At 40.1% G+C, this 131,648-nt stretch overlaps 5 protein-coding genes across 7 annotated transcripts in view; all 5 read right to left on the bottom strand.

Annotated features, from left to right (window-relative positions):
• Window positions 1-8,748: 8,748 nt before the first annotated feature.
• On the bottom strand, window positions 8,749-12,898 carry LOC120517902 (elongation factor 1-alpha, oocyte form-like). Its single transcript, XM_039740414.1, has 8 exons — window positions 12,792-12,898; window positions 11,693-11,848; window positions 11,103-11,282; window positions 10,337-10,633; window positions 10,014-10,164; window positions 9,638-9,894; window positions 9,290-9,524; window positions 8,749-9,189 (listed from the first exon to the last, which is right to left on the bottom strand). Exons 2-8 carry the CDS (start codon window positions 11,834-11,836, stop codon window positions 9,068-9,070), a joined length of 1,386 nt encoding a protein of 461 aa, XP_039596348.1. The 5' UTR covers window positions 11,837-11,848; window positions 12,792-12,898; the 3' UTR covers window positions 8,749-9,067.
• Window positions 12,899-13,355: 457 nt separating this feature from the next.
• Window positions 13,356-19,843, bottom strand: LOC120517559 (elongation factor 1-alpha, oocyte form). Its single transcript, XM_039739959.1, has 8 exons — window positions 19,735-19,843; window positions 19,280-19,446; window positions 16,414-16,593; window positions 15,672-15,968; window positions 15,451-15,601; window positions 15,114-15,370; window positions 14,628-14,862; window positions 13,356-13,595 (listed from the first exon to the last, which is right to left on the bottom strand). The coding sequence occupies exons 2-8, from the start codon at window positions 19,421-19,423 to the stop codon at window positions 13,474-13,476; spliced, it is 1,386 nt and encodes a 461-aa protein (XP_039595893.1). The 5' UTR covers window positions 19,424-19,446; window positions 19,735-19,843; the 3' UTR covers window positions 13,356-13,473.
• A 26,343-nt stretch (window positions 19,844-46,186) lies between these two features.
• Window positions 46,187-67,014, bottom strand: si:ch1073-513e17.1 (sialin). Of its 3 annotated transcripts, none has more exons than XM_039739348.1 (12): window positions 66,924-67,014; window positions 63,526-63,662; window positions 54,581-54,840; window positions 54,227-54,460; window positions 54,057-54,144; window positions 53,859-53,963; window positions 53,441-53,559; window positions 53,199-53,360; window positions 52,698-52,830; window positions 49,210-49,357; window positions 48,783-48,873; window positions 46,187-48,675 (listed from the first exon to the last, which is right to left on the bottom strand). In XM_039739348.1, the coding sequence occupies exons 2-12, from the start codon at window positions 63,629-63,631 to the stop codon at window positions 48,472-48,474; spliced, it is 1,650 nt and encodes a 549-aa protein (XP_039595282.1). In that variant the 5' UTR covers window positions 63,632-63,662; window positions 66,924-67,014; the 3' UTR covers window positions 46,187-48,471. The 3 variants fall into 3 exon arrangements, with proteins under 3 accessions (XP_039595282.1, XP_039595284.1, XP_039595283.1); XM_039739350.1 differs by having other exon boundaries at window positions 53,877-53,963; XM_039739349.1 differs by having other exon boundaries at window positions 66,899-66,995.
• A 6,460-nt stretch (window positions 67,015-73,474) lies between these two features.
• LOC120517602 (adenylyl cyclase-associated protein 1-like) lies at window positions 73,475-121,836 on the bottom strand. Its single transcript, XM_039740012.1, has 13 exons — window positions 121,807-121,836; window positions 110,843-110,967; window positions 107,412-107,518; window positions 107,247-107,324; window positions 104,842-104,985; window positions 104,671-104,756; window positions 100,898-101,003; window positions 100,383-100,566; window positions 97,426-97,625; window positions 91,556-91,679; window positions 89,975-90,057; window positions 89,737-89,880; window positions 73,475-74,290 (listed from the first exon to the last, which is right to left on the bottom strand). The coding sequence occupies exons 2-13, from the start codon at window positions 110,961-110,963 to the stop codon at window positions 74,207-74,209; spliced, it is 1,461 nt and encodes a 486-aa protein (XP_039595946.1). The 5' UTR covers window positions 110,964-110,967; window positions 121,807-121,836; the 3' UTR covers window positions 73,475-74,206.
• A 5,835-nt stretch (window positions 121,837-127,671) lies between these two features.
• Window positions 127,672-131,648, bottom strand: part of ppt1 (palmitoyl-protein thioesterase 1 (ceroid-lipofuscinosis, neuronal 1, infantile)) — a 6,327-nt gene continuing 2,350 nt past the window's right edge. The window contains exons 6-9 of the mRNA XM_039740301.1: window positions 128,829-128,919; window positions 128,578-128,676; window positions 128,355-128,426; window positions 127,672-128,175 (exon numbers count right to left, since the gene is read on the bottom strand). Coding sequence (XP_039596235.1) covers window positions 128,053-128,175; window positions 128,355-128,426; window positions 128,578-128,676; window positions 128,829-128,919 — 385 coding nt within the window. The 3' untranslated portion in view covers window positions 127,672-128,052. The remainder of the gene's footprint in view (window positions 128,176-128,354; window positions 128,427-128,577; window positions 128,677-128,828; window positions 128,920-131,648) is intronic.

Below are 131,648 nucleotides of genomic sequence, written 5' to 3'. Positions count from 1 at the left end.
ACTTTATTCTTCTTTAACCATTCTTTGGTAGAACGACTTGTGTGCTTAGGGTCGTTGTCTTGCTGCATGACCCACCTTTTCTTGAGATTTAGTTCATGGACAGATGTCCTGACATTTTCCTTTAGAATTCTCTGATATAATTCAGCATTCCTTGTTCCATCAATGAAGGCAAGCCGTCCTGTCCCAGATGCAGCAAAACAGGCCCAAACCATGATACTACCACCACCATGTTTCACAGATGGGATAAGGTTCTTATGCTGAAATGCAGTGTTTTCCTTTCTCCAAACATAACACTTTTCATTTAAACCAAAAAGTTCTATTTTGGTCTCATCCATCCACAAAACATTCTTCCAATAGCCTTCTGGTTTGTCCACGTGATCTTTAGCAAACTGCAGATGAGCAGCAATGTTTTTTTTGGAGAGCAGTGGCTTTCTCCTTGCAACCCTGCCATGCACACCATTGTTGTTCAGTGTTCTCCTGATGGTGGACTCATGAACATGAACATTAGCCAATATGAGAGAGGCCTTCAGTTGCTTAGAAGTTACCCTGGGGTCCTTTGTGATCTCGCCGACTGTTACACGCCCTGCTCTTGGAGTGATCTTTGTTGGTCGACCACTCCTGGGGAGGGTAACAATGGTCTTGAAATTCCTCCATTTGTACACAATCTGTCTGACTGTGGATTGATGGAGTCCAGACTCTTTAGAGATGGTTCTGTAACCTTTTTCAGCCTGATGAGCATCAACAACTCTTTTTGTGATGTCCTCAGAAATCTCCTTTGTTCATACCATGATACACTTCCACAAACATGTGTTGTGAAGAGCAGACTTTGATAGATCCCGTTCTTTAAATAACACAGGGTGCCCACTCACACCTGATTGTCATCCCATTGATTGGAAACACCGGACTTGAATTTCACCTTCAAACTAACTGATCATCCTAGAGGTTCACATACTTTTGCCACTCACAAATATGTAATATTTGATCATTTTCCTTAATAAATAATTGACAAAGTATAATATTTTTGTCTCATTTGTTTAACTGGTTTCTCTTTATCTACTTTTTGGACTTGAGTGAAAATCTGATGATGTTTTAGGTCATATTTATGCAGAAATATAGAAAATTCTAAAGGGTTCACAAACTTTCAAGCACAACTGTAGCAGCACTTACAAAAGGTCTAGAGAAGAGTGACTAAGCTCATTCCAGGGTTACATGGGATGGATTATGAAGAAAGATTAAAATAGCTGAGCCTTTACAGTTTAAGCAAAAGTAGATTAAGAGGTGACATGATTGAAGTGTTTAAAATTATGAACGGAAATAGTCCAATGGTTCAAGACTGTTACTTTAAAATCAGTTCATCAAGAACATGGAGACACATTTGGAAACTTGTAGGGTAAATTTCGCACAAACATTAGGAATTTTTTCTTTACACAGAGAACCACATGGAATAACCTACCAAGTTGTGTGGCAGATAATACGAGTTTAGGGATTTTCAAAACTCGACTTGATGTTATTTGGAATAATTAAGTGGATAGGTCTGGTGAGCTTTGTTGGTCTGAAAGGCCTCTTCTTGTCTAAATTGTTCTAATGTTCTAAATATCGCTGGCAAACTTGACACACTCTTTTATCTACAGCACTAGATTGTTTAATAGGCACTCTGTTTAGCTGGATACCTGAAGTGTGGTGTAGTTTGAACGTTTTGAAAATTTGAAAGTAGAATTTTTGCACCACATTTCCAGTAGTATGAAAAAGAATGTTAATCTGTGACAGTATTTCTAAAGGTAAGGTTACAAGCCTGCTTGCACTACAAACGTGGCACAATGATGTGGGGGTTAGTGCTGCAAATTCACTCAAGTCATGGAAATAAACCTTTGTACAGCCGAAAGATGAACATGTTACACATCAAAATTGCATTAACATTGAGGGAGACACAGGAGACCAGAGTTCATGTCCTGGGTTCACCCTGCTTGAAGCTTTCGTGTACCCGTGTGTTTGCGTGGGTTTCATCCGGATGCTCTGGTTTCCTCCCACAGTCAAAAGACTTGCAGGTTAGGTGGATTGCCGATACTAAATTGGCCTTAGTGTGTGGTTGGGGTGGGTGTTTGCTCTGCGATGGACTGGCGCCCTGTCCTGGGTTTGCTCCTGCCTTGTGCCCTAAGCTGGCTGCGATAGGCTCCAACACCTTCCGTGACCCTGTTTAAGACTAAGTGGTTTAGAAAATGACTGGTTTAGTAGGAGCACCTACACCTCTTTTGGCCTTCAGAACTTGTCTGGCCATGGATTCTACTAGATTCTGGATGTGTTGTTCAGGAATGCTGTACCATATATATGAGAATAACCGCATTCATATCTTCCCTGACTTTTCTCCAGCAACTGCTTCTAAACGCGCAGCCTTCTACAACATTAAACGGCGGTTACGGCAAGCCAACGTCAAATACAGCCTCTTGTATCCGACCAAACTGAAAGTTGAATTGCAAGGTCAATTCTATATCTTCGCTAGCAAGGAAGAAGCAGAAAAGGAATTAAGAAAGCTGATCCCGGGACTATTCTGATACATAATAGTGAGTCATGGCCGTTAATGATATAGCAATGACTAATAATCTACTGTCTGATCTTTTTGTTTAAAATACGGGTTTATATCATCATATATTCTCATTATTACTTAGTACTATCTAGGGTGCTATCTGTCTATGTTTTATTGTGCTTAATTACTTTTTTTTTTTTTTCAGCTAATTATTTTATCTCTACCCTACATGAGACTGTTCAACATCAAACCCTTGGTTTATGGTTATTGCTAAGATTGCTGAAGACTATATATATTTTAAATGCACAATTTTTTTTTCTTTTAGACTATATTGGTAATAGATATCTCTATCTTTTAATCCTAAAACACTGCTGCGTGGGGGCTTGTTTTGCTTTGGACGTGCTCTGTCTCTGGGTATGTCAGAGGACTGGGACTGTGTGAAGTGGGTTCTAGCCTCACTTGGGGAGGCAAAAAGGGAGGTGGGGGGTTAAGGGGGGGAAAGAAAGAGAGCAGACTTGATCTACGAGGTGTGGCAGAAAAGTAATGAGACTGATTTTTTATTTACCAAAGTTTTTATTTTTTTCAAACATTAATGTTATCCCCTTCAAAGTAGTTCCCTTGGGCAGCTCCACACCGATGGAGACGTTGTTCCCACTGTTGGTAGCAGCGCTGGAAGTCTTCAACCGGTATGGTCTTCAGCATGTCCGTTACACTCTTTTGGATGTTTTCTAAAGTCCCGAAATGACGTCCTTTGAGGACATTTTTCAGTTTAGGTCACACAGACTGAGGTCAGGTGAATAAGGGGGCTGGGGAACCACAGGAATGCCTTTTGAGGTCAAAAATTCTGTTATGGAGAGGGCCGTTTTTCGGCACCATTTTGGCACAGACCTTTCGCATGAGCAAATGTTCAGTCAAAATTTGATGAACGGTAAATCTGTTCAAATTTAATTGTTCTCTCAACATTCTTAATGTTAAACTACGGTCTGATCTCACAAGAGTAATTCACACATTCGATGTTTTCATTGGTTTTCGAAGTTGAAGTCCTCCCTGAGCGGTGTTCATCTTCAATGTGTTTTCTGCCTCCCAAAAATTATTTGTGCCAGCGAAAAACTTGAGCTCGGGATAAAGAATGTTCCCCATAGGCCTGTTTGAACTTTTCAAATGCCACACTTGCCGTTTAATGGCACAACGTTGCTCCAAAAACACGCACAACCAAAAACACAACTTCGCTAATAGCAGTCACAAAAATCACGTAGTTAACGGAAAGAGTTAAAACTCGCACTGAGCTATAGGAGGGTACTGATACACGTGCTCTATCAAGGACAACAGCGCAGCGTTGCCAGATCGCTTGCAGTGCTGCCAGTCTCATTACTTTTCTGCCACACATCGTATACCTAATCTATCCTCTCAATCTTTATAATTATAACTACCAATGTAATAATAAGCTACATGGCAACAAGTCTAGGGGAAATAGGAAATTAAGGCCAAAGCTGTCTCCCTTCCAGTTAAGACTATAAAATAACATCAATAACTCAGAGTCAATGTCTCCATGATGGGACAGTTAATTTTGTGAGCTGGAACGTTAAAGGCTTGAATCACGAATTAAAGAGAAAGAAAGTACTCTCTCACCTAACAGGTCTAAACACTAAAATAGTATTTTTACAGGAATGCTGTACTATGTTAAAATAATGTATTGTGCACTTGCTGCCAGTGGGACAGCTGCCCAGTCTTAACTGCAAACAGCCCTTTCCACCTCATCCCGAACATGTGTGATACAGTTGAGATTAGGAACTGTGTAGGTCACTGAAACAATACAACCTCACTATTGTGTTCCCAGAACCACTCAGTGTTGACGTGTGCATTGTGACACGTTACATTATCATGCTGGAAGTGTCACCCAAGTGTGGATAAACTGTAGTTGTAAACTTGGTAAGTAATGATGTTTAGATGCGTCTCACTGTTAAGAAATTTTTCGGTGGTTATCGGGGCCTCAACAAATGTTAGGGAAACATTCCTCTCACCATCACACTGCAACCACCAGCAGGGACTGTTAAACCACACAGGATAACTCCATGCTTGCATCAAATTCTCTTCAGGCTAATGCAAAAGAAATTCACTAAGGAACTTTTTTAAACTTCTAAAAGATCCATTGTTGTACCCACTTGTTTTTTCACTGATAACATTGGTGCTATATGGCCAAAGTCCAGTAAGTGGTATGTTCTGAAATGACTCTCTGAACACCAACATTAAATTCCAATGAGATGACCTGGTTGTGGCTGGTCTGTTTGCTTGTCTGATTATTGCCATTCTCCTTTGACCCCGTCATCCACAAGCTACTTTCATGCACAGAATTGCCTTGTAGTTTTCTTGCAACATGCTTGGGGGAAACACTTAAAAAAGTTGTTCACGAAACACCTACATTATCTGTCCAGGAGAAGGCAGAACTGACATGCTTAGCACTAACCTCATGCCATGTTCAGAGTCTCTAAGGCCACTGCCCATTTTAACACACAACTGAACACATGCCTGCTCGATTAATACCACACGCTATTATGTAACATGTTGGCATGAAGAACTTCTTTGAAGTTGGGGGTGTGATTAAACTGGTAAGTCGGTGTATGTGACTTACACAGCAAGACTGCCATTGTTGTGTTATTTTCATGAAGGTACTGTATTGGAATAAACAGATTTGGAAATGAGTTAATGATTAATTAAAGCCAACCCTGGATGGGGTACTAGTCCATCACAGAGCCCTCTCATGCATTTCCTCACGAGTCAGAATTACAACACCCACTCACCCTGAGAAGCATGTCCTTGAGGATGTGGTTAGGAGTTAGGGTTAGACACAGAATGAACATGAACACTCCAAACAGAAGTTGAATGGCCACACAATTGTGACCCAGGCTGCAGGAGTGTGAGGCAGTAGTGTTAATCACAGAAAGACTCTTGTGGACCTGGACCTGGACACAGACAGGCGGACATCGTTTTTGCACCCAACACACATCTATTTACAAATTATATGTACAACAAAGTCAGTGCACGTCCCAGTGCCTCCAGCACCGATCCCCCAAAGTCCAGGTCTCACAGTTATCAAATGCCTTTCCTTCTGGCCGCCTCCACTCCTCTCTTGAGCTCCGTCCTCTTCCACCCGACTCTTGCTGCTGACGGAAGGGAGGCGGCCACTTAAATAGCAACCCAGGTGGGCTCCAGCTGATTTCCCGGCAATCCCACTCGGACACACCCCCGTGTGGCGGAAGTGCCGGCTGCGCATCCGGGTGTCCCCAGTCTTCTTCCCCCCAGCACTTCCTGGTGTGGTGGAAGTACTGGGCTCCAGGTTTCTGCAGGCACCAGGGAGCCGCCTGGCGGTGGTCACGGGCCACTACAGGGTTGGGCTTCCAAGCCCTCTACCCATGGCCCCGAACACAACCAGGGCGGTTGCCCCCTTGCGGTTTGGAGGAGGCAGAAGCCCTCCTCCGGTCCTCCTGGGCATCCCGGCTGGGCTCCACCCCCAGCCGCATGCGACACTCTGAATAATAAAATATTAAAGTACTAACATCAATTTATTTTGAGAAGCTATTTTCTTCAATGCTGTCACCCATTAAATATTTAGAGGTGATAAATGAACAATCCTAATATTACAAGGCTGCAGGAGTGTGAGGCAGTAGTGTTCATCACAGAAAGACTGTTGTGGAACTGGACATTAGTTGGCTGTCATCAGTCAAAAAATAATAATGACGTAAGGGTATCTGATTTAGCCAATGACTTCAATAAATACTACTTGAAATCTGAGCAGTTTGCTTTTATTGAGTTAGTACAAAGCTTGAAGCAGATGGTTTCAGATAAGGAAGAGACTGTTTTGTTCACAAGAACATCGAGAACATCTTTAGAAAATTAAACGCAAAAGTTCTCGTCCAGACATTCTTAGTGGTAGGCATATGAAATCTTATGTAGAGTAGCTCAGCTTCATTTCTTGGCTCTCACTACTAGAACAGCAGAAGGCTTCAAAGCTTTGAAAATAGGCCACAGCTATTCCAGTTAGCTAAAAAGTAATCACTTGAAAAACCTGCAAAAGAGTAGGCTAAGAGAAAACACATTACATTCATTTCAGTGTGCATATCGATCTACTAGAGGATACCACTGTCACTGTACTCCATGTTTTATATGACCACATGGAGGGCACCAAGTCTCATGTGAACAGTCCGGTTTGTAGACCTTTTTCAAGAGACTTGCATAAATATTAATTTGGACTAAAATATGGTGGGGTGGCCGACTGACATTTTAGCAGCTGGATCTAAGAGAATTTACAGACAATGGTTGTCTGACATGCTGTCCTTATCCATGTGGTTGTGTTCTTCTCCCCCAATGTCTTTTGTACATCTTTTATACAAAGTACTGTCGCAGTAAATCTGAAAACAGGTTCACCTTAAAATCTGCTAATGACTCATTGACTGTTAGCCTACAGGATGTTTTCATTAAACAGCCCTGTGGTCTAGTGGAAGATGAATTTTGTTAATTGATGTGGAGTTTTTTCTACATCCAAGCTTTACAAAAAAAGAGTGTACAATTAATTTTCGAAGCAGCATTGTACACCCAGGGGAATGTTCTTCAATGACAGGACAATGGAGATTGTAGATAGCTATAAATACCTGGACAGTATAGGCTCACAGGTGTCATTGAGGGTAAACACAAGCAATCTGCAAAAAGGGACATCAGCACCTCTACTGTTTAAGGAACCAGTAGTTTTTTTAGTGCAAGTCCTACACACTATGTAAATCTTGTATGCAGCTTATCTTTGTATTGTTGGCCTGGTTTGAAAATCAATGTCAAAATCAGACTACAGCAAGTCAAATTGTAAAATGGACCAGTAAAATAAGGTAACAGTCCAATTTCACAGACCTGATTACCAAGCAAGTATTTTGGAAAGCAGAGTGGATCTGGCCAGAAAAGTCTCAAGTAAAATTCAGTCGTTGCCAACAGTTCCCAAGGATAAAAACAGTTTAAATGTTTAACTATCACATTCACTGCCACATTACATTTATTTGTACCAAATTTATGTTTAATGGCTGTTGTTGATCCGTATCAGTCTCATCTGTAAAACCTGAGAAAACCAAATTTTCCTCTTAGGATAATAAAAGTGAATAGAATCTTGAGCGAGTAAACGGGTTAATTCTCGAAATATTTCTAATGGATGCAATTTAACATCTTAATGCAAGAATTACAAATAACTTTTGTGGAGGTGGCCCATGCAAATATATTGATGATTCAAAACACCCTGTAAAACATTGAACCTGGACAGAGAAACAAAGGGAGCTACAATTTGCACAACCATTTTCCCATGGCTCAGTGTACCATGAGAAGGAATGACCAAAAAGAAACATACTTGGAGTGGTGTCCTTTTTGACTGGCTATCAAAACTTTATAAATTGCAGCCTTTTCTTACTTAAAAAAAAAAAAAACTATTTACTTGATATATACCACTACAAAAAAAAAAAAAAAGTTATAACAGTGTTGTCCAAAGTTGGAAGATATTCTGCAAAATACCAGTACATTATTGTACAGAAATGCTTTCTCCGAGGCAAGTAAATCTTCAACATTTGAATACAAATTAATAATCATAATTGAAAACTATTAAGTACCTTGATATACAATTATTAACCAAGGTAAACTCCAACACAAACCTAAGATGATGGCATTGTAAAATCACCCTGCTCTTTTGAAAGTTGTACTAGTTCATGTTTTTATTGTGGCTGAAACAGAAGAATGGCCTTGGAGAGAAGAAAAAAGTAGTCACATTTTAAAAATTATGCCCAACATTTTAATTTGAAAAGTCACATGATTTTGAAAATTGTCTGATAAATGGAAATTTAAAAGATGGACAAACATGTCTAAAAGTGCTTGTAATCTGAGGTAATCTTGTGGAGGTCACAATATTTCCAACTAATCCCAATGTGCAGCTGTTAAACACCGAGTGTGGCAATATCATTGCACTATAAATTAAAATGCATGAAACATATCAAGTCTTCTGCAGATTATACAATGTCAAATATATTTCGTAAAGGGCAGTACCGGACCCATTTCATTTTTGCCTCTGAAACACAGTACCTCAGAGGCCAATACTCCAACTGTTTGCAGTGTAACCCTATCTTGCAAGTTATTGGATGAACTAAAAAGTAATATCTTGAAAGCTACAAAGCCTCTCTCCCAAACAAACAACACCACAACATAGCTGTGCACATTTTTTTTTTTTATTCGTTTTCCAGGATCTGGTGAAAATTACTAGAAAACTTAAGTTCCTTTTAAATATTTCATTTTTAAAACTGCAATTGCTTTATAACCCATTCGAATGTGCTGGTTATTTTAAGGAACAGAATGGCACTTTAATTCCTACGCTTAATTAAATCTGAACTGTCCTTTCCTGCGGAAACTTTTACGATGGGTTTTAATCAACATTAGCCAGTCCTTAATTACGGCGCTCTGGGTTTGTGAGTGGTTTCCCAGATGCAGTCCAGACCCAGACATGACTTGGACAGCCCAGAACACGGTGGTTCATTTTTTAGAAGCCTTTACTGCAGACTTGGTGACTTTGCCACCACTGGAAGCCTTCTTCTCAACAGATTTGATGACACCAACAGCAACCGTCTGCCTCATGTCACGAACAGCAAAACGTCCTGCAAACAAAGAAAACTGGTTAGCATTCAGAATTAAAGGGGAAAAAACCAAAAATTAACTTGCGTATTTATATATTTCCTACACAAATCACTAACTTACCAAGAGGAGGATAGTCAGAGAAGCTCTCCACACACATGGGCTTGCCAGGAACCATTTCTACAATGGCAGCATCACCAGACTTCAAGAATTTGGGCTCATCTTCCAGCTTCTTGCCAGAACGACGGTCAATCTTTTCCTTCAGAGTGGCAAACTTGCAGGCAATGTGAGCAGTGTGGCAATCCAGCACTGGTGCATAACCTGGTCCAATTTGGCCTGGGTGGTTCAGGATGATAACCTAAAAAGGAACATACAGTATGGAAAACTTAAGAGATTGTGAAGCTGACAAGACCAGTGCAGCTCACAGCTGCTCAGCTCACTAAAATTAAAATTACAAGTCTGTCCCCATACCTGTGCAGTGAAGGTGCCAGCCTCCATGGGTGGGTCATTTTTGCTGTCTCCGGCAACATTTCCACGACGGATATCCTTTACAGATACGTTTTTGATGTTGAAACCAACATTGTCTCCTGGAAGAGCTTCTGCCAGACTCTCATGGTGCATTTCCACAGATTTTACTTCAGTGGTTATGTTGGCAGGAGCAAATGTGACGACCATACCGGGCTTCAAGGTTCCAGTCTCCACACGACCCACGGGCACTGTTCCAATACCTAAATGAGGTAAAAACAAAACAATTACATAAAGTCATAACTGTACATATTAAGCAAGTTAGGATAGGATTATTTTGCTTTTCCAGGTTGTTGACAACATATAAATAATAAAAACAAACCTCCAATCTTGTAGACATCCTGAAGGGGCAGACGCAATGGCTTGTCTGTTGGTCGGGAAGGAGGCAGGATGGAATCTAGGGCCTCCAGCAGAGTCACACCGCTAGCAGCACCCTCCTTGCGTTCAATCTTCCATCCTTTAAACCAGGGCATCTTTATAAAAGAAAAACAAGGTTAACAAGAAAAAAAAAAAAAAAAGGTATTGGGAGCATTTTAAAATAAAAAGCTCCTCTAGTAGAATTCAAAGAAAAAAACTATGGTCTTGTAATCATGTTTAAACATCCACATTAATAGTCTGTTTTTGTGGGCGCGTTACCATACTCACATTTGAGCTGGGCTCCAGCATGTTGTCTCCGTGCCAGCCGGAGATTGGCACAAAGGCCACAGTGGCAGGGTTGTAGCCAATCTTTTTGATGTAGGCACTGACTTCCTTTGTAATTTCCTCGTAACGTTTCTGGCTGTATGGTGGTTCAGTAGAGTCCATTTTGTTCACACCAACAATGAGCTGTTTCACTCCCAGGGTGTAGGCCAGGAGAGCATGCTCACGGGTCTGCCCATTCTTGGAGATACCGGCTTCGAACTCACCAACACCCCCAGCGACAATCAGCACCGCACAGTCAGCCTACAAAAACGCAGAATACACAATTATTCTTAATTTGCAAAAAAAAAAAAAAAAAAAACTGCAATAAAATAATGCAATAATAAAACTTATTAAATGGTCAATGTAAACATAAAAATGCACAGCAAGATGCAGCCAAATGTGTTAAAACATATCACCCTAAAATTGTGACATGAACATGACAACATGATTGTTTATTCTTTTTTAGGGGCCTGTCAACTAGAGACTGTTTATGGCATTTAGACATTGTATGTATATGCAGCTTTGCGGTCCCTCATGTGGACACCAACAGTTAAAGATTATTTAGAATGTGTAAAATACCTATATATAAAAAAAAAATAATTCTCAGCAAAAAAAAAAAAAATTAATTTAATTTACTGACAGAAAGATCTGCAGTCCATATATACAACATTCATTAGCATTTACACTCTTAGGCATTGCCAATTCATGTCAAATATTATTATGGAGATACCTGAGAGGTTCCAGTGATCATGTTCTTGATGAAATCTCTGTGGCCAGGGGCATCAATAATGGTGACATAGTATTTGCTGGTCTCAAACTTCCACAGAGAGATGTCAATGGTAATACCACGCTCACGCTCAGCCTTCAGCTTGTCCAACACCCAGGCATACTTGAAGGAGCCCTTACCCATCTGAGATGTATGGGGAAAGAGAGGAAAGGTTTATTAATGTACAGTCCCAAATTCTGCTTTACACGCAACAGTAATTCTTAAAAGATGTTCAGTTAATCCCATTTACGTTACATACTCGTGTACAAATTAACTTTATACAAATGTTAATCCAAAGAACATCAAACATCATTCATGCGAAGTACAATGCTCATAAAATAATGGTCAGAAAACAAATCCAAAAATCTAGTTATCATAGAACAAAAAATATAGAAATTTAACTGAAAAAAATAATTCACTCGCATGACACTACTAAATATTTGCGATGGTGGTTACGCAATCCGATCAGCAGATGGTGCTAGATACCATCACGAAAATAATGTAGTCCACCGCCAGCAGATGGCGCTTTCCAGGCCTTAACACGCGACACTCACCTCAGCCGCCTCCTTCTCGAATTTCTCGATGGTCCTCTTGTCGATACCGCCACATTTGTAAATGAGATGGCCGGTGGTGGTGGATTTACCAGAGTCGACGTGTCCAATGACGACGATGTTAATGTGGATCTTCTCCTTTCCCATGTTGTTATTTTACTGTGGGATTTAAAGATAAGTTAGGAACGGCTTGTAGTACACACCCTGGCGTGAGTCAGACATCTGGGGGAGATCTCATGCGTCACCTAGACTATCGCAATCCGTGCCCGATTTCACTACAATCCAATTTCTGTATTTCTAAAAGTAAAAAAGTAAACCCTAATCGAGTCCCCCGTACACCTAAACTAAACAGCGAATCGAAACTAATGTCCATCCGCCATATTAAGCTACACCTCCAAGGCCCTCACGAGACACGCAGACAATAGGAGCCATTCCCGCAATAAAATAACAAAAATGAGAACATGCTTGTAGATTCCAGAGTAAAAACAGGTCCTCGTTTTTACTTTTTATTATATTAACAATTCAAGGCAATGGTATTGAAGGATGGATGTGGATGGCATTATTCCATCTCTCAGGGAAAAACCTTCAGCCAGCACCATACGGATGCGTTTCTTAATCTTTCATGTCTAAAGAGACTGCAACAGTCTACAGTTTCAGCAAATTGCGTTTCTTTTGTTAAAAAAATCCATCCGTCTTTATTAAAAAAAAAAAAAATGTTACAAGCGACCACTCCCTGGTAACAATGTGTTGTAGTTAATAAACGATAATTAAATCCATTACTAGAAATAAAATATAAAACTATTTCTATCAAAAGGTTAAAAATGTTATTCATGTTATAAAGGCGTAAAAACAGAAAACGACCGAGTAAGGAGCTCGGTCACAACGGCAACCAATTTCGCTCACTGCCAACTCAAAATGGCTCCGTGCGTTTTATGGCCGCTATTGAAAAGGCGACTTTGGGAATTTTCACTAGCGCCCAACTGGCGGAAACAATAGCAGCGAACGGTTTCCTTTAGTTATAGTTCAAATAACTGAATGAGGTTTTAACGCCCCAGGAAAAAAATAAAAAAAAAAAATTGCCGATAAATTAAAATTCACCTACCAGGTTCGCTTAGCGACACACCAGTTTTCTCACGTTCGAAGCCGGAGAGAGAAGGACCGGAGAAAGACCTGGTCTAAGCTTTTATATCGATCGACATCTGGGCGTGCCTCCCAGACACTGGGCGGGATCACATACCAAGCACCCATTAGGAAAAGACTAGCCGTTTAAACCCACAAAAAAAAACTGCCGGTCGTGACGTCATCACCAGGGCAAAATCTGTTGCGAAGTGGCGACGTAAGACCCACGTGTTCCAGTCACACAATGGCGAAGATGTTTGAGGAACCGGCGAGTACCGAGTCAATGCCTTTATAGACCATTATAAAAAGCCCTTGAATAGTCACCCATGTCGGATTTTTGCAGATCAGAAATTTATCAGAATGTGTGGGTTAATATTATTGCCTCGTACAGCAAATCCGGATTTCACTTGTAAGCTATTCCATTTAAAAAAAAAAAAAAATATAAAAATAAAACCCACCCCACACACCCCTCACAGCAACGGAGACTGAACACTTTTAACGCCCCCGTTCACATAATCTGAATAAAAAAAAAAACCACACACGATGGGTGTGTCAAATGTTTATTGCCAATAATTCAAAAATAGCAGCATTATCAGGTGTAGAGAATATTCAGTGCATGTGCTAAATCAGGTCGGTTCCAGTCAAAATCCAGTTCAAATAGAACCTCATTTCTTTCCCGCTTTCACTGCAGACTTTGTGACTTTCCCACTGGTTGAAGCTTTCTTGTCAACTGCTTTAATAACACCAACCGCAACCGTCTGTCTCATGTCTCTGACAGCAAAGCGACCTGGATGAGAGAAAAAGTTCAACCATTTTATATAAAAAAAAACACACACAAAGCACAGCACCACATTCTGGTGTGTTCTAGGTCCAAGCTAAATAATGAGTTTGTGCATTTTACTTTAGGTTGCATCATCCCAAACTGTCACCACATTTGTTAATTTGTAACAAGGGGGAGTAGCGATAACATTCTACTAAAACATGCAACTTAAATATGCCTTGACACTTTAAAATGTAGCCTAACAGCTTTTATACACTTATTACAATTCAGGAGATGCAAGTAAAGGAACTTGATACGTTAGAGGCAAAGGATCTGTAACCATCGGTACAAAATTTTCCAATAATTTTACAAAATTATACCCATTTAGCAAAAATCACACTCCTGTTTCCGATCTAGTCATTAGTTAAAACATAGTAAATATTTTCTAAGTTTAGTTAAAATTTAGATTCGTGTCCATGGTATTTGTTCCACAATTTGCCTCTTCATGCGCCACAAACTATATACCATGGCGACAGGTCTTTCATGTGCCCAATCTTCTATGCACATATTAAAATGTAGCTCCCCCAAGTAAAACCCCGAGGTGGCTTTAAAGGCAACTGCATCTTTATGTAAATTAGTTCAGACTGAAGGCTATTCTTTACAATAGGCAGAATTATAGTTGTCAATTTAGTATGCTTACATACAATTGCTTTCCTCCCAATTGGTTTAGTTTTACACCAGTTGGTAAAACTGCTGTCAGTTTTATAGTTTGGACTTGCACAGTATGTTTATGCTGTACAAAAGACTTGAAATTTCAGAATCTCCCATCAAAAAAAGGCATAGTATGATCTGACAGCTAATCAGTCAGTCATTTTCCAACTGGCTATATCCTAACATTGGCTCTGGCAGACAATCCACCAATATCCCAGCCAACACAGGGCGCAAGGGAGGAACAAACCCTGGGCAGGATGCCAGCCCACCACAGGCCAACTAATCATTTCAACCAAAATAGGTGGTTCTTGCATTATAGGTAAACACATCGAAACCCCCTCAACTCACCTAGAGGAGGGTACTTAGAGAAGCTCTCTACACACATTGGCTTCCCAGGGATCATTTCCACAATGGCAGCATCACCAGACTTCAGTAACTTGGGATTATCTTCCAGTTTCTTGCCAGAACGGCGGTCAATCTTTTCCTTCAACTCTGCAAACTTGCAGGCAATGTGAGCTGTGTGACAATCTAGTACTGGAGCATAACCAGGATTAATTTGGCCAGGGTGGTTCAGGATGATCACCTGGTATCAGGAAGAACACCCCAGGTTAGGGGTTTGAGGTGGGGAGAGAGGAGGGGGGTAAAAAAAAAGTCACACACTTTTTTTTTTTTTTAATATCTACCTTCAACTAATGCTGCTTGTTGCAAGGTTTATGTACAGGATTAGGATACATTTTGTGACAAATTGCTTGAAGCAGATCGGCAAAGAAACTGCTTTTACTACACCCTAAAAAAAAAAAAAGAAAGAAATTCTACATATTGCAAACGGTTTACCTGGGCAGTGAAGCTGCCAGCCTCCATTGGAGGATCATTCTTGCTATCTCCAGCAACATTCCCCCGTCTAATATCTTTGACGGACACATTTTTCACATTAAACCCAACATTGTCTCCTGGAAGTGCTTCTGCCAGAGCCTCGTGATGCATTTCCACAGACTTTACTTCAGTGGTCACATTGGAAGGCGCAAAAGTCACAACCATACCAGGTTTCAGGACCCCAGTCTCAACACGGCCAACAGGAACAGTACCAATACCTTGTGTAGGGAAAGGGAGAAAATTTGTTGAAATACCAGTTTAACCCCATACCACCCCAATTAATCCATCCAATACACACCTCCAATTTTGTAGACATCCTGCAGGGGCAATCGCAGGGGCTTGTCTGTAGGCCGGCTTGGGGGCAAGATAGAGTCCAAAGCTTCCAGGAGGGTAACACCATTGGCTCCTCCCTCTTTGCGCTCAACCTTCCAGCCTTTAAACCAGGGCATCTATAAAAAGATTGTGAATTACTGATGCTGCTCTGAAAGGGCAGCAAACTAATACTATTGCTGTACTTACATTGGCACTAGGCTCCAACATATTATCTCCATGCCAGCCAGAGATTGGCACAAATGCCACTGTAACAGGATTGTAACCAATTTTTTTGATATATGCACTAACTTCCTTTGTTATTTCCTCATATCGTTTCTGACTGTAGGGTGGTTCAGTAGAATCCATCTTGTTTACACCAACAATGAGCTGTTTTACTCCCAGGGTGAAAGCCAGTAGTGCATGCTCACGAGTTTGCCCATTCTTTGATATGCCAGCTTCAAACTCTCCAACACCTCCAGCAACAATCAGCACAGCACAATCAGCCTATAGAAAAGCAGATGTTTGCAAAGTCAATATGACAATACCTGCCCCATGTCATATCTCCATGAACAAAGCTATCCATATCTCCATGATTACTACCTAATCAAAGCTCCTTGTTTGGTTCTGTTAAAACTACGGGTCCTTATTCTAGTCAAAGTTGGGTTTTTGTACATCTTTTCTCCACAAATCACTGAAACCTACCTTTTGAGCTCCTTCCAATTTTAAATTTGCTTCACTTGTAATCCTTTGCATCTGGTTACTAGCCAGTTCATCTGTCGATTTATAATCTTTAGTTTTCTATATCAAGTAGTGGTGGCCTGCTGTTGAACTACTGTGTTAACTCTGGGTTTAATAAATGATTTTGATCTTGGACTAGCCCTATACAATAAAATGCTCATCTTAAGTATACCAAATACAAAAACTGTATAAGGAAAACTAAACCAATTACCTGTGAGGTGCCAGTGATCATGTTCTTTATGAAGTCTCTGTGGCCTGGGGCATCTATAATTGTGACATAATACTTGGTGGTTTCAAACTTCCAGAGTGAAATGTCAATAGTGATGCCACGTTCACGCTCGGCCTTTAGTTTGTCCAGCACCCAGGCATATTTGAAGGAGCCCTTCCCCATCTAAAGAGAAAAAGGATCCATAAGCAAACAGCAACATTTTCACAAAGTTAAACCTTTCAAGATCTGGATTGATGTTTCTGCATAGAGGCAAGGGTCCAAAGCCAGATTTACTTGATCATATTTAGGCAAACCAATCAATCATTTTGCTTGCCTTGCTATAACAGGACAAACATTCTTCAGTACAATGACCGACAAGTATATTTAACCCTTAATTGCTCACACCATTTCATATCTCACTCATGGTGTACTTACTGCACCAGTGTTAAATGGCTAGTTCTATGCACTCCGAGGTTGCAATATTAATTTTTAATTGTACGCGTTTTTTAATGCAATTTAATACCATATTACTGAATAGTATGGCAGTCTAGTGGACTGTATGAAAACAGACCTAATCTGCTTCTCCAGTGCTCATGTCCATCAATTTCATCCACTGCAGGATTTGCAAGTGTATCATATTTCACTTCAGTTTTTGAATGTTCTTTGCAGACAAAGTCATTGCAAGAAGAACAGCTCATTGTGGTCATACACAAGTACCTGCTCAGTATACCAAATGCACCATATGGAACTTGCAACTGTGCATCCACTCAACGAGCTTGGGGCACACTGAAGGGAAACCATGGAGATATTTACTTGAACCTACTGGCACCATCTGCCATCTATCCTCGCCTCAATTCAAAAGTACAAAGAAGGTGGACAAAGATTGGTATACAATTCTTCTGGCTTGTCAATATACCTACTTTTCCTAAGGCATTCAATCCTGCAACCTTGTGGCGCCAAATCTATTGCTGCGTATGGTTTTATGTTCCACAAGGAGGCAAGAGGGATTGTTCATAATACAGAGCAACATCAGTCTCTCGTGCATACCCCAGAAATGAACCACTTCTTAATCAGCATGTACGGATTGCTGGCTTCACTTGCCTACCACTCTGCTGCCCCCAGCACAACCCTCAGAATACAAACACTAACTGAGTGACTGAACATATGCAGCATGCTCCTGAAGACATTCAAGGACTGGAGCCTCTTGAACCAGTAGAGTCAATACAAGACTAGAATCGGCTATCAAATGTATTCTCTCAGGTACTTTTAAATCCTCAATCATTTCCACATCAGTTTCTCAGATGGCAACACAGGTTAGGGGTGTTGTCCACTTCGTATTGCCCAGGACCAGATCCTCAGTGTCACTAATGTTGACCTGTAGATGGTTACACTCTCTACCTCAAACACTCTTCTGTATTCAACCACCGGTCCACTAGGGCTATGGCCCACAAAAGCAAAGCAATTCATTTCTACAGATCAAATGACTACTATGAAGTGTAAAATTATGTACCCTGAGCTAGGGCTCTAAGCCAGGATTGTTTAACAACCCTACCCACTGCACCACCAGGTCACCCAACTGGAAACACCTGGTACTTGTGGCAAGAGTGCCAAACCCTATCCTTGGGTTCATTCCAGCCACTTTAGTTGGCAGTTACTATTAAGGACACTTACCTGCACTTTAATTTGTTTCCTTTTCAAGTCTCAGAAACCTTAGTTTTATCCTGAATTAACATTCACACAAATGGCAAGCAATGCAAGCCAACACGCAACTACCAGATTGGATTTAAACCTAGCCTTCCAGTTTTTTTTTTTTTTTTCCTCCAGACTTGCACCTATCATTCTGGTCTTATGCCCTCATTGGGGAAGGGAAAAAGTTTTGAAACTGTTTAGTATGGCAGAATATGGGTACCAACAAGCCAGGAAAATTAAACAGCGTTTCACTGACAAAAACAAGCTTCTAATTAAAATTGCCTGTGGTCACGTGGACTCACTTTGCATGTCATTTCTGTTCAGCTGCTAGTTAAAATGCACACACAAAAAGTCAATTTCCGTGAGTGCAAATTTTTTGCCACTTTCTCCGTTAGTAAACATATTACCAATTGAATAAACTGCTTTTGGTTTAATTAGCTTGCTTGTCAATTGGTAATATCTGTTTACTAACGGAGAAAGTGGCAAAAAATTTGCACTCACGGCAGCCCTTCAGGATCAGAGGACATCCTTGGCTTAGGGAGTGCATATTCCATATGGAATTACCAGCCCTTAAAACATTTCAAAATTAACACACCAATGAAAGGCACTGCACCAAGAGTAATTTAGGAATGCTCACAAGTTTGGAGCAGTACAAGTACTACACTACAGTATCTCTACAAAGCCTGTTCTTTAAACTTTTGTAGACTAGCCCAAAATAACTATTACCACCATGTCAACACCAAAATTGGGGAAAAAATATTTTAAGATTGGAGTCCAATTATGGATTTCTGTTCAACCAGATTAGCTCCCCACTCCTTACTCCAATAAAGTTTACTTTTAGAGAGATGGAGAACTGGATTGCAAAGTTATTTAGCCAAATTTAGTCGGGACGGATTACCTTTAATTAAAATTTAACGCTTTACAATTTATTTAAACAAAAAAAAACCCACAGGATTTATAGTACAAGATGTGCGGGCACAGGCCCGCTGAGCAAACATGCAAAGGCCACGTCCATCGCAGCAGCATATAGCATGTCCAAACCAACAGCACCACACATCTGATCTCTTCTCCTTGGTCTGTCCCCATAAAAGCCCATTCACAACTGGTAATCCGTATTTTGATACAATTTTTCATATTCGTTCAACTAGGCCACTAGCGTCTTTCGTGCTGCTTCACTTACCTCGGCCGCTTCCTTTTCGAACTTCTCGATAGTTCTTTTGTCAATGCCGCCGCATTTGTAGATAAGGTGGCCGGTGGTAGTGGATTTACCGGAGTCGACGTGCCCTATGACGACAATATTAATGTGGATCTTCTCTTTCCCCATGGCGCAACGCTTCTACGTGGAATCTGTGTAGAGAGAAGGATGAGAGTGAAGGCGATACGTCCCAATCAAAATGGCGTGCATCGACGGAATTTATCGGTGAAACACTTCTTTGTAGAATAACTTTTCAAATAGTACAGGATAGAAGCAAGAAAAAAAAAAAACACCTGCTTGGTAGTATTGAGCCTGGTACATCGGGGGGCAGCGGGAGGGGAGAAGGCACGAAACGGTATTCAGAGCACCATTTCAAGTTCAAGATCAAACCTGTTTACCCATCAACTTTTTCCCGCCGTAACTTAACAAATCTTCCTCACCTGTTCTCGTCTGGCTGGCCCGTCTGACCCCGGACTCAAGGGCTCGAATAAGTAGAACGGTTAACCCGGCGGAGGAATCCTTTATACCGAATAACGGACCCGCCCTCGACGAGCACACCGGCGCCGGGTCAGACAGTGGGGGCTCTGTTTCGATGAGAATCGCTGGTTTGCTTTTATTTTTCTGGACATTTATATCTCGTTATCTGCCATCATTTGTATAGCTGCCAACACGGAAGCAATCGCCGATCCATTAGCGTGAAATATAAAGTATTTTAAACACCGCATTACAAGTTTTTTCAATGTCTAACGTTGTATTTTGTGCTATACTGACGTCCCTTAAATATGAGTTCCTATTCTAAGTTTGTTGCACTGAACTGTGACACTTTTGTAGGCGTTTTATTGGGATGGAGAAACATCTATTTTTCGTAAATATTCTTACATTTATTTATTTTATTATAGTTAGTAAATTTCAAAACAGTAAGGCATAAACACTACATCTTATTCAGATCAGATCCCACGTCCTTTACACAGGGCAGTGTTAACAGCATAACAGATGTACTGGGGCCCCTATTTTAATAACTAAAGAGAAACATACATTGGCATCAGAAACATCATGGGCCTGTAAGCTCCTGGGGTCCCCACTCACTGCCCATTGTGCCTATACGTTAATATGGCCCTGCAAGTTACGCATTGGAGAACCTTTTTTTTTAATTCTGGGAGATATATTTTGTTGCATTAGCGTGGGTTACAATGCTGCCCAGTTACTGCTGAGATTGCCATCCCACAGTATAAAACATAGAGATTCACTCTTACAGGATTTTTACAAACATAATCTACCTAGAAATATGTGTCATTTTCTTAAAATGTGATGCACTCAACCTTCTCACAATGTCTTTTGGATGTCTAATCAATGTTTTTTATATAGTGCTTTTCAAAGTCAAAAATGGCCAGTGTTCAAGTTTATTGTCAATAAGCAAAGCAAAAGGAAATACAATTTATTAAACACAGGTAATAATATATATTGACATACACTAAAATCCATACTTCCAGGTCTGTGAGAAGCTGGATTTTAATCTTACAGTGGGAGTATGACAGGAATCAGTCAGAGGAAAATAGTAGGTAAACGGAAAGAACCATTGAAAATTCTGGTACCAAATTGGAATATAAATAAACAAGTTGTATTGTTAGAAAACAAAGCAATTAAGAATACTATACAGTTATAAATATACATTGATATCCAACATCATCAGGTTTGTGAGGAGATGGAATTTATCCTAAAAGAAGGTGTGTGACAGGAATCAGCCAGAGGAAAATATTATAATTTAATAAATATTAAAAAATTCTGGTCTCAAATCAGAATACAAAAACAAACAAATGTATTGTCAAAAAGAAAGCAAATGAGAATACAATATGTTAAAGATAGGTATTACTATATATTGAAAATCTACATCATCCATCCATGTTTGTGAGCGTATGGATGTAATTCTAACACTGGGTGTGTGCAGGAATCAAGTCAGAGGCAAATACTAGGCAAACAGAAAGAGACAGAAAATAAATTATGGTTTCAAATCAGAATATAAACAAATTAATATGTTGTACATATAGTATGTATTTGTTGAGAGTAATGCTGCATGTGACAGACAGAACTGTACAGTCAATATACTTAAAGCAGGTCATAAAGTCTGTTATAAGACATTTTAATAGAAGAAGAGCATGTTTAAATTACAAGAGGGAAATAACTGGGTTTTCATTTGCAACCTGAAAGTTGATCAGTTGAGTGTCACTGACAAGCACAAGGAACACAAACACGCTTTATTGTTTGTAGTTCTTCTTTATGGCACAACAGCATTCCAAGACACTTTACAATTTATAAGGCATGGTGCAGCTGTTTATTATAATTGTACTTTAGGCAGTGTAAGGGACTTGCTTTGCCAGGGACTGAATGGACACAACTGGGGTTTAAAGTCCACAACTTTGGGCACTAGACCACAATGATTGCCTAACTAGACTACATGGACGGCACATGATATATATCTGTGCTCCAACTTTATCTAATCAGATATTTACATTTCATTTAAATCCATAGTTTCTTGCTTTCAATATTGCAATCTGGCACTGAGACTGCAGCAAGTCCTGAGCAGGGCCAGTTTTATCGCTTGAATAATTTTCCAGGGTTTCCTGTATTTAAAATTATTTCAAATTAAATATTATAATTATATGCCTTTATGTTGAATTAAAAATGAAACAATTTAACAGTAATTTTCAAGTATAAATGCACAGACAATAAAAACATTTAAAACAAAGATATACAATACACAATAAAGAATTAAACAAAACAGAAACAAGAATGAAAATACTGTAAATATAAAAAAATAATGAAGGCTACATAAACCCAATTAAAAAAGTTTTTAAGAATGTGGAAATACAGAAGGAGGTAGGAAATGTTAGGCGTTAGAGGCAAAGGTAAGAAGGAATACTTGGGTCTCCATCCATCCATTCTCTTCCGCTTATCCGAGGTCGGGTCGCGGGGGCAGCAGCTTAAGCAGAGAGACCCAGACTTCCCTCTCCCGGCCACTTCTTCCAGCTCTTCCGGGAGAATCCCAAGGCGTTCCCAGGCCAGCCGGGAGACATAGTCCCTCCAGCGTGTCCTGGGTCTTCCCCGGGGCCTCCTCCCGGTTGGACGTGCCCGGAACACCTCACCAGGGAGGCGTCCAGGAGGCATCCTGATCAGATGCCCGAGCCACCTCATCTGACTCCTCTCGATGCGGAGGAGCAGCGGCTCTACTCTGAGCCCCTCCCGGATGACTGAGCTTCTCACCCTATCTTTAAGGGAAAGCCCAGACACCCTGCGGAGGAAACTCATTTCAGCCGCTTGTATTCGCGATCTCATTCTTTCGGTCACTACCCATAGCTCATGACCATAGGTGAGGGTAGGAAGGTAGATCGACTGGTAAATTGAGAGCTTTGCCTTACGGCTCAGCTCCTTTTCACCACGACAGACCGATGCAGAGCCCGCATCACTGCGGATGCCGCACCGATCCGCCTGTCAATCTCACGCTCCATTCTTCCCTCACTCGTGAACAAGACCCCGAGATACTTGAACTCCTCCACTTGGGGCAGGATCTCTCCCCCAACCCTGAGAGGGCACTCCACCCTTTTCCGGCTGAGGACCATGCTCTCGGATTTGGAGGTGCTGATTCTCATCCCAGCCGCTTCACACTCAGCTGCGAACCGATCCAGAGAGAGCTGAAGATCACGGCCTGATGAAGCAAACAGGACAACATCATCTGCAAAAGCAGTGACCCAATCCTGAGTCCACCAAACCGGACCCCTTCAACACCCTGGCTGCGCCTAGAAATTCTGTCCATAAAAGTTATGAACAGAATCGGTGACAAAGGGCAGCCCTGGCGGAGTCCAACTCTCACTGGAAGCGGGCTCGACTTACTGCCGGCAATGCGGACCAAGCTCTGACACCGGTTGTACAGAGACCGAACAGCTCTTATCAGGGGGTCCGGTACCCCATACTCCCGAGCACCCCCACAGGATTCCCGAGGGACACGGTCGAATGCCTTTTCCAAGTCCACAAAACACATGTAGACCGGTCGGGCAAACTCCCATGCACCCTCCAGGACTCTGCTAAGGGTGAAGAGCTGGTCCACTGTTCCGACCAGGGCTAAAACCACACTGTTCCTCCTGAATCCGAGGTTCGACTGTCCGGCGGACCCTCCTCTCCAGAACCCCGAATAGACTTTTCCAGGGAGGCTGAGGAGTGTGATCCCTCTATAGTTGGAACACACCCTCCGGTCCCCTTTTAAAGAGGGGACCACCACCCCGGTCTGCCAATCCAGAGGCACTGTCCCGATGTCCATGCGATGTTGCAGAGGCGTGTCAACCAAGACAGTCCTACAACATCCAGAGCCTTAAGGAACTCGGGCGATCTCATCCACCCCGGGCCCTGCCACCAAGGAGTTTTTGACCACCTCGGTGACTTCAGTCCCAGAGATGGGAGAGCCCACCTCAGAGTCCCCAGGCTCTGCTTCCTCATGGAAGGCATGTTAGTGGGATTGAGGAGGTCTTGAAGTACTCCTCCCACCGACCCACAACGTCCGAGTCGAGGTCAGCAGCGCACCATCCCCACCATATACGGTGTTGACACTGCACTGCTTCCCCTCCTGAGACGCCGGACGGTGGACCAGAATCTCCTCGAAGCCGTCCAAAGTCGTTCTCCATGGCCTCTCAAACTCCTCCCATGCCCGAGTTTTGCCTCAGCAACAACCGAAGCCGTTCGCTTGGCCTGCGGTACCTATCAGCTGCCTCCAGAGACCCACAGGACAAAAAGTCCTATAGGACTCCTTCTTCAGCTTGACGGCATCCCTCACCGCCGGTGTCCACCAACGGGTTCGGGATTGCCGCCACGACAGGCACCGACCACCTTGCGGCCACAGCTCCGGTCAGCCGCCTCAACAATAGAGGCACGGAACATGGCCCATTCGGACTCAATGTCCCCACCTCCCTCGGGGCGTGGTTGAAGTTCTGCGGAGGTGGGAGTTGAAGCTACTTCTGACAGGGGACTCTGCCAGCCGTTCCCAGCAGACCCTCACAACACGTTTGGGCCTACCAGGTCTGACCGCATCTTCCCCACCATCGAAGCCAACTCACCACCAGGTGGTGATCAGTTGACAGCTCGCCCCTCTCTTCACCCGAGTGTCCAAGACATATGGCCGCAAGTCCGACGACACGACCACAAAGTCGATCATCGACCTGAGGCCTAGGGTGTCCTGGTGCCAAGTGCACATATGAACACCCTTATGCTTGAACATGGTGTTCGTTATGGACAATCCGTGGCGAGCACAGAAGTCCAATAACAAAACACCGCTCGGGTTCAGATCGGGGCCATTCCTCCCAATCACGCCCTTCCAGGTCTCACTGTCATTGCCCACGTGAGCATTGAAGTCTCCCAGCAAAACGAGGGAATCCCAGAAGGTATGCCCTCTAGCAACCCCTCCAGAGACTCCAAAAGGGTGGATACTCCAAACTGCTGTTCGCATACGCACAAACAACAGTCAGGACCCTTCCCCACCCGGCGGAGGGAGGCCACCCTCTCGCCCACCGGGTAAACCCCAATGCACAGGCTCCAGTCGGGGCAATAAGTATGCCCACACCTGCTCGGCCTCTCACCGGGCAACTCCAGAGTGGTAGAGAGTCCAGCCCCTCTCAAGGAGATTGGTTCCAGAGTCCAAGCTGTGCGTCGAGGTGAGTCCGACTATATCTAGCCGGAACCTCTCGACCTCGCGCACTAGCTCAGGCTCCTTCCCCTTCAGAGAGGTGACATTCCACGTCCCAAGAGCCAGTTTCTGTAGCCGAGGATCAGACCGCCAAGGTCCCGCCGCCACCACCCAACTCACACTGCACCCAACCTCCTTGGCCCCTCCCATAGGTGGTGAGCCCATGGGGAGGAGGACCCACGTTACCTCTTCGGGCTGTGCCCGGCCGAGCCCCATGGGTGCAGGCCCGGCCACCAGGCGCTCGCCATCGAGCCCCACCTCCAGGCCTGGCTCCCGAGGGGCCCGGTGACCAGCGTCGGGCAAGGGAAAACGTTGTCCAAGTTTTATTTTTCATTGGAGGTTTATTGAACCGCTCTTTGTCTCATCCCTCACCCAGGACCAGTTTGCCTTGGGTGGCCCTACCAGGGGCATAAAGCCCCAGACAACATAGCTCCTAGGATCATTGGGACACGCAAACCCCTCCACCACGATAAGGTGACGGTTCAAGGAGGAGAATACTTGGGTCTGTATTTGTTAATTCTACACATCAAATAGAAGAAGCTAATGTCTGCCTTGTGCTGTGCAGCCTGGGTATAGGTGCCATTGTCAGCCCATGGGTAAAGAGTTCCTGTGGGCAATGAACAAAAAGTGATCTTAGGCTGCATTGGTATTAGTGTAGAAACTGAATTTCCGTTTTTTGGAATACATATTTATATTTTTGCTCACTGCAAACAACCCCTTGTGCAGACTGTTTCTTGTTTTTCAAAACTGAAAGTGGTAACCCAACTGCACGGTTCCCCATTGTATATGTTATGTTCCATTGGGATCAATTGGCCTAAGGCGAGCCCTGGTGCTCTGGGTATCAATAGCCGATGCAAGATGCAACCCCTTAACTTAGGTTAAGAGTGAATAATGTGTGAGAAAGTTATTTTTAAACTTGTTTCATTGAGTTCAACATATAAATTAATATAGTAGGTAATGAGGGAAAGATTTAATAACTCAGATTTTTGTGTTCTGGTTTTCTTGGAACTGTTTATGGCATACACTTTTTTTTTTATCTTACTTTGTTTTCATGCTTGGGGTTATTTTTCTTCCCAATTACTGTATATCAAAAGTATAGCTTTCATACTGAAAGGCTCATCCCAAATGCTGGGTTCAAAACTGAGTTAACTAGGTCTGATTTTAATTCATTATTTATAATTATGTTAATATGTTTCATGAAGTAATGACAAAAAATGTAATTTTTCATTCCATCCATTTGTAACCCATCTGCCCTTTTAATGGTCATGTAGAATCTGGGACTGACTAGGTACAATAGGTACACAGCAGAAACTAGACCTATTTGTGATACCAGTCCATTTTAGTGCACCTTTTCACCAGGGAAATTTAAAGCCAACAATCCAACTAGCCTGGTGACTATGAATTGGTATTCTGTAGTACCTAATGTATATTGACACTACGTTTGCATGCATTCACCCATTAAAACGAATATCTTTGCATTTAAGTGACTTGGGGTGGCATGGTGGCACAGCAAGTTGTGCTACCATATTACAGACCGTATCTTGCGTTCACATGCTGCACCCACATGCTGTTTGTATGCAGCTTGCATGTTTTTCACCATGTCTGCAGTACTGTTATTCTGTTATCTTCAAAGACAGGCAGGTTTTGTTAACTGGAGATTCCAAATTAGCCCTCTGTATGTGTGTGTAAGTGGGGCCTACTATGGACTGTTGTCCTATTTAACGCCATTTCCTGCATTGCATCATGCAGCTGAAATAGGCTCCAGACCCTTACAACCAGAAATAGATTAAGTGGATTAGAGAATGTTGTGTTATGTTATCACTGGACAGTGCAATTTGCAAGTCATTTCATATTAATCTAAACAGCATATAACATATCCTTAGTGTCCATGTAGAAAAGTGAAACCTGTTATCCTATACATTCTGCATACTTGCGATATATTACCATAAATAGTATCAGCATTTCAGCTGTAATATATTCTTGAGACTTCTTGTACAATCTTCACTAATCCAGTACATCATTATAAATAAGATTAACTTGTTAACCAGCACAGTCTACACTCCTTCAGTAAATTGGTGTAAATGGTTTCATACTGTTCTTTATAAGATACTGCTTTATATTCTTATAAATTAGGTACGACTACACATTTTTAACATGGTGGGCCTTTAGTTTAGATATAAAGGATGATACAAGATCACAGAGAATTTATTAATTTAGGTATGTTTAAAAGCCGTAAAATTTTTACGCCATTTGGCTTGCTCTCTCTCTCAGGGGTGGGGATCGATCTGTTCTTAATTCAATTCTTCTTTTTGTAAAAACTTGATTGCTTTGTATGGATTGCAATAAAATTAATTAAAAAAAAAAAAAGGATGATACAAGAGGAGCCGTCTATACAGGTACAATGATAGAACAGAGAAGGTTCTTCCCAGAAGGTGAGTACAAATAGGGTTAAAGCAGATCTCTCAGTAGAAATACAAACAATTTCTAGGTGAACATTAGGCAGCAGGCTCATTTCAATTGCTTTTACTAGTCATACAGGTTGCACTGGTTTTAAGAGATGCTGCATAGTGCATGACAGATGTGGGTGTCAACTGAGAAACTTTCTCAGATTCATCGAGAATGATTATAGATAATTCTTTCCTCTAAAATTATTTTTTTTTCTAATGCAGTGCTAAAAAAAAATCCTGTTGATTTATATAAAAAAATAAAAAGAAGCCAAAACCTAACCCAACACCAGTTAGTGTAAAAGAGGAATTTATCCAATTTTGTGCACATCTCAGAACACATGGACTTGCGTATGCACACACTCAGACCAGGGCAGTTTAGAGACTTGACTGTTTATTTTAGACTCTGGTACTAAACCACAATCCCTGGAGAAAACTAATATGAACAAAGAAAATCTATACATATGCTGTGCAGAGGACACCTCAGCCTATAACCAAACCATGGTCCAACTGCTGTGAGGCATATCTGCTAAATGGTGCAAACAGTCAGTCTATTCAATTAATTAATAAACAATTTAGTTATTTTTAGCAACATCAAGAAGAGGAAGAGAGTGAGAGCAGAGCCAAGGATCAAATTGTGGAAGTTGAAAAAGGAAGACTGCAGTTTAGGGAGAAGGTGAGACATGCACTGGGTGGCAGTGAACAGTTACCAGAAACCTGGGAAACTATAGCAGATGTAGTAAAGGTGACAGCAAAAAGGGTGCTTGGCGTGACATCTGCACAGAGGAAGGAGGAAAAGAAAAACTGGTGGTGGAATAAGGAAATACAGAAGAGTATACAGAGGAAGAGGATGGCAAAGAAGAAGTGGGATAGTCAGAGAGATGCAGAAAGTAGACAAGAATACAAAGAGATAAGGTGCAAGGTGAAGAGAGAGGTGCCGAAGTCGAAAGAAAAAGCGTATAATGAGTTGTATGAGAGGTTGGACACTAAAGAGGGAGAAAAGGACCTATACCGATTGGCTAGACAGAGGGACTGAGCTGGGAAAGATGTGCAGCAGGTTAGGGTAATAAAGGATAAAGATGGAAATGTACTCACAAGCGAGGAGAGTGTGTTGAGCAGATGGAAAGATTACTTTGAAAGGCTGACGAATGAAGAGAACGAGAGAGAGAGAAGAGGTTGGATGATGTGGAGATAGTGAATCAGGAAGTGCAACGTATCCACCCTGATGGAGGATCGCAGGAATCTTGGGAAAGAGGGGTCCTTTCATCGGATTAGTGCTATTTCAGCTGTGGAATGGCTAAATGGGTGAGACAGCTTGATGAATGAGGTCACCAGGACTCTAAACAAATCCAAATCATATTATGTGATATCATCTACTGTTAAATTCTACTCTGTACTTCTAATTTTTTTATTTTTATACTATATTGAGGATTTGTTCTGTTCTGTGTATTGTATTGTATTGTATTATATTGACCCCCTTCTTTTTGACACCCACTGCACGCACAACCTACCTGGAAAGGGGTCTCTCTTTGAATTGCCTTTCCCAAGGTTTCTTCCATTTTTTCCCTGCAAGGGTTTTTTTTGGGAGTTTTTTCTTGTCTTCTTAGTGAGTCAAGGCTGGGGGGCTTCTTGTGTGATTTTGGGCTATACAAAAAATAAATTGCATTGTATTGTATTGTATTACCAAGGATGAAGTAAGGACAGCTATGGAGAGGATGAAGAATGGAAAAGCCGTTAGTCCAGATGATATATGTCTGGAAACATGGAGGTATTTAGAAGAGATGGCAGTGGAGTTTTTAACCAGATTGTTTAATGGAATCTTGGAAAGTGAGAGGATACCTGAGAAGTGGAGAAGAAGTGTACTGGTGATGATATTTAAGAATAAGGGGGATGTAGATAGATAGATAGATAGATAGATAGATAGATAGATAGATAGATAGATAGATAGATAGATAGATAGATAGATAGATAGATACTTTATTAATCCCAAGGGGAAATTCACAAGGACTGTAACAACAACAACAACAACATTTATTTATATAGCACATTTTCATACAAACAGTAGCTCAAAGTGCTTTACATATTAAAGAATAGAAAAATGAAAGACATAATTATAAAAAAATAAATCAACATTAACATCGAATAAGAGTAAGGTTCAATGGCCAGGGGGGACAGAAAAAACAAAAAAACTCCAGACGGCTGGAGAAAAAATAAAATCTGTAGGGATTCCAGACCATGATACCGCCCAGTCCCCTCTGGGCATTCTACCTAACATAAATGAAACAGTCCTCTTTGGATTTAGGGTTCTCACGGAAGGGCTTGATGATGATGATGGTCACGTAGAGTTCTGCCTTTTAATCCATCCATCATTGTTGGAGCATCATGAAGCTTTGAGTAGGTGGAGGTGGCGCAGGCCACCACCACAAAGAAACCGGAAAAAGAAACAGAAAAGAGAGTAGGGGTCAGTACCGATTTTAGAGCCACCATGAATAGTTGTTATGATGAATTGAACATACAGAGTATCAGGATTAACTACAAGGGGATAAAATTGATGAGCCACAGCATGCAGTTATGGGAAAGAGTAGTGGAAGCTAAGTTAAGAAGTGAGGTAATGGTTAGTGAGTATCAGTATGGTTTCATGCCAAGAAAGAGCACCTTAGATGCGATGTTTGCCCTGAGGGTGTTGATGGAGAAGTATAGAGAAGGCCAGAAGGAGTTGCATTGCGTCTTTGTGGACCTGGAGAAAGCATAGGGTGTCTTGAGAGGAGCTGTGTTATTGTATGAGGAAGTCGGGAGTGGCAGAGAAGTATGTAAGAGTTATACAGGATATGTATGAGGGAAGTGTGCCTGTGGAAGGTCTGCGGAAGGAGCGATGGATGCATTCAAGGTGGAGATGGGATTACATCAGGGATTCTTATTTGCAATGGTGATGGACAGGTTGACAGACAGGATTAGACAGGAGGACTATGATGTTTGCTGATGACATTGTGATCTGTAGCGATAGTAGTGAGCAGGTTGAGGAGACCCTGGAGAGGTGGAGGTATGCTCTAGAGAGGAGAGGAATGAAAGTCAGTAGGAACAAGACAGAATACATGTGTGTAAATGACACAATTGATCACATTCACTATTGTTTCCTGGTTTTGCTGAGCGCTTTGAGTAACTGATAAAAAAAGCGCTATATAAATGTAATGAATTATTAATTATTATTATTATGAGAGGGAGGTCAGTGGAATAGTGAGGATGCAAAGAGTAGAGCTGGCGAAGGTGGATGAGTTTAAATACTTGGGATCAACAGTACAGCGTAATGAGGATTGTGGAAGAGAGGTGAAAAGAGAGTGCAGGCAGGATGGAATGGGTGGAGAAGAGTGTCAGGAGTGATTTGTGACAGATGGATATCAGCAAGAGTGAAAGGGAAGGTCTACAGGACGGTAGTGAGACCGACTATATTATATGGGTTGGAGACGGTGGCACTGACCAGAAAGCAGGAGACAGAGCTGGAGGTGGCAGAGTTAAAGATGCTAAGATTTGCACTGGGGGTGACGAGGATGGACAGGATTAGAAATGAGGACATTAGAGGGTCAGCTCAAGTTGGATGGTTGGGAGAAAAAGTCAGAGAGGCGAGATTGCGTTGGTTTGGACATGTGCAGAGGAGAGATGCTGAATATATTGGGAGAAGGATGCTAAGGATAGAGCTGCCGGGCAAGAGAAAAAGAGGAAGACCCAAGTGAAGGTTTATGAATGTGGTTAAAGAGGACATGCAGGTGATGGGTGTAATAGAACAAGATGCAGAGAACAGACAGATATGGAAGAAGATGATCCGCTGTGGTGACCCCTAATGGGAGCAGCTGAAAATAAGAAGAAGCAAAATTTTTGCATATGCTGAAAAGTGGACCCCATTAAACAGCATTCTTTTTATGCAGAGTCAAGAAAAACAGTAAAAGGTGCACAGTGTCGACAGTTCTGTACAGCTGTTGCCTCGTGAGTCTGTAATTAATAAAAAGTAGAAATAATGCCAGCTCCAGCATAAGTCTCTTAAAGGATCCGCTGATGATCTTCTATTTTGTCCATTGACTATAAATAGTTACTTGTCTCTGCACTTTAGTTGCTGGTTTCTCTTCATGTCTGTTGGTGAAATACTGTAAATCAAAGTATTCAAATCTACACTGAGCACCAACCTCATCATCTGTAAAACAGATGTTTATATTTGCTCAACTTTTGTTCTTAGCCAGGCCAATCAGACATACAGGAGAAATCACAATGTGTCATGGTTAACCTACACCACTCAATTCAATGTGTGACCCCGTTCAAGACACTTTATGACAGTGCTTTAATCTTAAAATATATGAACAACTACAATTTACTTATGCTGTACTGTTATATTAGTTGCATCCTGTGATTTTGTTTACTATACAAAAGTATTATATAACAAACATTTCTTGTTGTTATATTGTCTACCTATGTTCACATCCATTTAGTTGTTTTCTTCCACATGTCTATGACATTCTTTAATTGGTGAGTTTGTATAATGGAAGGTAGCAGCATTTTAGAAATAAAATAAAGTTTAGGATAAGATAGAAATGCTGTTGGAATTGTATGGCCAAGACCTTATATCTCCCACGACAAGTGTTCATACCAGCTCAAAAATTTCTTGCCACTTCTGAATTTTAAAATGTGCCAGGCAGGGATGCCCCTTTCCCAGTTGCCCTTTAATCTTTCATTCAAGCCCTTATTAATTGCCTTGTGGTCTCAAGAGTTAATCTCCCCAGTCTAAATGTATGGCTCTCACCAGAAAATATCACTGCATGCTGAGAATATTAATCTCTTCCTGGGTAATGCCTCAAGTGATCTCTCACACATTCTAAAATATTTGATTCTTATCATCTCTCAGCCTACAAAATAAACTTGTTGATATTGGCTCTTTTACTCCTAAATTTTCCTTGTAAAGATCTTGTTCTTTTCCCTCTAATATACCTTTGGCTACCTCAGTTAAGTACTTAGGCATAGGCATCTCCCCTTCACTGCAAGACACCATTACTCTTAATTATCACTGGCCACTCAATAATGCGAGGAAGTCTCTGACCTCATGGTCATCCATCTATCTTTCAGATTTAGAAATTAGCTAAAAATATAGTTTCCCACCTCAGTTTTGTTAGTGTAGCACTTCCACTTCACCAATTAAGTACTGGTCAAATATAAGGTCATTTTTGTCTGCCTTATTGTGGAATAAAAAAGGCCTTGTATTATACACTTTACATTGATTCAAGCTAAAGGCAAGAGTGGTGTTTCCTTGCTGGATCTTGACCTTTCATACTGGATGCCCCCCTCTCCTTACCATCCTTCATGGCTTCATGGAGTAAAATACTGTATCTTTAAATACCAATCCCAGCCTTTTCTGGTGTTAAAGGAAAGTATTGTTTTTTTTTAATCATCTACTCTATGTGCTAGAGATATGGTTTCAGGTAGAGAGGTTTCTTTGCCCTTGCACAATCTGGCATACACTTGTTCCTGTTTTACACAACCTGGTCCTGTACATTGGAGGTAGTCAAATGCCAGCCATAAGATAGCAAAGATGTTCATACTTTCGGTGGTGTATTTGAAGAATCAGGCCTCTGAACAATCCATTCTTCTAAATCTACCCTTTCTACCCCCTATTCCCTTTTGTTTTTTTTTTGTTTTTTTTTACTTTACAACTTATATCTGTTTTTAAAATCTCTATGGTTCCAATGTCTTCTGCCCTTACATCCCTTCTTCTTTGTAATGTGTTGCTTACTTTGTCTTGCTGCCAGAAACCAGTATTAACCTTTTATACCATATTTTGTAAGGAATCTCATCCCTCATTATCAGTTAAGTAATCAAGCAGTCACAGTTACAAACAAACCAAATGTACATTTTTTCACTGATTATATTGCAGCCCACTTAAACACTGTGCATGGGGATGGTCTGCTGACCCTAAATGACTCTGTTCCCTCTGTTCTCCGTTGATTCCAGAATGTATGTTTTGGGACTGCACTTCTGTGTTCAGCTTTTCTCCTGGAGTCTTATTTTCTTACATCTATTCTCCCTACTTAAGGATATGTTTGATATTTTTAAAGTCCAAATCATTTCTTCACAATCATGGTATATATTGCAACATTAAATTGCATTTAAAAATGAAATATATCTTATACATTTTAAAAAGTAACTAACCTGATTTTGTGTTTTCTAATGGAGCCAATGGGTACCAGAGTCCCAATGTGAAGAATACACCCACTTTAAAGTAGCAAATTTTTCAATTTAAGAAAACATGCTGTTCACATTTTTGAGGCATACTTGTGAAAACAAAAGTAAACTGAAAATAATACATTGCACTGGCTGTCGTGAAGTTATGATAGCCTATGGCACGCCATGTGCACACACAATATACAAAAATACATAGAAAATGAAAAAGGCAGAGTGTGCAATAAAGCAAATTGAAGCACCACAAACCACTCATTGAAATTTTTTAATGCATGAAGAGTTACTTTGGCTGAGAGTATGGTAATAAAAGGACTTAAGGACAAACTTTTTGAGAAAAAAATAACTGACACTCGTTAATACCAGTAAATTCAGCAAATTGTAATGCTTTTCATCACACAGGGACTCTAATACACATTAGCTCTATTATTAAAATGAAGAGTCGACTATATGTTTTTTAAAGTTTTTAAAATAGGCTTAAATTAAGAATGCGGTTTATGTAATTTAGCATTTAGTATAATACACCATGATTGTAAAGAAATAAATTTTACTTGAAAAATACCTAGTTTATTCTTTAACATTCCCTTGCTTTCCCACATTTTTCTACATCTAGACTTACAGTATCTTCACTTTGTTTATCTGTTGTCCAGCAGAGGCTATTTGCTTTAGGAACAATTGCAGCAAATGCTGTCCTTTTATCTTGCTGGAAATCTTGATTCATTTTCTATTTCTGTCTGGTGACCATCTGGAAATCTTCTTTAATTAATTTTACCCTTTTGGAGCTCTCAGTGGCAATAATCAATGGCGCATGTGGTTCCTGGATTGATAGAAGGGCTGATATGGTTCAGCTAGTCCATGTACAGATGCCACATAGACATGGCCACAGTCTTCAATCTTAGCTTTTCTTGTCCTTAATGGGATCACTTGAGCACAAGAGCACTTTTGCCTCCTGTGTTGCTGTTTTCATTTTTTGAATGTGGAAGGGTTGGGGTGAGTTGTGTTAAGGGGTGGTGGATAGGTGCTAAACAATTGGCTGTTATTTTAATTATGATTTAAATGGTTTCTTTTTTTCTTAAAAATGTTGACTCTTCTATTTCAATGAAAGATTAATAAAAAAAGAAACTCCATAAAATATACAGTCTGCCTTATAAAGATCTACAGTAGAATACCATTAAGATTTTTTTGTTCTGCCTTGGGAGATTTACTGTATACTGGCTTGAAAATATAAACAATCACGTGAAAAAGTAAGTACACCCAATAGAAGTTGTTGTCTTTTTTAAAATATTTGAATAGATAAACATCAGATTTTCATGCGAACAGTGTCTATAGATAAGGTGATTCACTTGAACAAATGACATACAATGGACATGGTGTATTCATTCTCATAGCCTAAATTAACAAAAATGCAGATTTATTACACAGAAAAAGGAAGTACACCCCAACATTTCTCTGTATTTCAAATCCATAAAATGACTGAAAGGAAAATCATTTGCAAGTGGTGTAGATTTCAAATGACTACTGATTTGTCCTGGACTGGTTGGTCCAGCAAAATTTGGCTGTTTGATACTAAACAAAGTCTCAAAAACTAAAACATTTCATTGAGGGGTCTGCAGAAGTTGATGTCAATGTGCTTGCATCTATGATCAGAAGAGATTGTACAAATTTGACCTGCATGTGAGGTGCGCCAAGAAAAAGCTGTTGCTACCCAAAAAAGAATATTAGAGCAGGACAATGGTTTGCCATTGAACTCCTAGACAAAGACCAAGCCTTGCGGAACAATATACCTTGGACACATGAATCAAAGATGTAGTTGTTTGGCTACAATAACAGTAGATATGTTTAGTGGAGAAGTGAAAATGGAATTTCAGGAGAAGGACATCATACCAGCTGTGAAGCATGCCAGTGAAAGTGTTATGGTTTGGGGTTGCTTTGCTGACACAGGGCCTGGCCACCTTACAGTCATCGAGTCAACTATAGCTACTGCATCATATCAAAGTGTGTCTGAGGAGAATGTGAAGCCATCTGTCTAAAAGTTAAAGAACAGGAAATGGACCTTTCAAATGGATAATGATCTGAAGCACACTAGCAAATCCACCAAAACATGGCTCAAAAAAGAAATAATAGACAGTCAACGCCCTGATTTAAATCTCACTGAAATGTTGGGGGGATTTAAAACAGGTAGTACATGAAAGAAAACTCAAACATTTTGCAACTGAAGAAATTTTGCATGGGGACTGGTCAGAAATTGCACCGAGTAAATAGCTGAGACTACGAGGCAGTTATGCAAAACAGCAACAAGAAATCTTTTTTGCTAAAGGGGGCTTTTGAGGCCAAGGGTGTACATACGTTTCCCCTATATACCATTAAATCTTTTGATACTTTTGTTGAAAGAATGATTACAATTTCCTTGTGTTTTTAACTCATGCATATCGCCTTTATCTGTAGGTAGATTTTGAACGAAGATCGGCTATTTGCCTGTTCAAATATGTTGAAAGAGTCAACAGTTTCCTTGGGGTGCACTTACATTTTCAAATGAGTGTATACTTAGCTTCACATAATATATCTTGTTCTGTCCTACATAATGTTACACAGTCATTTTTGAACAATTTTTAGAATTTACATTCTTATATTTAAAGTACAGAATAGGTGGTATGATCATGTGAGACAAAGAGATGCAAACTTGATGGTTTGCTTAATCACTAAGCCTCACTGCACAGCAGCCATAGTCTGAGAGATGTTTCATATTGTGTAGGTGTAGGTGTAATTCAATCATTTTATATCTGTTTAATTCACTTCAAGCTTCCAGGAAGCCAAGCCCATTTTGGCAGCATATACTGCAAGATATGTCCATCCATGGACAAAGCAGTAATCAGTCACAGAGTATTCATACCAGATCTAGTTAGCAGTTGCCCTAATGCACTGAGGATGTTAACAGAAATCTGGAGTGACCAGAGAAAACCTCATGCAGATATGGGAAGTAGTTGTGCACAGCGTCAACGGGCTGTGATCTGATTGCAGAAAATCAACATTGCTAACAAGGGTATCTATCACATGCTGTACTGTCGGCAGTAATGCTTACTATACAAAAGAGAAGCACATCTGCTATAAGAGATTTGGTGAAAGTTAATTTCATTGTGAAGAATAAACAAAAAGTTAGAAACATGTTTAAGCGTTAGAGACTTCATCTGGAACACCTGGAGCTTCAACAGCTGTAATATTTTGTAAATTTCACAAATACACTCACTGGGAAAATTATTAGGAACACTGTACTAATACTGGGTAGGGCCTCCTTTTGCTCTCAAAAAAGCCTCAATTCTTCATGGCATGGATTGCACAAAATTTTGAAAACATGCATTTGAGATTCTGGTCCATGTTGACATGATTACATCACACAACTTCTGCAGATTTGTCAGCTGCACATTCATGATGCAAATCTCTTGTTCTTTCACATCCCAAAGGTATTCCATTGGATTCAGACCCAGTGACTGAACTCATTGTCATGTTCATGTAACCAGTTTGAGATGAGTTTTGATTTGTGACATGGTGCATTATCATGCTGGAAGTCACCATTAGAAGAAGGGTAAATTATGGTCATGAAGGAATGCACATGGTCAGCAACAATACTCAAATAGGCAGTGGCATTCAAATGATGATTGATTGGTATTAAAGGGTCCAAATTGTGCCAAAAATATTCCCCACATTACTACACCACTAGCAGTAGCCTAAAGAGTTGAAAAAAGGTAGGTTGGGTTCAGGGATTCATGCTGTTTTTGGCAAATTCTGACTCTACTATTTGTGTGCCTCAGCAGAAACCAAGAGTCATCAGAACAGGCCATGATTTTACAGTCTTCAGCTCTCTAGCTTTGGTGAGCCTGTGCCCAATGTAGCCCCAGCTTTCTGTTCTTAACTGACGGGAGTGGAAACCAACATGGTCTTCTGCTGTTGTAGCCCATCTTCCTTAAGATTTGGTATGTTGTGCATTCTGTGATCCATTTTAGCTCACCACAGTTGCACAGAGAGGTTGACTGAATTATAATCTTTCTGTTAGCTTGAACCAGTCTGACCATTCTCCTTAATAATAATTATTTATTTTATTTATATAGGCACCTTTCAAGGCACACAAGGACACCTTACAGAGCACATTAATAACAACAGTCACAACATAAAATTAATAAAATATTGCAGTACAATAAAACCAGAATAAATACAGTAATAAAATTTAACTTAAATGTATCAGCTAAAATTATCAAACAGAATAAGCCAAAAGATGTGTTCTAAAATGAGATTTAAAGGTAGGAAAAGAGTCGATATTACGAATGTCTTGTGGGAGAGAGTTCCAGAGGTGAGGGGCTCCCCTTGCTCCATTCTTCTTGCTCATCAACAACACATTTCTATTTGCAGAACTGCCACTAACTGGATGTTATTTTTCCTTTTCACGCCTTTCTGCATAAACTCTAGAGACTTGTGCATGAAAATCTCAGGAGATTAACAGTTAAAAAATACTCAAACCAGCCTGTCTGACACGAACTTTCATGGTACAAATCACTGAGATCACATTTTTCCCCATTCTGGTGTTTGTTGTGAACATTAACTGAAGCTCCTTATCTTTATATGCATGATTTTATGCATTTAGATGCTAACACATGATTGGCTGATTAGATAAATACATAGATAAGCATATTACAGGTATTCCTAATAATTGTCTCATTAAGTGTACATTTTTAATACAAAGACTTGTATTTTAAAAGGAGATTTTTTAAAAGGAGATTTCCCTGCAAATATACGCTTTCTGGAAACTTCTAATACTAAGCAGTCTGTATTTTATATGCAAAACATTTTATGCAGATTTATTCTCAATCCAGACACTCACACATTCTGTGTCTTACTAGTGTCTGTGATCAAAAGGCCCTGTATCTGGAAGCTGAGAACTGCCACTGCCACACCATCTAATTCTATTGTCATCCACATGCTAAAGTGCCGCACCCACTGAGGAGCAGGATGAATGCCTTCACACACCCAGGTGTGGCAGCAGCACTCAGGTATGTGTGAAAACAATGATAAGTGCTTGTCTATTTGCATTAAAATAACAGCATTTGAGCCCAGTGGATTCTGCTTTGCAGTTATCTGCATGTCATCCAGGTCCTGCTGAGACATAGTTCAATCAGGTTAACAAATTTAAAGCCAATAAAGAACACAAAACTGTTCCTTCTGAAATGCAAGTTCATGCTGAGATTGGCAAATGATCATCTCCTGTCTGACTGGACTATAATTGTAGGTAGGATGAATACTGGAGAAAAAATTGTGACCAGTTAAATTGGTTAATATACTGACGTGGTTAAGTATTTTTTTTGTAAAACAGAATAATCATAAATTATTACATCTAATTTAGTCAGTTTTAATTTTGTGCATTGCTTTTTCATAGTGAGTACCACCCTGAAGCATAAAACAAAGTTTGGTACCACAATTCTGCTTTTAATATTGTAACTGGGCACATTCATCTTTAGTCAATATTTAATTATTTTAAATCTGAATCCCTTTGTAACTTTCCATACTGATACTCTATAAGTTCTTACTGTAAGTCTGCTATTTGCACTGTTTATTCTCTTTAGTCAGGATGTTTGTGGAGTCTAAACCAGAACCTTACTATTGTTCTTTGATTTATCTTGGATTTGTATTATATTTAGTCTGAGGTTGTCTTTGTTTACATTCTATTGTCTCCTTCTTTGCTTTGTAAATTAACTTTGATATGTGCTTGCTGTGAAAGGCACTATATAAAGTGAACCTGTAATGTTTAATTGATTTGTTGATTCATTTAATCATTTCTGGTGATACTGGCTAAACAGACCTGCATTGTCCATAAAATGAGAAAGCTCTTTGAATATTAACTGATACTTTAAACCCTTGCACTCTCCACTTACCCCCACTAGGACCACACAACTAAGCACATTTTTTCTGAGATTTTGTCTTTTGTGAAATCAAGGTTTGCTGGTGATGCATTTTGTAAGTCACTTTGGATACAATAGCACAGCAAAACTGTGTAAATGCCATCAATCAATTTATCTTATTTGATGTTATTGACAGATAACATGGCTCCTTAATAAAATTACTAAAACAATTAGTGAAAAAAGTGGATAAAGTAAGGCTCAGCCAAGCTCCAAAAATATGTAGTAGAAACAATTCAGATAATAAATAGGCCAAGTAACTATATGATAGGTGATCTTAAACTACAAAATGTAATACAGGCAATTAGGCAGTTTTGTTTAATGCAAATAAGCCATTACAAAAATATGTTGAGTATTATATAGCTAAATTTATATAATAAACACCATAACAAGGTACTTAACAATTGCTTAGACAGATTTTCTGCAGTTTGAGGCGAGTTAGTTTATGTGTTATGCTAAGGGTCACACAGTGAGGTGGAATTGGTATTTGAATCAGCAAACTTTGAGTTTAAAGTCCAGGGATGTAGTGACTTCACCACAGTTCCTACGCTGCCTTATAAATTGAGTCAACACAATTGCTAGGTTAGCATAAATTCAAAAAAACATATTTAAGTAAAGAAGGAGGTGGCATGGTAGTGTAGTGGTTACAATTCCTGCTTTACATCTACAGTAACCTCAGGATTTCTTTATTTGTCACATACACAGTTATAAACTTACGATGTGCAGTGAAATGCTAATCAGATTTTGCAAAAAAAAATTCAAAAGATAAATACAGAGAAATAGAAAAGTATGTAAGACTAAATGGAACTTAAATTTTACATGTAATACAGCTACATAGAAACAGCATACATTTAAAATATAAACTAACATTATACAATATACAAGGTGTCAGATGATTTTGGTTGCTATGACCCAACACCGTTTGGTGTAAGTGACCTTCAGGGCAGAAAGAGCAGGTCTGGGTTCGAACCCTGGTTGGACTACACTATGACTAGATTTTATAGTTTCTTAATGTTGCCTTTCTTTGTGTACTTTGGCTTTATTCCACCTCTCCAAAATGAGCATTTAGGTTGTTTGACCACTACTGGACTTGTGTGAATCAAATGACATCCCATCCACGGTTGATTTGTTTCTTGTTTTTTAGATAACTTCTTTGGCTCCTACGAAGCTGAAGTGAAATCTGCAGATATGGAAAAAACATGGATTGATTATTATATGTAGGTAAACATAAAATTAATCTTTTCATTATTTATGTACTTGCCCCTGGCACTGTTATTCTTATATATACTGTCTTCTTATAGAATCCCTCTGTTTTAATACAAATGCTGATGGCTATCTTTGTGGGTGTGCTACAGTAACAAAGTGTCAGCTGTTGCTATGCTGATGTCAGTATTATTCTTTTGCATATAAAAGGTAGCAAGTCAAACAGTCCTCTCCTCGGTACCTTTTAAAAGAAGATGAGTGGCCTCAAAAGGCATTTGTGTTAAGTAGTTAACTTAACTTCTCTATTGTCCACTGATCTCAATTAAAACTATCCTCAACTATCTCTGAGCACAAGTGCTTTTTCAAGTATTGGGTCTTCAGAACTGCAGCCATTGCCTTATCCACAAAAACACACATGCACACTCGGCCACACCCCCATGACAAATGCACAGACATCTGTTTACATGCACTGACCAGTTTAAACACAAATACAATTATGAACACAAGCATGCAAACAGATAAACAGAGATGTATATAAAAATGTCGCCAGGCTTTATTTTCAGAATGCTTTTCCTAAAAATATTGATTACATCTTGCCTGAAGAAGGGGCCTGAGTTGCCTCGAAAGCTTGCATACTGTAATCTTTTTAGTTAGCCAATAAAAGGTGTCATTTTGCTTGGCTTTTCTCTAAAAATATTCAAACCTCTTTAGTGCGGTATTGGAATTGTTTTCTGTTTTTAACTAAAATGTATATTTATACATTTTCAGCAATTACAGAGCAAGTTATTTTATCAATATTACCTGATATGCCATTGGTGAGTTTAAACTTTCAGTTATGTTTGCATGTCAGGCAATCCTGGAGTAGAGGATGAGTACTTGTGAATACAACAAATTCAGCACTGAGAACAGGGCTCTGGCCACAATCAGATTGAACTGAAAAAAAAAGCAGTAAGAATTCAAAGTCAATTCCTCATGCCCTTTAGTGGAATCCATGCTTTTGTTTAAAAGAGGCTGCTGATGCTAAATTTTGTGAACCTATCTGGGAAATGAAAGAGAGAGCGAGTACCAGGTAAAACTGCTGTCTCTCCACGGAAGCGATGCTGACAAGCCACCACTGACTATGCGCTGTCAGCATTTCATCTTTAGTCACATGTGATGGATGAGATATGGCTGGAGCTGCGGAGCCGCCTAGCTGATGTAGAGCTGAACAGGGAGGAGAGATTGGGGGTGTGGCGTTTTAGCTAGGGTGGATTATAGCTGGCACAGACTCAAACATACTGTAGGCTTGAATTACTGCTTGGCTGTTAACACTGGGGCACACAGTCAGATACCCAACTCTGATCCCAGTAATGCTGTTCTGTGCCAAAGCTCCTCGGCAGTGACTTATACGAAATACTTTGGGCTCCCATCAGTAAATACTGTAATTACAGTCAGCCATATTGGCAAATGCTGTTTAGAGCAGATAAAGTAAGAGAGGGCAGCAGGTTTTCCAAAAGCATAACACATACAAAACGCCAACAGTTGGCTTATATTCTCACATGAGCAGAGTGAGAAAATTAAAAACAAAAGCATTATCAAAGAATGCATAGATGCAGAGTGTACAATGCAATAGATACAGTACTCTGGACACTGGGGATGCTGACTATATGTGGTGAGACAGTCTACAGAACTGTGAATATTAGGTCACAAATATATGAAGTAGGCACGTGGGATGCCAGGCCACAGAACTCTATTTGCCTGTTCACCAGCCTGTAAGGTGAGTGCACATGGTGGTAACAGGAGGCACAATGCTGAAGATCTTTAAGGTAAATGCTCTTGAGTGACATGCTATAAAATCTCAGTGATGAGTATGCAGAGTGACAGGACAAAATGTCTCTGTGATGGTAAAAAATAAATGAAAAATATAATCTATAAACTTTTTTAGGCATATTTGAGCATTCAATGAGTCACTGAGAAGTACCTAAAGACTGGAAAGTATTTTGAGCAGGCTACTGCATTACTTGACAAAAGAAAAGCACATGACATAATTTACTTATACTTTTAAAAAGCGTTTGACACCGTCTCACCCCAACGATTATTCTAACCTACAAAACTGGATCTCAGGATAGTAAACTGGCAGGAGAAAGAATACAGATAAGTGGAGAATAGGGTCATCAGTGGAGTGAGGTCACCTGGGGTATTAGTCAGGGGTCTGTCCTGGGTCTGTTATTCTTTCTGATTTATATAAATGTCATATACACTGGTGTAGTTAGTAAACTTGTTAAATTTGCAGATGGAGAAAACTTTGAGAAATGACAGACATTGAGGAGGCAGCAAAAACAATTCAAAAAGCCTTGGACAAGCTTCAGAACATGGCAAAGAATTGGAAAATGCAGTTTAGTGTAAAAAAAGTGCATAGTGATACATGTGGGCAAAAAGAACATCAATTATAAATACAAGATGGGAGACGCTATTGTAAAGGAAGCACCCTCTGAAGAGAATTTAGGGATTTATGGTGGTACCATTCAGGTCTCAGGGTTCTCTGTAGCTGCAGGTTTTTGGCCCAGGCCAGTTCCTCGCTTACAGTAATTGGGCTCCTACCTTCATTAAGCAAGCCTTTATTTCTCAGTTTCTATTTTTCTCGCACACATCAGGAAATTAACAAACTAATTATGGTCAATTTTTACTGAATGAAGCAGGAATTTATATTTGTTAGATGGGTAGGAATTCCTTCTTTTTCAAATAAGAAAAATAACTCAACAGAAAAAGAGAAATAAAAAAGGTAAGGATTTAAAGATAGAGAGAAAATACAAAAGTAGTAGTTTTTCATAAGTTTAAATCTGCTACTGCACTTTTCTAAAGTGCGAAATAAAAGAAAAAATGGATAAGGCGATTAAACAATGAGATCAATTAAAGGTAACAATGACTGGTTGGAACAAAAAACCTGCAGTCACTGAAGGCCCTCAGGACTGAACATTGTAGACGTTCAGACTCGGTTCTGGGGGCCCACTGTGCCTTCAGGTTTTTGTTTCAACCAGATTCATAATGAGTGACAACAACAAGCTAATGGTCCAGGGTAGACGGTGCCCTGGTCTTTAGAACTTAGCAGTCAAGTCACTGTAGAGTATTCAGATTTAAGCAACCAATTATTGTTATGATGAGAGTTCTTTTCTCACTGATTAACACTAAAGTCATATTCATCAAACAAAAGTGTCACTTTCTTATAACATGGCATGGACTATTGCTGTTTACTCAAAGAGCAAGGTCAGAAACACAGAATTTAATTTAATTTTGAAATATTCATGGTTTTACCCTGTGTTGGCTGGGATTGGCTCCAGCAGACCCCCGTGACCCTGTATTCGGATTCAGCGGGTTAGAAAATGGATGGATGGATGGATGGTTTTAAACCATGGCTTTATATTTTGCTCTTCTACCCTTGCCTGACTACACTGTATACAGTATATGTACTGATATGTGCTGACAGCTTATGGTTGGATTTATTTAGTATTGCTTTATTTGCTTTTTACAGAGCCTTATGATGGTGAATGCCATGAATAGTACTATATTAAATTAAACATATGTCACTCTCTTATATGACTCCCTTGGTTGTTTACAGTTACCAAATGTCTTGCTAACTTCTAGCACCTCCACTCTCAATCTACACCTTAGACATGCTTCGCACCTCTGTAGGCTACTGTCTCACTCATGCTGTGATTTCAGTAAAGGGTCTATTCACCACTCAGGAAAAGGAAGGAGACAAGCCATTGGCCTCCCTGTGTGGGGCCCATTTGGGAGCATTTGATATGTCTTAATCTTCTCTTTTGATTCAGCTACTATGTATCAGACAGTTCTAAGGTACAAACATGTATATGTAATTCATTCATTTTCCAACCCTGCTTTATCTTGAGCAGGGTTGAGGCAGGAACAATGTAAGACATGTAAGATACAGTATTTAAAAATGACAGAAAAAAAGATCCAGAGTATTTCATTACATTCTAGTCTTCATACTTTAATTAGATTGTATGCTTATTTTCATAAAACATCACTAAGCTTGGTAATTTGAAATATTATAAACTTTTTTTTTTTTACTTTGAAACCAATCAACGTCCTGTCTGTCCTCTTTTAGAAGTGAATGCTGTCACTGTCCCCGAGGCTTCCAAGGTGGTGTTTTCCCAGCTTGTGCATTTGAGCCACCCTTGCTGCAGGCCTGATGGCCTTGGCTTACCAAAAGCATTCTGCAAACCAAAAGTGGAGAAACAACATCGCTCACTCACCTTCGGCTAGATACATGCAATTTAGCATATGGAAATGTTCATATGGCCGTTGACTTTTGTTCTTTAGTAGTTACTCATAAGGGCGGCATGTTGGCACAGTGGGTAGCGCTGCTGCCTCGCAGTTAGGAGACCCAGGTTCGCTTCCAGGGTCCTCCCTGCGTGGAGTTTGCATGTTCTCTCTGTGTCCGTGTGGGTTTCCTCCGGGTGCTCCGGTTTCCTCCCACAGTCCAAAGACATGCAGGTTAGGTGCACTGGCGATCCTAAATTGTCCCTGGTGTGTGGGTGCCCTGCCCAGGGTTTGTTCCTGCCTTGTGCCCTGTGTTGGCTGGGATTGGCTCCAGCAGACCCCCGTGACCCTGTAGTTAGGATATAGCAGGTTGGATAATGGATAGATGGATGGATAGTTACTCATAACTTGCCATATCCTTGGTGTAGTCAGAGAGTGTTTCAACAAATACAGTGCATAGCTTACTGTAAGTGAATTTAATTTCTAAGTTGTTTGATTCTTACTTTCTGAAGTGAACAGGAAAAAATAAAAATGGGCTACTGAAAGTTTTAGAATTGCTGTGCTTGGCCTGGTAAAATGCTATAATGAAAAACTGGGAAGATGTTAGGTTTCAGTTTACTAGAAAAAGCTATAGCGTTTTTGGCTGGGGCCCATGGAATTATGGGAATTGAGAGCATCCATGCAGCCTGTCAGCGCTGTCCCTGACAGCTTGTTATGCACACAGATCTTTGATCAAATTAACTGGATAATGAAATAGAAGTCACTTGTTTAAAATGGATTCTGAATCTTAATCATTCAGTTGTCAAGAGCCTTGGCACAAGAATAAAACCCACAATGTGAAGCACATAATGATAAAGTCGTGTCTTCCTTACAAAGCGACATATCTTCATGATACAGGTTCAGATTTTATTAATCATGCATTTCCTGCACTGTCCTGTTGTATAAAATGCTTGAAACGTATGCAGAACTCAGGGAAATGATGTACCTTTACCTTTAATGATGATGTCAAGAAAGAGAATAAAGTCATTGATCCATTCATGTGATGTAATGTAATACATAACAGATTTCAAATGCTATTTATTGTTTTAAGAAATAGTGACTCATGTAACAAAGTACAAAATCATTTTTATTTTCAGCTGCACTGTGTAAATTCAACCTACAAAATCATAAAACAAAAGCCAGGCTCATATTTTTTTGTATCTATAGCATTATTCCTATTCACTTATCATCCATTTTCTTTAGTGGCTCTTCCTGCTTAATATAGTAAGTTGGCTGACGCTGGACATGTTATCATTGTATGTCCATATCAGCAGACTTATCAGTACTTCATGGGGATCATGTAAATGTAACCAAATGGCCCAACAGCACCAGAGTTCCTTTAGGAAACCCACACAAACACAGAAACAACACGCAGTCTTTACACACACATGGCTCCCTAGGATGGAATCAAACCAGTGTAAGGCAGTACACCCATTCAGTAACAGAAATGCATGCCAAGAGACACCCTTTTTTAGACTGGGCCACAGGGAGCTGGATCCTTTTTTTTATCAGTGATGGCCTGCTGGTTGAGTGTATGCCAACACACGTATAGACATAACATACTATGTAATTTAATTACAAAGAAATAACAATAAAACATAGCAAGTGAGTCCTATACTAATATAAAGCATTTCATAATAAAAACAGCATACCAACATGTTTCACATAAAAATTATAATCAGATTTAAAAGTGGGCAGGCTAAATGGCTTACTCAGATTCAAACAGTGAGTCTGTGGTAGGGAATGCGCCATTAACTGTACATGTTCCAGTTCAGTTCTCCTCAAAGTGCCACTACTGCCTATATGATAAGTAAGAAAAGCTGTGTTCATCACAGCATATATTCGTTAGTTTTTATTCAACATCCACACACACACACACACTTATGCATACACTCATACTGGGCCAATGAAGACACTCACCAGATTCATACACATTTTTGGGATGTGACAGGAAAATGGATTATTTAGTAAAAAACCAAAGCAGACAAAGTAGTAGGGACAGTGATTAAGTCAAGAATTGAAACAAGATCTCTGAAGCTGTGACTCAGCAGTGCTATACAGAGTCACACATATAGAGTCAGAAGGTATAGCTGTTAATAAAATCAACAGCCTACAGTTACAGCACCACACCAAGACTGAGTTTGGGAAACTCTGTAGTAAATTAACACTGAGAGCATTTGTTCTTTTGTTAATTTTTATATTTTTAGTTTGTACAATTTCATTATTTAATCAGTTGGTGGAATCAGGTGGATGTTATACGCTTTCCTAAGGTGCAACATCCACATCCATTATGCAGACTACTCCCACATCCACACACTGCAGTTCAGTCATGTTCTTAATATAATTTAAAAGAATGGTGCATTTAAAGTCCAGGTTAGCAAGCACGTATGTACATCTTGAATTCAAAGAGATGGTGGGGTGGAAAATGCAACATATGAAGCTGCAAGCTGATCATTCTTGGCCGACTTGTCCCTAAGGGTTTAAGTTCTACTTTTCTAAGTCCCTTTCTTCAAAATGGCTCCATTTCAGATTTATACATTTTGTAATTGACTAGTGTTTAATTAAAAAAAAATAGACCTGGAGGTTAACAAAAAGAAAATGGAAATTGTTTTTCAAGTTAAGTTTTTCAGTAAGCTCAATGATTCAAAACTTTAAAAATAAACCCTTGATTCCTGGCTTCTTATACATCCTGGCCATTTCAATGATTCTATTTTATCTACTATTTTAGTTCATGATTACACTTCCATAACTAAGAAAGATTTGTGGTTAGAGCCGAGAAGGCTGGCAAGCGGAATCTTTGAAAGATTTGTGTCTTATATAACTGACTATTATGTATTGGCATTGCAGTTTCAGCAGGCTATATACAGTTACTGTTAGTAGACGAAAAATCATACAGTACTCTGCTAACTTTTGATTGTCTTTGCTGTTGTATTTCCATTTAATTGTTCTCACTCTGCAGGACACCTCAGCTGCGAACTGTTCACACATCTCTTGCAGTATGGCCACCTCTCTGACAGAGATAATTACAAATGGTTAAGTGCCTAAATGCTCCTGAATTGTAATGCAGAAATGCACCCATAACACACGGTCTTCCTGTTGGCCTAAGTCACCTGACTGTCTGATATTAACTGACAAATACTGGTGTTTAACATTAGCAAAATTAGCAGTTTCTAGCTGGATGATTGGTAGCCCTGCACAAAGTAATATCTGGTCGCATATGTTGTTTTGTCAATGCATACTAACGTGATTTCTTAACTATGCTACATTGTAATTGAATACAAGCCAGTGAAAACCTCCAGAGTTCATTGTTAACGTTGACTAGTGATCTTCTCAAGACTTTACCGATCCATGCTATTCATCGGGATCTGGTGACCAGACAGGATGGTTTATAAGCGTGGGTGATGTAATGCTCTTCTGGTCTCTCTGTTTTCCCTCTGGAATGCCCTTAGACCAGACTTGAGGTTCACCACTACCAAAGGCCGTATAAAATACTCCACCAAATGTCAGTATAGCTGCTGAAATGTAGAACACTATTTTCCACCCAGCCAAAGCATTCTGGAAAGAAAGAAATCAAGAATAGAGCAGAAACATTTAACATCAACTTGTTTGAGTGTGTCGGATTCTTGACCATTTACGGTATTTAACTCTTCACATGAGCTTACCTGAGCAGTGAGGTACCCCACTACTGTGGGTGCGATCATCCCAGGCAGTGTCCCAAATGTGTTAGTGATGCCCAGCAGCACACCGGCATACCTACAGGGTAGAGCAGTCACATGCTAATTAATCAGTGAAGCAGACGAGTGAGGCAAATTATAATGTATTGTTTCAAATAATGCACTCTCTACACAATCTCAAAATGGTCAATATACTCTTGGAAACAACATGCCATACTTCATATAAAATGTCAGCAGTCATGTTAAATACAAATGAAATATGGACAGCACAAAGCTTTCAAAATCTGAACTACCAGTCACATCACACACAAGAAAAAGAATGTTTAATCCACTCCTTACAAACAGTCCAACCACAGACAATCCACTTCATATATTATTTCCACCATCAAGACACACCACACATTCATTCCCTAACCTTGGTGCAATATCGATGTGATTGATGCTAAATCCAGCTGAGTTAGCGGCAATCAGAGTGGAAGACACAGTGAGGAACACCATTGCTGCTACATAATCACAGTCAATAAATGCTGTTGCAATGAAGAAGGCTGCGGGTAGCAATGACCCTGAAGTAAAGGAAACATAAGGAAAAAAGAAAACTCTCTCAGACTTTAGTAAGGCAAAAAGGTGGTAGGCGGCACCTAGTGGAGAAACTGTTAATTACTGCTTTTGAAGAGCACTTAATGTACATTAAACAAAATATTTCTTGAAAAGTGACTCACATAATTGCCCAGAGAAAAAGAAAGAGGAGTCATAAAAGCATTAAATCATATCTGCTATGACAAAATTATTCCATAAGTGCACTTGACTCTTCATACATTGATTTTTCAATCCAACCCATTTATTCCTCTTGACTCTTGGATTCATAACACATTATTGTAGTTACACCACAGCAATACTAAAGCTGTCTCGCAAATGAAATAGACTTATTCACCAAAAACAATTCTTCTGCCTCTTAATAGGGAAACTGCACAATAATCTAATTTCTAAACATTTAAGTTAGACTGAATATTGAAAGTAAATAATAATAAAGGCAAGGATCCATCCTGAATTTATTCCATGAAGATCAACTGTGAATATGGACAGAACACTTATTTTTCTTGGAAAGTCAATATTTCAAGGCAACATTTATCTCCCATCTCACTGTATTACTTTACTGTAAAATGTGGGTGGTATAGTGGATAGTGATACTGCCTCACAAATCCATCACCCTGGATTTGACTTGTATGCCAGGTTGCTGTTAGTGTGGAATCTACATCAGGGCCATTTGAAGGAATTTGGGGGCCCCAAGCAAAATGGACATGGAGGCCCCCCGCACGCACGCACTCACGCAAAGGAACCACAGCATAGCCATACAGTACATATTTCTGCTAGCCTACCTGCTGCAAAATTGCACCATTTGTACAAGACAAGTAGAGCTATTTTATGTGTGTAATTTATCACTTACCACTGTCTTGTTTTTTCTTATCCTCCTCTTCCTTTCTCTTCTTTCTTTTTTGGCTTCCTGAAGCATAATTCCGCTTCATGACTGCCGAGGAAGTTTTGTATTTTGCTGGCAGCAGAGATTGCGTGGTTGGCTGGCTGCTGTCAGCGAGGGGAGCCCCCTTGAGGGGGATCCCGATAACAGTGTCATTGCACTTTGCTGCATTCACTATCAATGGGGCGCTCACACAGTTTGTCGCTGCATTTTATTCTTAACCAGCCGTTGTCTTGGGGCCCCAGGCCAGCTCGGGGCCCCAAGCAATTGCTTGGTTTGCCTGCCTTGTCGTGACAGGCCTAGTCTACATGTTCTCTTTGTATTTGAATGGGCTTTTTTCTCACATCCCAAAGACACACGTGTTAGTTTGATTACCTTCTCTGCTGCTTGTTTTGGTGATCTATGATGTCACCTGGGATCATAGATGTAAGGATAGGTGTGTATTTAGCCATAATAGCAGTCAACTCTGACAGTGATTAATAAAAAGGTTCAGATTGCAGCTGCATTTTGTGATAAGCTGGTATGTATAAGCATACAAGGGCTATAGTGGGTATTTGTGACACTCTGTTCATGTCGATGTAATTAAGAGTCTGAAAGTTAGAATAGATTCTTCAATAAAAACAGAGGACTTTAAACTGGCTCATGGTCAGTGTTTCTGTACATGAATAGGTTCTGTGATGGCCTGGTACATATCCAAGGTTGGCTCCTGCCTTGTGCCTGATGCTACAGGGATAGGCAAGCATCCCCAACAACTCAAAATTGGTTTAGTTTGGTTTGAGAATGTCATGCAATGTTACTGTAAATATCAGAGTGGCTGGTGATCTTGTGCTTTACAGCCTAATGAATTAACCATTACATCTAAGACCCTAAGACACTTAGACCTAACTGCATATTTCTAGGCTTTGGCAGCAAACTGACAGAATCCTAGACAAACATTTATTCCATTTTCTGGACATATTTGAAAATAATGAAGCTTCTCTCCAGCTACAGCTAAGATTAAGCTGTTGATCCCAAGGGCCACCAGACAGCAGTGCAATGTGTAGCAGTGAATCTGTGAAGAAGGCAATGTGTGGGGGAGCATGTGGCATTCATTTGGTTGAAACTGAGCTTCATGTAGTTTATTGGTCAAGCTGAAATCCCAGGTGCTTGAGTCTGAGTTTGAGTCTGATGTTTTTATATTTCCCATAAACAGTTGTCATCAGTAAACAGATATGGAAGTCACAATGTAATGCATAGATATGAATGGCAATAAATATAAGATAAATGGAAAGATAGATAAGCAGGAAGGGGAGTGTATGATAGATAGATAGATAGATAGATAGATAGATAGATAGATAGATAGATAGATAGATAGATAGATAGATAGATAGATAGATAGATAGATAGATAGACTGTGGTGGGTTGGCACCCTGCCCAGGATTGGTTCCTGCTTTGTTCCCTGTGTTGGCTGGGATTGGCTCCAGCAGACCCCCGTGACCCTGAGTTCGGATTCAGCGGGTTAGAAAATGGATGGATGGATAGATAGATAGATAGATAGATATAATGGGAACTACTGTATATGATAGAAAGATAAATTAGATCAAACACAGTATTTGTTCTTTGCTGCTAACCAGTTAATTGTGATATACAGGTATGTACGAGTATGCAAATTGCAGTAAATTGCAACTTTGGACAACAAGAGAACTTAGTCTTTGGGACCCTATGTTGCTGGACATTTGTCTCCAACCAGTTTCACATTCAGTAAGTCATTTAATGTGTAACTGATCTCATTTTATTAGTTGGTCTTTTTTCTCTCCTCTTATTCTGCACTTTGATAAGCACCACGGTGTGATTTTTACACATATATGACATTTAGAAATATTTGGATTTTTACACTAGCTTTAAATGCTTAACTCTTTTTGTTGTTGTTTTCCTATTAATTTGCCTTTTTTCTGTGCAGTTTGCTCACTTAATTGCTTCCTATTACTGACAATTAACAACTAACAAAGCGGACTCCCAAGCAAACAACAGTGAATGCTCAAAGGCCACAACTACTTTAGTGTCTGACCTTTTATTGTGCTCATTAGTAAATAAAAGATTAACTTACCAGAACACTTAAAAACCAAGTTAAGAAAAAACTAAATTCTCCTCATGCAAGATATACAAATGCTAGGTACATTCTAATAAAAAGTGGCCAAAACTTAGTTTTAGAGTTTCTGCATTGACCCAAAATCATACAAACTGTGAAATTACAGCTTGTTTAGTCAAGCTAAGAATCCAATTAAAAATAAAAGCTGTTGGGAAGATAAAACAGCCACCACAAATTATCTTCATGACGGAGTTTAAGAACTACTGGCTTAAGAAATTGCTTATCATAAAAACTTGTTGAGGAGTGATTCAATAACACTGTTAATGAACGTCAAATAAATATCAGCTTAATATCCACCAACCTATGACTGTAAACATCTTGCGTACAAATGTCGTGCTGGCAATACGCCGCTCCCGCATGCGATCAGCCAGCTGACCACAAATGATAGACATGACCCAAGAAGTGAAATAAGGCACTGCAGAGAGGAATCCATTCTAAAAAAAAACAGAGAAGACATGCTTCACAATATGTTGTATCCGTGCATGCTTTGATTATCATGAAGCAAATTAAATTACAAAATTATTGAAGAAATTAAAATTTTGGTTGTTCTGAGGTCATCTGAGAACTTCGAAGATTCAGGCCAGCTTGCCTCCCAGACCATCTCTTATGGACGGATTTAACCAGCTCCCCCACAAATCTGTTACAATTGCTGCCCTAGTCAACAGCCTACCCCTCCAGTGTAAGACACATGCGTCGACATGCGCACACTGTACACCTCCTTCCCATTTCAGCTACACTAAACACATCAAGTAAAGCAAGACCCCAGCAAATAAAATAATATATTTCCACAAAGATCACTTACTTCTTTGATGCTGAAGTGTAGCACTTGGGACATATAGGATGGCAATGTCGTCAGTAGAGTGTAGAAAGACCAGTTGATGCAAAAATGAGCAATGATGATGGCCCAGAGTGGGAGAGAAGTGAGCATCGATAGAAACGGGAGAGTCCATCCATGGCACTTACCCTGATAAGGAAGAAACACATGTATAGTCACAGGGTATGCTTCTCCTTGAAAGAGCTCGTCCTTGCTGAAACACATTTTACCTGTAAACCAACTGAACTGGTGATGTGATCTCTCTCCTGCTTGCTGATTCTGGGGTGAGAGAGAGGTTCATCGGTGACCAGACAGAACCACAACAGCGCCCAGATACAGCCAGCGGCCCCTAGAGAAGATCTTGTGAGTGAATGTCAATGAACACAACTTCCTGTGATACACACAAAACACATGCAGATGACACTCTATATATAGTATGTCCTAAACACATGATCTCTTTAATTGGCATTCTATCTAACCATGACAAGGAGGTCCAAATCTGTATTCACAGCATGCCCATAAGTAACACAGTGACACAGAGGTAAAGACCCTGGCCAATGTTTTCTTCTGTTATGTTACTTTTTTCTACAGCCTGTGGATTACAAACCCATTCCAGTGTGAAAAAAAGAAACAGGAAATAAATCCCACCCGTGGAAAACAGTTTACCAAAGATGTAAAAGACGTAAGCCCAGCCAAGGGAATGGCAAATGAATCCGGTAATGGGGAGCGCCACAAATGACCCAAAGCTACCACCTGTGAAAGAGGAACATAGATGACAGGTGTATTATACGGTAGTTTGAGCACAAGTGTGAGCACAACGTATATTCAGCACAGCAATCATCCTACCTGTGCCAGAAAAGGTCATCAGCCGGCTGCGCTCAAGAGGAGGAGCCCATTTTGCCCACATGGCATTCATTGCAGGATAGGTCACACCCTGTCAGAACAGGGACACATCAATGTCAAAAAAGGTCATAGATCACATAAATACAGAAGCCATAATACTCTAAAATTCTCACCTCTCCAAAGCCCTCTAGGGCCCTTAGGATAACAAGGTAGGGTACCCCTAGACTGGCTGCTAGTGGGGTAAGCAATGTTAAGACTGCGGTGACCAGCACCCCAAGGCCCAGAAAAAGCTTTCCCCCAAAGTAGCCTGCTAGGTAACCCCCTGGAACCTGAGTAAGGATGTACCCATAGAAAAATGAACTCAAAATCACTCCCTGAGTCGTTGAATCCCACTGGAACTGTTGAACCTAGCAGAAATGGAAACATAAAATAAGCCAGGAGAAAAGAAGCATCTTCATTATGGAGGTTTACAATAAACCTCCTGCCCGATGTTGGTAGCCCTCACAAAGACAGTGATAATACTGTACCCTTAGCGTTTCCCTGCTGGTGTTGCTACTGTTGTCAGTTGAATGATCTGGACACACGGCCAAATAGGTGCTGTTGTCTACTGGCTGAGGAGCTGTACCATTGACCATGGCTACCATTGCCACACTAAGGTTAACACGTAGAGCATAAACCATACCGAACCCCAGGAACATCAAGAAGGACAAGTTCCAGCGGGCTGAGCAGCACTGCCTGGAGCCTGCCAGTGGCACTAAGGGTATGTTGGTAACATGTTGTGCTCCACCTGTAAAAAAGACAGACCATTAAAACAGGGGTTACTATACTGACAATAAAATTGAGGTGTCACAGTGTTTAAAGAAATATTCCACCCAAAAATAATATTTTTTAATATGTTACAGTATTTAGCCCATGTACTTTGTAGTGACATCTGAAAAAAATTAGTATTTCATGTTTAAGTGGAGAAGAGACATAAAGAAGATTCAATTTGAATGAGACTAAATGGTGACCAACTCTAGGCAACAGCAAACAATGTGAAAAATATCAACGGAAAAAAAGGAAAAAATCTACATGTCCAGTATCCGTTCGTATGCTCAAATTAGGCACATTGTATGCATTTTTTGCTACAATATTATTAACAATCCAGAAAACTCTGCTGAAGAATAACAGAAAGAATGTCTTACACACAATACTGTGCCTTTCAATTAAAGATGGGATTCTTGACCAGTGAATGAGGGGGAAAGGCAGATATTCACTTCAAATGTGCAGTATTATGGGAATGTGTTCCTTGTTTATGATATGTACTAACCTTTCCAAATGTATGTGTTTAACAATATTTTAGCAATAAATTCATGTATTTTGCCCATTTTTCAGCATACGGCTGGATAATTGACATGTGGATTATGAAACACAAGTAACATGAGATTTTTTTTCCATGGACATTTTTCACAACATTTGCCATTGTACAGCATTGGTCCCCATTGGCTTGTATTATATCATAAACTTTTTTTCTGCCGTTCTGCATGAAAATATCTCTCTATCAGTAACGGCATACTGCACGATTAAGTGCAGTGAATACACTTGACTTGAGCATTCCTAGTTTTCATCCTCTTTCTCTGTCTCTGGTTAGCATTCGTTTGCTCAGAGGTTGATGCGCTTGCTGCATCCTGAGCAGCTCTTCTTTTCTCCACCCTAGCGGCCTGCTGCTTCTCTTCTTCCGTCCGCATCTTTTCGCGTTAAATCTGATTAAGTTAGTTTTTGTGTTGCAATTACTTAGTACGTTTTCTTTAATTTTTCACTTAAGATGGCACTTAAGTCTTCAATCTGCCTCAAGAAAGATTAGCGAAGGTGGTAGGGATGAGAACGGCGCCCATATGCAGGCGCCGTGCTGCATGCTGGCGAGAGTTGATTCTACAATAAAATAAAATAAAAATAAAAAGAGTAATAAAAATCATCACCCCAAAAGCGGATAGTAGACATCACATAATATATGTGTACCAAATTTCAAGTCAATAGGTGAAACAGTTGGCGAGCTACTGGTGATTTAAAATCCTGGACAGACAAACGAACAGCCACGGTAGTGTATTATATAAGAAGATTATATAAAAAAATTCTGACACGAGACAACTTTTTCATATTGATAATTTAAAGTCCCGTGAGACATTTAACCACGTCCACAGTCCACTCACCTCTCATTTGTGAGAATGCTATTGTCAGACACAGTTCCTATGCTCTTAGCTCTTATAAATTTTTATGTTTTCCTAATTTTAATACAAGACATACAATCTATTCGTTTCCTTCGATGTAGTCCTTTTCTGGACAATAATTTTATATGTTCTTGGTGAAACATCAACGGCTAACAGAAGAAGAAAGGGCAGCGCATTGAAAAGAGGCCCAAAAGCATTGGAGAGAAAAGAATTAAAAAAAGAATAATAATAATCTAAGTGCAAATTCGGAAAATAAGAAAAGTTATAATCAGTCCGGAACAAGTGGAGTTGAAAACCTAACAGGTCCAAGTGGGGGCGGAAATAAAAGACAAAGAGTAGTAGACAAAGTAGAACATTGTAAAGAGGTTCAAAAACGTTGGCACGATACACATGCAGAACAGGTTAGAGATTATGAAAGTGGTAGAATATGAAAGTATCAAAAAACTGATAGTAAAGATCGCATTAGTGCTAACAAACGGAAATTATTACTCTGTGAAATAACGGAACAGCGAAAAGAGATCGAATATATGGACATAGGTGATATGGCAGAAGTATGTAGATATTGTTTGGAGACTTGTATATCATCTAATTTGTGTTGCCATCAGGGAAAAGTAGTGTTTCTTCCCAATGAAGAGGCGTATCCACGAGAAATAAAAGATTTGTTATTTTGGTGAAAGTGAAATCCACAAACACTACAGGCAAAATATTCAAATCTACAATAATCTTTTCGTGTTCACATCATTCAATGTTTAAAACGTAGATTTACACGATTCAGGACCATACGCTATGAGAATCTGTGGTCCCGCAAAAATTAAAGCTACTACAAGTTTAATTTCAAAGAAACCACAATTTGGCCAGGTTTATATTTATGATCACGGAGAAGCGATGCAACATAGAATCGAAAGAGTTAAATGATTGGACGTATTAGAAATTCTACAGCCAATAATGGATACAAATCCATATGTCCAAAAGTATCACACTTTACACTAAATTTATCTAAAAAGCACAGAAAAAGAAGTGTTCTTGGATTTCTATATGAATCCGAAAGATCACGCTCACATATATAATAAACCAACATGTGACGATTTGTCAGTGATAACAGTTTTGAAAGACGGAAATATCAAAGACTGGGTTGATATTCGAGTTTATCCAAAAGCACAGCTAGAGCCCACCCTCTCAGTCTTTGAAGGATGAAAATGACAGGTTTAATTTCAAGGTATATCTCATGTTGCACATCATGTTCCTGAAAGAAATAAATGAGGTACAAATTCATAATAATGTAGCATAATAAATATGTTATAACATACATACTGTATTTTGTAACACATTTAATTATTGTTTTGTTATATTTATTCTCACATTTCACAATGCGTGTATTTATTCATTTAATTTCCTAACAGATATTCCTCTGTAGCTGTATAATTTTGGAATATCCAGATGCCCAAAAATGCTTTTAGACTATTTTGTACATTTTTTGGTATTATTAGTATATACAGAATCTTAAAAGCATTTAATTGTGCATTTAATTAGCCTCCATGTGTCTAGGCTATTCTTGGGGATCATGGTGTATCAGCATTTAAGGTCTAGGTTACATCCTGGGACACAATAAAAGTGAATCAGCCTCTGTATGTTTAGGCTATTTTCAAGGACCAAAGAGTTATTTATTTGTTTATTCAAAGCAACTTATAAGAGAGGTCAATATAATTGAGTAAACAGTCTCGGGGACTTTTTGGGAGCAGATTTTAGGTATAAGTTATAGTCAGAGATGCCTGTGTTTTGGTCCCACCAGAGCAAGCAAGTCTCTATGTGGAGTACCGAGAAATAACTAACTGTGCAGACATCACTTACAATCGGGGCTTAAGTGGATCAGGTCCATGTGTGTTAAGCCTAGGGTGAGAGTAGACCATCCATAATGAACTTGGTGAGTCCCATGCCCCCCACGATAATACAACGTTTTAAAAAAAAAAAAGGCAGAACAAATCTCATAAATGTTTACAAGGTGAGTCTGCTTCATGGCACACAGGCTCTTGATGTTGGACTCCAGTTTTGATCATTTTAAGCAGTTTTGTTTTTAGATTAACCCTATACCTGCTTTTATTTTTTAAAGAAGGACAAAGATAACCAAACATTGGCAACTGCCCGAAACATTAACTTTATGCTGTTGATTATTATTAATAAACCTTAGAATGTAGAGAAAAGCCAAGCAAAATGACACCTTTCATTGGCTAACTAAAAGGATTACAATATGCAAGCTTTTGAGGCAACTCGGGCCCCTTCTTCAGGCAAGATTGAGTTGCCTTGAAAGCTTGCATATTGTAATCCTTTTAGTTAGCCAATGAAAGGTGTCATTTTGCTTGGCTTTTCTCTACATTCATAATGACTAACACGGTACAACACCCTTGTACTATAAACCTTAGAATGAAAAGTTAGATATGTTTATTTTATTATTAATAAGCGTTAAAATGAGTCTTTGTTCCTTGTATATTTTTCTTCATTGGTCTGGCAACGTGTTTCCTTACTGTGCACATGACAACAAACTTTGAACTTGAACCTCTCTGAAACTGTTCTAAAAATCAGGGTTGAAGTTTACCAAAACTAAAAATATGTTTGAAGTGTAACTTGGAATGCATATTCAGCATCCCTCTCTGCGGTGTTAAGTTAATTTACAAAACTGCACCCCCCACATCATTACCTGGCATTTTCTCCACATTTTAATTTTTAATGTTTTTCTTTTTTCTTGCATAGTCTGAGAATCACTGCTATTGATCATTGCATGTAAAACATTGATACACAGATTCATATTTACTCATTTTTCTGTGACACACCTAAATGCTGTGACCAGTTTGTCTTTAAAAGCAGCACAATTTGAGGAATTTGTGTGTATTGAATATGTTTAATTATAGCCTCAGGTTACACACACCCACACTTGGAAATCCAAAAGACAATGGAGCTTTCAGTACAAATCTGAGAAAAAGTTGTTGAATGCAGCAGTCGGAGAAGGTGAGAAACAATCTTCAAGGCACTGAAAATGTCTAAAATTACAGACAAGTGGTCTTTGTTTTACGAGGGATATCCAGAAAAAAAGGTTACAAGTGCCCTGGAGGGTGCAGGGAATTTTTTTTTTTCGAAGGTTGGCATACTTGCTGTGGTCCCCGGCCGGGACGCCCAGGAGGACCGGAGGAGGGCTTGTGCCTCCTCCAGACCGCGAGGGGGCATCCGTCCTGGTTATGTTGAAGGCCTCGGGTAAAGGGCTTGGAAGCCCAGCCCTGTAGGGACCCGTGGCCACCACCAGGCGGCGCCCCGTTGCCGGAATATCCCTGGAACCCAGCACTTCCGCCACACCAGGAAGTGCTGGGGGGGAAGAAGACAGGAGACACCCGGACGGCTTCCGGGTGCACAGCCGGCACTTCCGCCACACAGGGGTGTGTCCAAGGGGGAGTGCCGGGAAGCAGCTGGAGCCCATCTGGGCTCCCATTTAAGGGGCCGCCTCCCTCCAGTCATCAGTGGATGTCGGGTGGAAGAGGACAGAGCTGGAGAGAGGACGGGAGGCGGCCAAGAGAGAGAGGCACAGTGACTGAGAGGTCTGGACTTTGGGGAATCGGTGCAAGAGGCACTGGGGTTTGTGTGCACTGTAAATAGTATATAACTGTAAATAAACGTGTGTTGGGTGAAATACGATGTCCGCCTGTCTGTGTCCGGGTCCCAGTCCACACTGCGTGTAGGGGGGTCCTAACGGTCAAAATAAACCCGGGACCGCGTCAGTCAGTTGTGAAATGTCATCATAGCAAGCGAGTTCGTCAACCTCTGCTGAGGCCGTTTGCTCCACCTACCGCCGATTCGAGATTCGTTCGGTCATCAAGTTCCTCACTTTGCGTTGCGAATCTGTGGCCGAGATCCATCGTCAGCTTGTGGAAACCAAACTGAAAGAATTCTTGGGTGGGAAACGTTTTTCCAACGATGAGGAGGTGAAGGAGACAGTGGAGAAGTGGCTTTCGGAGGTGGAGCGGAGCGTATTCGACGAGGGTATAAAAAAGCTGGTGCCCAGGCTGAAGAAGTGCATCGAAGTTGACGGCGATTATGTAGAAAAATAAACACATATTTTGAAACATACCCTGTAAATTTGGCTGAAATATATTCATTTTTCGATTTTTAACAGCTGTTGTAACCTTTTTTTCTGGATATCCCTCGTATATGGTGCTCATAAAGTACTGCATAATTGTAAAGCACTTTACAAAACAAACAAATGCAATTCAAAGCAGGAAAAAGCCTACAATATCATCAACTACATGATATGCTACATAAAGGCTTATTATAAAGTAATGGACAAAATAAGAGACATTAGGCAATCAGTCTATCCAGGTAAATAAATTAGTTAGTTGAAATTAGGGTGTTTGCTGATGAGTTAGGAGAAACTGTGTACATGGAAACAATTGCCTGCATACTTGAGAAAACTGGAAGAGTTGCAAAACAGCTGATAATACCTGTTTCCTTGAAGGTTCGTAGATGTGCTGACATGTGGGAGAGGATTATATGGATTGATGAGACCTAAATTGATCTTTTTGGACTTAATGCTAAGCAGTATGTTTGCTACGAGCAAAATAGTTGCACATCATCAGCTGCCACTGATGTTCATAAGCAACCAAAAGCCACACTACAATCCCAAAAATACAGAACAGTAGTTACATATAACTAACATTATTTGATATACTGTACAGTCATGGCCGAAATTATTGGCACCTGTAGAATTTTCCCAGAAAATGCACCATTTCTCCCAGAAAATTGTTGCAATTACAAATGTTTTGGTATACACATGTCTACTTCCTTTATGTGCATTAGAACAACACAAATAACAGAAAAAAAAGCCAAATCTGACATCATGTCACACAGAACTCCAAAAATGGGCCAGACAAAATTATTGGCACCTTTTCAAAATTGTGGGTAAATCGTTTTATTTCAAGCATGTGATGCTCGTTTGAATTCACCTGTGGCAAGAAACAGGTGCTGGCAATACAGCAATCACACCTGAAGCCAGTTAAAGTGGAGACAAGTGGACGCAGCCTTTCTGTTGTGTGTCTGAGTGTGCCACACTAAGCATGGAGAACAGAAAGAAGAGCAGAGAATTGTCTGAGGACTTGAGAACAAAAATTGTGGAAAATATCACCAATCTCAAGGCTACAAGTCCATCTCCAGAGATCTTCATGTTCCTTTGTTCACTGTGCACAACGTAATCAAGAAGTTCACAACACATGGCACCGTAGCTAATCTCCCTGGACTTGGATGGAAGAGAGAAATTGATAAAAGACTTCAATGAAGGATAGTCTGAATGGTGGATAAACAGCCCCAATCAACTTTAAAACATATTCAAGCTGTTCTGCAGACTCAGGGTGCAACAGTGTCAGCTCAAACTATCCGTCAACATTTGAACGAAATGAAACGCTATGGCAGGAGAGCCAGGAGGACCCCACTGCTGACACAGAAACATAAAAAAGCCAGACTGGAGTTTGCCAAAATGAACTTGAGGAAGCCAAAATCCTTCTGGGTGAACATCTTGTGGACAGATGAGACCAAGGCAGAGCTTTTTGGTAAAGCTCATCCTGCTACTGTTCACAGAAAACGGAATGAGACCTACGAAGAAAGGAACACAGTAACTATAGTCAAACATGGTGGAGGGTCTAAGATGTTTTGGGGATGTTTTGCTGCCTCTGGCACTGGATGCCTTGACTGTGTGCGAGGCATCATGAAATCTGAAGACTAGCAAAAGATATTGGGGCGCAATGTAGGGCCCAGTGTCAGAAAACTGGGTCTGCGTGAGAGGTCATGGGTGTTCCAGCAGGACAATGACCCCAAACATACCTCTAAAAGCACCCAGAAATGGCTGAAGACAAAGCGCTGGAGAGTTCTGAATTGGCCAGCCATGAGTCCGGATCTAAATCTGATTGAACACTTATGGAGAGATCTCAAAATTGCTTTTGGGAGAAGGCACCCTTCAAATCTGAGAGATCTTGAGCAGTTTGCAAAAGAAGAGTGGTCGGAAATTCCAGTTGAGAGGTGTCACAAGCTTGGTGATGGTTATAGGAAGCGCTTGATTTCAGTTATTTTTTCCAAAGGGTGTGCAACCAGATGTTAAGTTCAGGGTGCCAATAATTTTGTCCAGCCCGGTTTTTGAGTTTTGTGTGAAATGATGTCTGATTTGGCTTTTTTTCTCTGTTTTTTTCTGTTGTTAAACAGAATAAAGGAAATAAATGTGTGTATACCAAAACATTGTGATTGCAACAATTTTCTGGGAGAAATGGTGCATTTTCTGGGAAAATTCCAGGGGTGCCGATAATTTCGGCCATGACTGTAGCATCTTTTCATTTTTATCTAACTGATTGAAAGGTGTGCAACAACTGTTCCCATATTTTTACACTATGACCACTGGCTGCAAAATAATTAAAGCCATACAGTGAGTGCGGGTTTAGGGTGGGATTTGAACCAGCAACCTTCTGATTTCAATTTCTATAGCTTAGCCACTACAGCGGATCAAGATGGGGAGCTGACGTTTATTCCCACTATAGGGTATAACGTGATTTTATTCTTGTGATTTAAAGTGTTAAGCAGAAGTTGTTATTATTAACTGTAAGCTCTTTTAATTTTGTTTTGCACTTGAACATCTGATCTCTGTAGCAATTTAGCTAACCACATAAAAAGAGGAAGTGTTAGTAGGAACAGAAGACAGACAACTAAACTAACAAAAATAAAACTGTCACTTTAAAAATAGCAGTCTAGCAAGATGAAGGAGTCAGAACTTTAAATGATAAAATGGTGATTTTCTGGACTTTCCACTTGTGTAAAAGTGAAGCCCTTGACCCATTGGCTCACATATTCATTGGTGAACATGTACTGATATGGCCATTCAAAATGATATTGGACAGAGAGGGGCTAGAGGTGTATACTTTGGTGCAGACAAGCTTTAAAAAGTCATCAGCTTAAAATGAAAGTACATTGAAGGAAAAACAGGGAAGTAGGTGAAGAAGGAAATCCCCTTAAAGTGAGATATAGAAATGTAACTTTAAGAGACACAAAGTAACACATATATTGGGTATGCCAGTCAGTATGATCTACGACAGCTCCTGAAAAAATCAGGTTGTATGGGTATTTGCCACATCCACTTTCTTTTTTATTTAATTTCACATTTTGGCCAATTTAAAATATTTAAATTATTTTAGTTTTACCCAGCTATATTTTATACAACTTACAGATCCTTTTCCTTTTTTATGTCATACCTAATGTTTGTGCTTTGTTGTCCAGTAATGGCTGCACCTCTTCTGTAGGCCATTCTCCATCTTCACTGTCACTGAGGTTCATGGGTTGTCCATCTTGTACTGCCATAACTATCAGGCAGCTGGCACCATATCATTTCCTAATGTCAGAAATAAAACAGATCTTATAATACGTGAATATAATAAGTTTAAACACATTAGAAAGGGTCAATGAGTTGCAGCTGTGTTGTTTCCACATCTTATACCACAGAGCACAGTATCTCAGATAACTGTGTTTTACAATCTATAGTCATGGCCTAAAAGTATTGATTTCCACAAAGTTTGCTGCTTTAGTGTTTTTAGGTCTTTTTGTTAGATGTTTTTATGGTATACTGAAGTATGATTGCAAGCATTTCATAAGTTCCAAAGGCTTTTATTGACAATTACATTAAGTTTATGCAAATCTATACTAATAAAAGGCAAAGCCCTCACTCACTCACTCACTCACTCGTCACTAATTCTCCAACTTCCCGTGTAGGTAGAAGGCTGAAATTTGGCAGGCTCGTTCCTTACAGCTTATTTACAAAAGTTAAGCAGGTTTCATTTCGAAATTCTACACGTAACGGTCATAACGGTCGACAACGTCCGCCATCTTGAACTTTCTTATACTGTATATGGCCCCATCTTCACGAAATTTGGTAGGCGACTTCCCTGTGCTAACTGAAACTGATGTAGTACTTATTTCGATGGTATGATGCCACTGTCGGCCGCCATATTGAACTTTCCAACGTCACAAATTTTCCAACTTCCCGTGTAGGTAGAAGGCTGAAATTTGGCAGGCTCGTTCCTTACAGCTTACTTACAAAAGTTAGGCAGGTTTCATTTCGAAATTCTACACGTAACGGTCATAACGGTCGACAACGTTCGCCATGTTGAACTTTCTTATTTATGGCCCCATCTTCATGAAATTTGGTAGCGAAGCAAAGTGACACCTTTAATTGGCTAACTAAAAGGATTACAATATGCAAGCTTTCGAGGCAACTCAGGCCCCTTCTTCAGGCAAGACAAGGGCATTAGTGAGTCTTTGTTAATTTATTTTTATTATTAAAGTTGTGTTTTTTTTAAATTGTTTTTTCTCAAAACAATTAAAAATAAACACTTTAATTTCCTCCCGGGCCACGCTGGGTATTTCAGCTAGTAGTCAATATTTGCAGTGTTGGCCCTTCTTTTTAAAGGTCTCTGCAATTCGCCCTGACATGCTGTCAATCAACTTCTGTGCAAAATCCTGACTGATGGCCCTCATTCTTACATAATCAATGCTTGGAGTTTGTCAGAATTGGTGGGTTTTTGTTTTTCTATCCCTCTCTTGAGGACTGACCACAAGTTCTCAATGGGATTAAGGTCTGGTAAGTTTCCTGGCCATGGACCCAAAATTTTGATGTTTTGCTCCCCGAACCAGTTACCACTTTTGCCTTAATGGCACGGTGCTCTGTCATGCTGGAAAAGGCATTGTTCGTCAGGAAAAATTGTGAGTGAACCCAGCTGAGAAGCAACCCCACACATGAATGGATGCTTTACTATTGGCGTGACACAGGACTGATGGTAGCGCTCACCTTTTCTTCTCTGGACAATCTTTTTTCCAGATGCCCCACAAAATCGGAAAGGGGAGTCATCAGAGAAGATGACTTTACTCCAGACCTCAGCCGTCCAATCCCTGTACCTTTTGCAGAGTATCAGTCTGTCCCTGATGTTTTTCTTGGCTTCTTTTCTGCCCTTCTTGACACCAGGCCATCCTCTAAAAGTCTTCGCCTCACTGTGCATGCAGATGCACTCACACCTGCCTGCTGCCATTCCTGAGCAAGCTCTGCACTGGTGGTGCCCCAATCCCAAGCCATGAATCAACTTTAGGAGATGGACCTGGCACTTGCTGGACTTTCATGGGCGCCCTGAAGCCTTCTTCACAACAATTCAACCTCTCTTCTTGAAGTGCTTGATGATCTGATAAATGATTGATTTAGTTGCAATCTTACTAACAGCAATATCCTTGCCTGTGAAGCCCGTTTTGTGCAAAGCAATGATGACTGCATGTGTTTCCTTGCAGGTAATCATGGTTAACAGAGAAAGAACAATGATTTCAAGCACCACCCTCCTTTTAAAGCATCCAGTCGGCTATTCTAACTCAGTCGCCATGACAGAGCGATCTCCAGCCTTGTCCGTGTCAACACTCTCACCTGTGTTAATGAGAGGATCACTGAAATTATGTCAGCAGGTCCTTTTGTGGCAGGGCTGAAATGCAGTGGAAATGATTTTTTTTGCGATTCAGTTAATTTTCATGGCAAAGAGGGACTTTGCAATTAATTGCAATTCTTCTGGTCACTCTTCATAACATTCTGGAGTATACGCAAATTGCCATCATAAAAACTGAGGCAGCAAACTTTGTGAAAATTAATATTTGTGCCATTCTCAAAGATTTTGTCCATGACTGTAATGTCACAAATACAAAAGCATACTTGATTTAGCTGACATTAGTTCACTGAAAAGCACCGTCTCAATTTAAATATTCAGTACTATTGTAAAATGTTCCCTCATTCACTTGTTTCAGTACTATTAATCCTGCAGAGCTTTTGTTAGTCTGATTGCTCTACAGGAGAATCTTCCTTCACTTATTCTCTGTATTTTGTAGATTCCCATTTAATTTGCTTTTTTTCTATTGATTCCATCTGTACTCATGCTGCACTTTGGTTTCCTCCTATTTCTTGTTGTAATCACGTCAGAAACACGGCTAACAAACTACAGTCATTCTGTTCATCTTATGTCCGATCTAGTTTCTTTACGGGTATATTTTGTTTCGTTACGTCAACTTCAACCATAGCTCAGCAATGAGTACTTTATGTGTCTGTCTCTTTTATATGAACGAGCAACCAACATTACTTCCTGGTGCCCTATTCTTAATGTTTTTTGCTTTAGAAAATTGACAACTTTGGGTCAGGTTGTTCAAAAGAATTATTTAATCTTTTTTAAAAACAGTTTTGTAAGCTCACATCAAAGGTCAACTTCGCGTTTCTCTACATACGCCCGTATTCTGCGGTCAAAGTTCCGGTGTTGTGCGATTTTTTTGGGGACTTTACAGGTTTAAATGCGTCTCACATATTACAAAAATACACGGTTCCGATCACGCTTAACGCAGGTATTTCGTTTAAACTAGTCTGATTACTTATTGCATATGCATGGCCGCATTTATTAAATATATTTTATTGTATTGTTCTCTTTAATAAGCGTCATGGAACTGACAGAAAAATTCGCTTTCGCGCACCAGTAATGTGTTTTGATGATGTTCGGTTCACGCATGTTTATGAAATAAATCAAAGCCTCGTCTTTATTCTAGTAAACAAATTACCCCAGATCTTAAATTCATACTGCACCTCAGTCAGACTGCCAGTCTAAATCCATCGCTGATCCAGGAGTAACAACATCACCCTTTCAAAAATGTCATATTTTGAAGGCAAGACGTCATTCAGCGCCTGCGCACTGAAGTGCAGCAACCTTCTGCAGCGGCTGCTACGACACGCACGCGTACATCTTGTACGCTTCCCCAATGTGTTTGCAATGCTTATTTATAATGGATGGCAAATTATCTGCGTTTGCAGCTAGTTTTGAAAACCTTCTCTAAACGCCATAAAGAGCTGTGACTATAAAAGGCAACTTCAATTTCTTTGAATTCAAATCTCTTTATAACAATGCATATACTGGCAAAGAAGGAAATTTTTAACTGTAAAAATATTTGCTGGCTTGTAACTACGTAAGTCAAAGCCTAACTGAAAGTTGTTATTCTATAGGCTTTATTATGATACTTTCTAGCTTGCTACCTGTCCAAGGCGGGTTGAAATATAAGTAATCAACATAGACTTCAGTGTTAACATTTGCATTTATTGGAACATATTTTGTAATGCATATAGTAATAAAATGCATTTAATTTGTCATTCCAACAGATGGTTCATCACAAACATTTACAATTCTTTTATGAATCCCATACCAAATAGCAAATAACAGAAACTTATGCATTGTATTTGTCATTCTAACAGATGGCACATCACAAACATTTGTAGCAATAAAATGCATTTCTACAAATGTTTGTGATGTGTCATCTGTTGGAATGACAAATGCAATGAATATGTCTCTGTTATATACCATTTGGTATTGGATTTGTAAAAGCAATGTTAATGTTTGTGATGCACCATCTATTGGATTGACAAATACAGTATAATGAATTTTATCACTACAAATGATTATGATGCACCATCTTTTGAAATAACAGAGACATAGCAACCAGACGGACACACAGACAGACCAATAGACACTTATCCTTTTATTAAAGTGCATTAGACATTAAAATACATTTTTAACTTTGCATTTAACAGTATTGTATTGTAAAAAACAATGCCCAACCAGGCTTGTTGTGGCAGATGTTGCTCTTCTAAACATCAGATTCTACCTGAATTGATGTAAAAATGATATTGAATCATTTGCCTTTGTTAATTATTGGCATTAAAGAGTGTTTGGCTAATTGTAATTCATATTTAAAGAATATATCTCAGCAGACATGGAGCTTTATAAAAAGTATAATTAAAGTAGGTCAGATTAGGTTAGGTTGGGGAGCATGCACTGGTACATGGCATTACCACTCCCACCACACAACAAAACAGCTTGAGGTCCTGGTTGGCAACCTCTCAGGCAAATATGTGGTCCAGTCCCACCCTTCTGGAAATGACCATCGATCTGCTGCAGCCAGGTGTTACGTGAATGTCCCCATGAACTGGTCCAGCCACTCGGGTCCTCGACAATGAGGATCCTGCAAGCCAGATCACCCATGGGGATTCACGTCACATGGCTGTAGTGCCCTAACTGACGCTCCCTTACAATGCAGGTAATGAGCTTCATTTGGGACTCCCTGTATTGTTCAACACACAGCCAAACCAGCGGTACCAAAGGATTCTCCAAAGTGACACAGTACCAAAGGAGTCCAGTCTTTGTCTCAGGCTAGTGGGTAGTATCCATGCCTCGCAACCATGTAGCAATAAAGGACGCACCAGGATTCTAAACACTTGGACCTTTGTTCTTTTGCAAAGATATCGGGAGTCCCACACATCCCTTTCCAGCGACCTCATGACCCCCCATGCTCTCCCAATCTGTCTGTTGACTTCATATGAAGAGCCACCAGAGACATGAATGTCACTGCTGAGGTAAGTAAACCTCTCGACAAGGTTGACATTCCCTCCACAGACAGACACACTGCTGATGGCCGTGCCCAAGAGGTCATTAAAGGCCTGGATCTTGGTTTTTATTCAGGACACTTGCAAGCCCAGACACTCAGATTCCTTGCTCAGCCTCTTGAGAGCCCCAATCAGAGCTTCCATTGAATCAGCTAAGATCACAGCATTGTCGCCAAAGTCAAGATCAGTGAATCTTTCTTCACCAACAGATGCCCCACAGCCACTGGACCCCATGACCCTGCCCAGCACCCAAGTCCATGCAACTATTGAACAGGGTAGGAGCAAAAACACACCCCTGATGAACCCCAGAATCAACTGGGAAAAACGCAGAGATTCTGTCTCCACTCTGCACAGCACTCACAGCACCAGTGTGCAGGCCGGCCTTGTGGTATAGTGGGCTCGCGGCTCAGAATAAAAGGCCAAATTTTAAATAAATATTCGCCACACTCGCAGCTTAAAGAGGGGGCATGGTAGTGTGGCCGGAGTGGTTCTCGGACACGATGTGGTGCGGGCGTTTCCTCGTTTAATTGCACAGGTAAGGAATCATCCCTATCCGTAATTGAGGCCGGGAGCTGCGAATCGCCACAGCTGTGCCACGTCCCCATTATAAATAGGAGAAGTGTGAGTGCAGAGGAGAGAAAGAAAAGACGGAATAAAGAAAAGGACGGAGGTTAAAAAGAAGAAAAGGCAGGAAGCGAAGGAGCCGGTGTGAGCGAGCGGGCGAGTGAGAGAGAGAGAGAGCAGGCTCAATGTAAAAAGGACAGGCAGCTGGGAAGTGAGCCCTAGTGGGGTGTTTGGCCGGCACCTGGGGACAGGCGGATTGGGTCAGTCCTGCTGAGTTTTGCAGAGGAGCAGAAGTGACCACAATCGAGGACTCTCCGCGTAAGGCCACAGAAGGCAGCCGGAGTCGGTGGCTTGGGAGGTGGGGAACCCAGGTCTCGGTCTGGTGAAACCAAAAGGCTTCTAGACCAACAAGAGAAGGTCAGCTGCAGGTAGGGGGATTTCCTTGTTGCATGGGCCAAATGGGAGAAACAGGGGAGCCGTCAGCTTAAGAAGGCACCGAGTTTTGTTTTTTAAAGGACTGCTTCCAGCCATTGTTTTAACTTCATTTTAATGGATTTATTTAATGCATTTTAACCTCCACATTTCACTTGTTTTTAATTGATTAATTTGAATTGATATTTACTGACTTTTAGAAGCACTGGGCCTGTTTTGAACACGTTTTGCTTTTGACTGTTTTAAATAAAAGCACTTCTGCACTTTGCACCTTTCCTCTTGCTTTGTTTTGGTGTCCTCATTGTCCAGCTCATCCGGTTACATTACCGATGGTAACGGGTTCATGAGGCTCCCAAAAGTAAGCAGGGAGCAGACCCACATTGTCACAGGCCCTGACATCCAGCAACCTCCTGAAGTTTAGGATGTCCCACAGGGCAGCTCAATTAACTGAGTCAAACGCTTTGTAAAAATCGACAAAGGCTGCAAAGTAACTCTGCCAATATTCACTCCATGAGAACCCTCAGTTCCAGGATGTGGTTGATCTTAGACTTCTTAGACATAAAACTAGACAGCTCCTGTCGCTGGTATGTGAGCAGGTAATTTAAGGAGGGCAAGTTTTAATATTTACAGAAAGTACACACATAAAAGAGAAAACTACACCTAATCAAACAATAAGAATTGTAAAACCAGTAATTCCAGCTCATCCATCCCCTTCTAACAAATTTAATCAAGTCAGGGTTGGGTCACCTATTCCAAAAACAAGTGCAATGGGACTAACTGCCCTTAAAAAGGACCAGTGCTAATACACATCCCTAGACTTGATCCGCCAGTTAACTTAATACCCACTGAGGTCAACTCAGACTCCCAGACCCCTGACACAACGGCACAGACGCCAGTCCCCTATTCAAATACACTCTGGCAGAATACTTCCAAAACAGGCTAATTTGTGCAGTAATATTAATACTCTTCTCTTTTCTTTCTGTTTTCTTCTGCCTCCACCCGAGCTAAACTTCATTATTCTCCACTCATTACTCTGACTCCCCTGGGTGAGGTGGAGAACATTTTCTTTAAGCTGGACCTGACAGTACTTCTGGTGCCATGACGTTGCCTCTAGAAAGCACTTCAGGAACAGGCAAAACCCCACTCTCAACAGCCCTCTTGAACTCCAACAGTGCTGCCTGCCAGAACTACAAATGCCAGGCAGCCCTGTGAGCATCTAAATGAGAGCTATGCCAAAGAGATGCTGCCACCTAGGTAACTGGGTGAACACATGGTCCCGATTGGCACAATACTGGCTTCCCGAACAGGGAGGAAGTAGAATCCACTCCGTCAATGAGCTTCTCGTTTGTAATACATTATCAATCCCAGCCAGAACGCCAATATACAGTACAAGGGCCTTCTGTTACACAACATATGAAATACCTCGGGAAAAACCTTTGAAGATGGTAGGGAGACTGAGCAGAGTAGGCTGGAGCTGTGAGGCAGCAGCAGCAGCACAAACCACTGTGCCATTCTGCTGCTCAAAATTACAGCTGAGTAAATGGAATAAAACAGTAAAGAAGTGTGGTAAAAAAATAGGAAAGTGAGCATGCTTTCTAAAAATATTAGTTCTTCCTTCTGCTATTTCCTGTATTTTCCCCTCATTTTACACAATGAGTAATATAAAATTGGGCATAGGCCATTTAAAAAAAATCCCACTGATGTTGAGAGAGCACATGACCTCTAATGGAGAATGGCCAGAGTGGCCTTAAAGGAACAAGGGTGTGAACTACTTAGCTTTGTGTAATCTGAAGTGGTGAGACATACAGTTTTGTTTAGTCATATTTGACACTTTAGCTTCATAACAGAACCAGTGATGAATATATATATATATATATATATATATATATATATATATACTCAGCAAAAAAGAAACGTCCTCTGACTTTCAACTGTTTTTACTTTCAGTAAACTTAATGTGTAAATATTTGTATGAACACTAAAAGAGTCAACACCATAAGACATAAACTAAAAATGTTTCACAATGTGTCCCTGAATGAAGGGAGGCTCAAAATCAAAAGTACCAGTCAGTATGTGGTGTGGCCACCAGCTGCTTGAAGTACTGCAGTGCATCTCCTCCTCATGGACTGGACCAGATTTGTCAGTTCTTGCTGTGAGATGTTACCCCTCTCTTCCACCAAGGCACCTGCAAGTTCCTGGACATTTCTGGGGGGAATGGCCCTAGCCCTCACCCTGTGATCCAACAGGTCCCAGACGTGCTCAATTCCTTCGACGATAAACACAAATCCGTCCATCACCCCTGGTGAGACAAAACCGTGACTCATCAGTGAAGAGCACTTTTTGCCACTTCTGTCTGGTCCAGCGAAGGTGGGTTTGTGCCCATAGGCGGCGTTGTTGCTGGTGATGTCTGGTAAGGACCTGCCTTACAACAGGCCTACAAGCCCTCAGTCCAGCCTCTCTCAGCCTATTGCGGACAGTCTGAGCACTGATGGAGGGATTGTGTGTTCCTGGTGTGACTCGGGCAGTTGTTGTGGCCATCCTGTACCTGTCACGCAGGTGTGATATACGGATCCTGAGCAGGTGTTGTTTCACGTGGTCTTCCACTGCGAGGATGATCAGCTGTCCTTCCTGTCTACCTGTAGCGCTGTCTTAGGCGTCTCACAGTGCGGACATGGCAATTTATTGCCCTAGCCACATCAGCAGTCCTCATGCCTCCCTGCAGCATGCCTAATGCACGTTCTCGCAGTTGAGCAGGGACCCTGGGCATCTTTCTTTGGGTGTTTTTCACAGTCGGTAGACAAGTCTCTTTAGTGTCCTGCGTTTTTAGAGCTGTGACCTTAAATGCCTAATTTCTGTAAGCTGTTAAGGTCTTAACAACCATTCCACAGGTGCATGTTAATTAATTGATTATGGTTAATTGAACATGCATGGAAAACATTGTTTAAACCCTTTACAATGAAGATCTGTAAAGTTATTTGGATTTTTAAAAATTATTGTTGAAATACACAGTCCTGAAAAAGGGACGTTTCTTTTTTTGCTGAGTATATATATATATATATGTGTGTGTATATATACTGTACATACACACACAGAGAATCCTCCTCTTTGAAATATTCCCATTTTTTTTTTTGCTTTACAGCCTTAAATGTAAACACACAAACCAATTATTTTTTACAGCTTTACTTACTCAATGCAATGTATAACATCCAAGTTAAAGATAGAGAAGTAGCCCACCAGACTCATGGCTGTTATTAAAGCAAAAGGTGGGTCAACAAAATATTGAAATGGGGGGTGATCCTTTATTAATCTCATTATGTCTTGTTTTGATGTTTTATAATTTTTCTAACTGTGGCTGTGATATCTTTCACTTGGATGTCATAGATTGCATTAAGTAAGTAAAGCTGGAAAAAATAATTGGTTTGTGTGTTTTCATTTAAGGCTGTAAAGCAAAAAAAAAAATGGGAATATATCAAGAGGGGGGATTCTTTTCTATACCCTCTGTATATATAGTATATATGTAATTTACATAGGTAATGTAATATGTAAATGTTATATTTAATGTGAATCATTCCCTTTTAAATAAATGTGATGTTCATCCATCCATTTAACTTTTGCATCTTTTTGTCCTTTTTTTTGCACATAACACACATACAAGAACATTACACAAGGATTAAGAGTTTACTGACATATCTTTATTTCTGGTATTGCGTACAAGTCTATCAAAAATCAGAACTTTCTGTTTCCGACCCTGGAGTACTTTTGTGCAAGAATCAACAACTGTAAGGCTAAGTGCACTGTACTGTTGTATTACTTTTAGCTAAAAGGTCTGGAATTTTGAGAAAAAAGAAAAATCTTGTAGTTGGAACCTAGTAGATACATGTCGCCTAGTGCACCCACAGGAGTCAACACTTTTGGTTTTCTTTTTACCTTTAAAAAAAAGAAACATTAAGAAATATAACAAGCAAGAAGAGACTTTTCAGTCCACCAAGCGCGTTTGTTTAGATAATAGCTAAGCTGCCCTAATATTTATTCCAGATACAATACAAAGGATGACAAGGTTTCTGCTTCAGTTCCACGCCTCAGAGGTTCAAATGTTGGATTCTGAAAAAAATCAAATAGGGCGTCTGTGTTACCCAAAAAACTTTGCACCAAGACTAGCAGGCCAGTTTTTGTGCTGCAGTGCAGCTGTACTTCTGAAAACCATCCAAATCTAAAGACTTCAGTTATGCCAAAAGCTTTGAGAAATGGCTAGCCTATCTGGATTAAGCTCTTATTTATTGTCATGAACGTGGTAAACAATGCAAAATAAATAAATAAATAAATAAAAACAGATGGTATAGATATGAAGGTGGGCAGACTACCCTGCAATTTATAAAACATGGTGGTCTAATGGTCAGCCTCGGTTTTCTGGAGGTATCATGCAGCCTTGAGATGTTTCTTTAGCCAGTCATCTCAGTTGCCGTAGTCACCAGTTTTTTTCCATTCCAGACAGTCTTGAATTGTTCTGGTACTGGGATCTCCACCTAATAATTAAAATCAAAAAATCAAAATGTATTTTGCCACATACAATTATACACACAGTGCAATATGTAGTGAAATTGTTACTTGCAAAACTCCAAAATTGTATCATAGGAGAATATAAAAAGACAGTAACTAGTAAATACTTATCTGTGTAAATATCAAAATGCGTAATTTAAAAATAAATATAAAAAATATCAATATGCACAATATAAAAAATAATAATGTAAGAGATTATAAAAATATATAATAAATAATAACTTAAAAGAGTATTAACAACAGGGCATCATGTAATTCTAGACACTGTCCTCATTTAGCATCATGTGGAGGATGGACTATGGAAAGAAGGTCCTCCTCAGCCTCTCTGAACTTGGTCTTCAAGTTGCCCTGACCGCAGCACAGAGAAGAGGCCATTGTTGGGATGGCTGGTATCTCTCATAATTTTCTTTGCCCTGGTCTGACATTGCTTGGTATTGATGACCTGGAAGTTACAGAGTATACACCAAAAATTGTTCTGCTTTCTCTTGAGGGCCAGATTATCAAATGTTAAATGTAGGGAGGGCTTGGATCACAGCACTCACATCTGAATGAGAACAACAACAGTGATTTAATAACTTGTTTCAAAGGGTGTTCACTGACCTTAATATTGATACATAAATCAATATGAATCACGTAGGTACAAACAAAATCTTACAAATGTACTCTGAATTGCTTTTTAACTGAGTAACAATGGCTTTAATACACTCTTAATTTGTATTACATTTGATATTGATTACATTTTATACATTTGTTACAATCATTTTTAATTTTTAAAAAACAATACATCACAGAACCACGTTAAATAACAAAATATCCCCATGTAAGTTAATGTTTTTTTTTTCTTTACTACTTTTTTCATCTTTATATATATTTGACTGGTACTTTACAACCAGTGCTCTATTTGTTGGGCAGCACGGTGGCGCAGTGGTAGCAATGCTGCCTTGCAGTAAGGAGACCGGGGTTCGCACCCCTGCCTGGAGTCTGCATGTTCTCCCAATGTCTGCGTGGGTTTCCTCCCACAGTCCAAAAACACGCAGGTTAGGTGATTTGTTGATCCTTAATTGGCCCGAGTGTGTATTTGGGGCGTGTGTGTGTTTGTTTGCCCTGTGATGGAGTGGCACCCTGCCCAGGGTTAGGACCTTCCTTGCACCCTATGTTAGCTGGGATAGGCTCTGGTGAATCCCCGTGACCCCAACAAATACATTTATTTCTATAGCACATTTTCATACAAATAATGTAGCTCAAAGTGCTTTACATGATGAAGAAAAGAGAAATAAAAGACAAAGTAAGAACAAACAGACTCTTGTTTGTTTTCTAATGACTAAGACTGCACTTACTTGACTTTGCAACAGCCATAAAATTAAGTTCTTAAGAACTGAAAGCAGTTAAAGAGGGAGCGAATGTTAATTTGTATTACATTCGTAAGTGAGAAGCTTGACTTACATATATAAATCGGAGCAAATATTCTTAGAGGAAAAACAGACATCCTTATAGCATGTGGGAACTGGACCTAGTTCAGATCTGTTCCAAACTGCATACATGTCACTGATTGAAGCACCGGTTTCCATTCAGATGATTCTCGTATTTCCTTCAGTTTTAAAAAGACAAACTCCTGTATGGCTTTCAATGCAAACTTTTTCCCCACATCAACTGGATTCTTCAAAAACTTCATTAGTGGGGATGTCAAGGCTGTCAAACCTGTTTGCCCGAAACTTATCTAAAAATTCTATCATTGTTATGGGAATTTGTGCAGATGCCGAGATTTTCATTCAATTGTGCAGTGTTTGAAAATGCAGCATTTCCTCTGTAGTCAAATTGTAGCGGTTGCAGAGACACTAAGATTCACACCGTCTGAAGATGGTGATTTGTTTATTTTATTGTGGGAACCCCAGGGGCACACCCATACTTGACCTGGCACACACACACACTGAGACACTGTTGGTGGCACCATGAATAGATATATAACTGAAATGTATTAATCAAATAATCATAAAAGAACACTGCGGTGGGCTGGCGCCCTGTCCAGGGTTTGTTTCCTGCCTTGCGCCCTCCCTGTGTTGGCTGGGATTGGCTCCAGCAGACCGCCGTGACCCTGTAGTTAGGATATAGCGGGTTAGATAATGGATGAATGGATGGATTATAAAAGAACATATAATATGCCAAGGTCACATATGCAAAGGCCCTCCCCAGCTCCCTGTCAACGATAATAAATTACAACACTAACAGCAGATAGTAAACACTAACATCAATGTCCAAAACGGTTCAATATAGCAGGGGCAGTTGATGATAGGATGTGTGATTGAAACACCCTATGAACACTTTCTGTAAGCAATGTAAAGTTTTATCCTACCAGATTCCTGATACGGTGTGGGGTTTGAAGTGATTGGGAATGCTCTCTCAGATGAAGATTTATCCAATCAGTATGAACTCACACGGACAGGCAGGCACACTATAATCCAAGGTAGTCAAGATGTAATTGTGTGTTGAAGCATATTAACAAACAGACGGATGATGGTGGTCTCCTTTAGGTTCCTTTTTAAAGGGCCTGTCTGCTCAATCCTCTTCCCGGCTGCCCCTAAGCCCCCTGAAGCTGTCCAGTAGTGCTATACTGCTGGGGCTGCTGGGAGATGTAGAACATTTTAAGCAGCACTGCTACAAACTCATTTGAAAACAAGTCCAGTTTCTTTTTAAATCTGTTAAGTTTTTCTACAGGATCACAGACTGTTTTGTCCTTTCCTTGCAAAACAAGGTTAAGCCTATTTAAATATTGGAAGGTTCCACTTGAGAAGAACACTTCTGTCATGAATTTTGGATATAAATGTCTTCGCTTCTTTAAGACGACAATCGCTTAGAAAAGCAATGATCTATCACTTGAGTTCATAAACCGTTTTGAATGTATTGCCCCTACTTATCCATCTAACATTGTTATGCACAAATAAATCATTATCCTTCGCTAGCATGTCAGACAGGAGTTTGCGAAACAAGAGGTGTTGTTGCCTGGAAGTTACCCTGATGAGATTGATCATCCACCTAACACTGTCCATTGTATTTTTAACTCATCACCGAGTTTTTGACACAAAAACACGAGTTTGGATGTATCAGGGAATGTGAAGATTTCATATGCAAGGGTAAGTTCAGTCAGGCAGGCTGATGGATCCTGAACCCTTCCAGCCATGAAGGGAGCACCATCTGTTACTAGAAGATTTACTTGTTCCAATTTCCAAGTCCATTTGTATTATTAGAAAAAAACTCTTCTGATTTCCCCTGTTGTCTGTACCTCCAAAGAAATTAGACTGAGCAAGCACTCCCCATCGAAAAATCTCACGTGTGGACATAGTTGTGTGATGTCACCACCGTCGATGGAGTCGTCAATAGCTTGCAACACAACATCAACAACTCTAGAGTTTCAAAACCATCACTTGCTAGTACTGTACTTCTTACACAACTCTTCTCACAGTTGTGGTATTGAACATTGGTATCTTCTGATCGGATTAAATTTGTCATCAGACGTTCATGAACCCCTCTATAGTAGTTCACATGTATTCGTTGACAGACTTGGAGTCAATGAACGGTTACTTTCTTTTTTATGAGAATCCAAAATGGAAGGAGGCTGATGTATCTCTTTCTTGCTCAGAATATGACCAAACCATGATAGCTTGTCTGCTTTCATGCGCTTTGCACTTTACGTGTAGGAACATATCTGGGCCTGCTGGAAAATTTGTGTCAAAGTTTGAGTACTCTGTATTAAAGTGCTTTCTTAAGTTGTATTCTTCACTGAAACTAACATACTCATTACAGAGCAAATATACTGGTTTTAATAAAACAGGTACAAATAAATATTTCTTAGTCCAATCATTATTAAACTGCCCATTTTCATTGTCACCTTTCTTTATAAGGTACATTTGCATATAATGCGTGACGCACCTGTCTGCATTAAACAACTTGGCCCCCAGAGACCATTTTATTGAAATGTGGCACCCTTGTCTTTTAATGAAATTTGTTGAGGCAGTTCAGTTTCCATTGAGATATCTTGAAAAGATTGTACTATGCAGTTTAACAAATTCAGAATCTTCCATAGAAAACCATTAGTGAATTTGAGAATTGGTCTTTCTTAATAGATGGAGAAACATCCTGCGCAACTTCAACTGCAAAATACTTTGTTTCAATTTTACCTTAGACAGCAGTGTTACCAGCTTGACTATTTTGGCAAACAGATCCCCAGTACAAATTAATGAAACATCTGCAGACTGCATGCACAGGGGAAGAAGTTGCTGTCGCTGGCTGATTGAGCACGTGTGGCAATCCTCTGTCTGCAAGTCTGGTGGAGCACTTGCAAATTCCTCTCCAACACGACTTTGTTTCTCTTTTATGAAGTCTTTGCAGTGACTTGACTCCAAGCAGAAGAGAACCAGTGCACCATCTGCATCTCTAACTTTACAATGCTTTAAGCCATAACAAGTCAGTTAAATGACCTTAACCATAAAAGTATAAAATACAAGAAAGGAAAAAAAATATCTAGATATGAAGTGCTCTGTTGCACGTATGTCATTGTGCACATAGAAAATAACATTTACTCAGTACTACATTACACTAAATCAGCCTAACAGCTCTATTATCTACAGAATATAATGATTAACTGTTTCACAGTAAGTACAATTTACTAGGTTGATCAGGCGTCAGCCCCGATTTCAGACTATACATAAGATAGATAAATAATTAAAGAATACCAACATCTCCTGGTTTTAACGGGGCAGTAAAGTTTTTTCAGTGCTGCAGATATTGCTTCTCCAAAACAAACATTGTCGAAATGTTATTACAAAAGTTGGCATGAAATTCCAAGGGGGGACCCCCACTTGATTAACAACTTGTATTATATTTATCCAGCATTGCAAAGAGAAACAAGAAGCATACAAACACAGTACCAGCATTTATTTGTTTCCACCTAAACCACTGTGTGGAATTCTATCTCTTCATCAGTTAGTTTTTTTTGGGGGCCCTGATCTCACTCCCTGATGGGGAGATAAAGGAACAAACAACAAGAAAGGAAAACGAAAATGTATCTAGATATGAAGTGCTCTGTTGCGCATATGCCATTGTGCACATAGGAAATAATATTTACTCAGTACTACATTACACTAAATCAGTCTAACAGCTTTATTATCTACAGATTATAATGATTAATTGTTTCCCTGTCAGTATTATTTACTAGGTTGATCAGGCGTCACATTGACAGGGACAGTCCCGATTTCAGACTATAGATAGTTTTTTTTTGGGGGGGCCCTGATCTCACTCCCTGATGGGGAGATAAAGGAACAAACAAATGACGATGGGCTTTACACATGACTATACATGCCACACAAGGAAAATATTTACCTTTAGAGTGCCATATTCACCTGATATTCAGCATGCAATAAAGTTTGCTTTTCACTTCAGTTATTCCCTAACTTTTGTCACTATTTTAATCAATTAAGTTTGCCAAGTCCTATATAATAAATCACTACAGCTAGACATGCTCAAGCAATGAATAAGTAAATTACAACAGTTTTTATTTTTTATTTAGGTTATGTTCATTTACAACTGCAAATTGTCACCCTGTGTGAATATGGGGTGTGTGGTGCATGTGTGAGAGGTGGTCCCTGTTACACACAGGTTTTCTACCTTTTGCCCAAACCTGGTGAGACTGGGATGGTTCTAGAACCTTCCTCCCGAAATCATTCCATTGACAGCTATAATGCCTGCACAGTCCCCAAACACTCTTGAATGTTAACATCATACATACATTTTCTAACTTCTTTAAGATTGAGAAAGACATTTTTGTACATATTTGCTAAATAGCAAATAAGAAAAATAGCTAGTGGAATTTCGTCACCTTGTGAAAAATTTGGAGCAGAAGCATCTAAAGAGAATGTGACAGTAAGGGGCAAGGCAAAGAGAACAAGTTGTTTTCTTTTTTTTTATTTTAATTTTATTCAAAGAAAATAACATTCCATATGATTGAGTCTAACTTATACAACTAAGAAGGTAACATTGCATGCAACCAAGTCAAACTTAACAAAACAGAATAAATCCCCACCCCAAGAAAAAGAGAGGAAAGCGAACAGCTAGAACACATCTATAAAAATAATGTCCTTTTCCCCCAATATAAATGCTTATTCTAAACTGTTATTAATTAGATCTTACCATATTTTAAAAAACCTTTTGAATAAATCATCTAAGTGAGAATGTTATTTTTTTCAGTTTTAAATAGTATAGAACATCAGTTACCCAATGACTTATAATAGGTGGGCTTAGATTCTTCCAGTGGAGCAAGATAAGAGTCTGTGCCATTAATGTCGTAAAGGCAATTGCAATTTGTTTGTCCTTCTCCACAGACACAACTGTTAATGGGTTAGCTATCTAATAGGCATTGGAAGATTTTTGTCTGTAATAATCCTTATATATAATTTGATACTATCCGTATGTATGGTGTTCACGTCAATACCCCGTATGTATGGTGTTCGCGTCAATACCTCGACTCAATACAAAAGTTAGAACCATGCAATGGGACTCTGCCTCTGTAGTTAGAACATAACGTGGCAAACATGGACACAGTATTGCATGATTGGCTAAGAATGTTCGAATACTTCAGTGACGCCGCTGGACGGCCGAGTATACAGTAGTAAGTCAGTGTTGGTTCGAGCAGATAACAGTAAGTTCGGTTGGTTTTGGAACGTTGGTTTGGTGGGGCGTACGCTCCAGGACTATCATCGTCGACTGACTTAAACCCTTCGACAGTTCCGGAACCACAAGTAATTTAGAACGTATCGCCATTTGCTTGGTACGTCGAAATCTATCTTTGGGCAGTTCGGTTTTGGCATCCGTCCTTCTGACATCTATTGGCAAACTGAGTAATGACGGCTGGGTATTAACAACGGTCATTGTTTAAGTTTTAGCCGATCTCAGATCTAAAATGACCACGCCAACATAATTATTACTCCAACTCTGATTAGAGTCGTAAAATACGGTTTGTTTTGAAAATTTGTTTGCCAGAAAAAATCAAATGAGGTGCGCTGAAGAGCTGAGTTCATGTCTCGCAGCCCCGTTTAAACAGGAAGCTATTTTAAGCACAAATCAGTGCCATAATAACAAAATCATTTCAAGGACTTAAAAAAACAAGTAATTCTTTGCAAAGTATGGATTTCACAAACATAGAATTTGTAGCCCGATTCGATCGGTCTCCCAGTCACTAGTCTTAATTAATTTGGTGCACTTCCAAAACAAGTGGCCCAGTTAGGCTAGAGCCACATTGCATAGTTCACAGGTTTAATCTTGGCCTGGATACATTTCGGACTATTTTAAATTAGATAAACTTGAGTGATAAAAGATTTTAAGTTGAGTGATTGAATGCTTTGTGCATATGGAACTAGTGTGTGTTCTATGCATGGCTACCTTCCACGCCTTTTCTGAGATGTTACGTGAAAGATCCTTTCCCCACTGTACCCTAGGATCTTTGAAAAGAAGAGACTTTAATATATTTTTATAAATTATTCAAATGCTACCTGAGTCTTCAAGACTGGTTAGTATTTCTTCTGGAATAAAAATGGGTGGAAGGTGAGGAAAATTGGGTAGGTTCCTTGTAGCAATGTTTCTGATTTGAAAACAGTGGAAAAACTGTGTTGATGGGAAGTTAAATTGAAAGCGTAAGTGTTCATAAGATGCAAAGTCATTATCTATGTAAAAGTCTTTAAATGTTTTAATCCCGGATGCTTTCCAAGCATTAAATAACGTGTAGGTTTGAGAAGGCAGAAAAAGGTGATTGTCGTGTTGAGATGCAACAAATATAGGCTTCTCTGCCTTCCATATTCTGAGTGATTGATGGACAATCAGATTATTGGTATATTGATGATAATTTGTATTTACTGCGACAGAAAGCAGGACATATAAAGAAGTACAGCAGGATTTTATTTCTATTGTAGACCAAGCTTGTGTATATTTATCAATTTATGTCCAGGTGTTTATAGCTTGTATATTTGATGCTCAGTAATAAAATTGAAAAATAGTGCCATACCACCTTCTGCTTTAAGACTTTGTAGAGTCGCGCTTTAAATGTGTGGATGTCTTAAATTCCAAATAAGTGAGGTTATAATTGAGTCTAATTTCTTAAATAATGATGTATTACTGAATATGGGGAAGCTCTGAAATAGAAAAACAAGCTAGGGAAGGATATTCATTTTGAAAGAATTGATTATCCCCTCTAATGTGAGATGGAGGGTAGACCATCTATTCACATCTTGTTTAATTGTTTCCTTGACAGCAAAAATTTTGTTGAAAAAATCTTTATATTTATTTGTGACGTTTACCCTAGATATTTAAACTGTTAGGATACAATAAATGGATAGATATCCAGTCTAGTGTTGCTAGTGCATTAATTACTACTGGTAAGGAAGTTTGTGGATCTGATATATACAGTGGAGGAAATAATTATTTGACCCCTCACTGATTTTGTAAGTTTGTCCAATGACAAAGAAATGAAAAGTCTCAGAACAGTATCATTTCAATGGTAGGTTTATTTCAACAGTGGCAGATTGCACATCAAAAGGAAAATCGAAAAAATAACTTTAAATAAAAGATAGAAATTGATTTGCATTTCATTGAGGGAAATAAGTTTTTGAACCCCTACCAACCATTAAGAGTTCTGGCTCCCACAGAGTGGTTAGACACTTCTACTCAATTAGTCACCCTCATTAAGGACACCTGTCTTAACTAGTCACCTGTATAAAAGACACCTGTCCACAGAATCAATCAATCAAGCAGACTCCACACTCTACAACATGGGAAAGACCAAAGAGCTGTCCAAGGATGTCAGAGACAAAATTGTAGACCTGCACAAGGCTGGAATGGGCTACAAAACCATTAGCAAGAAGCTGGGAGAGAAGGTGACAACTGTTGGTGCGATTGTTCGAAAATGGAAGGAGCACAAAATGACCATCAATCGACCTCGCTCTGGGGCTCCACGCAAGATCTCACCTCGTGGGGTGTCAATGGTTCTGAGAAAGGTGAAAAAGAATCCTAGAACTACATGGGAGGAGTTAGTTAATGACCTCAAATTAGCAGGGACCACAGTCACCAAGAAAACCATTGGAAACACATTACACCGCAATGGATTAAAATCCTGCAGGGCTCGCAAGGTCCCCTGCTCAAGAAGGCACATGTGCAGGCCCGTCTGAAGTTTGCCAATGAACACCTGAATGATTCAGAGAGTGACTGGGAGAAGGTGCTGTGGTCTGATGAGACCAAAATAGAGCTCTTTGGCATTAACTCAACTCGCTGTGTTTGGAGGAAGAAAAATGCTGCCTATGACCCCAAAACACCGTCCCCACCGTCAAGCATGGGGGTGGAAACATTTTGCTTTGGGGGTGTTTTTCTGCTAAGGGCACAGGACAACTTAATCGCATTAACGGGAAAATGGACTGAGCCATGTATCGTGAAATCCTGAGCGACAATCTCCTTCCCTCTGCCAGGAAACTGAAAATGGGTCGTGGATGGGTGTTCCAGCACGACAATGACCCAAAACATACAGCAAAGGCAACAAAGGAGTGGCTCAAGAAGAAGCACATTAAGGTCATGGAGTGGCCTAGTCAGTCTCCGGACCTTAATCCAATAGAAAACCTATGGAGGGAGCTCAAGCTCAGAGTAGCACAGAGACCGCCTCGAAACCTTAGGGATTTAGAGATGATCTGCAAAGAGGAGTGGACCAACATTCCTCCTAAAATGTGCGCAAACTTGGTCATCAATTACAAGAAACGTTTGACCTCTGTGCTTGCAAACAAGGGTTTTTCCACTAAGTATTAAGTCTTTTTTTGTTAGAGGGTTCAAAAACTTATTTCCCTCAATGAAATGCAAATCAATTTCTATCTTTTATTTAAAGTTATTTTTTCGATTTTCCTTTTGATGTGCAATCTGCCACTGTTGAAATAAACCTACCATTGAAATGATACTGTTCTGAGACTTTTCATTTCTTTGTCATTGGACAAACTTACAAAATCAGTGAGGGGTCAAATAATTATTTCCTCCACTGTACAGTATCATATCATTTGCATATAGTCATATTTTCTGTTCGAGTCCTTTTCTGATAATCCCCTTTATCTCTAATGCATTTTGAAAGTAAATGGCCAATGGCAATTGTAAAAAACAATGGTGATAGGGGGCATCCTTGTTTGGTGCCACATTTGAGTTTGTAGTAGTTTGAGATAATTTTGTTAATACAGACAGAGGCTTCTGGACTGGTACAAATTTATTTTATCAATGCACATATATTTGGGCCAAACCCAAATCTGTGCAATGAGTGAAAAGGTAATCCCATTCAACCATGTCAAATGCTTTTTCTTTGTCCAAAGATAATAAGATCTCTGGTGTATTTGATTTTATGGGTGAGTATATTTCATTAAACAAGGCAGAAGATTAGAAACTAAGTGTCGGTTTATAATAAATCCGTTTTCATTTTGTGGTATTACAATTCTTTTTACTAGAACTTTGGAGATCATCTTATTATCATTACTCAGAAGAGAAACTCATCTCTATGATGCACATTGTCCTTATTTTTCTTTGGATAGATGGTAATTAATCCTTGGCAAAAGGTTTGAGGTAGATTTTGTTGTCTCTAGTTTCAATAAATGTTGCTAATAATAGGGGAGATAACTTGTGTGAACATTTCTATAAAATTCCACTGGAAAGCCATTAGGGCCTGCTGTTTTCCCACCTTGGAGTGAGTGTATAGCATCCAGTAATTCTGAAAGTGTGAGAAGTTTCTTTTGTTCATCTGCACCAAGTATTTAGCCATGATACTGTATTTGTAATGCATCAAAAAACCCATTAGATTGCGTCTAATCTTCTTTAAACTGAGTGGAATATAAGGACTTATAGTACTCCCTAAATGTGTCAATGATTATATCTCCATCTGTGTTGGTAATTTCTGTAATTCCTGCCTGTGGATTTCTTGAGCTAAGATATTATTAACTGTTTTCTATTCAAGAAAATTAAATTCTGTGTATTGCTGCTCAGAAACATGTTTTTCTGCGATAATGAATGCATTTTAAAGTATATCTGCAACCCGGAGTCTCCACCTTGGAGCTCCATGTTGGTGGAGCTAACTTATTAGATAATTCTTGGTACTTTTTGAGTCAGATAAGCCCCCCAATACCCTAGTGTAACTGGGCAGAGGTCTGGAGATCTGCAGCTAGACTATATTGACACACAGCTACTTGGAGTTGGGCCAGATAATTTGTTTTCTGGACTGGTCTTAGCTTGTGGGCCACCAGTTGAGGTGACCTAGTGTGCACCCAATGATGCATTCAGCTGAATGCACCAATCTCTGCAGAACCTTGCAGTTTCCAAACCAGGCAGTAATAATTCCTGTCATGATATTTTTGATAGTGGATATACAGGAATTCTTTGATATCTGGGAGAGCAGCCTAAAACCTCTAGGCATCTAAGGTTGTAAAATACATTGGTTTGCTTTCTTCACCAAGGTGTCAATGTGCTTGGAACTGGTCAAGTCCTCTATGAAGTGGACACCATGGTATCTAAAACTGCACTCCTTTTCCACCTGTCTGCTGTTAATTCCAAGGGGGTGGTTTTCTCCCAAAGTCCACAATCAGCTCCTTTGTCTTGCTGATATTCAGGAGAAGTTCAGTGTGACAGATAGTCCACTTCATTCACATAAGCCTCCTCATTGATGTTAGAGATCAGGCCCAAAACAGCAAATGTGAAAATGATGACAGAGTCATGTACAACCACGCAGCCATGTATATAGAGCGAGTACAGCAAAGGACACAGAACTTAGCCTTGTGGAGCATGTTTGTTGAGAGTGAGGGGTAATGAAATGTGGTCACTCACTTGAACCTGGTGGATGAGCTTAGAGGGGTTTATTGCATTAAATGCCGAACTATAGTCTGTAAATAGTATTCATACATAATTCCCTATACCTGTCCAGGTGGGCCAGCACTGTATAAAGGATCGAAGTACATATACTGGCAGAAACATTTTTTTATCATTATTAAAAATGAATACCGTGCTTAAGTGTGTCTATTTGAAGATGTGCCTCATAAAAATAAATTGAATTGGGCTTAGACCTGTGACATGGTAGTGCATTAGCTGGTGCTGCTGCTTCTCACCTCCAGCATCCTAGGTTTTAATCCTAGGCTTAGGAGGCACTGCCTTTGTGGAGTCTGCATGCTCTCCTTGTGTGTCTAGTGGGTTTTCTCAAGATAATCTGGATTTCCCTTCACATACTAAAGATGGCCCCACATGTATGAGTATGCCAGTTGAAGGTTTCAAGTTTAGAGTAGGCATAAAAATGTATTGGTTAAGGCTGAGGACTTCAAACCCTGAGGTTGTGGGTTCATATCCCGCTACTTACACATTGTGACCATGAGCAAGTCACTTCACCTGCCTGTGTTTCAACTGAAAAAACAAAAAAAAAATGTAACAAATTGTAAACCCAAATTTGAGTAAAGGCATCAGCCAAATAAATAAACGTAAATGTAAAATTGGTTTCTGCCTTGTTCCCAGTGCTGCCAGAACAATGTCAAACTCATCAACCCTTAACTGGAATAAGCAGGATGGATGAATAAAAATGGGTGAGGTGGAGGTGCAGTGATCGGAATTGCTTCTTTACAAATTAGACAGATTCATGTATTTTTGGCATGTTCTCATCATACACGCTTGGTTTCCTTATACATCACAAGGTCATGTATGTTTTGTTAATTGGGTTGTTTAATTTTGTCACATGTAAGTGCAGTTGTCTGGCATTCAACTAGTGTCTCTTCTGGAGTTGGTTCAGTCCTTGCACTTGGTGCTTCTGCACAGGGCTAGATTAATGCCAACTGGCCTTTCATTGGTTAACTGACAAGACATTAAGAGTCAATAAATGCTGAAGGTGAATAAGAGACTAAATCGCACCTCATTTATGTAAATAGTAAAAGAAATAACCAAATAAAGAGCCTAAGGGCCACACAATGGTGAGTTAAATGCTTGCCAAAACTAGCGAGATGTATTTACACTTGACGGAAATAAAACTCTTACACCATGAGGTGGAAACAAATGTGGCATCTGACAACAATTCCAATACCAAACGTTTTAACTTTAGACACTCATCATGCCAAAGAAAGCACTTTTTTAACAATGCAAACAAAGTTGAATATGACAGGTAGGGATAATTACCAAAAAAAAAAAAAAAAACTAAAAACTGAGCAAAGTTGGGTGTGGTAGTTAAAGAGTTAGGGGCATTATTGCCAGGGATGCCACTCTTCCCTTGGGTCCTAAACAGATTTTTATTTTTCTTAATGGTTAATCCAGTACTGCTGCTGGGGTATGTCTTCAACCCAGGGCAACTCCATATTGCACTTGACAGGTTAAGAAAGTGGGTAGAAGGAAGAACAAAAAGTGATACAGTCATGTGAAAAAGTGAGCACACCCCATGGTGATTACTGATGTTTTCAACATGCTTGAATTGACAAACTGTAGATTGTCATTGAAATAGTCAAATTGACATGGTGTAATTATTCTCATAATCAAAATTAACAAAAATATCACAACCTCGAATCCAAAAACTTAGAATCAGGTGTTCCAAATGAGGTACCAAAGATTAGGACCTCCTAAAGGAGTACGCAGGTAGCCCTGTCTTATTGAAACCACAGATATCTGGGGTCTGTGTGGTGTCATCATGCAAGTTCAAAAGAGTTCTCTAAGGCCTTCAGAAAGAAGCTGGTGAAAGTCTAGAAATCTGACATGGTATTAAAAATATTACTAAACGACAGATCATTCCACTGTAAGGAAAATCATCTGTAAGTACAGCAGACCTCAAACGACTGGTAATTTATTTAGGACTGGCCAGCCCAGCAAATCCAGCTGACTGGTACTAAAAGGAGTCTCTAAGAACTGCAAAATTCAAGATCTGCATGTGACTCTTGCAAATGTTGGTGTGAAAGTGCATGCATCTACAATCAGGAAGAGACTACACAAATTTGACTTGGAGGTGAGGAGTGCCAGGAAAAGGCCTTTGCTGTTTAAAAAGAACAATAAAGCAAGACTAAAGTTTGCCATTGGACATCTAGGCACAGACCATGCCTTCTGGAACAATATGCTCTGGACAGATGAATCAAAAACAGAGTTGTTTGGAAACAGTAAACATGTTTGACACTATTTCATGGAAAAACCTCAAACCAGCTGTCAAGCATGGTGGTGGAAATGTTATGGTTTGGAGTTGCTTTGTTGCCTCAGTCAACTATGAATTCTGCATCATATCAAAGTGTGTTTGAGGAGCCTTTGAGGCCATCTGTCAGAAAGATGAAGTTGAACCGGAAATGTACGTTTCATCATGATAATAATCCAAAAACACACTGGCAAATCCACTAAGGAATGGCTCACAAGCAAGAAATTAGAATATTATGGCCTAGTCAAAGCCCTGTGATTTAAACCCCATTGAAATGATTTGGGGGATTTGAAATGGGGAGAACATGCAAAAAAAAAAAAAAAAAAAACCCACAAACATATTACAACTGATGGAATTCAACATTTAGGAGTTGTCAAACATTTCACCAAGTCAATGTCAGAGACTGGTGAGAAGTTTTGCAAAACGCCTAAAAGAAGTCATAAATGCTAAAGGGCAATACCAGTTTTTGAGGCCAAGGGTAGACTTACTTTTTCTCAGCAGACCATTACACAATTGAAATTTCTGTTGAATAATTTCTTAAAATGGCATTTTTTCCTACTGTGTGGGTACAGTTTGCATGAAGATCTACTGTTTGCATGTTCAAATATGTTGAAAAAGTCAACAATTCCCACAGGGTGTACTTACTTTTTCACATAGCCATATAATCCTGGGCGGAAATCTATGAATGTTGGTCTGAGCCCTGATCCCTGTCACGTTATTACAAACCAAATAAAAGAGATCTATTAAGTGCGTACCTATGGAATGTGGAGTGCAAAAATGCAGCAGCAGTACCACCTAACTTGTGTAGCCATAACTACTTTCACAAATGCTTTACTTCAATAAAACATTGTCCATTAATAGTTGTGTTTCTAAAGTGGAAATTATTATGCAATCAAACCCAGACCTCACCATGGGCTACAACTGCCTGTGCAATCCATTGAAACTCCTTAATCTGAAACAAGCACTGATTTAATAACGCTAGAAAAACATAATCAGATGGCTCTGTTTCCATTATGTTAACACTGAATGACCTACTAAACAACACCCATCACTCCCAGCAGACTGATGCACCTGAAGGTATACATTTTTTAAACTGTTTACTAAATAAGGTGTAGAGAAGATTTGTCAGGCAACAAGATGGTGACACCAGCCCATGAAAACCAAAAGAAGACAGACATGGCTCAGCACACAAATAGGATTCCTGCACAGAAGTCTACTCACAAATTCCCCTTGGGCATCGGGCACCAAGATGTTCATCTCAGATGACTTGGCACTGATGATCTCACACTGTGTAGAATCCTTGCTCAGGTATATGTGACAGCCATCAGTCTTGTTGATTGAGATAGTGGGCACCTTTCCCATCACCTGAAGGTTAAGAATACAGTTATGATGAGCACAAAGCAAACAATTAACAAACAACATAAAGAAGGCATCTTATCACCCGATTGCACCACCATACCTGAATTTTTGTATCCTTGCAGTTGATCACATCCACTATCCCAACAACATCATCAAAAACCAAGCCCACCTTTGTACAGTTATCTATAGTAAGAAGAACACAAGAGATGGACTGGTATGAACCAATACACAGAAAATGTACAGTGAAAATGGCTGAAGGCTCTGGATGACCAAATGGGACTTAGAGGCTACATATGAGAAATATAAGGGAGAATCCCTGCCCTCTGATTATGTATGCATAAACAATTATACTACATTGTATGCTGGGAGTAAAAGCTGCATTGCAAAGCAAGTTAAATATTCACTAACCAGCCACTTTATTAAGTACACCTGTTCAACAGCCTGTTAATGCAAATATCTAACCAGCCAATTACAGTACATGGCAGCAACTCAATGCATTTAGGCATGTAGACACTTCAAGATGACCAGAACATTACAATGGGAAAGAATGGTGATTTAAGTGACTTTGAATGTGGCATGGTTGTTGGTGCCAGACAGACTGGTCTGAGTATGTCAGAAACTGCTGATCTACTGGGATTTTCACACACAACCAACTCTAGGGTTTACAGAGAATGGTCTAAAAAAAAAGAAAACAATCTCCAGTGAGTCTCTGGATGAATATGCCTTGTTAATGCCAGAGGTGAGAGGAGAATGGCCAGACTGGTTCAAACTGATAGAAAGGCAACACTTGTTACAACTGAGGCATACAGAAGAGCATCTCTAAACACACAACATCTCGAACCTTAAAGCAGATGGGCTACAGCAGCAGGAGACCACACCGAGTGTCACTCCTGTCACTTAAGAACATGTAACTGACAATACAAGATTGAAGAAAACATGAAAGCATAGATTCATCCGGCCTTGTATCAATGGTTCAGGTTAGTGGTAGTTGTGTAGTGGTTTGGAGGATTTTCTTGGCACACTGTGAGCCTCTTAGTACCAATTGATCATCTTTTAAATGCTAATACCTGAGTATTGTTGCTGATCATGTCCATAACCACGGTGTACTCATCTGCTGATAGCTACTTCCATAAGGATAACACGCCATGTCACAAAGCTCAAATGACCTCAAACTGGTTTCTTGAACAAGACAATGAGTTCACTGTACTTAAATGACCTCCACAATCCCCACATCCTAATCCAATAAAGCACCTTTGGAATGTGGTGGAACGGAAGATTTGCATCATGGAAGTACAACCAACAGATCGGCAGAAACTGTACAATACTGTCATTTCAATTAAGAACTAAAATCCCTGAGGAATGTTTCCAGCACCTTGTTGAGTCTATGCCATGAAGAATTATGGCAGTTCTGAAGGAAAAAGGGGGTCCAACCCAGTACTAGCAAGGTGTATCTAATAAAGTGGCCAGCGAGTGTATATATAACGCTTTTTGCACCATATTTCTCTCATTTGATTATTTCCCCCATGGTTATTGAAGGGGTATATATAAGGTTCAAGTATGTCCTGCATTCAGTAAAGGACACAATCCCAGGGAGCAAGCCACCCCCTGCTGGAGACACACCCAAAACATTCAAGTGTCAGTGGAGTGAAATGTAAGAAGACATTTTCTCTGTTTTACTCACCCAGTGTGATGGAGTTGATTTTGCCTTTTATTTGCAGCGTGCTACCGTGGCATTTAAACATATAGACTACCTGCTTCAGCTCCGTGTTACTGATTACGAGCTCCTGGGCATCGACTTGGTTCTCCTATTTGGATAGTCAGACCCCAAATAAAAGTGAATGAAGAGAAACACATTTAGTATTTAGTGCTTATGTTAGACAACACTTACATAACATTTACTTATTTTAACATTTTATCATTTTTTACTTTTCCTTAATATGATGAAGGTAAATGTGGTGTGATCGGGACAAGATTTCCTTTGAAGCAATAGTTAATGTGTGTCGCAATGCTGACCTGTGCAATAGTCAAACCTGACTAGTTCAGGATATTAGCGGATGGATGGCATTAAGGGTCTGTCAAAGCAGCAGGTGCAGGCTCTGCCGAGCTTCGCATATCCCACCCTGCCACTTGCTCTGTATGTGCATCTGTTAACTTCATCAATGCTTGTACTGTATTTTCTTGAGCAGCCTTCTTCACTAAAAGATGGCAGTATTAGTTGAAGGACAGGAAGCAACCCCGGAGAGTACAGCCACACTCATCCACAGATTCTCCAAGTACCCTAACATGTGCATGTTTTAGATGTATATCAGGTTTTCCTCCAGGATTTCCCAGTATTTTGCTGCAGTCATCATACCCTCATAAGCCTTCCAAGTCCTGCTGTAGAGAAGTATCCTGTCAGTCTGATGCTGCCACCACGATGGTGTGTTTTCCATTATGTGCAATGTTTGGAAACATGATGTTTAGTCTGATGGCCACAAAGTTCAATTTTGGTCTCATCAGACCATAAAAACCTTTTCCAGATTAGTTCAGAGTCTTCAAAGTGACTTCTGGCAAACTTTAGCTGATGCATCATGCACATCTTTCCTCTTTGCCACTCTGCCATAAAGCCTGGTGTCACACCCAGCAACTATTGTTGTCTGCACAGTCTCTCCAATATCACCCACTGTAGCTTGAAACTCATTCAGAGTTCTCAGAAGTCTCTTGATGAGCTCCCTCATTGTCTTCTTCCATTTTTGTAGATGGTTTGTTCTAGGTAGATTTATAGCTGTATGGCACTCTTTGTTTCTTCATGATCGATTTAACTAGATATTCAGTGATTCAGATACTTCTTTTCTCCATCTGACCTGTGCTTTTAAATTCTCCCTTTTCAAGAAGTTGCTTGGAGTGTTCTTTTAACTTCACTGTGTAGACAAGGCCACCATACTTAGTCACCACAAACTGGAACATCCAGATGCAATTAATTGAAATCCAAGACAGGTGACATCCACTGAACTAATTCTGTGACTATTAAAACCAATTTGCGGCACCAGAGATGATTTATACTTGTATATTGATTGTAGTATGGCCACATTTCTTTAAAAATACATTTCCAGGTAGCCTGCCCCCCGTGCTAGATACAGCAAGTCTTTGGAAACCTGGGGAGCAAAAAAGCTTTGCCAGAGACAAGGGGAACATGTCCAAACCTGATGCAGACAACAACCAGGCATATGAGCCATGAGGCAGCGGCACCAATCACTACATGACTCATCAGAGAAAATATAAAAGGAATGTGTAACTGTATAGGAAAACACGAACCAGACTGACAAAAGAGTAAAACAGTAAGATATCAACTGACACAAGCAGGCATTTGAGTAAAATATAGAGTAAGCTAAATTCATATTTAGAGATATCTCAGAGTGAATTTCAGATGTAAAATGAAGTTGTTTTAAGATATGTGAAATTCATTTCCACAAATCTCAAAATATGTTCCTGTACATTTCAAGAGATCTGCAAAACATTTTGAGACATATTGTATTGCATTTCAGATACCTTAAACTGTACAGACCTACTTTAAAATATTTGAAATATTAAAATATTTAAAATGATCTCTTGATATCAATTTGAGATTCTGTCATGTAAAAAATGAAAAACACCCAATAGAAATTGTTGACTTTTTCAACATATCTGAACAGGCAAACATTAGATCTTTGTGCAAATAGCGACTATAAATTAAGGTGATGTACTTGAACAAATGACACATCAAATTGACATTGGTGTATTCATTCTTATAATCTAAATTAACAAAAATGTAGATTTGTCACATGGAAAAGTAAATACACCCCTACATTTATCATTAAATTAGAATCAGGTGTTTCAAATGACTGCGGTGGGCTGGCGCCCTGCCTGAGGTTTATTTCCTGCCTTGTTGGCTCCAGCAGACCCCCGTGACCCTGTAGTTAGGATATAGCGGGTTGGATAATGGATGGATGGATGGATGGATGTTTCAAATGAGGTTCCCATGATTAGATAACCTTTAGGGAAGGTGGGCCCTGTCCTATTTATACCACAGATATCAAGGGTCCAATGTTTTCTTTGCTATTAATGTGTGTGGTGTCATCATGCCCAGATTAAAACAGCTTTACATTTAAAAAGATTAAAAGATTTAAAAAGATCATCAGATTATTTGAAATCAAGCATTCCACTGTAAGGAAAAACATCTACAAGTGGTATACATTTCAAATGACGGAGGAATGCTTGGCCCTGCAAATTCAGCTCCATGAAACTCAAAATTTCATTGCTGGATCTGCAGGTGTCTCTTGCAACAGTTGGTGTCAAATTACATGCATCTACAATCAGAAAGAGACTGCACAAATTTGACCTGCATGTGAAGTGTGCTAAGAAAAAGCCTTTGCTGTTCAAAAAAAATATTACAGCAACACTAGGTTTTACCATTGAACATCTCGGCAAAGACCAGGGGCCTCATGCATAACGCCGTGCATGGAATTCACACAAAAACATGGCATACGGACAAAAGCAGAAATGTGCGTACGCACAAAAAAATCCAGATGCATGTATCTGTGCAAATGCCAGCTTCCACGTTCTTCCTCTCCATAAATCCAGGTCAGCATGAAAAGTAACGTACGTGCACGCGCCTGCCATCCCACCCCATCTCCTGCCAGAATTATGCCTCTTTGAATATGCAAATCAATATAAATTTCCCTTAAGTTCAGCATTCTGTGAAAAGACAATGGCAAAAGCATGGGGGAAAGTAGAAGTATTTCAGCAATTACCAAGTGGAGGCAAGGAAAAACGTACTATTTGTTGGTTTAAACAATGGTATAAACAACAAAAGGAAGCTGATAGAGTGTCGGAGAAACTCGAAAGCTCAAGTTCACAAAGTCCCACAGTGCCGGAAATAAAAAATAAGTGGTCAGATATTAAAGTGCCATGAAAAGACGAGTAGTAGCACACCGTCTAAGTGTCATATGGAAGCTTATTAGGGTACACAGAAAAGAAAAAAAATTGGGACACAATGGGGAAAAAAGCTTAAAATTTTTTTGTCATTAAAGTAGAATGTCATAAACTTCATCTTAAAATTGTTTAATTTACTAGTTTCTCAAATCCCATTGTAAGTAAAGTAGCACGTTAAATGATTTGTTTTGCATGTGTTCTTCTATGTGCTCTATGTGTGTGAATCACTACTTGCTTCTTAAACCGGCTTTCTCTTCCTCCGACAGGACACAGAATACATTACATTCATGATATCACAGCTCACTGAACAATTTAAATACTAAGATGTATACTTGATGTCATGATGATAGGAATTAAAGCATGTATTAAACATGGGAACACGGTGGAGCAGAGATAGTGACAAACTGACGCCCCCCATCCAGAGATTGTTCCAGCCTCCCGCAAGATGCTTCATGCGTGATCTTCGCTGAAATAATTTATTACAGCAGTACTGTCTCTTCAAACATACTAACCAACAATTCCTGTTCTTACTTTTCTTTCTCCAAGTAACTAATCGCCACACAATCAGCTCTGTAATAGATGTAAAGCCATCTGTAAGCTTGGAATGCAGATTCTTTGAAACTTTTAAGTAACATTAAAAAGTAGTACATGTTTAATTATTCTATCCATCTATCCATCCAGGGTTGTGCCAATCCCAGTGAGTGAACGGGGCACCAGCTCGTCACTAGCGCTGTGGCACCATGTCCTCACATGTTTAATTATTAACAATGTTGATTATTTAAATGATGTTAGCATTTTATCTGTGTAATATAATAGACATACTTTGCTGCATTTCATCTTAAAAACATCAAGAGCTACAAGAAGACAGGACTTGGAAATCTAAATCGACTTAAGAAGCCAGTTGAGTTGTCATTATATGTAAATACGCGCTTTATAAAGTGGCTCAGTTTTTGCAATATTATAACTGTATCGCAAGTTTACAGTGAGGTAATTGTACTTATAAGTACAAACAGTTCTACCCGGAGCACTTGATGGACTGATTGAGTGCATTCATAGTTCTTGGGATAAAACTGTTTCTGGACTACGAGGTTCCTACAGGAAAGGCTCTGAAGCTTTTGCTGTATAGGTGAAGTTTAAATAGACTGTGCGCATGGCTGAGGCAGCATGTGCTTGATGCTGTATACTGATAATTCTCTTTCCGATCAGCAGCTCCAGAGCTGTGATTCCACACTCAGATACACTGGGATAAATACTCCGAGTGGTGCAGTGAGAGTAACAATGCTAAAGTAGCTATGATATTTGGAATAGTTTGGCCATTCCATGGACCATTATATTGTTACAGGTTAATTACAATTAGATATCTTAAAACTAAAAAACGATATACAGTTAATTTCAGTGTATTTGATAAAGCCATGTCAGGGATGTGGATCTAAAAAAGAAACGGAACCCACACTGGAACAATAGCACTGCTTTAATGCTGTGCCGCCAGTTTGCAAAACCGAGTGGAGAACTTGTGTATGCCAGGGATTCAGCTGGCGTGAAAATTTGTGTGGCTTTACACCAAGTTTAGTTTTTATACATCGCAATGTGAGCATGGAAACTGTTTATACTTGTGGCCCCAGATGTTTTGGAAAAATGTGCTCTGGACAGAAAAATTAAATAGAGTTCTTTAGCCACAGTAACAGTAGACAGAATTTCAGGAGAAGAACCATATACCAAGTGTGAGGCATGGGGGTTGTTTGCTGCCTCAGAGCCGGGGCAGCTTGCAGTCACTGAGCTAACTATGAAGTCTGCATCATATCAAAGTGTACCTGAGAATAAAATAAGGCCATCTGTCCAAAAGGTGATGCTGAACCGCAAATGGGCCTTTCAACATGATAATAATCTAAATCACACTGGCAAATCCACCAAGGAATGGCTCTAAAAGAAGAAATGGAGTTTTATGGAGTGGTCTAATCAAAACCCTGATTTGAATCACAGTGAATTTTTTTGTGGGGGGGAGTATTTGAAATTCACAGGACTTCCAAGAAAACCCACAAATATCTTGCAACTAAAGAAATTTTGCACGGTGGAGTGATCCAAAATTTCATCGAGTTGATGACATAATCTGACGAATAGTTCTGCAAAACACCCACAGTAAGTCATTTCTGCCAAAGGGGACAACACAAGCTTCTGAAGCCAAAGTAGGGCTTACTTTTTTGCCAGTAGATCTTTACATCTCTTGATATTTTTGTTGACTAAATGATTGAAAAAGCTATTTTTCTTTTTTTTCCCTCAGTCGATCACTTTTACCTGTAGGCACCGTTTGCATGAAGATCTACTGTTTACCTGTGCGATATGTTGAATGAGTCAACAATTTCCATCGGATGTACTTAGTTTTTCACATATCTATCTAAAAAATACATTAAATAAAACTTGAAATATTTCAGATTACTTGAAACAGATGTATTTTCAGATTATCTGAAATTCACTGCAGGATATCTTAAAATACATTTTCAGATACCTTAAAACGCATTTTTAAATATCTGTAAATGTCACTTTGGCTTGTCATAAAACTAAACATATTACACAAACACCTACATGGATACCATACATACGCACCACTCTCCACTTCTTTCCATCCAGTTCCAAAACCGGTGGCAGTTTGGTCATCTCTTTCGATGTTTTTTGGGTGGCAGTAACTCTGCTTGATACTGGTTTCAGCGTAGTGCCGAAAGCAGCTGCACTATGCATTGGACCAGCCTGTGCCTTTAGGATAGGATTCTTATTGGGTTTCTGGTCATCTGATACATGCCTCAAAACTAAAAAAGGGCACAAAAACAAAGTGGACAAATGTTTAGCAATTCACCAATTCATAACTACTGAAAGAGATAACTGTGTATGATGCATGTGGTTGCTGCCACTCAGCACAGAATGCCTCCACTTCTGGACTGAACTTTATTCCTGAATGCTGTGCTTATTCAGTTTTTGATGACCTGATTTCAAAAGCAGCGTCTGGGAGTGGCAAGTGGGACGACTGACCCAGGCCCTGTGCCTAAAGGGGCCCCGCTTTTGAGATCTGAACGTCCTGTTTGAGCAATTTTTCAAGTTATATTCTCCAGAATATATATATATATATATATATACTGTATATATAAACTGCTCAAAAAAATTAAAGGAACACTTTGAAAACACATCAGATCTCAATGGGAAAAAGAAATCCTCCTGGATATCTATACTGATATAGACTGGGTAATGTGTTAGGAACGAAAGGATGCCACATCGTTTGATGGAAATGAAAATCATCAGCCGACAGAGGGCTGAATTCAAAGACGCTCCAAAAATCAGAGTGAAAAAATTATGTGGCAGGCTAGTCCATTTTGCCAAAATTTAATTGCAGCAACTCAAAATTGTACGCAGCACTTTGTATGGCCCCTGTGTTCTTGTATACAAGCCTGACAACATCGGTGCATGCTTCTAATGAGATGAGAGATGGTGTTGTGGGGGATCTCCTCCCAGATCTGGACCAGGGCATCACTGAGCTCCTGGACAGTCTGAGGTGCAACCTGGTGGCATTGGATGGACCAAAACATAATGTCCCAGAGGTGTTCTATTGGATTTAGGTCAGGAAAGTGTGGTGGCCAGTCAATGGTATCAATTCCTTCATCCTCCAGGAACTGCCTGCATACTCTCACCACATGAGGCCAGGAATTGTCATGCACCAGGAGCCACTGTACCAGCATAGGGTCTGACAGTGGGTCCAAGGATTTCATCCTGATGCCTAATGGCAGCCAAGGTGCCTTTGTCAAGCCTGTAGCGGTCTGTGTGACCCTCCATGGATATGCCTCCCCAGACAATCATTAACCCACCACCAAACTGCTCATGCTGAATGATGTTACAGGCAGCATAATGTTCTCCCTGGCTTCTCCAGACCCTTTCACTTCTGTTACGTGCTCAGGGTGAACCTGCTCTCATCTGTAAAAAGCACAGGGCACCAGTGGTGCATCTGCCAATTCTGGTATTCTATGGCGAATGCCAATCGAGCTGCATGCTGCTGGGCAGTGAGCTCAGGGCCCATTAGAGGACATGGGGCCCTTGGGTCACCCACATGAAGTCTTTCTGGTTGTTTGGTCAGAGACATTCACACCAGTGGCCTGCTGGAGGTCATTTTGTAGGGCTCTGGCAGTGCTCATCCTGTTCCTCCTTGCCCAAAGGAGCAAATACTGGTCCTGCTGATGGGTTATGGACCTTCTATGGCCCTCTCCAGCTCTCCTAGAGTAACTGCTTGTCTCCTAGAATCTCCTCCATGCCCTTGAGACTGTGCAGGGAGACACAGCAAACCTTCTGGCAATGACACGTATTGATGTGCCATCCTGGAGAAGTTGGACTACCTGTGCAACCTCTGTAGGGTCCAGGTATCACCTTGTGCTACCAGTAGTGACACTGACTGTAGCCAAATGCAAAACTAGTGAAGAAACAGTCAGAAAAGATGAGGAGGGAAAAATGTCAGTGGCCTCCACCTGTTAAACCATTCCTGTTTTGGGGCTCATCTTATTGTTGCCCCTCTAGTGCATCTGTTGTTAATTTCATTAACACCACAGCAGCTGAAACTGATTAACAACCCCCTCTGCTACTTAACTGACCAGATTAACATCCCAGAAGTTTCATTGACTTTATACTATACTCTGATTAAAAAGTGCTCCTTTAATTCTTTTGAGCAGTATATATATATATGATGCTTTTAAGAGGAATCCCTCTTCAAGGTCAAATTCCGTACATGTACGTCTTTGAAAAAATTCCTTTGTCCACCTTCATAAACCGTAAAGGGTTGCCAGTTTAATCCCTTCCTAAAATAGGTGTAGCCCATTAGTCACCTGGTTGGCTTCTCCTATCTATAGAAAAAGACATTGCATCCAGAGTATGAAGATGTCATCAACGAAAGGTGCATTTTCGTCTCTGAACCTGGAAACTGGTAAGAGATTTCATGATGATACTTCTACGTTAATTTCATACTTCCTGTCGAAACACTGAAACTCACATTTTATTTGTAGGCCATAAACATGTCCGAATATTAATGCACAAAAACACGTATCGCTAATGATAACCGTCTGACATGACATCAGCGTGAGTTATGACTATGACATCCTGGAAATCGAGACTCAGAATATACTTGCAATTTGGGTACTTTTCTAGAAGAGGCCCTGCTAATTTCTGCAGGATACTGTATTGCATTTCGCACTGTCGTGGTATTGTCATGAATTATGAATCACACTTTTTTAATAGAGTATAACATTAAATTTTGACAAAGTCCGCGTGTTATCTTGCAAAAATTTAGCTGAACACTGTAATGAGAAAATCCGGTGTATGTTAACAATATTTTTATTAAATTCGCACGCACATTTATACAGTCCACGCATACCCTTAACAATGTTTGACGTAACCGGCCCTGCATGGGGTTGGTCAACCCCTAGGCCTCACACACACCGAAGGCCATCTCTGCCTGATTGCATTAGGAAAGACTAACAGACTTCTAGCAGAGCCTGATATTTGCATAAGGCCACTCAAAACTCAAAACTCACCTTTTGTGATGTTTGCCCCCTGGTTGATCTCTGCAAAGAGAGCAGTGCGGGCAGTGGGATCCACAGGGTACTTTGGGAGGGTGAAACGAGGGGTAAATCTTTGCCAAGGGGATGAAGCCACATTTCGCTTCACTGGAGGAACCTCGGGTGTTGTGGGGAGGCATTGGACAGAGACCTTTGGGCCCTAAATGAGAAAACAGATGAGGCTACATCTTACTTTTTCTAATGAATTTTATTGTGACACATACAGAATCTACACCATCTCAGCACAAGCAGACTCCGGGTACAATAGAGAGTCACTCCAAACCTGTAGGCTTGATTTGTAATTTCTAGCCACTTGGTCAAAAAGTCCATAAAAATGCAGTTTAACAGGATTAATTGCTTAATATAAGGTGTAAGAAGAACTTTGGAAAGTAATAGCATTGAGTAATAAGAAAATGCAGCATTTAAGCCTAGTGGCCCAGTCTGTTTGGGTTATACACAAAATGGACAAAGCTGATGCTATTAGTTTTTACCGTTTTGCTCCAAGTTAGCCCAGTGGGGTGATATTCTTTAATGTAGACTTGGAGTTCTGACCAGATGTTCAGATATGACTTCACCCACTCAACTTGCTTTTTATCCCTGCGGTAAAGAACACACAGAGGATCAAAGAGAAATTCATGTTCTGGAGAGCAGAGTGGAGATAATAAAAGAGCTGTGATCCTTCTCTGCAAGTGGCACTGAGCAACATTAAATCAATGTATCTTTATTTCACAGCACACAATTTTCAACTTAACGGAGAATTCAAAACAGCAGTATGTAAACCATTTTGTAAAAAAATGTCTTATGTTCCAAAGTCATGAATCAAACAAAAGGAACAATTATGTTAGAACCTATAACAATAACTGACCTTAACTGGAGTGCAGCAACTTCAACATTTACAAATTCATGCATTGTACATATTTTGTTAGAGGATAGATAAACTGTATAATATTCAAAAGAGATGTGCTATGGAAAAGAACAGCATTAGGACATGTCAATGTTGTTTAGAATCTAAGAGATACAGTGCATCCAGAAAGTAGTCACAAGGATGATCAGGGGAAACAGGATGCACCTGAGCTCAATTTGGAGCTTCATGGCAAAAAATACTTATGTATATGTGGTTTCTCAGTTTTATTATTTTTAATAAATTTGCAAAAATCTCAAGTAAACTTTTTTTACGTTTTCATTATAGGGTGTTGTGTGTAGAATTCTGAGGAAAAAAATGAATTGAATCTATTTTGGAATAAGGCTGTAACATAACAAAATGTGGAAAAAGTGAATCGCTGTGAATACTTTCCGGATGCACTGTATGGTGTGCTATATTAAATATTCACAATTTCTGGTCCTGAGGAATTACTGGCAATCCCAAAAGACATTAGAACAATCTAGACGAGAAGAGGCCATTCAGCCCAACAAAGCTCACCAGTCCTATCCAATTAATTCTTCTAAAATAACATCTAGTCGGATTTTGAAATTCCCTAAAGTCCTACTGTCTACCACGCTACTTGGTCACTTATTCCAAGTGACCAAGTGTCTATGGTTCTCTATGTAAAGAAAAATGACCTAATGTTTGTGCAAAAGTTACCCTTAACAAGTTTCTAAAAGTGACCTCGTGTTCTTGATGAACTCATTTTAAAATAAAAGTCTCGATCTACTGTATTATTTCCCTTCATAATTTTAAATACTTCAATCATGTCACCACTTAACCTTCCTTTCTTTAAACTGTAAAGGCTCAGCTCTTTTAATCTTTCCTCACAACTCATCCTCTGTAGCCCTGGAATCAGCCGAGTCGCTCTCCTTTGGACCTTTTCCAGTGCTGCTATGTCCTTTTTGAATCCTGGAGACCAAACCTGCACACAGTACTCCAGATGAGTCCACACCAGTGCATTATAAAGCTTGAGGAGAACCTCCTTGGACTTGTACTCCACACATCAGGGTGCTAAATAACTTGACACTCTGTTAGCCTTCTTAATGGCTTCTGAACACTGTCTGGCAGTTGATAGCGTAGAGTCCACTACGACTCCTAAATCCTCCTCATAAGGTGTACTCTCTATTTTCAGACGTCCCATTGTGTATTCAAACCTAACATTTTTACTTCCTACAGTATATAGATTTGGGCAAATTTGTGGCAGATGAGCCTTACTGTCAGTAAATGTAAAGTATTACACATACAGTGGCTTGCAAAAGTATTCGGCCCCCTTGAACTTTTCCACATTTTGTCACATTACAGCCACAAACATGAATCAATTTTATTGGAATTCCACGTGAAAGACCAATACAAAGTGGTGTACACGTGAGAAAATCATACGATTCCAAACATATTTTACAAATAAATAACTGAAAAGTGGGGTGTGCGTAACTATTCAGCCCCCTGAGTCAATACTTTGTAGAACCACCTTTTGCTGCAATTACAGCTGCCGGTCTTTTAGGGTATGTCTCTACCAGCTTTGCACATCTAGAGACTGAAATCCTTGCCCATTCTTCTTTGCAAAACAGCTCCAGCTCAGTCAGATTAGATGGACAGCGTTTGTGAACAGCAGTTTTCAGATCTTGCCACAGATTCTCGATTGGATTTAGATATGGACTTTGACTGGGCCATTCTAACACATGGATATGTTTTGTTTTAAACCATTCCATTGTTGCCCTTGCTTTATGTTTAGGGTCGTTGTCCTGCTGGAAGGTGAACCTCCGCCCCAGTTTCAAGTCTTTTGCAGACTCCAAGAGGTTTTCTTCCAAGATTGCCCTGTATTTGGCTCCATCCATCTTCCCATCAACTCTGACCAGCTTCCCTGTCCCTGCTGAAGAGAAGCACCCCCAGAGCATGATGCTGCCACCACCATATTTAACAGTGGGGATGGTGTGTTCAGAGTGATGTGCAGTGTTAGTTTTCCACCACACACAGCGTTTTGCATTTTGGCCAAAAAGTTCCATTTTGGTCTCATCTGACCAGAGCACCTTCTTCCACATGTTTGCTGTGTCCCCCTCATGGCTTGTGGCAAATTGCAAACGGGACTTCTTATGGTTTTCTGTTAACAATGGCTTTCTTCTTGCCACTCTTCCATAAAGGCCAACTTTGTGCAGTGCACGACTAATAGTTGTCCTATGGACAGATTCCCCCACCTGAGCTGTAGATCTCTGCAGCTCGTCCAGAGTCACCATGGGCCACTTGGCTGCATTGAGTTTAGGTGGACGGCCTTGTCTTGGTAGGTTTACAGTTGTGCCATACTCCTTCCATTTCTGAATGATCTCTTGAACAGTGCTCCGTGAGATGTTCAAGGCTTTGGAAATCTTTTTGTAGCCTAAACCTGCTTTAAATTTCTCAATAACTTTATCCCTGACCTGTCTGGTGTGTTCTTTGGACCATGGTGTTGTTGCTCCCAGTATTCTCTTAAGACAACCTCTGAGGCTGTCACAGAGCAGCTGTATTTGTACTGACATTAGATTACAAACAGGTGCACTCTATTTAGTCATTAGCACTCATCAGGCAATGTCTATGGGCAACTGACTGCACTCAGAACAAAGGGGGCTGAATAATTACGCACACCCCACTTTTCAGTTATTTATTTGTAAAAAATGTTTGGAATTATGTATGATTTTCGTTCCACTTCTCAAGTGTACACCGCTTTGTATTGGTCTTTCACATGGAATTCAAATGAAATTGATTCATGTTTGTGGCTGTAATGTGACAAAATGTGGAAAAGTTCAAGGGGGCCGAATACTTTTGCAAGCCACTGTATGTGTAATACTTTACATTTACTGACAGTAAGGCTCATCTGCCACAAATTTGCCCAAATCTATATGCTGTCCAAGTCATTCTATAATGATTTAATGGATTCCACATTATCTGCCAATCAACCTATCTTGATATCATCTGCAAACTAAACCAGCTTGTTACTTACATTACTATCCAAAACATTTACATATATTAAAAACAGCAGCGGCCCCAACACTCACTCCTGATTGATGCCACTCTTAACGTCAGCCAATTCAAATAAGGTTCCTTGCACCGTCACCCTCTGCTTCCCATGTCTGGACTAATTCTGCACCCATCTAAAAACATCACCCTGAACTCACACTTACTTTGTTTAGTTTGGTGCCCAACCTCTCATGTGGCAACTTATCAAATACTTTCTGAAATGCCAGATAAATAATTTATATTGGATGTTGGCAACTACTGTAGGTTCTAATATAATTATTGTGCTATTATTCAGTTTTCATTATTCAGAACCCTTATACAGACCACCCAAACCAGTTAAAGGTTACTCACGTGTCCTTGAAGTCCTTAAGGACGCGATTTGTGTAGAATATAGCTGCATCTTTCATTTCCTTCACAAAGAGACCAGGTTTGGGGCTCTGTGGGAAACAACATTTTTTTTCAAAACAGCACTGTGTCATTCAGAGCTGATCTGCACTCTTATGACAAGTGGCAGCCACTTACCATTGTGACCCAGCCGAGTGCAGGGAGACTTTCACTGATGGCAGACAGGTGATTAAATTGTTTGCTTCCCCGATTATTTTCACGGAATTCTTGGACTTCTCGAACTTTTGAAGATATGGGCTGCAACAGGACAGTGAGTTCACTCTAGGAGGGGAAAGAGGTGTGTGGAAATGAGTTGTGAAAAAGTGCTAAGGAAGCTAAATATATGCAATTTGAAAGTGGGCTAGAGTCATGACTTTGTTTTTAATCATTTCTGAACAAATTTCAGAATTTTATTTAGTTCACAATTTAATTTCTGAAATAAAAATTTCTATGCATCGTTTGCAGTTAAAACTTATGTTTTTCATTATGTAGAACACTTTACTATATTTATTTGTATTCTTAAGAGCATGCCATTTTGGTTTATGGACGATGTCATTTTGCTGTCCTGTTACGTGCAGTTGCTAGGGACGTGTCCCTAGAAGTCATCAACATAACAGTTTAAAAGTTGGTCCCCATGTAGACTTTCACTTTCCTAGTTTGTGGATAACTTAAAAGCTCTTTGTGCATCACCTACTGTGTGAATTGTCTAGCACAAACAACATGTCTTTGTTTTTCTGACAATGAGATTTGAAAAACCATTTGGCTAGGAGACCCACTGCTTGTCTGACTACGTTTCATGTTCTGGTTTTTCTATTTATTTTCAGTTTGTTCACCTTGCCAATGGCAGAACAAGTAGGATGGTGACCAGGGTAATTCCTGATGTAGACTGTTAAAAACAAGCCTGCTGACCACCAATCATGAAACAGAGGAGTGGCTACAGCGTTTTGTCAATCAGTAACGGGGTGGAGGGGCAGTAGTCATAGACTCCGGAATTTTAGACAATCAAGCATGAGACCACTGCCCAGCAATCTTCTGGCAGGGTAGCAATTTGGGCTCTTGTTTTGCTAGCTGCCAGTCAAAACCTTCAGCTAGCCACTCAACATGGATGAACATGACTGGACTGTTCTGTGGGCTCTGGCTTTTAACTGTTTTTTTTTTTCATCCCATTATGCAAGTATGTATGGTTTGTGGCATGAGTTTGTTTTATTTTAATTTCAGGTTAGACCATAGTGTGTGTGTGTGTGTCTGTCTGTCTATTTATCTCAGACTTAAGAGAGCTCCTGGGCTGTCCAAACGTGCTAGGAGCTACCAGAAGATGGCATTCAGACAGAGCTCATCATGCACATTCAAAACGTTTTGGGAACACTTGACAACAATGAATATTCATTTAACAGACATGGGATAATATTTGTAACAAATCTTGTACATCATGTGATTGCTCCATGTATGCGAAAAGCCATACATGGTCAGCCAAAATGAAAGTATTGGTAATATCACGTGTTTTGACCACAACAAAAGGTAATGCACAGATTTATGTATTTCCACCCCACCCGACGTGGGATAATGTTAAATCAAGCTGCATTCACACAAATCGCTGGCTTTCCTGGAGTTGTTGGTGTGATTGATGGGATGCACATAAAGATTATTGCCCCAAATGTGGATTGCAAAAGATATCACAGTATCAACACACAGGTGGTCATGGATGTTAACTGTATTATTCAAGATGTTGTTGTTACGTGGCAGCAATTACGTATGGCTGAGTGCAATACCAGATCTTATGTTTTCCTTCTTGTTCTTCTACTTTGAATATTATTATTATTGCTGTTATTCATAATAATAATTCAGTTCTCTTTTAACAATAATTATTACATCTTTGTGGTAAAGTCTTAGCTTTAATAATATATTTAATAACAATAACATTTTTAAGGTAAAGCCTTAGAATTAGTATCAGAAAACTACAAAACATCACCATTTTGAAGGAAATTACAAAACCCCTTCATAAATGCCATTTTGTGGCTTGGAGTGCAATACAATTGTGACCCTCATTCTCAAACGTGGCCTCCTACTTGCCAGGAGGGGTTGTAAAGAAAGATATTTCATAACTACTTCTCAAGTTATACTTTGGTGTAGGACAAATTCTTGTCCTTATGATATACTGAGAACTCTGATCTGTCTTAATTTGTGGCATCATTTCAACTTCAGGGACTGTAAGATATATTCAATATATCTTTAGCAGACTAGCCATATTTTGACAAATATTTAACTACTTCTGTGATGTTGAAATTGCTTAGGCCTTAAAAAAAATACCCCTATTATTTTTTAAGATAGTATATATTCATTGTTTGTGCCATTTGTAGGAACAAGCATTACCATCTAACTCTTTCATGTTTCATTAAAATGTCCAGTGTATGCTGGAGTCCAAACAGCTGGCAGATCTGGGGGTGGAGCCAACTCTATGGGGCTACGGAGTGAAGCTAGCAGGGGCAAATTCCCTAATGAAAGTGAATAACTAAACCACTATAACATTATGATGAGTTACTCACATCGGATGGCTGCTGGCATCGAGATGCAGTGACCAACAGTTGTCTCTGCAGGTTAAGAGCCGCCTTGACCATCTCAGCCTTCACAAAAGAAGATTCCAAAGGTTACACTTACAGCACTTGAGATTCAAAACTTCTGTCTTACCCCTGTCTTACTGCCCATCTTACATGTTTTTGGACATCGCCCCCTATTTCCTGACTCTGGGAGCAGTACTGTTCCACTGGTCCTGAGAGAAAGGCATCAAAGGCTTCCACGAAGGGAGAAACACCACCTGCTGTTAGAGAGTGGCACAAGAACAGATAAAAAGGGACAAAGAAAGTCAGAGTTGATTCAGCCATTTATCCATTTGTTAATTAACATTGGGCTCAAGGCGGAAACCAAATCTAAGATGGGTTGCCAGTCAACTGGAGGGCACATTGGATATTAGAGGGCCATCTACGTACGTATTGTTGAAAAGCAGATTAATATCTAATATTTTGATAATTGTTAGAAATTGTCATTTAAAAATTAGTGACTTAAAGAATGTAGACAAAAGCCAAGCAAAATGACACCTTTTATTGGCTAACAAAAAAGATTACTATATGCAAGCTTTCGTGGCAACTCAGGCCCCTTCTTCAGGCAAGATGTTATACAGAAACTGAAGTTTCCTGCATTTATATCCACACACTAGGACAAGAAACAACAATGGTAAATCTTTAAAGGAACAATCTTAAATGTAAGAAATTAATAGGTTAATTCAGGCTAAGATTAATTAAACAGGAGATCATGGCTTGAATAGAGACAAGAGTTTTATAGCCAAGTATGAGGACTGTTTGCATCTCTCTGAATGACACAGATAACCTGTCTACACACCCATATTGTTTTGAAAAACTCATCACAAACTTCAAAGGACTTTGTTGGACAGTTATCTTATCTAAAGATCTTCACCATACATTGTTCCTCTCTCTCCTGTTTAATTAATCTTAGCCTGAATGAACCTATTAATTTTTTACATTTAAGATTTTTCATTTAAAGATTTACCATTGTTGTTTCTTGTCCTAGTTTGTGGATATAAACACAGGAAACTTCAGTTTATGTATTACATCTTGCCTGAAGAAGGGGCTTGAGTTGCCTCGAAAGCTTCCATAATGTAATCTTTTTAGTTAGCCAATAAAAGGTGTCATTTTGCTTGGCTTTTCTCTTACATTCATAATGGCTAACACGGTACAAGACCCTAGTACTACTGACTTAAAGAATGAAACAGCTTTCTTGAAACAAGTCATTGTAAACTCCCGTTTTAGGAATGCTATAATGATAAGAACATTTTTTTGAATATAATTTGTGGTAGGTGGTTGGAGGCATTCATTAGTCAACTTGCAGCCAGTTTTAAAAGGACATTCTTGAGTCATCCCTCCGACAGTGTTTGAAGTGGGCCGGTACTCACCAACACACAGTATCAGGACCTGTTCTAATTTCTAAATAGAGTATGTGCAACTTTTCTTATCGTACTGAGAAGTACTGGTACACTATATGTGCAACGCTACAAGTTTTAAATGCTATTGTATTGCCATAAACAGAGTACAGTGAAACCTCGGTTCACAAACATCTCGGAACACATACAAATCGGTTTACGACTGTAAAGTTCGCCCAACTTTTGCATCTGTTCACGACCACACACTCGGTATACGAACAAGCCAGTTTCCCTTTCGGCTTGTGCGCGCCAATGATTTCCGCACGTGTTCAGTGTCTCCCTGTGCATTTCCTGTGCAGCGAGCAAGCGAGCGAGAGAGAGACACACACACAGGTGCACGCGAGAGAGAGAGAAAGAGAGAGAGACACACACACAGGTGCGCGAAAGAGACACACACACAGGCGTGCAAGAGAGAGAGACACCCACACAGGTGCACGCGAGAGAGAGAGAGACACACACACAGGCGCGCGAGAGAGACACACACACACACAGGCGTGCGAGAGAGATACACACACACACACAGGCGTGCGAGAGAGACACACACAGGCGTGCGAGAGATATACACACACACACAGGCGTGAGAGAGACCCACACACACACAGGTGCACATGAGAGAGAGAGACACACACACAGGCGTGCGAGAGAGACCCACACACACACAGGTGCGAGAGAGAGACACACACACAGGTGCACGCGAGAGAGAGAGAGACACACACACAGGCGCGCGAGAGAGACACACACACACACAGGCGTGCGTGAGAGATACACACACACACACAGGCGCGCGAGAGAGAGAGACACACACACAGGTGCACATGAGAGAGAGAGAGACACACACACAGGCGTGCGAGAGAGATACACACACACGCAGGCGTGAGAGAGACACACACACACAGGCGCGCAAAAGAGACACACACACAGGCGTGTGAGAGAGATACACACACACACACAGGCGTGAGACCCCCCCCCACACACACAGGCGTGAGAGACCCCCACACACACACACAGGCGCGCATGTGCATTGCTACAATGTTACTTTTCTTGGTTGTTTATTAAATTACGGATTTTTCAAATGTTCATTTTTTTCCCTGTGCTTAAAACTCATTAAAAAAAAGTGTTTTTAGCGAGCGGTTCATAGCGTTATAGTGCAAACTCTTGCAGTGTTAGTTTTCTGTGTTGCACAAAGTTTTCTCAGTGTTATTCAATGTTCTTACATTTAGTTTACTATTACACTGTGCATTCTATGGTATAATTAACTATATTTGTGCTTAAAAACTTGAACAAAATGTATATTTACATACAGTTCGTACAGTCTGGAACGAATTAATTGTATTTACATACAATCCTATGGAGGAAATTACTTCGGTTCACTGTACCAGCAGTAATTTTGTTCCATTTCAAACACACTGCCTCCACAAAGGCACAAGTAAACCTTTGAAACTTTGATGACAAGCCAATAAAGTTAGGATAGAGATGGAATGGGGTAATGCTGAAACAACAACTGGTATGAAGTAGGGAATTGGCTGATTCTGGGTTGCGGTTTAGGATTGATCGTTTAATCAGGAGAGTCACTCCGTACTACGATGCCCCATTGGTCCGTGATGAGTGACAAGAAACTACAGGATTTGCATAGGTTTGCTTTCACTGTCTCTCAATCTCCTTCTCTGCCATTTTCCATCACTGTCTCCATTCAAAAGCCAAACTAAATCAGAACATAACAAAGGCAGCTAGGAAGCATCTATTTAAGCTGTAATGATATTTTTGCCATCTTTGGGATGAAACCCACCCAAGGAATGTAGGGAATGGGCATATTCCCAATAGGCAGGTAGTGCAGCGAGTCAGGATTTTAATCCATCTGGGGAGCTACCTATTTATTATGCCAACCGGCAAGATTTCACTCAGTGGGAAATAAAACCAAGATCACTTCTTCCGGATGAAAGACATCTTTTTTTAAGTAAAAAAAATGTGCCAGGTAGTCAAAGGCAGCTCATTCAAACAATGAAAGTCACATCCTAACCTTATACGTGAAGGCCTGTTTGCCCTTTTACCTCTGTGGTATGAAATATACTATAACCTATGGCATCATAAAACAGCCCAGATTATGGGTTCACAAGCAACTTTCTTAATCACAACAACTGCTGGTTTTACCTTCCATGGAGTGAGCAGGATCACCAAATCTCATTCTTTCTGGTCCAGATTTCAAAACTGTTTTTTCAAGCTGCCCAACTGCACGTTCCAGACGTTCAGTCAGCCTCTCCAAATCAGCCATTGCCCTTTGTGAAAAGAGGGGAGGGAACAAGTTGACAGTGACATTTATACAAGCAGCTCGTGCAGCTTTAAGAAGAGGAAGATCCTTTAAAGACTCAAAAGGTGTAATTTAAAATGGAAGTCACCTTTTAGTCATAGGATACCAAGACTCCCAAATCAAATTTTACATCTTGCTCTTGGATTGTTAATACTTTGTGTTTTTACAGTAAAACAGAATAAAACTGCATACTTACTACTGCCTTCAAGACCAGAAATCAACAAATCGTAAAGCAATAACACATATTGTAGTTTGCTATACTGTTAATGCTTCTGATTGAAGCATTCTTTTGTACATTTAAATATTAAAGTAGTCCTAATTGAGAATTTGGCTTAATTCAGAACTTCTACAACAGATGAATGGCGGTGCAGTGGATGGAAGATGTGGTTCAAATCCAGGCCCAATCATGACATGGAGTTTGCATGCTCTCCACATGTTGGTGTGGGCTTTTTTTTCATCAGGTATTTCAGTTTTCCACCACATTTCAAAGATGTGCAGGTCACATTATTTGGTGATTCCTCTGGCCAATAAGTGTGTGCAGTGCTGTGTTATCAAGCAATGAACTGATGCCTGCTGGGTTTCTCAATTCTGCCAGTAGAGTTTAATACATTTTTAAGAAGTCAAACCTTCTAACTACCTTTTATTTAGTTTCTGTCTATTGTCTAACCCTTGTGTTGATTTTACGGTTGCAGGGTACTAAGTTAGTTATGACATCCTTGAGAACAAGGAGGAAGCCACATCCAAATGGGGTGCCAGTCTGTGGTACAGCACACAAACACTGGGCTAATTAAGATACCACAAAACCTATCCTACACATTTTTGGGATGAAAACAAAGTACCAAGGGTAGTTATCCACAGGTCCCTGAACTTCAGACCCCAGTTAGGCACTCTCTGGACTGTGATATGAACCCTGGACCCTGGGGCTGCATGGCAGCGGTATTAGCTATTGTGCCAAGCTTATTTTCTGTCCTGTTAAATTAACAATTTGGCAACATTTGAGAATGAAGCCTAACTTTGTGCATCTATTAGTTAGTCACTGCCAAGTAACAAGACCATAACAAGTGGGCTTTGTGCAGTCATAATCAAAACATAAACGACTGCACTTTAGAATATTAGCTATGCATAAAGCATCTCTTTGTCAATTATAAGTGTATACAAATACCATAACAAATTAGATGTAGGTAGTGAATCTTTTAGTGATCTTGTTGGTGCCAGACGGGCCGGTCTGAGTATTTCACAATTTGCTCAGTTACTGGGATTTTCACGCACAACCATTTCTAGGGTTTACAAAGAATGGTGTGAAAAGGGAAAAACATCCAGTATGCAGCAGTCCTGTGGGCGAAAATGCCTTGTTGATGCTAGAGGTCAGAGGAGAATGGGCCGACTGATTCAAGCTGATAGAAGAGCAACTTTGACTGAAACAACCACTCGTTACAACCGAGGTATGCAGCAAAGCATTTGTGAAGCCACAACATGCACAACCTTGAGGCGGATGGGCTACAACAGCAGAAGACCCCACCAGGTACCACTCATCTCCACTACAAATAGGAAAAAGAGGCTACAATTTGCATGAGCTCACCAAAATTGGACAGTTGAAGACTGGTAAAATGTTGCCTGGTCTGATGAGTCTCGATTTCAGTTGAGACATTCAAATGGTAGAGTCAGAATTTGGCGTAAACAGAATGAGAACATGGATCCATCATGCCTTGTTGCGACTGTGCAGGCTGGTGGTGGTGGTGTAATGGTGTGGGGGATGTTTTCTTGGCACACTTTAGGCCCCTTAGTGCCAATTGGGCATCGTTTAAATGCCACGGGCTACCTGAGCATTGTTTCTGACCATGTCCATCCCTTCATGACCACCATGTACCCATCCTCTGATGGCTACTTCCAGCAGGATAATGCACCATGTCACAAAGCTCGAATCATTTCAAATTGGTTTCTTGAACATGACAATGAGTTCACTGTACTACAATGGCCCCCACAGTCACCAGATCTCAACCCAATAGAGCATCTTTGGGATGTGGTGGAACGGGAGCTTCGTGCCCTGGATGTGCATCCCACAAATCTCCATCAACTGCAAGATGCTATCCTATCAATATGGGCCAACATTTCTAAAGAATGCTTTCAGCACCTTATTGAATCAATGCCACATAGAATTAAGGCAGTTCTGAAGGCGAAAGGGGGTCAAACACAAGATTAGTATGGTGTTCCTAATAATCCTTTAGGTGAGTGTATATAGTTACATAGTTTACTGTGAAATAATGCATAGAGTACACAACACGTGTTTCGCCCTTATTTGGGCTCATCAGGCGTACTCCACTCCACACTCCACTGCTCCCCTCGCGGGGATCGAACCTCAGACGTCAGCGTCAGAGACGAAGTCCCTTTACGCTGAGCTACGGTGTGTAGTTCGTTTATTTGACAGCCTGTAGATCGAAGTAATTACATTCATAGCATCCGTGTTCTGAGTCCCAATCTGATTATATGGGTGGTTACCTATCAGGTAATGAGGGCCCTGTGGCGGATATTTGCCCACTGGTAGACCAACCACATGCGATACCTGGTAGGTAACCACCCATACAATCAGATTGGGACTCAGAACATGGATGCTATGAATATATATATATATATACATACAGTGGAAGCTCGAGATACGAACAGCTCTGTATACGAGAAATTCAAGATACGAGGAAAGTATGAGCAAAAAATTCAGATCTAAATACGAGCATTGGCTCGCGTAACGAGCCACGAGCCAGGGTGTGGATATGCATGACGCGTTTCCCAATCCGCCTCGCCTTGGGGATTCACCCAAGCTGACACTGCCCGCCCGTCAGCTCACTCAGTGTTCCTTGTTCTCCCGTAGCGATAGGATCTATGCGTTTGTGTGCTTGTGATTTCATTGTTTTTTTCGCATTTAATGTGAAAATAATTATTCCACGAGAGAGCCTTCCTGAATCAGAGGGGGAATCTCCTTCCCCACAGTAACCCGTTTCCTCCTCCCCACCTCCCTATTGTCTCCCTCAAGCCAGCCAGGACTCTTCATAAAGGTAAACTACAGTTATATTATTTACCAGTGTTATTTATTAAAGGTAAACTACAGTATATATTATTTATCAGTGTTATTTGTTAGGAAAATTGATTTTTATGTTGATATTTTTGGGGGTGCGGAACAGATTACAGGCAGCCCTGTAGGTGTCCCTAATGAATGATAAAGGATGCTGCTTGGGGAGGATCTTCCTGGCTTTTTCATTTCCTGGAAGTCCTTCTAACGGATTACATCACATCAGCAGAAGTACTCCAGGGTTCTCAATAAAAGAGACCACACTGGCTTGTCCAGGTGAGTCAGAGCTGGGAGTGGAGACGGGCAACTCTCGACTGGAGGAGTAGCAGTGTGGTGGAGACAGACGGAGAGAGAAAGAAGAAGGAACAGTGTTTAATTGTTATACAGGGTATTTGTGTAATAAACGCCTTTTATTTGAACCTGGGATTGTGTTTGTGTGTTCATCAGGTGCGGATTAATGCACAGACTGGCCTAGGCTGCAGCCTAGGGGGCCCCATGTGTGTAGGGACCTGGGATTGGCCAAAGTATTTTTAAATATTTTTTTAAATTACTAAAAGAAAACCCCTTCCCTGACACCCATTGACCGATAAGAAACATTTTAAATGTAAACAGCTGACTGGGTAGATGTGACCCGGTTAAAGTTAATTTTGTCTTGAGTTCATACCACACCACTGTGTTGTTCTGGGTAACTGGACAACATATTGGCAAAATGCCCAAAAGAAAATATGATAGCAGAGCACAAAAACGAAAATCACAAAGACTGAAAGGACAGTGTAACCAAGAACTGCTAAAGAAAATCCGTGAATTGTAGGGATATTCAAGGCTGTCGAATCTTCATCCAGTCAGAAACAAAATGCTGATCCACAGGATAGAGGCTTTGAAAGGCTTTTCAGACACTAGACGGTCGGCACACGCGCTAGCAATAAAAGCACTGCATCAGAACAACGCCAGTCACTGAAAAAGTTAGCCGATAACCTGAAACAAACCCTTACTGCTCGGGATGAAGCCAGGACACTCTACGTGAAAAAGGAAAAACTAAAGATCTTCTTTTTGTGTAACATGTGGCACCGCATACTACAACGCTTTTACTCATATATATATACACATGAGAAAATACTTCTACTATAATAAACCTTGACAAACGTCTCACTTTAGAATACTGGCTGCCTGTTGTTAGTAGTGGTGGTGGTGGTGCTGGTGTTAAATGTATCGAGCAAGTAAACTTCTTATATGCAATAAGAAGTCTCCATTCTATGGCACTTTAATAACCAAGAGTTACGATACAGAACTTCTTTTTATTTGATAGAAAGCACAAATTAGCTTATCTCCTCATCCCTATTTTCCATACAACTACAGAAGTTCAGTTTAAGTCCTCAGTTCCTAACCATAAGAAAAACTTAAATATGCCGTATCCATGACTTACAGCTATTTTACAATACATGTATTAAGGACTTTACAGCAGAAATTAACTAAGATTTCCATGTTACTAGTCTGTAACTAAAAAGCTTAGGGGTAACTGTTGACTGTAATCTGAACTTTAAATGACATATTAATCAGATCACTAGGACAGCATTTTTTCACTTCAGAAACATTGCTAAAGTTAGACCTCTTATATCACTGAAAGATGCTGAGAAATTAATTCACGCTTTTGTTTTCAGTAGACTAGATTACTGTAATGCACTCCTCTCAGGACTACCCAAAAAAGACATAAATCAGTTACAGTTAGTGCAGAATGCAGCTGCTAGAATCCTAACTAGGAAAAGAAAATCCGAACACATTTCTCCAGTTTTTATGTCACTACACTGGTTACCTGTGTCATTCAGAATTGACTTTAAAATTCTGCTTATGGTTTATAAAGCCTTAAATAATCTCGCCCCATCGTATATATCGGAATGTCTGACACTTTATATTCCAAATCGTAACCTCAGATCCTCAAATGAGTGTCTCCTTAGAATTCCAAGAACAAAACTTAAAAGAAGTGGTGAGGCGGCCTTCTGCTGTTATGCACCTAAAATCTGGAATAGCCTGCCAATAGGAATTCACCAGGCTGATACAGTAGAGCACTTTAAAACACTGCTGAAAACACATTACTTTAACATGGCTTTCTCATAACTTCACTTTAACTTAATCCTGATACTCTGTATATTCAGTTCATCCTAATAACTATTAATGGTGGCTCTAAAATCCGTACTGACCCCTACTGTCTTTTCTGTTTCTTTTTCCGGTTTCTTTGTGGTGGTGGCCTGCGCCACCTCCACCTACTCAAAGCTTCATGATGCTCCAACAGTGATGGATGGATTAAAAGGCAGAAGTCTACGTGACCATCATCATCAAGTCCTTCCGTGAAAACCCTAAATCCAAAGAGGACTGTTTCATTTATGTTAGGTAGAATGCCCAGAGGGGACTGGGCGGTCTCATGGTCTGGAATCCCTACAGATTTAATTTTTTCGTCTGGAGTTTTTTTTTGTTTTTTCTGTCCAGCCTGGCCATTGGACCTTACTCTTATTCGATGTTAATTAATGTTGACTTTGTGGTCCCCGGTCGGGGCTGGAGCCAGGCCAGGACGCCCAGGAGGACGAGAGAAGGGCTTGTGCCTCCTCCAGACCGCGAGGGGGCGTCCGTCCTGGTTATGTTGGGGGCCTCGGGTAAAGGGCTTGGAAGCCCAGCCCTGTAGGGACCCGTGGCCACCGCCAGGCGGCGCCCAGTGCCTGATTATCCCGGGAGCCCGGCACTTCCGCCACACCAGGAAGTGCCGGGGGGAAGACGACATGGGACACCCGGATGGCTTCCGGGTGCGCAGCCGGCACTTCCGCCACACAGGGTGTGTCCGCGGAGATTGCCGGGAAGCAGCTGGAGCCCATCCGGGTTCCTATCAAAGGGGCCGCCTCCCTCCAGTCATTGGCGGAAGTCGGGTGGAAGAGGACGGAGCAGGAGTGAGGACTGGAGGCGACCAGGAGAAATAGAGGCATAGGACTGTTTGGCCTGGACATTGGGGGAATCGGTGCTGGAGGCACTGGGGTTTGTGAGTGCACTAATTGTAAATATCTGCAAAATAAATGTGTGTTGGGTGGAAATGTGTTGTCCGTCTGTGTGTGTCCGGGCCAGCGTTCACAGCTTATTTTATTTTCTTACTGTGTCTTTTATTTTTCTATTCTTCATTATGTAAAGCACTTTGAGCTACTGTTTGTATGAAAATGTGCTATAGAAATAAATGTTGTTGTTGTTGTAACACCCCTACTCTGAAGTGTCACCATTTAGTTTGCACTTCTTTGCATTTCTGATTGATCACTGCACTACACACCACAGCTTACGTCTACAGCTTTTTAATTCTCTGCATACTTTGCACGTTCTCATTGTGTTTAGGTGAGTTCCCTGAGGACAGCCAGGTCTTTTAACTGTTAATTATTTGTCCTAATGTGAGTGTAACTGAGTTGGACAGCAGACGGAGTAATCAGTGCTCACACCTAGAAGGCACCGGCCTGTTTAACAGAAATTCATTCCTTTTTCATATTCATTTTTTTTTGCATTCATTATGTTTCAGATATGAAAATGGTAAAAAAAAAGATGAAGAGGAAGAAGAAGACAACAAAGTGTTTTAAGATATTGAGGTATCTGCTGACAATATATTGATTTCAAATGGTTCAATTTGTAACTATCGAGTTTGGAATCACTTTGAAAAGTCCCTGTCAAGATTTGTATTTGTTTCTAAGTTTTAATGTTGGATATGTACAATGTATTGAATGACTGAAGCCTTTTTAATAAACCACGTACAGGCTATTCCTGGACTGTATTGCTTGTTTATCTGTCAATGACAACTATGTCTTGAGAATTTTTCAAAGAAGGAAGATTGAAATTTTGAGATTGTTTGTTATACTCACTACCTGTGTTGTAAATGCATTGTTTTTATGCTAAAGTATATTTAAAGAATATTTCTACTTGGAATATAACATTTTTCACTTTTATTTCACTACATTTTTAAATGTAAACGGCTATGTTTATTCTAATACATATTGCTAGACACATTCATTACTGCAACATTAAACCAGAATACAAATGGACTATACAAATTGGCACAGTGTTCAAGTCAGTTATCTAAAATATAGATAGGCCTTTGCCAGTTTGGGAAAAATTCTGAGATGATTTTCAAAAGTGTGCTGCTGGCACTAAGACCTAAACATCAATGTAGTCCTTCCAAGTATGCCTTGCAGCTGGACATTGGAGACGCGCAATCCCAGCCTCAGTTATTTCGACAACTGGTGCTGCTGTGCTCAGACACGGTTTTCATGCTCTCCAGGTGTAGTGAGGCGCCCTTGTATGTTCACATGCTGCGATTCATTCAACTTGTCATGTGTGTTGCTTGCTCACTTTGTATAAACCACCTCTTTGTCAGTTAGACCATATCAAATTAATTACACATAGGTAATGCATCTCTTTAGTTACTTTATATCCATCCGGACATCCATTATCCAACCCGCTATATCCTAACTACAGGGCCACAGGGGTCTGCTGGAGCCAATCCCAGCCAACACAGGGCGCAAGGCAGGAAACAAACCCCGGACAGGGCGCCAGCCCACTGCAGGGCACACACTTACACCAAGTACACACTAGGGACAATTTAGAATCGCCAATCCACCTAACCTGCATGTCTTTGGACTGTGGGAGGAAACCCACGCAGACACGGGGAGAACATGCAACCTCCACGCAGGGAGGACCCGGGAAGCGAAGCCGGGTCTCCTAACTGTGAGGCAGCAGCGCTACCACTGCACCACCGTGCAGACTTTATATATACAGTAAATATATATTTAAGATGCCCAAGAAGACAGTTGGGCATCTTACAACAACAACATTTATTTCTATAGCACATTTTCATACAAACAGTAGCTCAAAGTGCTTTACATAATGAAGAATAGAAAAATAAAAGACACAGTAAGAAAATAAAATAAGGCAACATTAATTAACATAGAATAAGAGTAAGGTCCGATGGCCAGGGGGGGACAGAAAAAACAAAATAAAAACTCCAGACGGCTGGAGAAAAAAATAAAATCTGTAGGGATTCCAGACCATGAGACCACCCAGTCCCCTCTGGGCAAAAATCTTCTCACATTATGCTGGGCATCCCGATTCCAAAACAGATTGTGCTTTTGAAATATTAGGGAAAACCGAAAGGCCATTCCTTTGATTGAGAAAATAGAAGTAATAAATTCTAGGTAGAGCACTTTATTAAACACTATTAAATGAAAGACAACGCCTTAGTAAGGTTTGCTTTGATGCTACTGTGTTTATTAAAATAATTCTGTCAATTTGAAACTTTGGTATTATCTAAGCAAAAATAAGGGTCATTTATTGGGTCAGGGAATGGTTAAAAATGTTTTTTTATTTAAATTATCTTTAATTAAGTGTGTGTGTTATGAACGTTCGCTTCATGACAGGAATCTCTGGATAGCTCCTTCTTAAGACCTAATCATTAAGATGTCTGCTCACGCTGAATGTCACTGCTTCAGGCTGCAGCTACTTGACTCGTTCTTTAGTGATTGTAATACAAGTCACATGCAAAAAGGAGGGTAGTCTGAATTATTTTATTTTGGTATAAATGTTTTAAAGTATATCTAGTATAAAGTAAAGAGAGAAAGGGAGATTCTATATTGACTTGCACTTTTTATACTTAAGTACATTTGACATTGGATAGTTTGAAAAATCTACTTGGGTGGTTTTCTCACGGGAGTCTTTTTCCAGAAGGTAACTCTACGGTTACTCAAGTATTGCTATTGGTTACTTTCTACAAGACTCCTCCCTAATCATGGCACCCGAGAGTGTTGCATGTGGATTAACATATGCAAGTAAGCATTTCACTGTGCTCTCTAAATGTCACTATAATGACTTTATACACCTATAATAGATGTTATCTCATCCAGCATTATGCCGCTGTTTTGAGTGCGGACTTCTCATGGGATGTCCATCCAAGACCTGGGCTGGCTTTAGGAAATGGATTAATGTCCCTCATGGACCATGTTTAATGCCTGCTTCCAGTTAGCCATAATAATCATCATCATCTAACACAAATATACATTTAATATAAATAAGTTAAGCTTCATAACCAACCAATTCTTTCCAGTCACATCCACACAAAGGAATGGCACATTTTCAACCCTTGCAGCCCACAGAAACAGTAATTTTTACTAACACTCTGTGTGAGAAACAACGAAAGTAGCAGTTCTAGATATGTCAGGCATATTCACTCATGTAGGCCTCATTTAAAATTCCCAGTCAACCTAATCTCAGGAACCAAAAGCCACCCAGAGGAATGCCATACGAGACACCAAACGAAAGCCCAGAACCTCCACATATTAATTCCACCCGGGGGAGTAAATGCGAACATTAATTCTATTTTAATTTTTTTTCATTTTTATTACTATTTAATTTAATATTGTTTCTTTGTATCAGTATACTGCTGCTGGATTATGTGAATTTCCCTTTGGGATTAATAAAGTATCTATCTCTCTCATATTGATGATAGCAGCATTTGGTCCAGAGACTGTGTGGATGTGAAGCACCATGCTACCACATAATAATTTTAATGATTTTAAAGAGTACATATTTTTTCTGTCTGCGGTGGGTTGGCACCCTGCCCAGGATTGGTTCCTTTCTTGTGCCCTGTTGTTGGCTGGGATTGGCTCCAGCAGACCCCCTGTGACCCTGTGTTCGGATTCAGCGGGTTGGAAAATGGATGAATGGATATTTTTTTCTGTCTGAAAAAAAGATCACTGCTGGCTTTCTTAATTCTGTAGCGAGACCACATAGATTACAACGCAGCCATTCTTTATACAGTTTTAAATCTGGAGCAAACTGTGCAGATCCTGTAAAGGAAATAGCTTACAAGATCGATACACAACGTACAAGAGGAAAAGATGTTGTTAGATATGTGGCTCACTGAATGAGCTCAGTCCCTTGTTAAAGAAACTCTTCAATTAGATACTTGTTCAATATTATTTCAGATGGAGCTCTTGTTTATCTGCCACCTCCACCAGTGCAGGCGACTGGTTTAATTTTTAACTTATGCAGGACTAAGCTCTAAGTTTACGGAAACTGTAAATCATCTACTTTAAATACAAGTTAATGTCTTTCAAAGGGAAATGCATCCGAGTAGTCAAAAGAGGTGAAGCCCGATTCATCACAAGGCATATCTCAACTATCTCACTACAAAATTAAAACTTCGAAAATGAGTGCGAAGAAATGAAAAATAATCAAGCAGCCGTGTGACGGCCATTGACAGGGAAAAGTTGATTGAATGGGTCGTCTCGCTTCGTCTAGCACAGCCAGTTCTCGCTGCTGAATAACAGACTCGAGTGTTCCACCTAACGATTAAGACAGCCGTAAGGGCCAATTTACTTAAGGTGTTCGTATACACAGGAGTCAATTCGTGTACCGACGTAGCTACGGTGTTGCCTGAAAGGCTTTTAGAATCGTCCTCTTATCATTCGAAGCTCATACCTTAGAAGCGACAGCAGCAAAAACGGCACCCTATATAAGCGAGCGACTCCACCCTGGAATGTTTCAAAAGAGAAGATAGCTAAACTGTATTGTAAAGTCTCTTTTACTTTAGTTATCACACTCGTCATAATAATGTCATAAAACGAATCACACAAGATGAAAGCTCTCAAACTGTAACCTCTTAAAATACATTAATGTCACATCAACCATTCTAGAACTTCAATAACTCTTTGTCATAAATAAATGTAACAACCTCACCTAACCCGCACACGACAATACTGAAGTGAACTGACCGAGACCGAGCCTTTTGAGGTAATGGGAGAGCTCAAAAGAGTCAGCGGGGGTTGTCCTGGTATAAACTTCTTAGAGCAAAAAAGACAAACGATTTATGAAAACACCATTAACACGGAATAACTTTCTTGTCTTTAATAAATTTGCGATTTAATTTTGCTACACTTTGCAGAGATCTCTCAGATTATATACCCGTTTTTGTAGCCTTATAATCCGTTATCTAAAGTGGAACAGTCGGAATTAAAATAGATAGATAGATAGATAGATAGATAGATAGATAGATAGATAGATAGATAGATAGATAGATAGATAGATAGATAGATACTTTATTAATCCCAAGAGGAAATTCACATAATCCAGCAGCAGTATACTGATACAAAGAAACAATATTAAATTAAATAGTAATAAAAATGAAAAAAATTAAAATAAATAAATAAATGATAAATACATAAATAAATGATAAATACATAAATAAATAAGTAGAATGGCTTAATGAGTAGTGGCCACCGTGCAATATGTTAGTTCAGTCATGGGTACCTCCTGTGGCTGCAGGTTTCTGTTCCAAACAGTTTCTCAATCAGTCAGTCAGGATTTACCTTTAATTGTTTAATTAGCTGACCCTTTACAGCAGTTTTCTAAATGAAAAAATGAAAGGAAGAGTTTCAGATTTACACTTAGAGGACATTAAGACATTTGTATTTTTCTGTATATCTAAATGCTTTTTATTTTTTAAATTCACTTTTTCCGTGGAGTTTACAGAATTTGATCAGAATACAGGTAATGATGAGTAGGACACACACCATGGCAAATGACTCTGAAAGGAGCAGCTTCTTTAGTGTTACCCGTGTGTGCTTATAAAAATATAAATCATGAAGAAGAAACAATTCATTCTTATGTTACCCATTTAACACATAGAAATTCATAAATCAGAATACCATCTGGTGAGGTCCAGGAGTTCAAGACTTCAGGCTGTCATTGCCAGAAAAGGGTTTTCAACCAAGTATTAGAAATTTTATATTTCTAGTTATTTAATTTGTCCAATTACTTTTGAGCCCCTGAAATGAAGGGATTGTGTTAAAAAAATACTTTAGTTGCCTCACATTTTTACGCAATCTTTTTGTTCAACCCACTGAATTAAAGCTGAAGGTCTGCACTTCAACTGCATCGGAGTTGTTTCATTTAAAATTAATTGTGGTAAAGTACAGAACCAAAATTAGAAAAAAGTTGTCTTTCCAAATATTTATGGACCTAACTGTACATCAATTTTAATTTCAATTAATTATAAACCTACACAACAAAATCACCAGTGTTACTTTTCACTATAAGAGGCACTGTAATGTTTAGAACTTATTTGGAAAAGATGGATAGCAATTTTACAGCATACGTCTACCTAACAAGGTTTACAAAATAACATTTAACTTAAAATTTGTATTAATCTCCACCACTTAAAGCATGTGACGTGAATAGTAGGCTAATGACAAGTACATTTCTGAGTTTAACATACCATTTGTGTAGGCTGGTCCTGCTGGTTGGAAATGTGAACATGGGAAAGTAAGTGTGAATGACGTCTCAACAAATAAAACTTTTGGTTTTATTAGCACTAGAAGAAAAAGAATTGTTAAACTTTCCAGAGTGCGGTGTCTGCACTAAACTTCTGGTGATACCCCAATGGAGTGCAAAAACTAGCTCTGATAACTTTAGTGATGGATTTGCTGGAAAAATCTACAACCAGTCTGATGCTCTCATTCAATCAGGCATTTATGGTAGGGTGGCTAGAGAGGAGCTCCTCTTGAGTGAGAGGCTTAGGTCAGCGTTTCTTTAAGTATTTGCGACCCGAGTTTTCATAACAGTTTTAATCGCGCCCCCCTAATGTTTTTTTGAAAGGAGCCCACTAATACCAATTTGTTCATTTTTAACTAATAATATATCAAAGATGTATATTTTATTATACCTACTTAACTTTTATCGACATTTATCTAACTCTATATTTATTTTTCCAGTATCAGAATGTAGTTTAAGTTCCTTTCTTTTGGTTTCAATAGATGAATTTTTCATATTTTTGATTCTTGTTTTCTTTTTTTCACATCTTCGCACCCCCTAGAGAACCACTGGCTTAGCCTGCTTGGACTTTGAGAGCATGAAGAAAAAAGATTGTCTGGTTTGTTGAAAAAAAACATTGAAGCCATTATGCAGAACTCAAACCACCATGTTTGGTGCAGACCATGCAGTGCTCATTATCAACTTAATACCATCCCTACGGTGAAGTATGGTGGTGGCAGCATCATGCCATGGGAATGCTTCTTAATGACAGGGACAGGGAGCGAGATCAGAATAGAGGGAAGCATGAATGCAGCCAAACAGAGAGAAGGCCTGGAAGAAAACCTGCTCAAGCATGCATGTGACCTCAGACCTGTGTGATGGTTCGCCTTTCAGCACAATAATGATTAAAACATTAAGCCAAGACAATGCTGGAGTGCCCTCAGGACAAGCCTGCGACTGTCTTTGAGTGGCCAAAGCCCAGAATTAAACCTCATAGAACATCTGTGGTGAGACCCGGAGGTGGCAGCTTACAGACACTTTTCATCCAATCTAACGGCGCTTGAGAGGCTCTGTCAGGAAAAATGGGATAAGATGCCCAAATCCATGGACAGTCTTTCCCCAAGAAGACTTATAGCTGTTATTGCTGCCAAAGGGGCTTTCACAAAGCACTGAATTAACTGTCTAAATACTTATGTAAATGAGAGATTTCACGTTTTGATTTTTAATTAAGTTTTGCAACCTTTTCTGAAAACATGTTTTCACTTTGTCATCATGGGTTACTCAGTGAAGACTGATGGACAAAAATGGCATATTTCGCCGTTTAAAATAAATTAAATCTACAACACAGACTCCAAGACCAGGCTGTTTCTAATGAGTTTGTGTGAGGAACTTTCAGATTTGGGTACGAATGCTGATCCTAATGTAATGTGGGGGACCTTCCGTGACAAGACCCTGAAGGTTGCTAAGGGTTGTGTTGGTGTTCCCGGTGTTCCATCTCGTAGGGTACCCTGGATATCATCGAGAAGAGTCGCAGCACATGGCTCAATGGCAACTCTGGTCTGTACCTGGAACTAAGAAGGATGGCTGCGAGGGCTTTGAGGGCAGATAAAAAAAGCGTTTGTTAGAGGAATCTGTGAGCAAGTGACACACCATCTGAGGTTTAGCGACCCACGTCCTGCTTACAGAGGAATCAAAGCATTATGCACATTCAAATCTGTTCCTCAGAGAGTCGCAGTCAGGGCAGTTGATGGAACGGTCCTTATGGAGGACACTGCAGTCGTGACCTGCTGGGCTGGCTACTTTGAGCAGTTGTTCAAAGCTGATCCTCCAGCTTGGACATTGGATATCTCTGGGACCATGGTTCTTGAGGCTGATCCTCCAATTAGCAGTGAACCACCCAATCTCACTGAGATTGCACAGGTGGTGAACCAGCTGAGGGGGGGAAAGGCTGCAGGGATTTGTGGTATCCGGGGTGAACTTCTCCAGGCTGGTGGTATGGCTGTCCTCCTGGCTTTGCAAGCAATCTTTGCTTCCATTTGGGAGACTGGCATCATCCCAGCTGACTGGAAAACAGGACTTGTCGTCCCTATCTTGAAAGAGAAGGGTGATCGCCTGGATTGCAGCAACTACAGGGGGATAACACTGCTCTCAGTGCCGGGTAAGGTCCTTGCTAGGGTTGTCCTCAATAGGATCCATTATCACTTACTCACCTAACAGCGACCAGAACAGTCTGGTTTTACACCTAAGAAGTCTACTGTCGACCTCATCCTCACACTGAGGGTTCTCATAGAGTGCAAACGCGAATATCTGCAGTTTCTTTGCAGCCTTTGTCGATTTTCGCAAAGCATTTGACTCAGTTGATCGAGCTGCCCTGTGCCATCAGCGGTGTGTTGTTGCTCCTACTCTGTTCAATGCTTGTATGGACTGAGTGTTGGGCAAGGTCATGGGGTCCAGCGGCTGTGGGGCATCTGTTGGTGAAGAAAGATTCACGGATCTTGACTTTGCGGACGATGCTGTGATCTTCATGGAGGCTCTGATCGGGGCACTCGAAAGACTAAGCGAGGAGTCTGAGTGTCTGGGCTTGCAAATGTCCTGGATAAAAACCAAGATCCAGGCCTTTAATGACCTCTTGGGAACGGCCATCAGCAGTGTGTCTGTTTGTGAAAAGAGTGTCGACCTTGTTGAGAGGTTTACTTACCTTGGGATTGACATTCATGTCTCTGGTGACTCTTCCTATGAAGTCAGTAAATGGATTGGGAGAGCATGGGGGGTCATGAGATCGCTGGAAAGGGGTGTGTGGTGCTCCCAATATCTTTGCAAAAGGACGAAGGTCCAAGTCATAGAGTCCTGGTGTTTCCTGTCTTGCTATATGGTTGCGAGACATGGACGCTATACAGTGACATGAGATGAAGACTGGACTCCTTCAGTACTGGTCTCTTTGGAAAATCCTTGGGTACCGCTGGTTTGACTTTGTGTTGCTCATGGAGTCCCGAATGAGGCACATTACCTGCATTGTGAGGGAGCGTCAGTTACAGCACTGCAGCCATGTGGCGCGTTTTCCCCGAGGGTGATCCGGCTCGTAAGATCCTCTGTATCAGGGACCCGAGTGGCTGGACTAGGCCAAGGGGTCGCCTACGTAACACCGGGCTGCCTAGGGGGTTTCAAACCGGGATCCCGAGTTGTTTCGTTGTGTAGTGGGTGTGGCAACGCGCTGTACCAGTGCATGCTCCCCGACTTGACTTAAACTTGACTACAACACAATGAAATGTGCAAAAAGTGAGGGGATCTGAATGTTCAAGTCCAACGTATGTGTGAAACTGTAACTGTTGTGATGTGGGATTTTGCATATAACTTGATAAATGTTTTGTATGTCTTTATTTATAATTTAGGCAAACCAAGTGGTCAGAGGTATTCGTGTTTGCACCCCTAATTTTTACGATTGTCTCTTTGTAATTTTATGACAGGATTTGGGGGGATGTGTCTTAAACCAGTTTGATCTCCCACACAAAGCCACGTTAGCTTAACATGTGGTCTTGGGGGGGTTGAGGTGTTAAAATGTACTATTTCTCTCATTGGTCTGAGATATGGCTGTTTGGAATTGGCTTGTCTCAGAGGCCTTTAAGTACCATGATGTCCTATTGGTTCTAGGAATTGGAGAGAACATCTATAAATGTACTTGCTCAACCACATTCTCTCTCTCTGACCCACATATGATGAAGAAGCATCTCTCTTACTAACCTGTGATGATGAAGACAACACAATGAAGAGCACAGCTCAGCAGCCATATTGAACAGACATGTGGCTGAAAGCTGAGCACCAACGATGCCTTAACTAGAGACATTTTAAGTAACTAACAAGTCTGTGCGCCACCTGAATTACACACCACCATTTTATCAGGTTGTATGGTTGCCAATATTCAAATGTACTTTGCATTTTGTTATTATTTATGAATATTATCAGTAATACATTATTTTATGTGTAACTTAACTCCTGCTTGTCTTTTTACTACATCTAATTGCCTGAGGTTATAGATATAGAAGGGAAGGTGGGGATAAGTTATATACAGCGGTAAGTCTGTGAGATTAGGCATTCTAAGGCTGCGTATTAATAATACAATAGGGGAAAGTAGAGCAATACATATATTACTCTACCAAGATAAAACAGTAACTAAACAAAAAATGTTTGCGCAACCATTTAAAGTGTAAATCACTGTCAGGTGCTGATTGCTGCTTACATTTACCACACGTTACAATTTGTTTACTGCAGTAGTTACATACAAAACAGAAAACCCAATCAAAATCAAGAAGCTTATTTAATTTTCATTTTTGTTTGTAAACAATATAAAACTTAGCAGAAACAGATTCACGTTGTCACTGAGGTTAGTAGGATTTTAAATTAGATTAAAAAAAGTTCATTTAAAAGTTAGCTTAGCTTCTCTATAAGGTCCTTCAGTTTGCAGTTAACCCCCAGTCAGCAGGCCCATGTAGCACCCCTTGTGTTTGCACCACCTTCCAATAATCCAGGGGCTCGCTCAAGACAGTAAGTGTGCACTTCTTGGATGGCAAAGCTGGCTGGTCCTCTAATCTCCTACAATTTCCTGATCTGTGCAGTAGATGAAGAAGGGGGTCAGGAAAGCCATTTATTTTAGCACTGCAAGCGATCATGAGTCCCAGCTCAATGCAGGTAGGGCAGAATGTTGTTTTTGAACCACTCGTCAGTAAACTGAAGATGATCACCGTCTGAGGTCAAGAACATCAACTTTCCAGCCTTGTCCATTGCCTGTAGGCCTAGACGATCCTAAATAAAGATAATACACTTTGTGAGATGATTGTCCTTTTATTGTTTGTCTCTTTAGATGACATATGGCAGATTGAGCAAGTACCGTATGTGCCAACACAGTCTGATTTCAATAGAACAAACCATGCCATTAAAATGAATTTATTCCAACAGCACTATGTTTTTGAAAAGCAGCTTACCTCTTTGTATAATGCACTCTCTTGTAAAGATTCGGTTTCTTTTGCTTGACCAGGCTTGTAGAATCCAAACCACTGCAATGAAAGCAATTTTCATCATAGGTGACAATCAGTTCAACGCTGTAATGTCACTGCTATTTTTGACTGACACTGTTTGCCACCTGTAGCTACAAATCTTTGTCTAAAGTTATCAAGTGAAAGCAATAATTAACAGAAGATCCATCACCTCTGACACAACTGGCTCCACCATCGAATCCTTCAAAAACTTCACCATCACTAACTTCTCCAGTGCCTGCAGGTTCTTCTTGTAGGTCTCATTAACAGTCTTGTGAAAAATAATCAAAACAAATGTTTGTCAATTCTACTGTGGCTGACTGAATGTACATGACTGCTTCTGATATGCAAATACTACACAGCGGAGATGGCTGCCTTCCAACTTCACAGAATGAATCCAATCAACTTTATTTCCATGCTTACCCTCTCTTGGTTAATGTCAGCAAGGAAAAGGCTATGCTGCCGATAGAGCTCTTCATTTAGTGGGTCATGCCAGTACTGAGCTTGGACCAAGCTGAAAAACAATGGAGTAGATTGATTGGAGAAGCAATCTGAACTTGTCAGTCACAAACCAGCAGGGATGTTCTGATCGATCGCCCGCTGATGGCAATTGGATGATATTCACAAAAAAAAAAAAAGGCTTGATTCGATGATCAGTAAAAAAGCCAATCACCAAATCCTATACTTTCAAGCTTCTGCTTTTCTTAGCATTATGGTTATTTAGTTGCAGTGCTCCCTTATGCGAGGTAATACGGTAGTTGAGCCTGCCCTGTCATTTTTTTTTTCCTTTTGCAGCAAATTTCCTGCTGTGTGAACAAAGAGCAGTGATTGGAGGCTCGTTTTATCAGTGAACGAGAAGCAATTGGTACATCTACTGGTATCCTTCAATAAGGGCGACCTCAATTGAGCGCGGCGAATAAAGGCGTTCGTAGATAATTTTATACGTTCAATCATTGCCTTTATCTAATAAATTTTCTGTAATAATTTTGTTACGTCTGCCTTTATTCGCTGCGCTCAATGGAGGTCGCCCTTTTGAATAGAACCTTATCTACTCTCTCTATATAAAATCCTAAGCCTAAAAGTGCAACGATTTTATGTGACGTTTTTGTCACGCTCTAAATCTGGCTTATTTTAAAACCTACATTTAGATGTTTGGTATCATTCTTTTCAGAATTTATTGAACTTTAATGTGATGTTGTTAGATGTTCAGATTCTTATTCCACTTTTAAATTATAAACTAAAAAATATCAAGAACTCATGTCCCTTGAGACGAGAGTTTGTGCCAAGAGATTTAACCACGCCCAGGGCCGGAAATAAAAGACAAAGAGAAGATGACAAAGACAGCTGCTGTACAGGCTTTTAAATGTTCGAAGTGCTGTGCGGGATGCTGATCACATGGCATAGCAGCAAGCCAGCAGCTGATCGAGCAAAGAGGAGGAGGTAAAAAAAAAAAAAAAAAAAAAAAAAAAGGTATTCGTTTCCCATTGTATTACCGTTTAAGAGGGGGTTTCGGAGTGGCGACCATGTCTCCTTGGAGTGCTTTAAGCCCCACTCTTCACAATGTGAGTGGCAGAGATGCAAAGTGGCTGGCGTGTAGCGCATAAAAGGGGGGTTGGTGAGCAAAGCAAGCGGGGGTAAGCCCCCTAGTTAGCCTATACGTTATAAAAAAGTGGAATAATAAACTGAAAAAAAGTAAATCGGAAAAGTCATCCTGTATAAATAGACAAACAGCAGGAAAAGCTTCTTTAAAGGAAAAATTAAAGGTATGAATTCCTTAAATTAAAATAGACATTGCATGAGTTTGGACAGTGAGCTTGTTTAAAACACAAAAGCTTACACTTTTAATTGCAAAAAGAAAAGATAAATTTGAAACTGCTGCTTAGTAAACAGCAGAGTTTTCTTAATGACTTGTACTGAGTTTATTATTTGTTACTGTGTGTCATACAGCATACGTTTTGGTAAGAAACAAGTACTACATAATTAAATGGTAATCCATATTTAATAATTACCCCTGAAGAATTACAATGTCTAGCTGACAAAAACCACACCTGTAAATATAGTATATGTATATTTTAACAGCAAAAAGATGTAGTGCAATTAACGATTTAAAATGATTAAAACCTTTAAGTACATGTATATTTACATTTCAGCAGTGTTGAATTGTCATTATCAGTTAATTGATTGTATGTATGAGAATATATATACATATTTTTGTTGTTACAGAAACGGTGAAAACTAATTTTTTTAATTAAACCTGGTTTCAGATAGGTACAGTGGAGGAAATAATTATTTGACCCCTCACTGATTTTGTAAGTTTGTCCAATGACAAAGAAATGAAAAGTCTCAGAACAGTATCATTTCAATGGTAGGTTTATTTCAACAGTGGCAGATTGCACATCAAAAGGAAAATCGAAAAAATAACTTTAAATAAAAGATAGAAATTGATTTGCATTTCATTGAGGGAAATAAGTTTTGAACCCCTACCAACCATTAAGAGTTCTGGCTCCCACAGAGTGGTTAGACACTTCTACTCAATTAGTCACCCTCATTAAGGACACCTGTCTTAACTAGTCACCTGTATAAAAGACACCTGTCCGCAGAATCAATCAATCAAGCAGACTCCACACTCTACAACATGGGAAAGACCAAAGAGCTGTCCAAGGATGTCAGAGACAAAATTGTAGACCTGCACAAGGCTGGAATGGGCTACAAAACCATTAGCAAGAAGCTGGGAGAGGAGGTGACAACTGTTGGTGCGATTGTTCGAAAATGGAAGGAGCACAAAATGACCATCAATCGACCTCGCTCTGGGGCTCCGCGCAAGATCTCACCTCGTGGGGTGTCAATGGTTCTGAGAAAGGTGAAAAGAATCCTAGAACTACATGGGAGGAGTTAGTTAATGACCTCAAATTAGCAGGGACCACAGTCACCAAGAAAACCATTGGAAACACATTACACGCAATGGATTAAAATCCTGCAGGGCTCAAGGTCCCCTGCTCAAGAAGGCACATGTGCAGGCCCGTCTGAAGTTTGCCAATGAACACCTGAATGATTCAGAGAGTGACTGGGAGAAGGTGCTGTGGTCTGATGAGACCAAAATAGAGCTCTTTGGCATTAACTCAACTCGCTGTGTTTGGAGGAAGAAAAATGCTGCCTATGACCCCCAAAACACCGTCCCCACCGTCAAGCATGGGGGTGGAAACATTTTGCTTTGGGGGTGTTTTTCTGCTAAGGGCACAGGAC

Source organism: Polypterus senegalus, chromosome 17, assembly GCF_016835505.1.
Source record: "Polypterus senegalus isolate Bchr_013 chromosome 17, ASM1683550v1, whole genome shotgun sequence".
In the NCBI taxonomy this organism is placed as follows: domain Eukaryota; kingdom Metazoa; phylum Chordata; class Cladistia; order Polypteriformes; family Polypteridae; genus Polypterus; species Polypterus senegalus.
This window is presented reverse-complemented; position numbering and strand designations above follow the sequence as displayed.

Bases quoted from the DNA above. Each gene is read 5' to 3' on its own strand.
- si:ch1073-513e17.1 (XM_039739348.1), bottom strand. From the start codon at position 63,631: ATGGCAGTACAAGATGGACAACCCATGAACCTCAGTGACAGTGAAGAT. The intron at 54,461-54,580 runs GTACAGTATTAT...CATTTCTGCTAG, and splicing joins CCAGCAGGGAAACGCTAAGG to GTTCAACAGTTCCAGTGGGA. The intron at 54,145-54,226 runs GTGAGAATTTTA...CTGTTCTGACAG, and splicing joins CCCTAGAGGGCTTTGGAGAG to GGTGTGACCTATCCTGCAAT.
- LOC120517559 (XM_039739959.1), bottom strand. From the start codon at position 19,423: ATGGGGAAAGAGAAGATCCACATTAATATTGTCGTCATAGGGCACGTC. The intron at 15,969-16,413 runs GTAATTGGTTTA...GCTTTTCTATAG, and splicing joins TGATCACTGGCACCTCACAG to GCTGATTGTGCTGTGCTGAT. The intron at 15,602-15,671 runs GTAAGTACAGCA...ATCTTTTTATAG, and splicing joins TGTTGGAGCCTAGTGCCAAT to ATGCCCTGGTTTAAAGGCTG.
- LOC120517602 (XM_039740012.1), bottom strand. From the start codon at position 110,963: ATGGCTGATTTGGAGAGGCTGACTGAACGTCTGGAACGTGCAGTTGGG. The intron at 107,325-107,411 runs GTAAGATGGGCA...TCTTTTGTGAAG, and splicing joins GGGGCGATGTCCAAAAACAT to GCTGAGATGGTCAAGGCGGC. The intron at 104,757-104,841 runs GTAAGTGGCTGC...TGTTTCCCACAG, and splicing joins CACTCGGCTGGGTCACAATG to AGCCCCAAACCTGGTCTCTT.
- LOC120517902 (XM_039740414.1), bottom strand. From the start codon at position 11,836: ATGGGAAAGGAGAAGATCCACATTAACATCGTCGTCATTGGACACGTC. The intron at 10,165-10,336 runs GTGAGTATGGTA...TCTTTTATAAAG, and splicing joins TGCTGGAGCCCAGCTCAAAT to ATGCCCTGGTTTAAAGGATG. The intron at 9,190-9,289 runs GTAAGTTAGTGA...CTTTGTTTGCAG, and splicing joins CTCTGACTATCCTCCTCTTG to GACGTTTTGCTGTTCGTGAC.